The sequence below is a fragment of the Neomonachus schauinslandi genome, chromosome 3 (assembly GCF_002201575.2).
Source record: "Neomonachus schauinslandi chromosome 3, ASM220157v2, whole genome shotgun sequence".
Taxonomy (NCBI): Eukaryota; Metazoa; Chordata; class Mammalia; order Carnivora; family Phocidae; genus Neomonachus; species Neomonachus schauinslandi.
Window position 1 is genome coordinate 155,200,772 of NC_058405.1, and position 138,870 is coordinate 155,339,641.

Consider the following 138,870-nt stretch of genomic DNA (forward strand, 5'->3'; position numbering starts at 1 on the left):
TTCCCCTGAATTTCACAGCCCTCTTTTCTCCACATTCATTTGCAAATAAAGACTCCCCCCAAATCCAGTTGATTACCTCAAAGAGGTCCATGATGATGAGAACATTATACAGTGATAAGCAAAGCAATTATGAATACAGCCTAAAGAGTCTGAGTATGCCTTTTCATCTTTGAAAAAAATGCACTTTGTTGTCTCCAAAGAAAGAGCAATTCTTTTTTTTTTAAACTTTTTTTTTTTTTTTTAAATTTTATTTGACAGAGAGAGACACAGCGAGAGAGGGAACACAAGCAGGGGGAGTGGGAGAGGGAGAAGCAGGCTTCCCACGGAGCAGGGAGCCCGATGCGGGGCTCGATCCCAAGACCCTGGGATCATGACCCGAGCTGAAGGCAGACGCTTAACGACTGAGCCACCCAGGCGCCCCTAAACTTTTTTTTTAAAGGCTTTATTTATTTATTTGACAGAGAGAGACAGTGAAAGCAGGAACACAAGCAGGGGGAAGCGGGGAGGGAGAAGCAGGCTTCCCGCCGAGCAGGGAGCCCGATGCGATGTGGGGCTTGATCCCAAGCCCCACACTTGCACACTTAATATACTGCTCATGACCTGAGCCGAAGGCAGATGCTTAACGACTGAGCCACCCAGGCGCCCCAGAAACAGCAATTCTTAAAAAACAAAACCAAAAAAACCTTGAAGTACTTAAGTATTAAGACAGCACTCTTGATAAATGAAGAAAGACAAGGAGGAGGAGGAGGCGAAAAAAGAAAAGAAAACATATACCCCAAACTGAGAAATATACTGTACACACACGTCTGAGACAGACACACAACACACCAGCATAAGTATAGATTGTCTCCCACCCTAATGTGTGAAATGGAAATGAAACACACAGGAAAGGCTGATAAAGCTTACCAGGAATTGGACTTGGCTGGCCCTGGTTGGCTACCCTGTTTACAATCTGCAAGGCAATTCGTGGCTACTTGTAACCAGTGGACGGGCTGCAGGTGGGAGTCAATGACGTGAGCAGGGGGAGTGGAAAAATAATGATTCCATTTTCATCCATGGCACCAAAGATCCTTGAGAATCACATCTTTAAGCTTCCTCAGGGGTGACAGTGAACTTATTTGTCTTCTAAATACAGCAGCCACTCCTCTAACCTGTGAACATTTTATGTGGTTTTTATGAAACACACAAAGAACTTCTACACAGCAAAGTGGCTTTTTACCTTTTCACTCTTAAGAGAAGGGTATATACAGCAGCTGACAATATGATGATGATTACCTACCTAATAGAATGCTCCTTTGGAGATACCAGCTTTTCAAATTAACCTCATTTTTTGAACAGGAAATTCTATTGCAAGGGATAAAATTGTTCTTTGTGACCTACACCTTATATTTCTTCTGAGAATCTCAAAAAGCTTTACAGGTTTTAAATAGCAGCATGGTTTATCATAAAAACCCCTTCAAAACCGAGCAAAGAGAGAGCATGTGTTTCTTGGAAAAAAGAAACGTTGCTGTACCTGTCACATCTCCTCGCTGCATGATAAGCCATCCAAAGAAAATGGGTGGAGAAATGGGACTTGACCTGTGAAACCGCTTCCAGTGCAGTAATTCAGAACAATTCAGGACAAGGTCTTTGTGAGAAGGCCAGTAATCTGGACTAGAAATTAGAATACCTGGCTATGGTCTGTCTTGCTGTATTGACCCTGGGCAAGTCACTATGACCTTCGTTTGTTCATTCCTTTCTTTGTCAATGCAGCAAACTTTTTTTTTTTCAGATTTATTTATTCATTGGAGGGAGAGAGAGAGTGTGTGAGGGTTAGGTTCCAGGCCACCACAATAAACTGATTATCACAAACAAGACAGTCAAATGAATTTTTTGGTTTTCCAGTGCATATAAAAGTTATGGTTGCACTATACTACAGTATATCGAGTGTGCAAGATCATTATGTCTAAAAAAAATGTACCTACCTTAATTTAAAAGTGCTTTATTGCTAAAAACCAAACAAAAACAAAACAGCTAACCATCACCTGAGCTTTCAGCGAGTCATCATGTTTTTGCTGGTGGAAGGTCTTGCCGTGATGTTGGTGGCTGCTGACTGATCAGGGTGGTGGTTGCTGGAGGTTGGGGTGCCAGGGGCAGTTTCTTAAAATAAGATAAAAGTGAAGTTTATCACATCAATTGACTCTTCCTTTCATGAACGATTTCTCTATAGTAAGCAATGCTATTTGATAGCATTTTACCCACTTCTCAAGTTTTATCATCAGATTGCAAATCAGTCCCATCTTCAGGTTCCACTTCTAGTTCTCTTGCCATTTCCACCACATCTACAGTAATTTCCTCCACTAAAGTCTTGAGCCCCTCGAAGTCATCCATGAGAGTTGGAATCAACTTCTTCCAAACCCCTGCAATTGTTGACATTTTAACCTCTTCCCATGAATCACGAATGTCCTTAATGGCATCTAGAATGGTGAGTCCTTTCCAAAAGGTTTTCCATTTATTTTGCCCAGATCCATCAGAGAAATCACTATCTATGGCAGCTATAGCCTTATGAAATGTATTTCCTTGACCCAAGGGCAGCAGAATGGAAGTTGTGTTTGTAGGCATGAAAACAACATTAATCTTATTGTACATCTCTATCAGAGCTCTTGGGAGACCAAGTACTTTGTCAATGAGCAGTAATATTTTGAAAGGAATCTTTTTTTCTGAACAATAGGTCTCAACAGTGGGCTTAAAATATCCAGTAAGCCATGTTATATACAGATGTGTTGTCATCAAGCTTTGTTGTTCCATTTATAGAGCACGGGCAGAGTAGATTTAGCATAATTTTTAAAGGCCCTGGGATTTCCAGGATGGTCAATGAGCATTGGCTTCCATTTAAATTCACCAGCTGCATTAGACCCTAACAAGAGAGTTAGCCTGTCCTTTGAATCTTTGAAACCAGGCATTGACTTCTAGTATCTAGCTATGAAAGTCCCAGATGACATCTTCTTCTTATTGAAGGCTGTTTTGTCTACATTGAAAATCTGTTGTTTAGTGTAGCACCTTCATTAATTATCTTTGCTGGATCTTCTGGACAGTTTGCAGTTTCTACAATAGTTCTTGCTGCTTTGCCTTGCAGTTTTATGTACTAGAGGTGGCTTCTTCCCTAAAACTTCATGAAGTAAACACTGCAAGCTTCAAATTTCTTATTCAGCTTCTTCACCTCTCTCAGCCTTTATAAAATTGAAGAGAATTAGGGTCTTGCTCTAGATTAGGCTTTGCCTTAAGGGAATGTTGTGGCTGGTTTGATCTTCTATCCAGACCGCTAAAACTTTTTCCGTATCAGTAAGGCTATTTTGTTTTCTTATCATTTGTGTGTTCACTCAAGTAATTGTTTGTTTGTTTGTTACAGATTTTATTTATTCATTTGAGACACAGAGATACAGACAGAAAGAGAGAGCATGAGCAGGGGGAGAGGCAGGCTCCCTGCTGAGCCAGGAGCCCGATGTGGAGCTCAATCCCAGGACCCTGGGATCATGACCTGAGCTGAAGGCAGACACTTAATGACTGAGCCACCCAGGCGCCCCTGGAGTAATAGTTCTAATTTCCTTCAAGAACTTTTCTTTTGCCTTCACAACTTGGCTAACTGGCACAGGAAACCTAGCTTTTGGCCTATCTCAGCTTTCAACATGCCTTCTTCACTAAACTTAATCATTTTTAGCTTTTGATTTCTTTTCCTTCCTTCCTTCCTTCCTTCGTTTCTTCCTTTCTCTCTGGAGAGATAGAGCAAGAGTGAGAGCAAGGGGAGGGGTACAAGGAGAGAGAGAGAGAATCTTAAGCAGGCTCCACACCCAGATCACTACAACAAATATAATAATAATGAAAAAGTTTGAAATATTGTGAGAATTACCAAAATGTGACTCAGAGACATGAAGTGAACAAATGTGTTGTTCACTTGAAAATAGTGCCGATAGACTTGCTAGATGCAGGGTTGCCACACACCTTCAATTTATAAAAAACGAAGTATCCGCTAAGTGCAATAGAGTGACACTAAGTAAAACAAAGTATGCCTGCAGAGTTTCTCCATAGAGCCATGGACTAACAATAACACACACATTATCATCTTGTTCCCTAAGACTGCAGTTTCCCTGACTGTTAAAAGAAATTATATATTTAAATAAAACAAGTGTTTTAAATTCTTTTAATTATTTATTAATTTTAAATCTGTTTTAAAGAGCAGAATGTATTGTTGATAAAGCTGTTGTTGACATTTTCTTCAGAATGTATCCGCATGGCACTAAGTAGGTATTTTGCAAGTATTTGGTCAATGAATTCAATCAGGAGAGAAAAAAAAAACAAAAACCCAGATAGTTTAGGTGCCCAAACCATTAGTTTCAGGTTTAAATGATCTTTTTTGGGCTCTTCATTAAGCAGAGCATTTGTGAAAGTAGCAGTTGGGATATTCTGGGCAAAAAGGCTCTTCACGTGCAGAGGCACCTGAATGAAGGTGTTTTTTTTTTTTTTTAAGATTTTATTTATTTATTTGACAGAGACACAGCAAGAGAGGGAACACAAGCAGGGGGAGCCGGGAGAGGGAGAAGCAGGCTTCCCGCTGAGCAGGGAGCCTGATGTGGGACTCGATCCCGGGACCCTGGGACCATGACCTGAGCCGAAGGCAGACGCCTAATGACTGAGCCACCCAGGCGCCCTGAACGAAGGTCTTGGCTGGCATTTCTCAATTAGAAATTGAGAAGAAAATAGAGTACTCAGCACAGGGCTACACACATAAAAGAAACCTAATAAATGTGCTGATTGAATTAAAAACTTAATTAGATAAAGGTGAGGAAAGGATGCTAAATGAAGAGGTATTGTGAGAGGCAGAGAGAAGTTTTAAGAGATACAACCTCTTCAAGTCCTTCCTATTAGGCAGAAAAAGAGCAGATGATAGCTATTTAGATGTATCGTGAACAGGGACAAGAATTTAATCTCCTTTTTCTTTTCCCTGCTCCAAATGAGGGAAAGGGAAAATTATTGTTTATTGACTGCTTCCTCAACAACGACCAGAACTTCAAAGCCAGTGGAAAGATGGCTCATATGATTTAATAGAGTAAGCCAGGCAGCTCTCTGCTCATGGCAATCATGACGTTTTTCCTGGCAGCGGGCAGATTTCAGTTTGAAGGTAGAATAAAGAGAAGAGGGGAGATGAGGCATAGACCTCTTGCCAGGCACAGAACAGAAGCCAAGAGCTGTGGGTCAGGGGACCTGCAGTGACCATGATGCATGGGAGAGGAGAGGCTCACCCCGCATGTCCTGGGGCCACACAAAGTTTCCGGATGCTGTGAGACCTTGGAGAGGTGTGGGGAGGCCCAGAAACCACTGAAACTGGATTCCTTTCCTCTCCCACTCAGATGGGGGCGAGGAAACTAGTTAAAAAAAAAAAAAATCCCTGACATTCTCGAACACCTCCACAATATGGTTAAACCTTTGTCCCTTTTGGCAATACTCATACCGCATAAAGTATCTCCGATTCTATGGAGTTGACCCTCAGAATTCTCTAGTCACTCACCATGCAGAAATCTCTTTAATTCTTCGTTGTCCTCTGTTTTGTTTTGAATGTTTTTAAAACATTGAAGGGGTATATTAAAGAAGAAAAAAAAGATCACATCCACCTCTAGTGGCTTCTTGATGCTTGTAAGATAAAGTCTAGGCTCTTGTGCATGACGTAAAGACCCTCAATATAACCCGATCGTACCCTTCCCACCATTTGACCTCTCCGGTGAACATCACCCATACGTTTATACTTAGGTGCCTTTGCACTTGGCTGTTGCCTCTGCCTAGAAATCCCTTGCAAGCCCTCAGAACTTATCCCTGTCCTTGAAGACTCACCTCAAATGTCACTTCTTCTCAGAAAAAGAAACCATTTAGTCACTTCAACAGCTCTTACCTTATTGAATTAGAATGACTCCATTTGCTTCCACATGTCTTATTGTTTCCAAGGTGAGCTCCTTGAAGGAGGCACCATGTCCTTTTCATCACTGCTTCTTTAGGCTTTTTTTTTTTTAATCACTGGCATAATGCCTGGTATACAGTAGCAAGCATATCACAAATATTTATGGAATTAATAATTCTTTAGGTAAAAGCTGAGCTTAGATTCTCATAATGCTCTTTTGGAATTTGAGCCTTGTTACATTCCTATCTTGTATTGTTAATCTAAAGATTTACATCCTGCTGGGGCACCTGGGTGGCTCAGTTGGTTAAGCGTCTGCCTTCGGCCCAGGTCATGATCCTAGGGTCCTGGAATCAAGCCCCACATGAGGCTCCCCACTGAGTGGGGAATCTGCTTCCTCTCCCCCTCCCCCTGCCCCTGCCCCTGCTCTGCTCTCTTGCTCACTCTCTCTCAAATAAACAATAAATAAAATCTTTAAAAGAAAGAGTTACATCCTGTCATATTTTAATAAAAAGAGAAGAGATAACTATAGGTGGCCAATAAGTATTTGTTGATTTGACTTGAATATTCAACGGACCTGTAAAGTGTAAATTACTATTCACTTTAGCTGTTGCAAAAAGAAAAAGAAAAAGGAAATGGGCAGAGTGTGGCACTTTTATGACCACACACACCATTCTATTTAAGTTGTTCTGGAGTTGAGACCACAATCCGAGGAATATGGGCAGCCACCAGAAGCTCAAAGGAGAAAGGAACAGATTCTTCCCTAGAGTCTCCAGAGGAAGTGTAGTCCTGTCCACAACTTGATTTTGGTTCAGTGATACTGATTTCAGACTTCTTGCCTCCAGAACTGTGAGAGGATACATTTTTGGTGTTTTAAGCCACCCACTTCTTGGCAATTTGTTGCAGTAGCCACAGAAAACGAATACAAGAGGTGTTGAAATGTCGGGCCAGTCATGAAGGAGGAAGCCCCAGAACTCTCTGTAACTGCTTTAGCTTCTACTGAATATAATGAACCACAGACAGACCAAGAAGCAGGCTTTAAATTCTCTATTCCCTTCTGAGAAAGGTGGAGCTTCTTGTCATCCAGTCCACAATACAAAATGGATTTGGGTTGAAAGGTCTATTATGAACCTGAGGTTTTGTGAGTAAAACTATAATTAAACTAAAAAAAATTTTTTTTGATACAAAAGGGATGAGAAAAGTTTCCACCTTAGACTTTAAATTAGGTAAGACCCTAATCCACGAATCACATAATTTTGTAATGGACCACATATTTTAGTCCATTGATAAAATTATGTAAATATCTGGAAGAAACTCCATTCTTAAAATATTACCTAAATTTTCAGGCATATTTTTCATATGATAAAGGGAGTAGTTTCAGAGAAAGGAAAAAATTGACAATTCAGACTGGCATTTCTTTGGATGTTTTGGGGCATAATAGGCAAATGATTCTCTTTTTTGGTGCTATTCATCAATTGTGAGCTCTGAAATAGAACCAGTGAGCTTTTATTCTATTTAAAAAAATTAACAAACTCCCCTCCCCCAAACAAAACCAAAACAGCTCCCCCCCAAGAAACAATGCTTAGTTCCTAGTATTCTGAGAGCTCTTTAGTACTCTAGATGCATAAGATGTTATGCAATTATTTTATTTTATTTTTTTAAAGATTTTATTTATTCATCTGAGACACAGACATAGAGATAGAGAGCATGAGCAGGGGGAGAGGCAGAGGGAGAGGAAGAAGCAGGCTCCCCGATGAGCCAGGAGCCCGATGCGGGACTCGATTCCAGGACCCCAGGACCATGACCTGAGCCAAAGGCAGACGATCAACCATCTGAGCCACCCAGGCATCCCATATCCAATTATTTTAAACAAAACTGAATAGCAGACCTTTACCTTCTCCCTTCAAAAGTACATTCAGTAAGTCTGGCCCTGGGAGAATCCAAAGAAATCTCGGCAGCAGAGATGATTTCCCCTTAATCCTCCGACAATAATGTGCTCCCAAGTGGCAGTGGGGACAATCTAAGTTTCTGCTAAAAATATTACCTGCTGACTTTTTAAAAATTTTTCACTTATAAAAATTGGGTTGAGGTTCTATGATTAAGTTATAGAAGCATTTTATATGCTCTGAAAACAAACCCATTGTCAGAAGTATGTTTCTGATATACTGGTTTGCCTGTATAATGATGTCTTTTGATGAGCAGAAGTCTTTAACTGTGATGAAGTATAATTTACCAAATTTTAAATCATGTTGTTTTATTCTGTCTAAGCTCCTTTGCTTACCATCATATCACAAAATATTCTCTTATATTTTCTTCTAGAAGCTTTACAGTTTAGTTTTTACATTTAGATTTATGATTCACCTCAGATTAGTTTTGTGTTTGATGTGAGGAAGGGTCCAGGTTTATTTTTTCCCCATGTGACTGTCCATTTATTCCAGGGCTATATGTTGAAAAGACTTTTTCCCCCATTGGAGTGTTTTGGCACCTTTGTCAAAATCAATTGACAATAAGAGTATTTCTTTTTGAACACTGTTCTATTCCATTGATGCACGTATTTATCCTTTTGCTAATACCAAACTGCCTTGATTAGTGTAGCTTTACAGTAAGTCTTGAAATCAAGTAGTGTCTTTTCCAAAATTGTTGTGACTGTTCAAAATTGTTTGTTTTTCCATGTAAATTTTAGAATCAGCTTGTAGAGTAAACAAACAACAACAACAACAACAACAACCCCAAACCAAAAAATAACCCACTGGGATTTTGAATGAGATTGCATTTAGTCTACATATCATTTTGGAGAAAAATGACCTTAAAAATAGCAAGTCTTCCCATCAATGAAAATTATATTTCTCTTTATATTAGGGCTTTAAAATTTTCTCTAAAGCAGCATTTTATAGCTGTTGGCATAGAGGTCTCATACATATTTTAATTTATTCCTATGTATCTTATTTTTGTAATATATAAATGGCATTTTATAAAAATTATTTTATAATTGTTTGGTGTTTTAAAAAATTTTTTAAAAAGATTTTATTTTTTTAAGTGCTCTCTACATCCAACGTGGGGCTTAAACTCACAACCCCAAGATCAAGAGTTGCATGCTCTACTGACTAACCCATCCAGGCACCCCCGATGTTTTTAAAATATAAAATATTTTTTTGTATATTGATCTTGTATTCTGTGATACATCAAATTATTAGTCCTAGTAGTTGATTTGTACATTCCTGAGGACTTTATATATATTTCTGGATTTGATTTGGTAGTATTTTGTTAAGGGCTGTCACCTCTATGTTAACAGGGATGCTGGTCAGTGATTTCTTTGTCATGCTTTAGTATCAGGCTATGGTTGCCTCATAAAATGATTTGGAAAGTGGCCCCTTCTCTTTCATTTTCTGAAAGAGTTGCACAACACTGGTGTTACTCAAAGTTCAATAGAACTGAAAGTTCAATATAATTTACCATTGAAATAATCTAGTCCTGGAGCTTTCTTTGTGGGAAGTTTTAATTTTTTTAGTCAGGTTTATTAATATGTAACTTATGTATCATTTTTAGTGAACAGTTCCATGAATTTTAACAAATGTTTATAGTTATGTAACCACCGTCACAATCAAGATTTAGAACATTTCCATCACTCCCCAAAATTCCCTCAAGCCCCTTTGGAGTCAGTCCCCTTATAATCACTCATCTGTTTTCTGTTTCTAGTTTTCCTTTTACTGACTGTCATAAAAGTGGAATCATATAGTATGGGATCTTTTACTTAGTGTGATGTGTTTGAGATTCATCAACATTATTTCATGTATCAGCTGTTCACTTACTCTTTTTTTGGCAAGTAATATTCCATTTTAATGGATGTGCCACAATTTTTCTACCCATGCACCAGTTGACAGATACCTTGGTTGTTTCCAGTCTGAGGAAATTATAACAAAGTTGCTATAAATATCTGCATACAGATCTTCACATGGACATAGGTTTTCATTTCTTTTGAGTAAACAGAGAGGAATGGTATTGCTTGTTCATATGGTAAATGCATGTTTAACTTTATAAGAAATCACCAAATTGGGGTGCCTGAGTGGCTCAGATGGTTAAGTGTCTGCCTTCGGCTCAGGTCATGATCCCAGGGTCCTGAGATTGAGCCCCACATTGGGCTCCTTGCTCAGCAGGGAGCCTGCTTCTCCCTCTCCCTCTGCCTCTTGCCCCTGCTAGTGCTCTCTCTCTCTCTCTCAAATGAATAAATAAAATCTTTAAAAAAAAATCACCAAATTGTTTTTCCAAAGTGACATAACATTTTGCATTCCCACCAGCAATGTATAAGAATGCTAGTTGTTTCAAATCTTCACTAGTGCTTGGTATTGTCAGTTGTTTTTTTTTTTTTTTTAAGATTTTATTTATTTATTTGACAGAGAGACACAGCATGAGAGGGAACACAAGCAGGGGGAGTGGGAGAGGGAGAAGCAGGCTTTGCACAGAGCAGAGAGCCCGATATGCGGCTCGATCCCAGGACCCTAGGATCATGACCTGAGCTGAAGGAAGATGCTTAACGACTGAGCCACCCAGGCGCCCTGTCAGTTTTTTAAACTTCGTATTTTAGTTATTGTGATTATAATTTTTGCATTTTTCCCATGACTGTGTTGAGCATCTTTTCATGTGCTTACTTTGCCATCTATGTATCTTCCCTGTGAAGTCTGCTTAAATATTTTGCTAAGTTTAAATTGGTTTGTCTTCTCACTGTTGCATTTTGAGAGTTCTTTACGTATTTTGGATACAAGTTCTTTATCAGGTATGTGTTTTTTCCCCACTTGTGAATTGTTTTTTCATTTTCTTAACATGGTATGAACAGAAATTATTATTATTGGAGCACCTGGGTGGCTCAGTTGGTTAAGCATCTGCCTTCAGCTCAGGTCTTGATCCCAGGATCCTGGGATGGAGCCCTGTGTCGGTGCTCCCTGCTCAGTGGAGAGCCTGATTCTCCCTCTCCCTCTGCTGCTCCCCCATCTTGTGTGCTGTCAAATAAATAAATAAAATCTTTAAAAAAAGAAATTATTATTATTATTATTATAAGAGAGGGAGAAAGGGGCAGTAGGGAAGAGAGGGGAGAGAGAGAATCTTGAGTACGTGGGGCTTGATCTCACAACCCTGAGATCATGACCTGAGCCAAAATCAAAAGTAGGATGCTTAACTGACCAAGCCACCCAGGTGGCCCAAAGTTGTTATTTTTGATGAAGTCCAACTTATCAATTTTTTCTTTATGGTTTGCACTTTTAAAATATTTTAAAATTTCTATTTTAATGTGTCCACTGGTGTTTAGCTATACCTCTTTGTATTATTATTTTAGTGGTTTTTTTTGAGATTATAACGTATAATTTTATACATAGGATAGCCACAGATAATAATCCTTTAGAATTAGCTAGGGGTAACTGAAAAAAGAAAAACTTTTTTCAATTATTTCTATTTTTTTACAACTAAATATATTTTTTAAATTTTATTTAAATTCCAGTTAGTTATTTTACAATGTAATATTAGTTTCAGGTGTACAATATAGTGACTCAACACTTCCATACGACACCCAGTGCTATAGCAAGTGTCCTCCCTAACCCCCATCACCTATTTCAGCCATTCTTCCACCCACCACCCCTTCTGGTAACTGTCACTTTGTTCTCTACAATTAAAAGTCTGTTTCTTGGTTTGCCTCCCTCTCTCTCTTTTTTCCACTTTGCTAATTTGTTTTGTTTCTTAAATTCCACATATGAGTGAAATCATATGGTATTTGTCTTTCTCTGACTGACTTATTTCACTTAGCATTATACTCTCTAGCTCCAAACATGTTGCAAATGGCAAGAGTTCATTCTTTTTCATGGCTGAGTAATATTCCATTATATATATAAAATATATAAATACATAATATATATAAATTATATAAAATATAATTTATAAATAAATTATTCAGAAATAAATTTTAAAATAATTTATGAAAGTTTTTCTAAATATATTAATCTACTAGTGAATATAATATTTGGATTATAATTAATTTTTCTCTATTATGTAAAACTCCAATGTATACAAAAGTAAAGAGAACAGAATAATGCAATTCCATGTACTTATCACTCAGCTTCAACACTTATCAACACATAGGCGATTGCAACATAATTGGTTTTGTTAAATTAGGCTTTTGAAGTATCTTGGGTCATTGTTACTATCGTTCATTCAAAAAGTATTTAACAAATTTCTACCCTGTGAAATATGCATTGCTAAGTGTGGGAATACAAAGAGGTGGCATATGGAAAGAGACACAATCCCTGCCAGCTAGGAGCAGAAAATCTATTTAGAGAAATAGAACCAAATTTAACCATGTTCAAAACTGAGCTCTGCCATTCCTGTGGGCAAATTTTTTAACCTTTCTGCACCTCAATTTCCTTATCTGTGAAGTAATCTCACTTTACAGTGTTGTCATAAAAATTAGATATGATACATCTAAAGGGCCCAGCACAGCATCTGACATGTAGATGTTAAATAAATATCACTAGTAAGAACTGCACATGAAAAGCACACAGACGTAATGTGATGACCTTCATAGGGTATGGAACTAGGACAGTAAGAGCTGGAAGTAGGGACAAATACATTATTCCTGACTGTGGCAGTTGATAGATTTTTGTGAAGAAAATTTTGACAACCAAGTTGTGGGAAGGAAGTTCTTAAGCAAAGGCAGAAAAGTAGCAACAGGGAGGAGAGACTCACAGAAGATGGGAGTGGCCCAGTTTGCTTGTGTGGCAGACTGCTTGTTGCTTCCTTTTATCCCTTTTGCTATGGACTGAATTGTTCCCCCCAAATTCATATGTTGAAGGCTTAACCCCCAATTGATTTTGGACTGCCCAGCCTCCATATCTGTGAGAAATAAATTTCTATTGTTTAAGCCACCTGGTCTGTGGTATTTGGTTATGGTAGCCAAACAGATTAATACATGTTTCTTCTTAGACGTTGTTTGGGGAGGCAACACTGTTGGCTTAAAACTTGTTTCCATAGCCTCCCTTGTATTTCTTAGTGGCCTTGTGATATTATTCTGGCCAGTGAGCTGCAGATAGAAGTCCCTGAGGTAGGAAAGGGTCAAGAGAGGGAGAATCTTTTCCAAATAAAAGCAGAGCTCCTTTTGTTCCTTCCCCTTCTTTCCTTCTCAAATGGAAGTATCATGCAGCCGCCATTTTGTAAAGAAAGCCACACAGTAAGGATGGAGAACGAATGGGCTAGAAGGAGTTCTAGTTCTTGATGACATCAGAGAGACTAATCCTGAACTTTTACTTGAAGAATTGATTATTTTAGCAACTGTTTGTCAGGTTTTCTGTTTCTTGCAAACTGATCCTAACTCAAATAGTTTGAGTGGGGAGGAGATGGGTATCTTTGGAAAATGGTAGAAGGACTGGAAATGTCGGTTGTTCGAGCTGTCAAAAGAAGGAGTTTGGACTGTATCTTAAAGAACATGAGGGAAAACTAAAAGGTTCTGGAAAAGAGAGTGATAATACTAATTTGCTGTTTTAAAAAAGATTAATGGTAAAATAATGCGCAGAAGTAAAGTGGGTGAGACAAGGGAAGAGATCATTTACGAAGCTGCTGTAAAATGTGGAATGCTAGTAATGAAGGTCTAAACTAGGGTGGGAGCCAGAAAGGAGGGCACCAATATAAGGGTGACCCTAAAGTGCTGGACTGCTAAGGGCTTAGCAACTGATTGCGTGTGGTAAGCAAGGGAGAAATTATTGCATGCAGTAAGCAAGAAATTGTTGGGGCGCCTGGGTGGCTCAGTCATTAAGCATCTGCCTTCGGCTCAGGTCATGATCCCAGGGTCCTGGGATTGAGCCCCACATCGGGCTTCCTGCTCAGCAGGGAGCCTGCTTCTCCCTCTCCCATTCCCCTGCTTGTGTTCCCTCTCTAGCTGTCTCTCTCTCTGTCAAATAAATAAATAAAATCTTAAAAAAAAAAAAGATTGTCAAAATAAGTGGACTTTCAGTTTAATTGGGAGGATTTAATAGAAATTTGGAAACGAAAAGGAATTGCTAATTGGGGAGGGAAAGAAACTGTAAGTTGAAATTTCAACAGTGAGTTGAAATTGATTTGTCTCGTTTAGAGAAAACTAGAGATTGGAGAGCTAGCAAGAAAGCACCTATCATTTCTCAAGCACCTACTATGCGCATTTGGTCCATTATCTCACTTTGTCCTCATGCCAGGTTTGTAAGATAATATTACTAGCCATAATTTAGGGATGAGGATTTAGTCTCAGGGAGGCTAAATATACTGCCATTGACTCAGAGATACTTAGATATAGAGCTGGGGCGGGGGGGCAAGTCTGTCTTTTTTTTTCAAGGCAAGAGGAATAACTACTAAGGTCAGGAAAGATTTTGACGGAGAGTAGGACGTGAACAAATATTATTATTATTATTATTATTATTATTATTATTATTGTTTGTTTTTTATTTTTTAACAGAGAGAGAGACAGCGAGAGAGGGAACACAAGCAGGGAGAATGGGAGAGGGAGAAGCAGGCTTCCCGCTGAGCAGGGAGCCCGATGTGGGACTCAATCCCAGGACCCTGGGATCATGACCTGAGCCGAAGGCAGACGCTTAACGACTGAGCCACCCAGGCGCCCAACAAATATTATTATTGCACATCTTCAGTGTAAAGAACTCTAATTCTTAGATAATCTGTTAGATAATACGGCTAATTGTTTAATTTCTCTGATACTAGGTCTTTTCTTGTAATGTGGGGACAATAATCTTTCCTCTAAGGGTTTTTAACGGGGAGTGAAATGAGAAGCTGAATGTGAATATGTCTGGCATGGATTCTGGTATAATGGTACTCAATGAATATCTGCTAAAAGGATAAATTGTAGGTGACAAGGCAGTCTGTCTGGAATGTTTTTAGTAAAAGAAATTGCTTATTTTCTCTATTTTCCTATAATTTTTTTCTTTTCTTTTAAAGTTGAATTACACACACACACCTATATTTATATATATATATTTTTAAGTAGACTCCATGCCTAGCATGGAACCCAATGCGGGGCTTGAACTCACAACCTTGAGATAAAGACCTGAGCTGAGATCAAGAGTTGGATGCTTAACTGACTGAGTCACCCAGGCACCCAATAGCATATATTTCTGATTAAGGATTCCAATTAGTTGTATTCTGGCACCTAAAGAACTTCTTGCATTGGGGTGCCTGGGTGGCTCAGTCAGTCAAGCATCTGCCTCCGGCTCAGGTCATGATCCCAGCGTCCTGGGATCAAGCCCCACATGGGGCTCCCTGCTCTGCGGGGAGCCCGCTTCTCCCTCCGCCTGCTCTTGTGCTCTTGCTCACTCTCTCTCCCCTCAAATAAAATCTTTAAAAAAAAACCTCACTGCATTATAGTCTCATTGTAACAGTGGGCTTCTTTTTTTAAAAAAGTTAATTTAAAACTGAATGTTATTGCAACAAGATGAAGAAAGAACAAAATGGAGATTCAAAAACCCACTCTCCATTCCCTCCTTTGTAGTTATGGTACCTAAAATCTTAGGGATAATGAAAATTAAGATAGGCCACTGGCTGGCAGCATCTTAAATTTTAATTGTGTTAATGATATCCTTCATATCATGGGAGTCAGGCATGGTCCCATGTCAAATCTAACACAAAAAGAAGCTTGCCTACCACCTTAAAAAGTCCACCACTTTAGGGTCATTATTACAGTGGTACCCTCCTTTCTGGCTCCCGCCCTAGTTTAGACCACTATTAATAGCATTCCAAATTTTTAAACTTTAAAAAAATATATATATATTTTTTATTAAGTGATCTCTACACCCAACATGGGGCTTGAACTCACAACCCCGATATCAAGAGCACATGCTCTACCGACTGAGCCAGCCAGGTGCCTCACTAGCATTCCAAATTTTATAGTGGCTTCATAAATGATCTCCTTCTCCTTGTCTCATTCACTCCCCTTCTATCCTGCACATTATAACACCATTAATCCTTTTTTTAAAACAAAGATCTTTTTTTTTTATTGTTACGTTAGTCACCATACATTACATCATTAGTTTTTGATGTAGCGTTCCATGATTCATTGTTTGTGTATAACACCCAGTGCTCCACGCAGTACGTGCCATAAACTTCAGTATTAGAAGAGCGCCTCAATGCTGGCTGCGCCAGTTTCTTTCCTGCCTACCCTACCCAACAGAGCACAACTGGAGGATTATATATATGTCATGTCATTTAAATTGCCCTACTCAATTCATCTGGTCATTAATGTTCGCAAGAGTAATGCCAGGAGTGAGGGAGGCATTATTTCTATACCTTGTTAAGGCTATTGACACAACAATGCTTCATGAATATTTTCATGTTTCTGCATGATTTGGTTTCCTGAGCAAAGGAAACTAACATGCTATAAAGATAATGTCTCCTTTTCCCAGAAACATCTACTCTTCAATGCTCTAGTTCCTCTTGCCTCCTATTCGGTGGAGCCACACGTTTACATTTAATGGGAAGATAAAACCTGGAGCCATCTGTTTACATTCCAAAGAATTATAAAACATTTGGGAGCAAAGGCTTCTCTTCTTCTCTCAGGAAGTGAAGAGGGCAGCGTGTAGCTTATATAGACTCCCAGATTCATAATTTCAGGGTTCCTTTCCCATGGTTCAAAACAAAGAAAAAAACCCTTTTGCACATGCAGGGTTAAACTGGCTTTCCTCACATTGCCCTGAGGGAGAAAAAATGGGGCAAGGGGAACCAATGTATACACTGCTTTATGTAATAATAATCTGTTCCTGATCCAGAAATCTTATTTTTGCTTTCAGGACAATATAAATAAATACAGATATTAAAACTTTTCAAAGACAACCCCGAAGGGTTACAAAATACATTCTAAATGAAGTTTCTCCAAAGGGGGTTGGGTGCATTCTAAGTGGTGTGCAAGATAACATATCAGGATGTGTGAGGAAAACGTAATTCATTTTCATGCTTTTAATCTAACAGATTGATACACGAACATTTTACACATGGATTGATAACAATGCCCTCACACACTCAGCCTTTATCAGAGCTGATCACACAATGTGTGTGGGATACAATCTGGGAGAATTCTATGGCATGTAGGAAGATGACAGGGCACAATAACAGTTGTTTCATTTGTTCACTTTAAGCATTTTGTAACATTGCAGGATATGTGAGCCAGTTAAAGGATTCATGGGTTATGTTATCAAATATTTATTATAGCATCTAGTTTTAACTATCACAAATAAGGAGTTTAAAAATACTCCTTATAAGAAACTACAACTTATGGGAATGCAAGCTGGTGCAGCCACTCTGAAAAAGAGTATGGAGGTTCCTCAAAAATTTGAAAATAAAGCTACTCTATGACCCAGCAATTGCACTACTGGGTATTTACTCCAAAGATACAACTGTAGTGATCCAAAGGGGCACATGCACCCCAATGTTTATAGCAGCAATGTCTACAATAGCCAAACTATGGAAAGAGCCTAGATGTGCATCAACAGATGAATGGATAAAGAAAATATGGTATATATACACAATGGAATATTATACAGCCATCAAAAAATGAAATCTTGCCATTTGCAACAACATGGATGGAACTAGAGGGTATTATGCTAAGCAAAATAAGTCAATTAGAGAAAGACAAGTATCATATGATCTCACTGATATGAGGAATTTGAGAAACAAGACAGAGGATCATAGGGGAAGGGAGGGAAAAATGAAACAAGATCAAACCAGAGAGGGAGACAAACCATAAGAGACTCTTAATCTCAGGAAACAAACTGAGGGTTGCTGGAGTGGAGGGGGGGATGGAAGGGATGGGGTGGCTGGGTGATGGACATTGGGAAGGGTAGGTACTATGGTGAGCACTGTGAATTGTAAGACTGATGAATCACAGACCCGTACCTCTGAAACAAATAATACATTACATGTTAATAAAAAAAATTTTAAAAATTTTTAAATTTTAAAAAAAGAAACTACAACTTAGAACAAAAAGTTGAAAATAATACCAGTAATGTGAGACAGACCAACAAAAGAAAATATCAGTGCTAACACGCCTACCCTCTTAACAGGCTCATTAGGAATTAAACACAATAATTTAATAAGATGTGACAAGAAGTTACTCCTTTCTATGAAAGACACCAAATACTCAAAGCAATCTTGAGAAAGAAGAACAAAGCTGGAGTTACCACGCACCTGGATTTCAAACTATACTATAAAGCTATAGTAATCAAAATAGTATGGTACTGGCACAAAAACAAACACATAGATTAACAGAATAGAGAGCCCAGAAATAACCCATGCTTACATGGTCAGTTAATCTATGACAAAGAGGGACAAGGATATGCAATGGGGAAAACCAGACAGCTACATGTAAAAGAATGAACTGGACCACTTTCTTGCACCATATACAAAAATAAGCTCAAATGAACTGAAGACTTAAGACCTGAAAACCATAAAATTCCTAGAAGAAAACAGAGACAGTAAGCTCTTTGACATCATTCTTAAAAATATCTTCTTAGAACAAGACAGAGGATCATAGGGGAAGGGAGGGAAAAATGAAACAAGACGAAACCAGAGAGGAAGACAAACAATAAGAGACTCTTAATCTCAGGAAACAAACTGAGGGTTGCTGGAGTGGAGTGGGGTAGGAGGGATGGGGTGGCTGGGTGATAGACATTGGGGAGGGTATGTACTATGGTGAGTGCTGTCAATTGTGTAAGACTGATGAATCAAAGACCTGTACCCCTGAAATAAATACATTATATGTTAATAAAAAATTAATTAATTAATTAATTAAAATTTAAAAAATGAAAAGATCTTCAAATAAAAAAAATATTTTCTTAGATCTGTCTCCTCAGGCAAGGACCACAAAAGCAAAAATAAACAAATGGAACTACATCAAACTGAAAAGCTTTGGCACAGTGAAGTAGACTATCAACAAAATGAAAAGGCAACCTACCGAATGGGAACAGATACTCACCAATGATTTATTCAATAAGGAGTTAACATCCAAAATACTTAAAGACCTCATACAATTCAGTATCAAAAACCAAACAATTCATGGGGCGCCTGGGTGGCTCAGTCAGTTGAGCATCTGACTCTCGCTTTCGGCTCAGGTCATGATTTCAGGGTCATAAGACTATGGCCTGCATCAGGCTCTATGCCCAGCGGGGCATCTACATCTCTCCCTCCCCCTCTGCCCCTCTCCCTGCTCGTGAGTTTCTCTCGCTCTCTAAAATAAATAAATAAGTCTTTTTAAAAAATCCAACTAAAAAATGGGCAGAGGACTTGAATAGACATTTTTCCAAAGAAGATATACAGATTGCCAACAGGTACATGAGAAGATGGTCAACATCATTAACCATCAGGAAAATGCAAATTAAAACCACAGTGAGATATCACCTCACACCTGTCAGAATGGTTATTACCAAAAACACAAGAAATAACAAGTGTTGGTAAGGATTTGGAGTAAAGGGAACCCTTACGCACTGTCGGTGGGAATGTAAATTGGTTCAACCATTATGTAAACACAGTATGGAGGTTCTTTAAAAAATTATAAATACAAATACAATATGATCCAGCAATGCCACTTTTAGATATTCAAAGAAAACAAAGACACAAATTCGAAAAGCCATATGCACCCCTATGTTCATTACAGTATTATGTACAATAGCCAGGTTATGAAGCAGCCTAAATGTCCATTGATAGACAAATGGATAAACGAGATGTGATCTACACACATGCATGGAAACTTTTTTGTTCAGCCTGTGTTAGTATGAACATCCTTACAGAACTACTTGATACTGAAGGATAAGCTGGTTTACATATATGAATATTCAAATGAGCAAAGAGCTCTACAAAACCAGATGCAATCATTTAGATAGTATACTATGATTTAAGCACACTTAGAAAGTTTATAAAACTTAACTCTTATTCTGAACATAGTCAAGAGAAACAAATCAACTCGAAGTATTTCTAAAAGCTCAATTTGATTTTATAGAATTTTGAGTTAGTATCATTACTCTTTACCCATACCCAATATAAAATTATCTATTAAGTATAGTAAAATGCTTCTATTTATTTGATAATCTATTTTTCCTTAACCTTAGGGTCATGAGTTCAAGCCTCACGTTGGGTTTCACACTGGGCATGGAGCCTCCTTTTTAAAAAGTAAATAAAAATAAAAAACAAGAAAGAACAAAACCATCTCTAAACTAATCAAAATCTCTCTCACACACAAATGTGTGTGTGTGTGTGTGTGTGTGCGCACGTGAAGTAACCCAGGGATGGGAGACTGCTCTCCTCTCTCTTTTTTTTAATATTTTATTTATTTATTTTGACAGAAAGAGACACAGTGAGAGAGGGAACAGAAGCAGGGGGAGTGGGAGAGGGAGAAGCAGGCTTCCGGCAGAGCAGGGAGCCTGACGCAGGGCTTGATCCCAGGACCCTGGGACCATGACCTGAGCCAAAGGCAGACGCCCAACGACTGAGCCACCCAGGCGCCCCAGCTCTCCTCTCTTAAAATTCAATCAGGGGCACCTGGGTGGCTCAATCGGTTAGCATCGGACTCGGTTTTGGCTCAGGTCAGATGATGATCACAGGGTCCTGAGATAAAGCCCGGTGTTGGGGCTCTGAAGTCTGCTTGAAGATTCTCTCCCTCTGCCCCTCCCCCACTCACCCTGGAGGTGCTTTCTCTCTTGCAAAACATAAATTTTTTTAAAAAATATTCAATCAGGGTGCCTGGGTGGCTCAGTCAGTTAAGCATCTGACTCTTGAGTTCAGCTCAGGTCATGATCTCAGGGTCATGAGATCAAGCCCCAAGTCGGGCTCTGTGCTCAACAGGGAGTATGCTTGAGACTCTTTCACCCTTTCCATCTAAAATAAATAGCACAGGCGTGCATGCTCTCTCTAAATCTTTTTTTTGTTTTGTTTTTATTTGTCAGAGAGAGAGAGCGCACAAGCAGGGGCAGCGGCAGGCAGAGAGAGAACCAGGCTCCCCAACTGAGCAAGGAGCCTCATGTGGGACTCGATCCCAGGACCCTGGGATCATGACCTAAGCCGAAGGCAGATTCTTAACCGACTGAGCCACCCAGGCGTCCCTTTAAAATAGATCTTAAAAAAAAGTTCAAAGAATTGAGGGGCTTTTTTTCATTGAAACATTTTATCAGCTCCTTCAATTAGAACTATGAAAGAAAACATTACTTAAGTATAGCAATTATGAAAAAGACTTTAGTTCTGTGATACCCATACTGGGCAGACTTCTAAAATGACCCCAAGATTCTCACCCACTAGTGTACCCATCTTGTAGCATCCATGCCCTTTTGAGTGTGGATGGAATTGTGTGTATGACTGGAACATGATTATGTTATCTTATATGGCAAATGGGATTCTGCAGATGTAATTAAGGTTGACCTCTAGTTAATCAAAAGGGAGGCAGCTCTTTCTGCCCATGGGTTTTGTCCCCATGCTTTAATAAAACCACCTTTTTTTTGCACCAAAACAAAAACAAAAACAAAACAACCCACACGCACAAAAATAAAAACAAAAGGGAAATTACCTGAGTGGATCTGGGCTACTCACATGAGCCCTCTAAATGTGGGTCTAAAAAAAAGAATACAAAAGAATTCTGGGTCAGAGAGGAAATTTAAGATTCAAAATGTGAAAGTAATTCTTTTGATCTTGAAGGAGCAAGCTGCCATTTTGTGGAAGGCTACGTAACAGGGAGACTCGGGAGCTCAGAAAACAGTCCCCTGTCAACAGCTAGCAAGAAAAGAGGAACCTTAGCCCCTAACAACCTGAATGTCTATGACAGTAGTCCAGGCTGATACCTTGATTTTAGAAATGTGATTCTGAGCAGAAAACCCAGTTGGTCTATGCTCAGACTTCCGACCTACAAAACTGTGAGCAAATAAATAGGTGTTGTTTAAAGCTGTTAAATTTTTAATTTGCTATGCAGCAATGATATATATATAATGGAAAGGGAGTGAAGATGAAGTGGGAATTAAAAAAATTGATAAAAACTAGTGGGAATGATCTATGAGGCTTTCATTTTGTATACTCCAGTGGCCTCCATATTGAAGTGTTTTCAGGATAATCTTTTAAGTATCCAAGGAAACGATTAAAAATTCTAGCTGTATATTTCTCATTTTTAAAAATTTACTTCTCGGGTATATTCAGTAATAACATATACAATGTTAATACATGCAGATGATTTGTAAATGTTGATATATTTAGAGATGCTTGTTAAAATAATTTAGAATACATTTCTCATCAGTGTAAGAAGACACTTGTCCCTCAAAAGATGTCCTGCCCCCCTTTTACTTTCACCCATTCTTAATGAAGTTTAGATCTATACTAAATTCTCAAGTTATGCAGTGTCTCTTTTGGCATCATGTAATCCTAAGGACAATCTTTCTGGATGGTTCTGGGAGCTCTAGCAAATTAATTTTATTGACTAAAGCAAAGTTTGAGAATTACTTTTTGAGGCACTTGTCAAAACAGAATCCATTTCTTCCCTGCTGATCAAATTTAGTAGTTCTAGGGCGACCTAGGTATCTTTTTACAAACTGTTTAAATTATTCTCATTTTCATGTAATTTGAGAAACTGGGCACCTAAGACTATATTCCAAGTTAGCATAAGAAAAGTGGAAAGCATCATCTTTGGGAGAGACCTGTATTTGGGAGAGATAACTACAATTCCTTAAAAATAGAACATGAACCATGAGATGTCCATACAAACACTACAAAATACCAAGTTGGGAAATACTAGAATTTATCTTGCTTCCAATATTTACACATGATGTGTCATCTTATTATGTGCCATGCTTGGTAGGCATTCAAGTTTCTGAAAGCCAGATGTGCTGTAAAGAAATAATTTTGAAGGATTTTTTCCTGAGACGGTATTGTGAACTGGTAAGCAAGCAATCTCTGCACCACATGCTTTTGTTCACCAAATTTATTGTTGAACATTCAGAACACCAGATTATGACAGATTAAAAATAAAGCACCAAAACTTGCTACACATTAATACCTGAGCGAAGACTGAAGGCAAATATTCATCTATGAAACCCCACACCATAACGCTGCAACAGATAAAAACATACACAACACTCTACAGAGTATAATAAATAGCACTTTTTGTGAATTACAACCAGTTAAATGTTACCTATATAAAAAATACAACAAAATCACACATGTGTATTTCATACACCATATACTATACAAAGTACTGAAGAAGATCATGCTTATTTAAATGGAAAAATCTGCAAGGTGACAATCATTTTTCAGTATATGCTACAGGACAAGCTCCTTTGCACTAAGTATTGTTACTATGCACTGCATTTTCTGGATGAGAACAAAAATATCAATTTGCAAATAAAGGATTACTGAGTCTATCTCAGCATAATAAATAGTTTGTCCTTCATAAACTTTTTTTTTTTTTAAGATTTAATTTATTTGACAGAGCGACACAGCGAGAGAGGGAACACAAGCAGGGGGAGTGGGAGAGGGAGAAGCAGGCTTCCCGCTGAGCGGGGAGCCCGACGTGGGACTCGATCCCAGGACCCTGGGATCATGACCCAAGCCGAAGGCAGACGCCTAACAACTGAGCCACCCAGGTGTCCCATAAACTTTTAATTATAATATTTTCTGGATGCAGGTTGACAGCCATGTATTTTATTACATTTCCTTGCCTGAACTATTTCCATCTCAATTTTAACATGTTTTAAGGAAAGACATGTTTTCTTTCTCCTTATTTGTAGAGAAACCTAGATTTTTGTCTTTGGGAGGAGGTAGTGGAGGTGAAATGGGAAGAAGAAATATATTGGGTTTATGTTCAAAATTGAAAAATATACAACAAATTCTGAGTACACAGAGATGTGAGCATCTTTTAGCAGAGACCATGATGTCCTATGAATGGAATAATTTGTCTTAATAGAAATTATTTATTTTTTAAATAAGCACAGTAAAAATATAGTAAGTCTTTACATTAAAAAAACAATAACAACTGAAACCAGTTCCTTGATACCTTAAAAATAATTATTAGGAAGGAAAAAGAGAAAAAGGGGAAAATAATATTTAAAAATATACTGCATGAATCTGAGTTTACTTACTGAAAAATCGTTATTAGGTAAACTAACTTTTGATATTCAAATATGAGTGTCAATAATCTGAGAAAAAATAAGTATAGGTCTTAGGGAAGAATTCATGTATTTGATAGATTATTTATTAGAAAGACAAAAAAATGATATTTGAAGATTTTTCCATGTGTAAATAAGTGCAAAACAGAAATGCCACCACCTTTTCCTAAAATAATTTTCAGAAACTTTAGCCAAACTTACTTTTCTACATCTATGAAGTATAAGTCAATTTTAACTCAAAATGAGAACTCTGGAAATTAAAGGGAGGTTCTAGAGCAAAAAAAGAAATACTGGTCAACTTTAAAAATTTTACTTCACCAACTTCGAAGAAAAAAATTGGGGGCCAATTTATAAAATATACAGTTATAAAATTGCAGGGCATTCCTTCATTTTAAGGCACAGTCTGTTTTATCCTAAACAACTATAAGTTCAAGGTCACAGTGATAATATGCATTCAATTTTGGTCTGGTTTATCATGGGTATGTTGCTACATTTAGTTAGTCATAAGTTTAAGAAACTGTAATACAATCAATTCAAAATAATATCATTTTTATATTTAAAAATGTAAGTACACAATACAATTTCCTAAATCACATACACTAAAAATTGAGAGATTTTTTCCCCCTCCACAGAGGAGGAAGAGGTTATTTCTACCAACATTCCAACAAATACATATTTGATTATGTAGATAGCATGGTTATAATAAAATTATTTAACACAAAGGAAAAACTCATTCCAAAAAACAATGTTAACTGAATTTTTAGGTCTTATACATCATCTTTTTACTAATACCCAGTCATTACCGGTTAGCTGGATAAACTGTCACCAAATCAAGGTCAAACATTTTTTTTTAATTTTTTTTAATTTAAAGATTTTACTTATTTATTAGAGAGAGAGAATGAGAGACAGAGAGCACGAGAGGGAAGAGGGTCAGAGGGAGAAGCAGACCCCCCACCGAGCAGGGAGCCCGATGCGGGACTCGATCCCGGGACTCCAGGATCATGACCTGAGCCAAAGGCAGTCGCTCAACCAACTGAGCCACCCAGGCGCCCCTCAAGGTCAAACATTTTAATATTTGGTTTTCTTTTGCCTCCTTACTTCCAAAACCACTTTTGCAAACTGCATCAACTTTACTGGACAGAGAAACAATAAGTGACATTAACCGATGGGCAAAACTATATAATACGAGGGACTGAAATTCCCTTTGAGAATTTCTATAGGGGAGAAATCAAAGAATTTCAGTCAGATAAATATGTTTGAGTCTATCATTTTGAGTATACCACCCATCGGTGTTAACATTCAGCATTAACACCATTGTTTATATTTTCTCTTAAAATATGCATTTTAAAATGTTTATTTCATTGTACTGTTAGGATCTAGTAGATAATTTTCCCCTTTGAAACATGTGATTTATAAAGGGACTGAATGGAAATACATAGAAAACAAAACAAATTCCATAGTAAAATCTCTATTACATAAATGAGAGACACCTGTACTAAAAATAATCTGCACAATAACATTTAAAGTTTTACACAACAGAATGAATCTGTGATGAATGAAAGAAGATTACTTCAATTAATTAACAAAAGATCATTATTGGGTAAATTAACTTTTAAACCCAATAAAATCAGAGAACATTACTCCACAATTCAGATAAAATAGAATATACTATGGTATATTATACATATTCAAAGAAAATTTGGGGTATGGAATGTAAGTTTTGATGATTTACATATTTAATATTAAGTCGCAGATGAAAAATACTGAAAATATTTTTCCTTTAATCCCAATATGTTAAGAAAAATTCATTGGCACAGATATCTGGAGGTATTTTACAGTTTCTTTTAGCTTTGGTGGCAAAGTATGTTTTGCTAACCATATGGATACAGTTACATTTTTCAATGCAGAGTTTTGTGCTTAAAAAATTCAAATGTGTTTTTTTTTTTCCTGTAAAAGGGATGTAAAAAGTCCAATATGAAAACAAGTGCAACATGAAATACAAAATATGCCTATAATTTGGCTTATGAACAGTTAACAGTTCTATGCTTTGTCTATAAATCTTTTACTAATAACATTACGAGAATACAAATACTAAAAACAAAAATAACATTAAAAATAGTATATGAACTTTACAAAACTGGCTACTTTTTAGCCTTTCTAAATTATGATTAAAATTCAAATATGCAAACAAATTTACAATAACCAAAATACATTAACAAATATAGTTTTTTACAAGTATTCAAAGTTACAATGTACAGAATTGGTATAGAATAATTTTGACTCATATATATCAAGTCCTATACAAAGTCATCAGAAATTGGTTACTTGGCATTTCAAACCATAGTCATTTTTGGCAGCATAACATGCCAAACACTTTCAGAAAGTCCTGTACTTGATTTAAAATTTTCAACCATAGACAATGTAATCAAGATGTAGCTTAGAATATTTAGCTTTTGAAGGATGTATATTAGTGATTCAGGTGTACTGTTATATTTATACTATTAATGAAATAAATTAGTCTATTCTCACTATTTCCAAACTTTGTTCTTAAAACTGCTAATATACAATATCAGTCTTCTATATTCATAATATAATTTATCACAAAAATGTGAATTCTTAAACATCTACAGTACACATATTCAGATTTGGATTACTGACCTGACTTTTCTTTCCTATCATCCTTATTAAAAGTAAAAAACACAAGTAGCTTCACAGACTTACTATTTCCTCAGGCTGTTGAAACTTACTGTGAAAGAATGCATGTGTATTATGTATAAATAAAAGTTCATTACAGACTTTGAAATGCTGTCCTTTGTTCAAAAAGAGTGAGATAAAATTTCAGCTCCTAATCATCTATTTCATAATAGCATCTTCTACATTTACCTTGTGTGGCAAGGAAGCTTTCTGTCTTGTCTTTTTTTTTTTTTTAAGATTTTATTTTTAAGTAATCTCCACACCCAAAGTGGGGCTTGAACTCACAACCCCCAGATCAAGAGTCACATGCTCCACGGACTGAGCCAGCCAGGCACCCTGCATAATACAAAGATACTTTGTGTGTCATGCTCTCTAAATGGACTCCCCCCTTGAAAAACCTCACAAGGTATCTAGTTTCCTATGATAGGTGACACTGAGAAAACAAAAAGTGATGATGAAAAAAATAATCAACACATGCCTAGTCATAGAAAGTCACAACATATTTAAAAAAATTTTCCCAACTGATTTTAATAACAGGTTACTAAATTTGCAAGTGCAGCACTGTAAAGTTTTACACTAAACCTCCTAATAAAGCAAGACATTATACTAATTTAGACCTAATGCCTAAATTGAAAATACAGGTCAGTTGAACTATCTGGGGATTCAGGAATCAACAGTCCTAGTTTATCCTATAATCGTTGTGTTTCTCCCATTTTCCCTCCTTTTATTTCCCCTGGCCACTATGTGTAAGAGGTGCTAATGAGCAGTGAGGTAAAATAAATATACTATGCTATGAATGACAAGTCTGAAGCATTAGAAAAAGTGTAGAACTAGATAATGAACAAATCCGATAATTTGCTTAAGTATATATGTGTGGTGGAAACGTGTACCGTCTGCACGAGTGATAGGATAATCAACAACAAACATTTACTAGGCCTAGTATAGTTCTTTATTTTTTTTACTGTATAATCATATAGATACCACAGTGTAGTTCAATCAAGAAAAGGTATTCCATTAGATACATGTGAATTTATCTGACCAAAATATGAAAAAAAATTAAAGATTAATCAATACATGATCAGTATATACTGAAGAAACTCAAAATCAATGTGAACCAGGCAAGAATGGCTTTTTGGGACCACTGTTTTAAATATCTTCATTCTAGTGACAACCAAGAAAAGAGTTAGCAGAAACTGTTTTAATTTCTGGCATGAAAAAGATCCAGAAAAAAGACGTTAATATTTTCTATCATATTATCACTTCCAAATTATACTAGTAACTCCAACTGAGGCTTTAGAAACACTAAAAGTACTCAGTATTTTTCCTGTTTGATCTAGTTATCAACAATAGGGTCCAAGAGTAATTTTTATAACTCAAAACTCAAATTCTAAATAAAAATGTTATAGCACTTGAGCTCAGAAGTTTGTTGAACTGAAGAATCTGTAACTTCCAGTAAATAATTTCATTTTTAGTAACATTTCTAATAAAGCTGTACTGTTTTGCCAGCTAATTAATACAGGTTGTAAGCATGGTAGAAACAATGTATAATTTAAAGACAAAAGGACTATCTTTTCCCCAAGTGACAGAAACATCAATTTCCCTAATCTTGAGACAGAGCCTATCTTCTCATCTCTGGTAGTTATTTAGGCTTAAAGTACATCAGGATTTGATAAACACCCTGTCAAAATGTGTATGTGTGAGTGAGTGAGTGTGTGTGTAGGGGTGTGTGTGTGTGTGTGTGTGTGTGTATACAATGGTTAAAGACCCAACCTACTACTGTTTATGTTTAATTAGAATCCTTTTTATAGCCCTAAAATGAAATATTCTGTTGGAATAAATAAGACTTTAGGACTTGATAACTACACGCATACGAAAATTGTTTAGCGAGAATTCGTGTGCCTAGTCTGCTGCTTTAAAAAGCTAATCTCCTACTCACAAATGAGAAATTTAAGCTTGTTACATTTTATTCATGAGCAGTACTGACTGAATAAGGAGACTTTAGATCATATAAACACAATGACTGTGGCTGTCAATAGAAGATACAAATTAATGAATTTTCTAAAGTTCTTTCTGTATATAAACATAAGTTTAAATTAAGAAATAGTTAAATGACACATTTAACCTGTAACTTAAAAATATAATAATGTCAGTGAAAAAAACAAAGATACAATGTATATAAAACTTACTTATGAATATATGAATAGGTAAACATAAGCAGATATGTCCTTATTTAAATATACAAGTGGTATGCCATGGGACAAGTGTATAATAAACTCTCTTTCCTTTCATATACTGAACAAACAAGCATTTTGTACTTTATCCTTGTGCTACCTCTCTCAAACAAGAGCCTGAAATGTCAGCCATGTCTACTATGAGGTTATCACTTCCCTTTAATGATCTCCATAAGTGAAAATATAAATACTGAATAGGCATGAGGTTGGGAGAGACAACAATGGAATTAAACAAACTTACAACCCTTATAGATGATACCGAGATCCTCTTCAACTGATGCCAAAACAGCAAGGACCTGAGGAATAACTGAGAAGTGAAGTGAGGTAACCCTCTACAGGCAGTGAAGTGGGGGAAACTCTCCACAGGCAGTAACAGCTGAGAGGTTGTAATGGAATCCAGATGCAATTGCTGACAAAATGAATCTGGTACTCTAGGACAGTCCTGGGTACTAACAAGGACAAAAGTTCACAAGTATTACCGGGATTTAAGGACTTTAAACGGTTTTGGGTATGTAGAGCATACACATCTAAAGGAAGGGCTCCATGAGCCAAGTATACCTCAGCCTGAGTTTATTCTATCTTAAGGCAAAGATACCTAGCTCCATTACCTACTCTTCTGTAGCTAAAAGCGAGCTGAAGTCTCAAATGAAATAGAAATATTACTCTCTTTTCTGTCAAACCAAGGTAATCACCTTGGCAAATTAAGATGCCATTGTTAAAACTAGTGGCTAAAACCTCCAATTTATTTAGGTATACTGTTTATACTTATGCTATTAATGGGTAACAGTTGGTTATTCCATTAATAGTATAATTTTACATATCAAATGTGGTACACCACTTGATCACGCTGACTTTTTTTCTACAGTAGACAAAAACTGCAAACCTAGAGTTTTTTTCTGACCACTGGAATTTAGTTATTTTAAAAATCCATCATGATGTGAGGCACTTTTGGCAACCATTGGGTCAATGAATTAAATAAAATGGTACATACTGAACAACTGTACCGCTCCAACATCAATAAGTAAATATCTGGGACAATTTTCTTTAAATTTAATGAGAGATTTCTTTAATAGACTCCTGATATTCACCAAGAATACAAAATAAGATCTGTATTTGAAAAGTAGTGAGAAAATTTCACTAAGTTTTGAGTTTAAATTATGTTCACCAATCTTCCATTGGTTACCAAGAAAACATGTCTCCTTAAAATTAAAAGTTGTATTTTCATAGATGTAAGAAAACAAAGATCTGCCTTGTTCACTGTGGCTGCCAAAACTGACTCTTTGAGGTTATTTCATTTTTGAGAAACCAAACAGTTGTGAATTTCATTGATCTTTTTCTTTTTCATTCATCTTTTAAGACTGATTTCTCAATATGCATGCTGTAGCAAATACAAAGTAACTGACTTTTCAGAAGAAAGTTTGATGAAATGAGCAGAATGCTTGAGTTGAGATTACAAGCAATGCTACATTTACTGAGTATTTAGAAGATCCCCAGTATGGCCAATTAAGCAGAATAGCTGATATGCAGAAGTCCTCAAAAACAGTGGCCACCAGACCCTTTTCAAAAATGACTAGTACACAGATGCCATACCACAAAACAAAACCATGCTTCAACTACTTTTCTCAAGCATTATAAAACTAATTTCCTATTTTCAATATTGTAAAAATAGACTGGTCTTCTCCAAAGGATCTTGCTGTCCACATTGATGAATCTGTGCATTCTCTCTTCTTACTGACCCTAAAGTTGTAATTATTTTTATCATTCCTTAAATTCAGTCTTACATGAAGTTGCATAATGCATGGAGTAAAAGAGGAATGAAAATGAAGCATGGAACCCTGTATAAATGTGCTGACCCAAAAGCAATTACACCAACAGCCAGAGGAAGTGGAAATTGTGAAGTAGCCTTCAACAATTTACTGTAAAGAAACAGAGAAATATACATTATGTAAACTACATTGTAGGCAAAACCAGAATATGCTGATTTAACTGTCCATAATTTTTAAAAAGATCAATACAAGCCACATTTTAGCTAGAGAAAAATATTTCTATTAAGTAAATAATCAATTTTGTTCAGTCTTTAAAATTTTAACAACAGAAAAATATTAGTTGGACTTTTATTCAGCAATTCTACCTCTAAAAACTTATCCTTTCAAAAATAATATTTACGGGGCGCCTGGGTGGCTCAGTCATTAAGCGTCTGCCTTCGGCTCAGATCATGATCCCAGAGTACTGGGATTGAGCCCCGCATCGGGCTCCCTGCTCGGCGGGAAGCCTGCTTCTCCCTCTCCCACTCCCCTGCTTGTGTTCCCTCTCTCTGTGTCTCTCTCTCTGTGTCAAATGAATAAATAAAATCTTCAAAAATAATATTTACTAGGACATAGCTACAGAACTATTTTAACCTTCCTTGTAATAGCAAAAAAACAAAACAAAAAAAGAAACTTAACCAAATAAAGAAACTCTTAATTACTAACAGGAACAATATTAAGACAAGACACTAAATCTTTTTAAAAGAAAAAGACTATTACCATTTTACTCTGAAAACAGAGAAACTAAGGATAAGAGGGGTTAGGAAATTTGTCTAAAGACATAGAGGTATTAAATGGCAGAGCCAAGATTTAAACCTCAGGTCTGCTTCATTCTAGAATATCTGCAACCATCTGCCAGAACCAACTGAAAACAGGCTTCTAGAGCAAACAACCAAACCAGTCAATGAAAAGTCAAATTTATAGAGAACTTTAAACATACATATAAGTGAACTAACAGTGTGATGAATTTCATGTACCCATCACCCAACTTCAAAAAGTATCAAGTCATGGCCAATCTTACTGCATCTATAATCCTATCCACTTCACTCCTTCCATACTTTTTGGAAACAAAATCTTATTAGACATCATATCTTTTAAGAGCTAAATTAAAAAAAAAGTTATTATATCCTAACAAGTAAAATCCATAATTAAGAAAACAAATAAAATATACTTATATATAAATTATACCTGCATACAAACCATAATTACTGTATGATTACAGCTTTAGCTTTAGGAATATATCAAAATATTTAGACATAGTCAAAATATTGAGACATAAAGAACATGTTTCAGACATAAAAGAGTGATTATGAGTAGGAAAAGATGTGAGAAAAAGAAAGATTAAACTATTATACCTGGATTTTATTGAAACAGTGTGAGTATTTCCAAGAATTGCCATAGTTGGAATAAGAATAAATGCCAAAGGTTTACATGGATCAGGATTAAGTTTAAAGTAATACCTATATCAAAGAGAAAAAACCCTTATAAATCCATAAAGCACACCCAATCATTTTAAATGATCAGAATCAAACAAATTAATTTCAAAACATTCCATAGATATGAGAGCTCTAAATAGCTCATGAAATCTTTGATAAATAACTTTTGCTATAGATCATCTTTATACCTAAGGTTTTATATGGAGAATTATGTTCAGAAACTACTAAAGGAAATGAAAGTATCCAATATGGAAGCACTTCCTTTTAATAAGAGGTATATGCCTGAAAGCTCATATAGAAATGTTTTTAAAAAACAAATTATTTAAAATATATTAAGTCTGCTCTAGAAAAAAAAAGATGAAGAAAACAAAGGTTTTTATAAAGCAATTGTCCCTATTTTTAAAAATCCAAATTCTCATCTCTGGCATTTATGGACAGTGAGGCATGGATAGCATTTCAGAATCATAAATTTGAGCTCCTCAAATAATTTCTCCCCAAACCTGTGAACAAAAATCTGGATCTTGACTAAAATGAGGGACAAAGGAGGGATATTAACATCTCGTAACCTGTTGATTTAATTTATCAAACTTACTTGGCTTTTCAAAAAAAATTTTTCCAGTATTTAGATAATTTGAAATTTTTGTATCATTTCTGAAAACTGTATTGAGTAGGGGATCAATTATTACTTGGATGAGGTGGCCTGTTTTTTTTTTTAATATCTACCAATAACTAAATATTCCAGAAATAATCTCAGAGGGCATTTTCACACTCTAATTTAACCTAGAAAATTATCATGTGGCAAGGCAAAAATGGTTTTCAGTAGTAAAATAGCTGGTCATTTATTTTAGTTCAATGTTTGATACTCAATTAGAAAACTACAATTTTTTTTCATTATTTCTTATCTTTTTAAATGTAAGCATTTTCTTCCTTCCAAATTTAAGAAAACATAAAACTGATCATGAATTGAAAAATACTTAAAGCACCAAGCATTATGAATACCTTAAGTAAACAAAATAAAGCACATTTTCACATCTAGACTCACAGAAGGTTAAAGGTAAAATAAATAAAATATACTTCCCTCTTTTGGGCAGATTTTGAGGAAGTTTATATTCTCATAGTAAGGGAAAAAATGTGAATATATTAAATGTGAATATATATATTTCCTGAAATTATATAGCTTCCTATTCTTGAGGAAGTTTTATGGACCATTAGGAATCTGGTAGTCTCTACTTACAGATATTTATTGTTTGAAGCACATAAATCATAATTATATAAATAAAACACACCTGAGATTCTTTAACCAATAAATTAAAGATGGCATGCTGAGTAATACAATCCATGTTAGTAAGTTAATCACAGTACTGTGCATGCGAAGACTATCTTCAGCATCATTGGCAGATAAACGAAGATAGTGTACTGTAGAGTCTTTATGGTGATTTGATTTTTTTTCACTTCTTCTAGAGTGTTTGGGATTCTATAAAGCAATAAAGTAAAAACACTAAGATATTAAAATTAAAGTTTATTATTTTACTCAGGATCACACTCAATTATTTATTTAATAGCTAAATAACCACATCTTTCTATTGCCAAACTAATACAAAATATTGAAATTAACTTGCTCAATGTAATTTAAAGCAGTTATTAGCTATAACATTTTTATTCCTTGACTTGCTTTTTCCACTGCTGAGACTATATCCTCTAAGTAATTACTTAAAATTTAAAAAAGATAATTTGTAACAATAAAAATGACATAAGTACTGATAAAGATCAAATTTAAATTAGACAGGGGCGCCTGAGTGGCTCAGTCAGTTAAGTGTTGGACTCTTTATTTTGGCTCAGGTCATGATCTCAGGGTTGTGAAATCAAGCCCTGAGCTGGGGGCTTGAGATTCTCTCTTCCTCTGTCCCTCCCTGCTACCACCTGCCCTCCACCACATGTGTACTCTCTAACAACAACAAAAAATTAAAATTAGACAATCTATTAGGTTCACTTTTCTTAAAGTTACTGAAATTCATGACACCTTTTTAAAACACTGTAAAATCCTAACTTAAAAACACACAAACTTTTTTATTTTGCCATGTTCTTTTATATTAAAGTGATGTAGAGTTTTGAAAATAAAACTTACCACAGTCTGGCTATTTTTGTAAGTTGTTAGGCTGGCTTGCAGATGAACAATCTAGGAAAAAAGAAAAAACTGTATAATTTCACTTTTATTTTGAAACAAAAAAACAACCATTTTTATTACAACTGAGAAACACTAATCTGAAATTTAAAGAAATCTGCATAACTAAAAATGTTTAAACATTTACAAATATTCTTTCAGAAAAGGTAAATAACAACTATACAAGCTTGCTATTATGGATTAAAAAACAGAAACAAAATAAAACAAACTTCCAGAGTATGATGGGTCCAGGATATATTGCTATTCTGAGAACCTATGTTTGAATAATGCTTTGCTCTAGCTACTTAGTGTCCTGTGAGTAAAATATTTGATTATCATCAGTATAGTATAAAGAATTTAATATGTCTTATCTATTCTCAATTTTTGAAAATTTGAACTCAATTATATATGGTGAAATGTTTACAAGAATCTCAGAAAATCTTTAGGTTTAATTTGTTAGGTTTGCTTAAGCCAAGTATTTGAGAAAGTTTTGCTCATTGTGCCAACTATTTGAAATATCCAATTTAAAAAGCTAAAAATATCGTATTTATAAATCAAAGTAGTAAACAGATTTTTCTGATGGACATAAATTTCCTTTGAAAAACTGAAAATAATCTATAATGTGCATGTATTAGTGTCTGAAGCAGATGTAAATAAACCTTTGTTTAAAAAAGAAAAAAATGATTATCCATTCTGGTATCAACTGTCTCTACCTAAGTTTAATGAGGAGAGTATACCGTTGTATAACCTAGATTTTCCTGCAAAGCTATCAGCCTTCTTGGAAGTGTTTTTTACTTCCTCAGTAAAATTATCAGCCTCATTATTTTTGTCTTCTGATTCTCCAGCAACATCTATAACATTCTACATTATGTCAGCACAATTGATAGCTCGATCCCACTGACGTAACTTTTTGTCTATTACCCATGGTCAAAGGGAGGTATGAATGAAAACTGCTCTAGTAAAATGTTTTTTAAAAAGTTAACATTACTTGCAAAAGCAAGAAGCAATGTGAAACAGATTATGTATTTTTCCTTTTTTTTTAAATAAACTCCGTTTATTTTAAACTCAGATCAATAATTTCAGCTCTATAGTTAACCATATATTTTAAATAACTAAGATGTTTAAAAAAAACCTACACTTAAACCTTAAATAATAGGTTACTGCAACTGTAATTAAAATTTTTGTTAACAACACCTACAGGAAATTCTATGTCTGCCTGACACAAAGCCCAGCCATTCTGACTTCAGTGATGTGACATACCTTAAACACATAATAAAGATAAGTAAGCAGTATGGCAAATGCTCCACAGGTTGTCCAACTAACTATGATCAAAACAATTGTCAAAAAGGGCAAATCTGCTGATATCATTTTGATATCTTTAGGAAGTTCAGAGGGCCTGGAAAAAAACAAGAATAAAGCTTTTAAGAGTATATTAACAGTTATTTATACAGTCACATTTAAAAAGAAAACAATACAGTACTCTGCCAAGCTCTCCTGCTTATTAATATGCAAGTACCATAAGGTAAGCAGTAAAATATTTTTTCATAAAGGCAAGGGATGACATATATTTGTATATTCTGTAATACACTGTGACAGCTCCTCTTCCATTTAGATACACTATGGCTGATATTTGTACTAAGAAAAAATGTTGCTAAAGATAATTAATTATAGGCCCTGTGCCACGTATTTGCAACCTTTCTATTTCTTGAAGTCTCGAGATCACTCAGACTTATGATGCTGTTAGTGTCAGAACCACCTCAGAAGGGTGAAGGAAGAAGCATCACACCATAATCCCCTCTGTGACAGTACATCACATAACATGTCTGGTGAGGAGCAAAGGCAATAGAAACGAGGTCAGTGGTTTACCTGAAGGACCTACTAGGAACTTCAAACTTTATCTTTGGGTCCAAAATAAAACTCAAGGCAATGTTTTTGGAATTTTTATGCATTTCATCTTATCTGATCTTAAGTATCTAGAATTCTCTTGCTCTCAGGTTTGACTGAAAGTCAACATATAAAAGCATTGCCAGAGAAACGCTTCTTCCTTTGAAAGATTTACAATCATAAAAATTAAAAATACTTCAGTAATCTGTCACTTTTTAAAGTAATGTCTACTCCCAATGCTGGGCTTGAACTCATGACCCTGAGTTCAAAAGTCGCATGCTCTACCGACTGAGCCAGTAAGGCACTCCTGTCAAACTTTTTTGATTGACTCTTGGCATTAACACAAATGTAGCATTTAGCTTGCAATAAATGATTATCTTTTTTTAAATAAAAGTTTTTATTTAATTCAGTAATCTCTATACCAACGTGGGGCTCAAACTTATGATCAAGAGTTGCATGCTCCTCTGACTGAGCCAGCCAGGTGTCCCTAAATGATTATCTTTAACAAAGACATAACTTTGAACACTAATACATGTTTTTCTAGTTATACATCTTTCCTTAGAAATTAGAGTTTAGGGGTGCCTGGGTGGCTCAGTTGGTTAAGTGTCTGCCTTCGGCTCAGGTCATGATCCCAGGGTCCTGGGATCGAGCCCCATGTCGGGCTCTCTGCTCAGCGGGAGCCTGCTTCTCCCTCTCCTTGCTGCTCCCCCTGCTTGTACTCTCTCTCTAACAATTAAATAAAATCTTTAAAAAAAATTAGAGTTTAGTGAAAGCCAATTAATTGTGAGGTTCCCTATCAAAATATAGTTTTTTCCTTAAGAGCAATTAGAAAACTTTCAGTCATTTTTACCTTTTCAAAGCTAGCCACAATGAAGAAAGGAGTCTCACAGATGTAGAAGAAAGTAGGCCACCCCAGTAGGCAGTACATGTTCCAAACAGAAAGAGAATCAAGGATACAAGGGGGAAACACATACTCTGACTAGTTAAAACGATGGCATCTAATTCTGGTAACAGTAACACATCCCATAATTCCTTAAACCATTTATATCTGTGGATAAAAGAAAACATACAATAAAAGAAAAAAAATCAACTGATATTCAAGTATTTAATATCTGAGGTGTCTGACCATTCACTAGAATCACCAAAGTTCCATGATACTCAATTCGTAATTATACTGAAAAACAAATTTCAATTCCTTGTAGAGAACAAGTCATTTATTTTCCAAGTGAGTCTACTGATCTTCAAGGATCCGAGTCCTGAGTCTGAATGCAGTTCCACTGCTCTCTATTGATCCTTGTAATAAATAAGTGGTCTTTTTTTTAAGTTAGAAAACCAACAGCTAGTTGTAATGCTAATGAAAAGAGATCTAAGCATATTGGTTCTAAGCAAAAAACACAAAATTAGAATAAATTAAAAATGGAATGTTAAGTGTGGTAGAGATCCAAAATACACTTTGTATGGGAAGAAAAAGTGATCTGAGGCACTGTTTCACAAATATCCTATAATGGTTTGTGCTCATGAATCTGGGATACTCAAAGATTATGGACCATATGCATCCCTCTGCAAATGTTAGAAGTTTGGTATATTTACAGACTAAGTTTCTATAATTGATACATCTACATATAACTTCTATAATTACTTTTGAAATGGTTATAGTATTAAAGTAAATGTTGATATACCTACTAGGCCTCTGCCTAAGAGAAAAGTCCCATTTAATAAAACAAGACAATTGCCATATTTGTATGAATATTTATATTTCATTATGGGGCTAAACATGTTTCATATATATAATTAAAATCATTATCACAGATAATAAAACTTACCCCAACAGAAACTTAATCATAATTACTAAAGGATCAACTTTGTATGGCTTGGCTTCTTTATCCAACATAGTAGCATATTCTAAGCAATGACCTGGTGATTAAAAAAAAAAACACCTATGTGTAGTAAAGAATTCATAGTAACTATGAGTAATCATACACTGACTGCATTGTAAGAGCAACATATTTCATGTCAGAAAAGCAAGGGTCATTATTATCATAAAGACTCTCTTCACAGATTAAAAATTACTGTAATTCAATAGATCTTATATAAGAGTACACAATCCCTTCTGAAACAACTTCAGGAAGCCAAAGCTGGGGTTTCACCATTTGTATTTTCACAAAGCTTCAAAGGTGATTTTTTTTAAAAAACAACTTTACTGAGATATAATTCTCATACCACACAATTCATTTAAAGTATACACAATTTAGTGGTTTTATCACCACAATCAGTCTCAGAACATTTTCATTACTCCCCAAACAAACTTTGTTCCCCTTAACTGTCACTTGCAATGTTTCCCTATTCCCAGGCAACAACTAATCTACTTTGTTTTATAGACTGGCCTATTCTGAACATTTTTTTTTTAATTTTTTTTTTTTTAAGACTTTATTTATTTGCGAGAGAGACAATGAGAGACAGAGAGCATGAGAGGGAGGAGGGTCAGAGGGAGAAGCAGACTCCCTGCTGAGCAGGGAGCCCGATGTGGGACTCGATCCCGGGACTCCAGGATCATGACCTGAGCCAAAGGCAGTCGCTTAACCAACTGAGCCACCCAGGCGCCCTGAACATTTTCTATAAACAAAATCATTTAATATATGGTCCTTTGTGACTGGCTCCTTTCATTTGGCATGTTTCCAAGATTCATCCATGTTGTAGGATGTGTCAGCACATTTTATTTATCCATTTATCAGCTGATGGATACTTGGGTTGTTTCTGCTTTTTTGGATATTACAAACAGTGCTTCTGTGAACATGTATGCACAAGTTTAGTGTGGGTGTATGTTTACATTTTTCTTGTTATATACCTAGGAGTACAGATCCTGAGTCATAGAGTAACTGCCAGACTACTTTCCAAAGCATCTGTACCACTTGCATTCCCAACAGCAATATATGACGATTAAAATGAATTCTAAAGGCAGACTTGAAATTGTAAGTCATCGAAAGGAATTAAGTAGCTGCAGAAGGATTTGGCAAGATGGAAATGGTAGAGGATATTTTCAGACTACTTTTATGTATTTTGATACACTGTCTTTTCCTATCTCACCTCCCTTGATTACAATCCAAGCTCAACAGTGTGTGAGGGCTTTATAAAGTAGGCTCCTGGAAACTATTTTCAATGCTATACTCAAAGGAAGGTTTTGTCCAGTGCAGTATATATTCTGTATTTGCCTCTCCAGATCCATTCTCCCCTTACTTTGTTCTGAACTCTGGGAGGCTGACTTAGGTGCAATGAATGATAGGCACTGATAAGAGGAAATAAGGTTAGTGTATGTATTTCCCTGCCTTTCCGCCCTGTTGAGCCACAGGCTGACAGTGGCTGCAGCTGTAGTAATGCTGCCCTCTACTATAGCTCTCTAGGCTTGCTCACTCCCTTGCCCTGGCACCAAGGAGTATCAGATGGCTCTACTGCTAATCTGGCACTTAATCATTTCTTATTGGTTTCCCTCAACCCTACCCATACCTTTGAAATAGTCCCTTCATTAAAATAAACTCTCAATTATTCCATTCAGTGTGCCAGGACCTAACTGATACAGTGGATACAGCCCAAACATTACACTGAATGCCTACTATGTGCTTGACACTATGTTAGGTACCAGGAATGGAATGGGGAACAAGATCCCCATCAGGGAGACTCTACCTCTTAGGATATCCTCAGAATAGACGGAAAAACCTTCGGCATGAAAGTGTAAAATGGAAAAGCCAAGTAAGGAATCTTCTTGGGGATCACCTAAAACCAGAGGATCTGAAATGCCTGTAAACTTGAGATGGGTCATGAATTTAGCCACACGAGGGATAAATAAGTAGTAATGGAGCACTGAGGAGGAAATGGGTGAAGAAGAGAGGAGGAATAGAAACACTCTTACCTGTTGAGAAGAGAGAGTATAACTGTCCTCCATAAGCAAGAAGGATACTAGATGTAACATAAGCAGGAAGAGCTCCACCATGAAATCTAACTACCTAGAAAACAGGCACATCAAAGGGCAACTTCTGAATATTCATGTTAATGAAATAAATGTACTTCCACATGAAATAAAAATGTCTTTTTTCACTTTATATTCCTGACATGGTCACAGAGGTATTTCCAGTAATGGGTATCAAAACTCTAAGTAAAATAAATATTATGAATATACAGTATGTTAGAAACGTAATTGGAATTTTTCATAAAGGCACAACAAAAAATATACAATTGAGTAGCATATACTACAAACTTTTTTTACAAGCTACATTTATTGAGCATTTAATACGGTCCAGGCATGATACTAAACATTTTATATGCATTATCTCATGCTCTCCTCCCACAAATCCTTTGAGGTAATTCTTATTCCTATTTTACAGATGAAGAAATTCAGGCACAGGGAGCCCAAGTAACTTGCACAATTAAAAACCTAATAGACAAGTAGGGGAACCTGGGTGGCTCAGTCGGTTAAGCATCTGACTCTTGATTTTGGCTCAGGTCTTAATTTCAGGGTGGTGCAAATAATTTCTGTGTCAGGCTCTGCTCTTGGCACAGAGTCTGCTTGAGATTCTCTCCTTCCCTTTCCCTCTGCCCCTCACACACGTGCACACTCTAAAATAAATAAAATCTTAAAAAAAGTTAATAGACAAGCAAGTTACTTGTTAACTCTTATTGTCCTTATCAGTAAAATGGGGGCAATAACAGTACTTACCTTATAGGTGGTTTTAAAGTTTAAGGATGTTCACTTATGTAAAGCATTTATTTTTTTTTATTTATTTGACAGAGAGACAGAGAGCACAAGTAGGCAGAGCGGCAGGCAGAGGGAGAGGGAGAAGCAGGCTCTCCGCTGAGCAGGAAGCCCGACGTGGGGCTCGATCCCAGGACTCTGGGATCAGGACCTGAGCTGAAAGCAGCCACTTAACCAACAGAGCCACCCAGGCGACCCAGTATAAAGCATTTAGAGTATTAACTCAAACATGATAAGCTATCAAAAAATACTGGCTGCTATTACAGGCATGCCTCATTTCATTGATTTGCTTCATTGCACTTTGCAGATAATTGAATTTTTTTACAAAGTGAAGGTTTGTGGCAACTGGCATTAAGCAAGTCTATTGGTGTCATTTTCCCAACAGCATTTGCTCACTTTGTGTCATATTTTGAGAATTCTTGCAATATTTCAAACGTTTTCATGATTGTATTTGTTATGATTATCTACGATGACTGATTATGACTCATGGAAAGCTCAAATAATGGTTAGCATTTTTTAGCTCTGAAGTTTTAAAAATTAAGGTATGCATTTTTTTAGACATACCACTGCACACTTAACAGACTACAGTATAAACATAACTTTTATATGTACTTTTATATCATTTGACTTGCTTTATTCCAATATTTGCTTTATTGTGGTGGTCTGTAACTAAACTCACAACTCCAAGGTATAACTGTGTCAATATTTCTTAAACAGGATGAGCTGTTTTTATGTAAATGGAACTAAAGTTAAAAAGTATTCATAGATGACTATGAAAATATAATTTATTCCATCTTTCCCGATTTAGAAAGTGTATCATCTATATATTGGGTTCAATGTGCTCGGGACAGGGAATATAAGGGTGAGCACTGTCTAAGGAGTTTATAATGTAGTGACTTTGCTGTAATCTCATTAACAATTTCATACTTCGGTATCATTACCTGCTTTAACTTAAAACTCGAGTTTTTTTTCTTTTCCAGGAGTCTTACAGAGAGATGACATAACAAAATTCCACGGTATTCATTTACTCACCTAGCCACTGACATTCAAACAAATTCAAGTCTCTCACCCTGAAAACAATGACAACACCTTCCCTTTCCTCCACTTCCCTCTCCAGTTACCACTTTTTTCCCCTCTCTCACAGTTAAACTTTTTTTTTTTTTAAGGTTTTATTTATTTATTTGACAGAGAGAGACACAGTGAGAGAGGGAACACAAGCAGGGGGAGTGGGAGAGGGAGAAGCAGGTTTCCTGCTGAGCAGGGAGCCCGATGTGGGGCTCAATCCCAGGACCCTGGGATCATGACCTGAGCCGGAGGCAGACACTTAACGACTGAGCCACCCACGCGCCCCATCACAGCTAAACTTCTCAAGAGCTTGATGTACTATTTCTCCTCTTCTACTCACTTCTAATCTTTGACTTGCATCTACCAAAATAGCACCAATGCTCTATGGACCCTTTTCCCAACGTATGCCTGTATTAAGCTGTTAGGTCCTTCACTGTCTTTGGAATACTGTGGAATGGGATTGAACCCAGAGCCTATATTCATGACCTTTATGTTATAGTTCCTCAAGTCATTCTGTCAGCTGATCCAATTTTTTTTTAAACTAATTTATTGAGGGGGGAGGGGCAGAGGAAAAGGGAGAGGCATTCCCAGCAGGGTTTGGTCCCAGGACCCTGAGATCACGACCTGAGCCAAAACCAAGAGTCAAATGGTAAACCGACTGTGCCACCCAGGCACTCCTCAGCTGATCCAATTTGTATAAAAATATATAAAAAGATGGTGTTAAATTCTTCTTTTAATGTTAAAATTTTAACAAAGATTTATTCTCCTCTGTAATTAACTTTTTAAAGAATTTTATTGTTATGTTAATCACCATACATTACATCATTAGTTTTTGATGTAGTGTTCCATGATTCATTGTTTGTGCATAACACCCAGTGCTCCATTCAAAACGTGCCCTCTTTAATACCCATCACCAGGCTAACCCATCCCCCCAACTCCCCTCACCTCTAGAACCCTCGGTTTGTTTCTCAGAATCCATAGTCTCTCATGGTTCATCTCCTCCTCTGATCCCCCCCTTCATTTTTCCCTGTTTTTTTTTTAACCTATAATATATTATTTGTTTCAGAGGTACAGGTCTGTGATTCATCAGTCTTACACAATTCACAGCGCTCACCATGGCACATACCCTCCCCAATGTCTATCACCCAGCCACCCTATCCCTCCCACCCCCGACCACTCCAGCAACTGTAATTCTCCCTTTTGATGGGGTCTTTGTCTGGTTTGGGATCAAGGTAATGGTGGCCTCATAAAGTGAGTTTGGCAGTTTTCCTTCCATTTCTATTTTTTGGAACAGTTTCAGAAGAATAGGTATTCTTCTTTAAATGTTTGGTAGAATTCCCCTGGGAAGCCATCTGGCCCTGGGCTTTTGTTTGTTGGGAGATTTTTGATGATTGCTTCAATTTCCTTAGTGGTTATAGGTCTGTTCAGGTTTTCTATTTCTTCCTGGTTCAGTTTTGGTAGTTGATACATCTCTGGGAATGCATCCATTTCTTCCAGGTTGTCTAATTTGCTGGCATATAGTTGCTCATAATATGTTCTAATAATTGTTTGTATTTCTTTGGTGTTGGTTGTGATCTCTCCTCTTTCATTCATGATTTTATTTATTTGGGTCTTTTCTCTTTTCTTTTTGGTAAGTCTAGCCAGGGGTTTATCAATCTTGTTAATTCTTTCAAAGAACCAGCTCCTGGTTTCGTTGATCTGTTCTACTGTTCTTTTGGTTTCTATTTCATTGATTTCTGCTCTGATCTTTATTATTTCTCTTCTCCTGCTGGGTTTAGACTTTATTTGCTGTTCTTTGTCCAGCTCCTTTAGGTATAGGGTTAGGTTGTGTACTTGAGACCTTTCTTGTTTCTTGAGAAAGGCTTGTATTGCTATATACTTTCCTCTTAGGACTGCCTTTGCTGCATCCCAAAGATTTTGAACAGTTGTGTTTTCATTTTCATTTGTTTCCATGAATTTTTTAAATTCTTCTTTAATTTCCTGGTTGACCCATTCATTCTTTAGTAGGATGCTCTTTAGCCTCCATGCATTTGAGTTCCTTCCGACTTTCCTCTTGTGATTGAGTTCTAGTTTCAAAGCACTGTGGTCCGAAAATAGGCAGGGAATGATCCCAATCTTTTGGTACCGGCTGAGACCTGATTTGTGACCTAGGATGTGATCTATTCTGAAGAATATTCCATGGGGACTAGAGAAGAATGTGTATTCCGTTGCTTTGGGATGGAATGTTCTGAATATATCTGTGAAGTCCATTTGGTCCAGTGTGTCATTTAAAGTCTTTATTTCCTGTTGATCTTTAGCTTAGATGATCTGTCCATTTCAGTGAGTGGGGTGTTAAAGTCCCCCACTATTATTGTATTGTTGTCAATGTGTTTCTTTGCTTTTGTTATTAATTGCCTTATATAATTGGCTGCTCCCATGTTAGGGGCATAGATATTTACAACTGTTAGATCTTCTTGTTGGATAGACCCTTTAAGTCGGATATAGTGTCCTTCCTTATCTCTTATTACAGTCTTTGGTTTAAAATCTAATTTGTCTGATATAAGGATTGCCACCCCAGCTTTCTTTTGGTGTCCATTAGCACGGTAAATGGTTTCCCACCCCCTCACTTTCAATCTGGGGCTGTCTTTGGGTCTAAAATGAGTCTCTTGCAGACAGCATATCGGTGGGTCTTGTTTTTTAATCCAATCTGATAGCCTGTGTCTTTTGATTGGGGCATTTAGCCCATTTCCATTCAGGGTGACTACTGAAAGATATGAATTTAGTGCCATTGTATTGCCTGTAAGGTGACTGTTACTGTATATTGTCTGTGTTCCTTTCTGGTCTGTGTTGCTTTTAGGCTCTCTCTTTGCTTAGAGGACCCCTTTCAATATTTCTTGTAGGGCTGGTTTTGTGTTTGCAAATTCTTTTAGTTTTTGTTTGTCCTGGAAGCTTTTTATCTCTCCTTCTATTTTCAATGACAGCCTAGCTGGATACAGCATTTATGGCTGCATATTTTTCTCATTTAGCGCTCTGAATATATCATGCCAGTCCCTTCTGGCCTGCCAGGTCTCTAGATAGGTCTGTTGCCAGTCTAATGTTTCTACCACTGTAGGTTACAGACCTCTTGTCCCAAGCTGCTTTCAGGATTTTCTCTGTCTCTGAGACTTGTAAGTTTTACTATTAGATGTTGGGGTGTTGACCTATTTTCATTGATTTTTGAGGGGGGTTCTCAGTGCCTGCTGGATTTTGATGCCTGTTTCCTTCCCCAAATTAGGGAAGTTCTCTGCTATAATTTGCTCCAATATTCCTTCTGCCCTCCTCTCTCTTTCTTCTTCTTCTGGGATCCCAATTATTCGAATATTGTTTCATCTTACAGTATCACCTATCTCTCGAATTCTGCCCTCATGATCCAGTAGTTGTTTATCTCTTTTTCTCAGCTTCTTTATTCTCCAGCATTTGGTCTTCTATATCACTGATTCTCTCTTCTGCCTCATTTATCATAGCAGTTACAGCCTCCATTTTTGATTGCACCTCATTATAGCCTTTTTGATTTCGACTTGGTTAGATTTTAGTTCTTTTATTTCTCCAGAAAGGGTTTCTCTAATAACTTTCATGCTTTTTTCAAGCCCAGCTAGTATCTTTAAAGTGATGATTCTGAACTCTAGATCCGACATCGTACTAACGTACGTATTGAGTAGGTCCCTGGCAGTCGGTACTACCTCTTGTTCTTTTGTTGAGGTGATTTTTTCTGTCTTGTCATTTTGTCCAGAGGAGAATAGATGAATGAGAGAACAAAATGCTAACAGGGTAACAAGAGCCCAGGGCCAGATGGCTTCCCAGGGGAATTCTACCAAATATTTAAAGAAGAATTAATACCTATTCTTCTGAAACTGTTCCAGAAAATAGAAATGGAAGGAAAACTTCCAAACTCATTTTATGAGACCAGCATTACCTTGATCCCAAAACCAGACAAAGACCCCAACAAAAAGGAGAACTACAGACCAATATCCCTGATGAACATGGATGCAAAAATTCTCACCAAAATACTAGCCAATAGGATCCAACAGTACATTAAAAGGATTACTCACCATGACCAAGTGGGATTTATTCTTGGGCTGCAAGGTTGGTTCAACATCCGCAAATCAATCAGTGTGATACAATACATTAATAAAAGAATGAACAAGAACCATCTGATCCTTTCAATAGATGCAGAAAAAGCATTTGACAAAGTACAGCATCCTTTCTTGATTAAAACCCTTCAGAGTGTGGGGATAGACGGTACATACCTCAATATCATTAAAACCATCTATGAAAAACCCACAGCGAAGATCATTCTCAATGGGGAAAAACTGAAAGCTTTCCCCTAAGGTCGGGAACATGGCAGGGATGTCCACTATCACCACTGCTATTCAACATAGTATTAGAAGTCCTAGCCACAGTGATCAGACAACAAAAAGAAATAAAAGGCATCCAAATCGTTAAAGAAGAAGTCAAACTCTCACTCTTTGCAGATGATATGATACTTTGTGTGGAAAACCCAAAAGACTCCACCCCAAAACTGCTAGAACTCTTACAGGAATTCAGTAAAGTGGCAGGATATAAAATCAATGCACAGAACTCATTTGCATTTATATACACCAACAAGACAAAAGAAAGAGAAATGAAGGAGTCGATCCCATTTACAATTGCACCCAAAACCATAAGATACCTAGGAATAAATCAAAGAGGCAAAGAATCTGTACTCAGGAAACTATAAAATACTCATGAAAGAAATTGAGGAAGACACAAAGAAATGGAAAAACGTTCCATGCTCATGGATTGGAAGAACAAATATTGTGAAGATGTCAATGCTACCTAGAGCCATCTACACATTCAATGCAATCCCCATCAAAATACCATCCACTTTTTTCAAAGAAATGGAACAAATAATCCTAAAATTTGTATGGAATCAGAAAAGACCCCAAATAGCCAGAGGAATGTTGAAAAAGAAAAGCAAAGCTGGCAGCATCACAATTCCGGACTTCAAGCTCTATTACAAAGCTGTAATCATCAAGACAGCATGGTACTGGCACAAAAACAGACACATAGATCAATGGAACAGAACAGAGAGCCCAGAAATGGACCCTCAACTCTATGGTCAACTAATCTTTGACAAAGCAGGAAAGAATGTCCAATGGAAAAAAGACGGTCTCTTCAACAAATGGTGTTGGGAAAATTGGACAGCCACATGCAGAAGAATGAAACTGGGCCATTTCCTTACACCACACACAAAAATAGACTCAAAATGGTTGAAAGACCTAAATGAGATAGGAGTCCATCAAAATCCTAAAGGAGAACACAGGCAGCAACCTCTTCGACCTCAGCCACAGCAACTTCTTCCTAGAAACATCGCCAAAGGCAAGGGAAGCAAGGGCAAGAATGAACTCTTGGGACTTCATCAAGATAAAAAGCTTTTGCACAGCAAAAGAAAGTCAACAAAACCAAAAGACAACCGACAGAATGGGAGAAGATATTTGCAAATGACATATCAGATAAAGGGCTAGCATCCAAAATCTATAAAGAACTTATCAAACTCAACACCCAAAGAACAAAGAATCGAATCAAGAAATGGGCAGAAGACATGAACAGACATTTTTCCAAAGAAGACATCCAAATGGCCAAGAGACACACGAAAAAGTGCTCAACATCACTCGGCATCAGGGAAATCCAAATCAAAACCTCAATGAGATACCACCTCACACCAGTCAGAATGGCTAAAATTAACAAGTCAGGAAACGACAGATGTTGGCAAGGATGCTGAGAAAGGGAACCCTCCTACAATGTTGGGAATGCAAGCTGGTGCAACCACTCTGGAAAACATTATGGAGATTCTTCAAAAAGTTGAAAATAGAGCTACCATACGATCCAGCAATTGCACTACTGGGTATTTACCCCAAAGATACAAATGTGGGGATCCAAAGGGGTACGTACACCCCGATGTTTATAGCAGCAATGTCCACAATAGCCAAACTGTGTAAAGAGCCAAGATGTCCATCGACAGATGAATGGATAAAGAAGATGTGTTTTATATATATTATATATTATATATATATATATATATATATATATATATATAATGGCTGCAACTTCTTTATATATATAATATATATATATATAATGGAATATCATGCAGCCATCAAAAGGAATGAGATCTTGCCATTTGCAACAACGTGGATGGAACTGGAGGGTGTTATGCTGAGCGAAATAAGTCATTCAGAGAAGGACATGTATCATATGACCTCACTGATATGAGGAATTCTTAATCTCAGGAAACAAACTGAGGGTTGTTGGAGTTGGGGGTGGGATGGGAGGGATGGGGTGGCTGGGTGATAGACACTGGGGAGGGTATGTGCTATGGTGAGCACTATGAATTGTGCAAGAGTGATGAATCACAGATCTGTACCTCTGAAATAAATAATGCAATATATGTTAAGAAAAAAAAAAAGAAGAAGATAGCAGGAGGAGAATGAAGGGGGAGAAATCGGAGGGGGAGATGAACCATGAGAGATGATGGACTCTGAAAAACAAACTGAGGGTTCTGGAGGGGGGGATGGGAGATGGGTTAGCCTGGTGATGGCTATTAAAGAGGGCACGTTCTGCATGGAGCACTGGGTGTTATGCACAAACAATGAATCATGGAACACTACATCAAAAACTAATGATGTAATGTATGGTGATTAACGTAACAATAAAAATTTTTTTTAAAAAAAGTACACCTTTGATCCTGTAAAACCTACATATCTTTGTTTTTTCAATAAATTTCCATGCCTAAACAAGAATATTAGTATGTCCTTCTTTGGTGAACCTGACTTTTCTTGTCACTAATCTGAATTATGAGCCCCAGGGATGATACAGATAAAACAGTATGTTATATCTTCAGCCCAGACCACTGTGTACAGTAACATGCCTTTTGGACATACTAAAAATACAGTAGCAACAATTCTTCCCCTATATTCCAAGACGTAATTTTTTTTTCCACCCACCCCCTGCAATTTTTCTTTAAAAAAGTCCCTTAACAAGCTAGAGAATTTATTTTAACTATCCATGGTGCTACTTTTCCAATTTATACCAACATTTAATCTTTTTTTTCTAATGTAGCACATTTTACACATGAACTTAGAATTTTCTAATACTCACAAATTTAATAATAATCACAATCTAGTTCTCACCAGGTTGTTGTGAGAATCAAATGAGATAATGCATATAAAAATTTTCTGATTTAATTTTGATTTGTAAGTTTTATAATTATAGAATTAAAGGACTTGAATTTTAAAAATTCTGCTATGCCACAACAGACAAAAAAATAAAATAAAAAATTATTATTTATGCCCAGGTTATACAATTCTGCAAATTATAATGATGTTGAGTAATATTTTAGTAGTTCTATTTGATAAATTATTTTTGTAACACTATTTATGAACTACAGAAACATACTCCCCAAAAGCATTTAAAGTATTTCAACATGTTTATTTTTAATATAACTTACTTTTTATTTTTACAAGCTAAGCATATACAACATAAAAAGTTATTTGAAAATGTTTGTTTATATGACAGAGCCTACAAATTTTACTGGACTATGAAGTATAGTATAGTATGATCAACATGAAATCTTAATATGACATTCATTTAGCCAAAAACACTAATTTGAGAATCACGAATCAGCTCTCATTTCTAGGAGTGAAAGCATCACCTTAAAGCCAGGCATGGCCAACTATGATATTTCTGCTAAGAATGGTTTTTGGATTTTATTAAAGTGGGAAAAGAAGGAAAAGGAGAATGTTGAAAAAGAAAGAAGCAGCTGCAGCAGTAGCAGCAGCAACAGATCATATTTGGTTTGCTAAAATATTTTATTATCTGGCCCTTTCTAGACAACAGTTTGCAACCCTTGCCTTATAGTAATCAACCAGGAATCACTTACCTGTCCAAGTATTTGTGAAAAGGAAGTCTTAACTGTCACCTAGTTTAAAATAATCATTAAAAAAAGGTTATTTTTCCTAAAGCCTTCTAGTTCACATTTTATTAAACTGAGCACTTCACATCTCTAAGCATAATCATTAATTTTTTAATAATGATCAACCTAAACACATTTATGGTCTTGTAAGAATCTTCTGAACCACAAATTTTAATTTGTATTAAGTGTAGTTTTATTGTTCAGCATATTTTCCTGGATTCTAATTCTTTGACAACTGGATGAATGGTACATGTGATAACCCTTTACTAACTAGAATATTTGATTAACCAGAATATCTTAGTACCAGGTCGTGCAAGCTAAAGGAACTGACTGAATGACTGAATTCAGAAGCTACACATACGTTTGCTGAACAATTAAACACAAATTAACCTACGTATATAACCAGTATTTTAAAATCTCAAACCTACAACTGTATAGCACTAAGTATATAGTTAAGCTAAGGCACTTCTGAGTAAATTTCATAAAAACAAGTTTCATAGAATAAAAGACCAGGAACAGAGCATATTTGGTAAAATTTAAGCCAAAACAGTATTTTAAAAAGAAATTCATCATTATCTCTATTATAAATACACTTTTTTGATATTAAGAAGTCTGGGAAAAGGAAATATGTATTTCATACGGAAATTATAAAATGATTATTCAAAATACTTACTTTTTAAAAATGTAAAGTACTTATAAAAACATGGACATTTGTGAGTGTGTGCAGTATTTGGAGCCAAAGTATTAATGCAATTCTTGCTATCACTATTAGACACATGTTAAAAACCATTACAGCCCTACAAAGTCCTTCAGTATTAGAAACAGAAAGCAAGATATCAAAGCATTAATAAATACTACGAAATCCAAAATAACTCATAATTTAGGTCCAACTGAAACTTGTTGCTAACGAACAGTCTGACCTACCAATTCTAATCCACCCCAAGAAAGTTCTAATGAAGAATCCAAATATTTAAGGTTGTTTTAAAGGAACTGAATAGAAAGATATTTCACATAAACTAGAAAGCGCCATTAAAATATATAATCCCTTAAACCTGGAATTCTTAGAACCTGGGATGATACAGAGGGACACCTGTAGTTCATGAATCCATAAGAGTAAATGTTCCTCAAGTCTATTTCCCTTCTCTTGGAGCAGAGAGGTACTGTGATTGTAAAACAAACACAGCAGGCGTACTACACTGCACATATTAATGACTAACAGAGATTTAAAAAGCTAGTGAAAAGGAAAGAAGATTCTAACACTTATCCAGTGGAGCTGGAAACCAATATAAATCATGTTAATTATTGCAGTAAAGCCATGTCAGCTGATTTCATGATGTTCTTCAATTTATAGAGAATTTTGGACTTTGAGCTCCCAAACTTAGAAAGTTAATCTATAGTCTCAATTTTCATTTTCTATTACTTATTAAGACATATAAGGAAATACTGAGGTGGTACTAACAGGCAAAATGGAGAATGTTTAAAGCATCATAAATGTCTATTTCATATATTTATTGGCTTCCACATTACCATATATCTAAGGCTAATATAAAAATACATTTCCTGTGTATTCTATAACTAAATCTTAAAAGTTAAGCAAACATGCAACTTACTTCATACTGACAGTCTGAAGATGTATACATTTTTAATAATGCTACATGGCTGTCATTTTCTGGTTGAGCAATATGGAGTTTCAGAGAAATTTCTGTGGAAGATGGTACCCTGAAAAGAAAACTTAAATATTAATTCTCAAATACAAACTGCTGTTAAATAACCAACTCTAAGTCAATCCTCGCACAACACAATGAAATAATGGAGAGGAAGACAGATGTCAGAGACGTTATTATAGATGGACACTTTTTCAATTGTATCACAGTTGTTTGAATGCTCCTTCATCTAGGACAGGCGTTGGAGGACAGTCGAGGAAGGGGTTGATGGTCCAAGCAAGCAAAGTTTAAATTCTAGATCATTTAGATAAGAATACTACATTATCTTATAATATTATCTTATGAGCACAATGCTACCTAAAGGATAGTTACATTTTATTAAGAGGCACTTAAATAGTTTCATTAAAATTTCACTTAAATAAACTAAGCAGAATATGTATTACTCAAAATGACCAAAGTTTAAGATAAATTCTTCCATATACTTACTGTGCAATAGTTAAGGAATCTTCGTAAGACCAAGGAATATGAAGTTTATAAATACTAGTTATTTCTTCTGTGGAAACATAAAGGAAATATGTGTTATTAACCTTATGTAACCTTAACCGTAAGTGTTACATAAGCTACTATAATACCTAACTACAGAGTTAACCATTTCATAAAAAATAACCAGTAAGACTTAGATCCCATAAAAAATTACAGAGAATTATTAAATAATAATGTTTAATTAGACTTACAAAAGATATTGCAGCATATGGAAAGTAACAAGAAACTGGTAAAACAGCTAAATCTGAATTACTACTATAATGAGATAGAAAAATATATATGGTATTTTTAAAATGTGGATATTTAAACTGATACAGCTGAAGATACTTAGTGTTAAAAAGGGTCTATGTTAAAACTCTTGGAAATATAGACAGCTTTTCTACTATAATTTAATTTTAATTCACATAAGTATTATAGAAAATTCAAGTGAAGAGCTATTGTTTCTTCAAATGACAATACTATTCTTCTCAGAAAATACACTTACCTTTGACTCCTGAGCACTTGCTTACTACGTTGATTTTAAAAGCCTGGTATATCTAATAAGAGTTCGACCACAAAAAAAAAAAAAAAACAACAAAAGTTTATTTGTTTGCTTAACTAAACAGTGAAGTAAAATCAAATCCTTGCTATAATCAGGATAATTACCTGTCTGAAGTTTAGAAGTTCTATATTATAAAACAGGCCACTTGTATTTAATATCACTTTCCTTGAAGACAGTCCTGTTGAATTGAAAGTACTGTATTACGTAGAATACTAAACAGTTTTTTAAAAAGTACTGATTGTTTAACAATGTTTAACTAATGCTAATACATTTTTAATATTAAAAAAGAGTTTATAGGTTTTCGTTTCTGGCATGGAGGAGTGAACTCCTAAAAATCCTATCCTCTTTCAATAAACTCTGGACAATATTTATAATGTATGTATTTTAAAAAGTTAAGTACATATTTTCAATTTCAAACAGGTATGCTTTCTTGGTAGATCTTTCATTTTATAAGTGCTATCTTTAATGAGATGGGTGATTCAGACTTGTCATTTCTGTATTGTTCTGAGTATCCTTTTTTTTTTTTTAAGATTTTATTTATTTGAGAGAGAGAGAATGAGAGAGAGAGAGAGCACATGAAAGGGGGGAGGGTCAGAGGGAGAAGCAGGCTTCCCGCAGAGCAGGGAGCCCGATGCAGGACTCAATCCAGGGACTCCAGGATCATGACCTGAGCCGAAGGCAGTCGCTTTACCAAATAAGCCACCCAGGTGCCCCTCTGAGTATCCTTCTTACCCGCTGGCCAAAAAAGGTGGATGAGGGATAAAAATCTAAAAGTTTCCGCTCTCAAGTAATAGATTCTTTTCACAAATGGAATTTAAAAATATATATTTTAAGGATAGGCCATGTCAAAGGGTAAGGAGCCAATCTAAAATGAGCTTCCAATATCCAAAGCTGGAACAACTTAAGAAAAAAAAATGTAATGATAGTATTAAATTATAATCCAATGAATAAAATAAATACCCATGAGTCATACTGACATAAATAAAAATCGAGTAAGTAAATAAATGGAGAAGGGACAACTTTCCTTTCATAAGAATTCCAATAAATATAGAATACCAGTAATAACTGCCTCAAACTAGAGGAACCAATGGATACTAAAATTAGTGGGTTATTTTGAAGATAAAAGCATACTTAAACATTCTCAAAGTAGCTCCCCTAAGACATTTATTAAATACAAAAAGGAAACAAATAAATTTACAGTGGAGAAACCTGGCAGACACTACCTTAACCAAGTAATCAAGGTTAACATTGCTAGTAATTAGACAAAGTGATATCATGTGTCCAACGATAGGATACAATGAGAAGCACACATAACTCCGGTGATATTCTTGCTAAAAATGTACAACCTTAATCTAATCGTAAGAAAGCATTAGACAAATCCAAGTATTTGATATTCTACAAAATAACTGAAAGTACTTTTCAAAAGATGTCAAAGTTATGAAAGACGAGGAAAAACTGAGGAACTATCAACGATTAGAGGAGATGAACAGGACATGACAACTAAATGCAATGTGGGAATCTGGAGAACACTGATGGAAAAATTGATGAAAACCAAATAAAGCCTGTAATTTAGTTAATAGTGTTGTATGAATAATAATTTCTTAGTTTTGACAACAGCATTGTTTGTTAAGGTGAGTGAAAGATATAGAACCCTGTGCTCTTTCTGTAACTGTTCTGAATGCTCAAAATTACTTCAAAATAAAATTTAAAGGCATATTTAGTTACATGTATTTTATAATTTTTTTTTTTTTTTTAAGATTTTATTTTATTTGACAGAGAGAGCACAAGCAGAGGGAGAGAGAGGGAGAAGCAGGTTCCCTGCTGAGCAAGGAGCCCGATGTGGGACTCGATCCCAGGACCCTGGGATCATGACCTGGGCCGTAGGCAGCCGCTTAACCGACTGAGCCACCCAGGTGTCCCTAGTTACATGTATTTTACCACAATAAAAAAAATGGGAAAAATATTTAGAGAAATCTTGAAACTTCCATAGGGCAGACGGCAATTTATACCTTATAATAAACATTTTATTAAAAGTGCCAACATGTAGTATAAATTCATGGAAGACACACACACACACACACACACAATTACTTGCAAATGTATATGACCAGGGAGAAAGTTAAAGTTCACTTCTCAGAAGATGACCTCTGGCCTAGTATAACAATCAAACCATTGAACCACATTATATGGTTATCCTAAGAACTATACTTGAAATACAATATTTAATGTTACAGGCTCTCCATTATTGCAACTGACTGGCAAAATAAATAAGCATTCTGTTAAAAATAAAAGCAATTCTTGGGATGTGTGGGTGGCTCAATTGGTTGACAGTATGGCTGTTGATCTCAGCTCAGGTCTTGATTTCGGGGTCCTGAGTTCAAGCCCTGTTCTGGGCTCCATGCTGGGCATGAAGCCTACTTAAAAAAAAAAAAAAAAAAAAAAAGGAATTCTTAAGACTTCCAAAATCAAAGTACTTACCAAAGGAAAAAAGATGAGTTACAGGAAGCTGAATGGACCTTGTCTCTTTTTTAAAGAATTCACAATCTACAACAAACTAAAATATAAAACATTGATTTTTAGGAAAAAACAATTACATTTATAGTAAAATATCTTCACTTCATGTTTAAGTGGAAAATAGAAGTCTATAAATAAACTTCAGCTTTGTAGAAGTTATTACCTATCACATTCTCACTCTGGCTATATTTAGATGGCAACAATTACTCAAAGAGAGATCCTAAGCTAAGAAAATTTGATGAACAAGCTTAACTTAATAAATTATTGGAGGACCATTTTTACAACAGCTGATGTATAATCCAGTTTCCTTCCAGTTAGTTTTTAGGTGTTTATAGAAGAGGGACCATAAAGGATGGATCAAAGCATTAAGAATCAAGGTTAACTCAAGATTAATCAAAGATTTAGATAAAAATCTCTCAATATTTCCATAGTCAAAAAGAAATATGATTTTGCTACATTTACTTTTTAAAAATCCCATATTAATTACGTATCTCCAACACTCTAATTAGACTACAAAAGACTTGGAGATGGACATACTGCTATTCATCTATAGATGGCTAAAGTTATTTGTATAAGATTATTTCAAGCTAAACAGTGATTAGAATAAATGGGAAAAAAGGTTTACTATGTATGAAGCAAGAAAAAGAAATGCTATCTCAAAAAAAGTAAAACTAAAATGTGACATCTGCATAATTACAATGTTTTGTAATGACATTTCTTATGTAATAACATTTCTACAATGGCATAAGGATCTTTGCCCTAAGCTGTCTGCAATAAGAATGGTTTCATTAAAATAATCTCCATAAGGAAACCAAATGACTTTGATCTATAGGAGCTGAAGAACAAATTAATCTGATGCCTAATTGTAGCTAGCAAGTAGTTTGCTATCTATAGGAAGGAGAAAGCCAGTGAGGTCTATCCTAGGCTTTTCCAATAAGTACACCTTGGATTGTGCTTGAAGCAAGGTTATTTTGTTTGCCTCTTGGGTGGATTTTTTATTATTTCTGAAAGTCAAAAGTAGATGGGGGAAAAGGCTATCTGACTACAGCACACATATTAGGAATAAAAGGAAAAACTTGTTAAGGGGCTTTGCTTTTCTTCCCCTTCTTTATTTATAAGGCCAACAATACCATCAGACATTTTCCTTATAGAAAACAGCTGTTACAAGGTCAGAACAATCATCTACTGAACAAGATTATTCATTATATTTTTACAAAGCACTTTTGGGTGAGACATTGCCTGAGACAGAGAATCAATTTTAAATCACTTTGTACAGGTATTTAAAATAATACAATTTTGGGGCGCCTGGGTGGCTCAGTTGGTTAAGCGACTGCCTTCGGCTCAGGTCATGATCCTGGAGTCCCTGGATCGAGTCCCACATCGGGCTCCCTGCTCAGCAGGGAGTCTGCTTCGTCCTCTGACCCTATCCCCTCTCATGTGTTCTCTCTCTCTCATTCTCTCTCTCTCAAATAAAAAAAAAAAATACAATTTTTATTATTGCTTTGATTTTATTACAGCTATAATAATAAAAATTTATTTTTATTAATGCTTTTTTTAATAAAAATTTTTATTATTGCTTTCCCTTTATGGAATAAGCCCATACCCAAGAAAAGAATTCGAGAGTCTCTTTCTAAAGGAATTATTTTGTTTTCTGTCATCAAAAAATGCAAGTAATTCCATATTTGCATTTTGAAAACTCTATTATCAGTTGACTGCAAAAAAATTTTCAAGCTGTCTATTTAAATATATGTATCCTGATGATGGGTTATAACAGATATGCAGAAATTATAAAAGGCCTAAATTAACATCCTTGTAGACTGGGTGTGCAACAGTAGAGTCAGCAAGTGTTACTTTCCAAAGAGCATTAAGACATATTAAATATTCATTAGGTTGCTAAGGCTGGCTATTTGTGAAAGGCTCATTAATTTCTTGGAATAACCAGACAGGGCCTTTCCAAGTTTGGGAAAGATGTTTAAATTCATTCAAAGCCAACTTACCTGACAGAAAAACCCCTAAAGAGAGCTTTTAGAATTGAAGATGCTGAATTACCTCTCACTTGTGCTAAGCAAAACAAAACAATGAATTCATTATAAGGTACTTGTGAGACTCAGTCTTTGAGTTAACTCCCAACTAAATCCCCCTATTCCTTTATCTTTAAAATTTTCCTAATGATTTTGGCCTCAAATCTCAACAATTTTCTCACTAAAGAACTATTTTTTTGAGCACTTATACGGTAGTGAGTTGCTAAAGGATGAGGATGCAAAGTATAATAAAATCTATCTGGTCTTACTCCCAAAGAATTCACAATATGGTGATGATAATAGAGAGAGAAACAAATAAATTATAATTCAGCATCATTCCTCGGAGAAGTTATAAACAAAGTGCCATGGAAGTAAGAAATTATCTGGATGAGTCATGAAAAGTAAAATAGGAACACTTAGGATAGATACTGAAGGATAAGCTTGTTGGGTGAAATGTGGAATGGGAAATAGAGGGTCTTTTACTTCTATCTTCTTGCTTCCCCCTCCCCCAACTTCTCTCAAAAATTACCATCCTTTTATTTCTACTCCCACTTCCCTAGTTCAAGCCCTCATAACCCATTATACAGCAGCTCGTCTCTGTTTCTAAACCATGCACACCATAAATAGATTCATCTTCCAAAATGGCTCTGATCCCATTTCTACTAACAGTGAAAATCTTTCAGCTGCCTACTAACTCCTGAATTCTATGAAGTCCTGAATCTTCCAATCGAGGTCCTCTAGACTATGGCCATGAACTACTTTCCCAGACTTTTCTTCCACTACCATCCTACCCATGTGGTCATCTTTTCAAAATTACTATTTACTTATTTACTGTTTCCAAACATATCTCACATTTTCACACTTTCATGCTTGGATCTCACGGTTTCTTTGTCTCAGTAGTGCTGCTCATTATAACTATCTGTAATGATATTACTACTGAGCATCTGGAATGTAGCCAGTATAACTAAGGAACTGAATTTTTAATTTTATTAATTTTAATTGCTTTTAAATAGCCACATGTGCCAGTAGCTCCTATATTGGACAGCATAGGTCTACAATGTTTCTGATACCCATAAAAACATTAACTATCCTTTAAGGAAATTTTAAACATCACCTCATAATAAAGCCTTTCCCCATTCCATCATTCAGAGATATCTCCCCTTCTTATACCTTTAATTTATTTGCTATATTCTGATTTGTATTATATTTTTGGGTACCTCTTTTATTCTCACTCTTCCTTCTGCTTCCAAATGTTTCTCTCCCCCTACCCAACAGTATGTAGTTTTTTGAGAATAGGATTCATGTCCCCCTCATTTGTGTGCCTCCTATAATTCCTGGCAGAGTCTTGCACATAAAAGGGTACTCAATAATGAATAGATTTTGAAAGACTAATATGTAAAGTATGTTCCCACTTTGAACACAAAGACTTGGATTTATTCTGCTTAGTTCAAGTTAGAGTAGATGATCCTAATGATTTAACAGTCTTATTAGGTGGATCACCAAACTGGTCATTGTTTTAGATAAGCACTATGCCGAAGAATTCATCAAAAAATAACTTAAATATTTAGCATGAGTATCCACTAAACATTCTGATAACAACCTTAATCCATTTGTTACCTTACTTCCATGAATAGATGGTACATAAACAACAAGATGAGACAAAGATGGATAGTCTTGAAGTCTTAACGTCAGAGACTGGGGAAAAAAAAAAAGGACATAAAAAGCTGATTTTATTTCTGAGGGTATACAGAACTTAAAAAATATTAAAGGAAATTATAAACACTTATTTCTTTCTTAATTGGTTATAAAAAACTGATTTCAAACATTATATTCAGTACCTCATAAAACGCCCATGTTTACATTTTCAGGTCAATAATCCTGAAGTCAAATTCCTAATATTTTGTAAATATGGACTGCCAAAAATATTCCTTGAGCTGTATCCCTTCATGTAAAACAAATGACATTTAATATTAAATATAATTATTTTACATAATTATTTCCAGATTCGGTATCTTTTATAATTTGTCCATTTGTTTTTTATAACATTACAATAAAATTTCTACATTTATTTTGGTAGCTAGCATATGACAAAGAGCATTCAATAGCTGATGAATGAATGAATGCTAAAAATAATGGAAGAGTTGCAACTTAATCTCAAATGATTCTGATCTAGCCCAAGCAGTAAACAGTCGCTGTCTAATGATATATATGAATATCATCCTCTGGAACTTATTCAGTAAATGACATGAAGACACAAGACTAATAATGCACCTTATCAAATGAAAATCTATTTTCAAAATTAAGACCAGATCCTATAGTCTATATTTGGAGGAATAAATAGATAAGAGACTGGTCTATTTAATGAAAAGCTACAGCACCAAATACAGTTTTTAAATCCAAGGTTTTTTCTGGAAGTAGATGTGGGGGTGGCAGTAGTTATATGTGGTAACAATTTGTATGTATTAAGAAATTTCTGCAGACAGTTAACTTTCTCTAACGTTCTTCAGAAGCACCTATTGGGCAAGTTGAACAGAGGTGCTAAAGCTAAAGAACTGAGAACAAGTGGCTAACAACCTGACCAGATTCACCTGTGTTTTTTTACAACTTCCTAGGCTTCACCTCGACTTACTTGCCAAAGTCTCAGCAACAGACTAATCTGTTCTAATGTCAATTAAAAGGCCTTAAAAGGGCCTCCCAAATCACAGTGACAGGCAACTGAGACCAACCAAACAGATGGTAGACAGTATGAAAGATAATTAGAAAGAACCTTGGTTACTCTGTGTGGCTATCCACTCTACTAGCCTTTGTTATTTATTCTCAAGAATAGTTTTTTTCTCAAGAATGTTTTTGTAGGATCAGAATACTTTAAAAAGGTAACAGTGTCAAAAAAATTTCCTTATAAAGTTGCTATATAGTTATAATGTCAGTAGGAACTTGACAATACAATCATATTCATGAAATCGTTAGGTTGACAGGTAAGATTAATATGAAGTTTGGAAATTTTTCAGTGTTTTAAGGGTAAAATGCCCTTAATGCTGAAACAACATACACAGAAAATCAAATACCAGGTTTTGATGTGCAGAGCAAAGCTATGGTGCTAAAGTATGATTAAGGCAAAATGGCTACAAGGTAGTTTTCTCATACAAGTTAGTTATCTTTGGAAAGTTACCTTTTTTGTTTTCAACAATAAATCCATTTCGGCTTACCAAATTCTTGGCCTGCTGTGCTTTGGGTTTTTAGAAACTTCTTCATTGTACACATGACAGAAAAATTCCGTATGACTGGTATTTAAAAACTGAATTTACAGGTGCTTTGCTGGAGTCTTCTATTTATTAACAGTTCAGTCAGCAGCAATGCTAAAAGTGATATGATTCTCATTTGACATTACTTTTGTTGAGATGATATGAATATAAAATTCATGAAATCTTTTCACTTTAATTTTTTTTTTCTCTTCAACTTGATGGCAAAATAACTTTGTGTCCTTTTTAGAAGTGGCTAACACATCTAATTTTGATTTTCATTAAAATGGAGTTTATTTATGTTTAATAATTATAATCCTCTTCAACTGAGAACACCTAAGATTGCAGAATATTGCAATCCTTATTTTCTAAACATCCTTCTCCCATTTTCCCCCTCTAAATTTCAGTAGGCTTTTAATGCTGTCTGGCAACCTCTTTCAGCATTCACTATAAAAAGAAAGCAGCAGCTGGAATGCCTGGATGGCTCAGTCAGTTGAGTGTCCAACTTTTGGTTTTGGCTCAGGTCATGATCTGAACATCCGACTTTTGGTTTTGGCTCAGGTCATGATTCCAAGGTCGTGAGATCGAGCCCCGTATCGGGCTCCCCACTCAGCGGGGACCCTGCTTGAGACTCTCTCTCCTCTGAAATAAATAAATCTTGAAAAGAGAAAAAAAGCAAGCAGCTGGAATAGCTTGTTCTGCTGTTCTGCCAGCTGTTTCTCACATTTAGAAGAAACAACACAGGGTCTAGAACTAGATGAATACATTGTTGAATCTTTGAAATTAAAAATATACATAAGGATTTTATTATTTAAGATGTAACTTTTTAAAACAGGAGCAAAGTAACATTCTATCAGGGTTTTAATCATTTATTTCTTCCTCTTAAATTACAGATTAAATAGGATATACTATCCAAATTGGAAATTCAAGGAAAGATTTATGAATGATTATCATTAAGTATATCCTAGACTTTTGTTTTGCTCCTGCCTAAAAGGCTAGGATAGAACCAGTGAGAGACATTAAAAATGTTCATATGAGTCTAATCACTTTCCTATAATATTTATCTCTTGAACACAAAGCCATATGAATGAATATACACAAAATAAGGATGACTGGGTGACAGAAAAAATAACTGCAACCATTCCAAAGTCAAGTGTGAAGTAACTTGCAATTATTCATTCTATCATCATTCCCCTCTGTTAGTGTAGTACAGAGCTGACTATACAGATAAATAACAAATAACTGGACTGGGAGATGACTGGGACCAACCAGATGGCTTCACTTTCAGGTTTAAGAGGCTAGTATTCATCATGAAAAAATACTTGAAGACTGAAAATTATCACTCCTGGTGTAAGATTATGAGTTATAATAAACACAGTTTAGAAATCAGAACAGGTATTTCATCAAATTTTAGAACTGTTTTATTTTCTCAACAATATTAACCTTTTGTAAAAAGACTTGCTGACCCTATCAGAGTTACTTGAGGAAATCACAAACAATTATTAAATAAATACCACAGAGTACTAGATAAAGTAGAGTTATCCAAGTGTTTGACCGCAAAGGAATGTTGAAGTAGATCTGGAAAATTACTTTGTGTCTCTTTGAGATGCTCGCTCTCCCCTACTGTAGGTCCTCTCCCAAAAACTCAAACTACTACTCAGCTTCTATTTTAAGACAGACCATTCCAAACATACCCTCAAAATAAATTTTAAAAATTTATCTAGCTCTTGGTATGATGCTATAATATATAGGTTTAATTTTATTTAGAAGATTGTTAACTTACAGTTTTTATCGCTGCAAGTTAAAAAAAAATTGCGTGTTATTCTCCATTAAAAGAGAAAATATTTCTAAACTGTATGTTAGCAAATCTCAAGTTCATTTAATAGTTAGATGAATTAATAAAAGACCATATTCTAAAATGCCTAGAGACTCAAGAATTTGTTAGTATTTTAAAATTCTAAAGCCATAATTTACCTTAATTGTTGGCAGTAGTTCAGCTTTCCATGATAAATCAATCCCTTGCCGGCTTTGAAATGAATATGAAAATATAATTAAAGGACAAATATATTAAAATATTATAAATTATAAATAAGCTTCAGAGGAAAAAGAAACCAGCTACAGACCTATCAGAGAAAGTTCTAATGAAACAAGGTCCAATAAGTCTAATCCAATATACTCTTATCCATACAGTCCTTTTGGATACAAAAAAATTGTTTTTCCTAGCAACCATTTCTATGTTTGCAAATACTACTGATATGTTAATTTCCTTTATTTTTCATTTAAAAATCAATACTATAATGTAATGTAGCAGCAAAATCAGCTTAAGAATGTATGAAGCAGGGTGCCTGGGTGGCTCAGATGGTTAAGCGTCTGCCTTCGGCTCAGGTCATGATCCCAGGGTCCTGGGATCGAGTCCCACATCAGGCTTTCCGCTCAGCGGGGAGCCTGCTTCTCCCTCTGCCTCTTTCTCTGTCTCTTATGAATAAATAAATAAAATCTTAAAAAAAAAAAAAAAAAGAATGTATGAAGCGGGGCGCCTGGGTGGCTCAGTTGTTAAGCGTCTGCCTTCGGCTCAGGTCATGGTCCCAGGGTCCTGGGATCGACCCCTGCATTGGGCTCCCTGCTCAGCGGGAAGCCTGCTTCTCCCTCTCCCACTCCCTCTGCTTGTGTTCCCTCTCTCGCTGCGTCTCTCTGTCAAATAAATAAATAAAATCTTTAAAAAAACAAAACAAACAATGTATGAAGCTATTTTAAAAAGCGTGATTTCGGAGTGCTTGGGTGGCTCAGTCAGTTAAGCATCTGACTCTTGATTTTGGCTCAGGTCATGATCTCCAGGTCATGGGATCGAGCCCCCATCAGGCTCTGTGCACAGCAAGGAGTCTGCTTGAGATTCTCTCCCTCTCCTTCTCCCTTTGCCCCTTCCCAATACCCCTGGCTCCCTCCTTTTCTCTCTCTCTAAAATAAATAAATCTTTAATAAGTATGATTTGTATTATTTATATTGAGAAAAATGAACAATTGAGGCCCTTAGTTTCAAAAGACTTACCACATAGAAGTGCTGTTTATGCAGCCAAAAATCCAACTATTTGTATCCTGTTGATTAATAACACAAATCACACTAAATATTATAGAAAATAATTACATAAAATAGGCAGCTTAACATTTTACTATTATGTGATAGGGTTAGTAAGCATGATGGAAACATAAAATAGCAACCTGTTATTTAGAAACATTTCCAAGCTGTTTCAAAAGTCATATAGGTCAAGGGCAGGTAAAGAAGTCTTATGTCAATATAGATAGGTAAGCAAGTAACCTAGAGCAGCAGGAAGAGAAAGAGTGACCTCTCCACAGCATAATGCGTAAGCAAATTTAATTTTTGAACCAATGCTTTCAGAGTTCAGCAATGTTTAATTAGGTAGTTTAATTAGGTAGTTACATAGTAAGTAACTACATTTTAAGTAAATATAGAAGATGAACACCCATCGGCAGACTTTTAAACAAACAAAAAAAAAATCCAGAGTCAAGTAATTAAAAATAGCAATTAATCTAAGTATAGCTTGCTAGTTTACCACTTGAGTTCTCATTTGATTATCAGGCAAAACTATGTAACTGAGAATGTGTTTGGATTAAAGCACAACTCCAAGGGCTCAAGACAAAAGCTGGTTATGACTTTATCAGGGTACCCTGGGAATGCCGCAGAGATGGTAGTGATATTTTAACAATGTTATGTATTTATCTTCAGTCATTTAAGAGAGGTATGACCAAAGACCTTCACTGCAACTTTTAAGGAAGTAGTTAAGAGCGATGTTCCAAGATCTGATGATCCAACTACTAAAATCCTACACCAAGGTATAAGAGGGTAAGAAACACTGCTCAGACAGGTACATAAAATTTTCCTTAATAAACAGAGAGGATAATGCAAAAGATATTAATCCTTTCATCCAATATTTATAAAGTCTATTCTAGAGCCATGTAATTACGCTACGCCTTCAAGGAAAAAATGATAAATGAGGCAGACATGGTCTCTGCCCTCATGGAGCTTAAATACAATTTGAAGACATTTTCCAAGAATACAGAAAAGAAAGCTGAAAGGAAAACAAAAAATAACGTGGAATTTGTCTGCTCTTTACTGCTGGCAAAATACTTGTGTGACTTCTGTATCAGTTAACTGTGTTTCCCAAGAATAATGTGACATTATAAAGCAAGGCAAAAGAAAAGATCTGCATAGCTTAGACAAGGAACATCTAGTGAGCTCTCAAAGTTCACCCCACTTTTGTAATGGGTTTTTGCGGCTACTAAGGGAGCCTATCTTCAAAGACAGCCCTTAATATGAAAATTGTCAATATTTTATACTATACACTTCCGTATATAGAGAATTCTGACTTATTCATCAACAAATTGAAAAAATATTATTCAAGCCCACCCTAAAACACCATGTTGCTATAATCTATAAGGTATCAAAAGAACAATTTCAGGTCATCTAGCAAGCATCCCTAATTATAAAAACTGCACTGAAAATCTCAGAAAAAGTCACTCAATAATTAACAATTCCTAAAGTATACTGAAGAGAAAATGCTACTTGATCATAAAATTTATATAATAGATCTAAAGAGAAACCTATCTACAGTAAAAAATGATGCTCTCAAAGGCTGCTAAAATTGTTAGGTGAAAAACTGATTAGGAACTTTATATAGGATAGACCATGCTAATACCACCTGAGTCTACTGGTAAGTCTTTAGGTCACTAAAGTGGGACAACTAGATACTATATAACTTCTGGTTAAGTACATAGTTCTAATTATAAAATATTCTTGCCACAAAAAATTAGTGGTAATTAATTTAATTAAAAAATAATCAAGATTCTAAATCTAACAACCAGTTTACAGAAAACATAAGGGATAGAAACACATGTTAAGAGATACCACAAGAGGGGTGCCTGGGTGGCTTAATCAGTTAAGCATCTGCCTTTGGCTCAAGTCATGAACCTGGGGTCCTGGGATCGAGCCCCGTCAGGCTCCCTGCTCAGTGGGGAGTCTGCTTCTCTGCTTCTCCCTCTCCCCTGTGCTCTCTCTTTCCCCCTCTCTCTCTCGCACATGCTCTAATAAATAAATCTTTAAAAAAAAGATACCATGAGAATAGTCACCTAAACCCAGAATGTGGGAAATTCTGCAGAACATATAACCCACTTGCTTAAACAAATAAATGGGGGGATAAAGAGGAGGCCATTATAAAAAACTTAGGATCCATGAATCAAATATAACATGTATACTTTTTGGATTCTGATTCAAATAAACAAACTTAGAATTTAACTGAACAGAGGACAATTGAACATGGATTGGATATCACATGATACTAAGGAATTAATAATTAATTTTGTTGGATGAAATAATATTACAGTTAACCTGCACAATTCTTATCTGCTAGAAAACATATTGAAGTACTTAAGGATGAAATGATAAAATGCCTAGAATTTGCTTTAAAAATGCTTCAGTCAAAAAAAAAGTGAAAAAGGGATAAATAAAAATGGCAGTATTCATAACTGTTAAAGCTATGTGATAGTTATGTGAGATTTCATTATTATATTCTACTTTAAATGACTGAAAACTTCTATAATACAAATTGAAAAGATCTTTAAAATTCACCACATAACTTGATGCTAATTAATACCCATGGACCTTAAATACAGAAAAGGGATCCTCCAATAAGCCAAATGGAGAATTTGAACTTTGGCAAGGATTTTTCTCACTATAATACTGACATTCTGATTTGGAATTTAATTAACTGAGTGTGGATATTTTAAGCCAGCAGTCTAAGGGCCAGATTCTCTTGCGATAAACCGCCCATCCAGATTTTAGGCTAGGAGATGTTAGTCTCTGTGAGAGATGCAAAACTCTGGTCATCCCACTAAAATTAGTATTCATTAGCACCTAGACCACAATACCTATCATTTCTAAAGACTTTAGTATATAGCAAATGGCAGTATCTACCAACTAAGTGACATATTAGATTCTAGTTCTAAAGAATACAAATAACCCAACAAAAGGGAGAAGTGGAAAGAAATTATGAAAAACACAAATATAAAGTGAAGAAACTTGGGAAATGCCAAAAAAAAAAATTCAAAAAGAGGGAAAAGAACCCAAATTGGGAAAACAAGTTCCTGAAAGTAAGAAATGCTGACAAATAAATTATTACTTAAATATAACAAAGGCATCCTATAGCATGTAACACATTTTTTGACAATGTCTGATAGTAGGTATTCATTAAAAAGAAATACGTAAAATCATCACTTTGGTAACTCTGAGTCTAGATAACATTTTAACAAAAAGTTACTATTTTAGAGAATGTTTGGTATAAAAAGTCCTGCAAATTTGAGTATAGAAGCCAAGAGAAAAACAGTATTTACTTCATAAAATTCCTATAGAATAGCTTTGTTTAAATATATCTGTTATTTAAAGTACAAACAGAATCTTAGAATTAGGATATTTGAACTGAATTCCTTCATCCTAAACACAGAAGTAAGGTAGAAAAACAGGGTGAAAGACCCAAACTAGAGCCAAAAGTATAATTTAATAGTAAATTATCAGTTATAGAAACATTTTGATTAATACTTTTCAATCAAAACTGTTTGACAAATATTTTTCAATTTATTAGATTTAATAATAGTTCATAGCTAAAGAGATCTATTAGATATTAGTTGAATCTTAAAAATAGACTTTTAGATTTACATGCAATCTACCAATTATCTTACCAGCATGGTGCTCTGACAATAGACATGAGTGTAGATTTTTCTATGATTTGCAAGAGGAAATGTAAAATATATCTTATCAGATTCCTAAAAAAAAAAAAGAGGAAAAACATAATAAAACTATTAAGAGAGTAGACAATTTCATCATTTAAATATACAGATAAAGCAAAAATTATTCTAATTTTATCATTCTTGGTATTGTTGAGAACCAATATTCTAGGAGTGGGAAGAAGATACAGATTAAGTCAGGAATATCAGGTACCCTGCAGTCCTGAATATGTCTTAGAAATAGCAGTATAGATGCATGTTTTTTGTTTCGGTTTGAGTTTTGGCCTAATGATCAACATAAAATACATTTCTTAGCTCTGTTCACTGAAAAGGCCTAGAAATGCTAGCCCACTAGCCATAAACATCTCTAGTGCCCAAATTATGGTTTTAAGACACCATTTCCCAAATAACAGGGAGAGCTCCTTAGGACAAAGCTGATTCAAGGTCTGGGGCAGGAAATGTACAAAATGAGTTCAAATATTTTCTCATACTAGGTAGTGAAGAAACTATCAAAGAGACAACCAAAGAGCAGCTTTACCAAAAAGATTTAGGAGCCTAACTTGAAATGGCTTCTACTGGTCAAAGACAGAAGAATTTTAATATTTTAGATGGAAACACAAATATGTTTAAAAGATGAGTTCATAATAATACTAGGAGAAAAACCCCCAAAACCATTTATGATCACTGATGGAGGTTTGTGAGCCAGCTCGCTATTTCTGAAAACCAGTAAATATAAGATCCAAAGATCCAAGCAATTATAATTTTCTCCTTTTCTGATATGTTCCACTTTTGATAAATTTAGTAGACAAGAAATTTCCCAATATAGTGTTCCAGTTAATAAAGAAAAAAATAATTGAATTAGGGTACCACCATTTTTTGCATCCCCCTAAATGAATTAATGACTCTAGGCATGCTTCACCAACAGCTGCTAACATCACAAAAAAAGAGATAGTCTAGCCAAAACAAAAACTGAATCTGATCAAGCAAATGAATCTGATCCAAGTACTAAGTTACAGGAAAAGAGTAGACAAAGGAATATACTAAATGGCACTGAAGGAATGCAATCAGCAAATCAAGACTGTATGAAATCTATAGGACAAATGACTTGTTTTTTCAACAAATACGCTACAAGGAAAGAAAAGGGGTAGAGTAAGTATGAGAGATTAAAAGAGGAATAAGAGACATATTAACAAACGACAATATGTGGACATTATTTGTATTCTCATTTAAACTGAGAAACAAAAAATTTAACAGTTATGATAAAACTGGGAAACTGAACACTAACTAGATATTAAGGAATTATTATTAAATTGTCTTAATACGGGAAAATATATGTAGTTATCTTTTTAGAAGAGTCTTTATTTATTTATTTTTAATTAATTTTTTTTTTAAAGTAGGCTCCATGCCCAGTGTGGAGCCCAATGCAGGGCTTGAACCCACGACCCTGAGATCAAGACCTGAATTGAGATCGAAAGTCAGACGCTCAGCCAACTGAGCCAACCCAGGTGCCCCAAGAGTCTTTTTAAATATAAATACCAAAATGTTTTTGAAAAAAATACCAAATGTTTTTGAAAAAAATATTAAAAATTTCCATTGATGGTATACTTACATTGTAAGCCACATAGGTCCATTTGGACACTTTCACTGGAACCCACATAGATGTCCCTAAGGTAAAGGAAATTAATTTGTTTGGCTTGCTTTTAAAATATGAAACCATTACTTTTATTGAATGCTCACGAAATACTTCTCAATTACAACGAGATTTGAAAAAGAAGTGGTTTCCTGAACAATAGCTATTTTAAAATAAGAAATCTAGTAAGATGTTATCTGTGCTCATCATCAACTAGCATTCACATCAAGTAAAGCATTTTAAATTTATTTTGTGCCTTTACTCTAAGGATGTATCAATAAAAAAGAAATAAATTATCTTATTTTCCAAACTGAGTATAACAGGTATTATATTAACAGCAAGTGATATGCTGTTAAACCAAAAGAAGAATGAAAAATGACTGATACTGAAAAGTCAAAAATAATGATCGTGTTTTACATGACTGTCAGGAAATAGAGACATTTAACTCTATCGTTAAAACTTTGTACTTCTCATGTTATTTTCAGAACAAAATTTTTATCAGCAACATCAACTGTTTCTCTCCTTTTTCCCTTCCTTAATCAAGAACCTCATAAGAAACCATCATAGAGAAATTAATAAAACATAATAGGATTATAGTAGCTAAGTACCACAGTTTCAAAGACTTCACTAATAACAAATTTACCTAAAAATAAAACTTGATTGAAAATAAAAATATGTTATTACCACCAACCTGTTAAGTCAGAAATTATTGCTGGATTTTCCTCAAAGTGTTTTGCTGGGTGTCTTATAAAGTGGTGATTCAAAACCGACAATTTCTTCTTGGGATTTTGAGTTATCTAGAAAGAATAATGATATATTTTGTATCTTTTTATATCCATTGTGATAGTTCAATGAAACTTTGCAGCAAGTAATAGTGATAAGAGCCAACAGTTACTTATTCTGGGCCAGGCACTGTTCTAAGTATTTAATATGTTATTAACTCATTTAACCATCACAAGAGCTCTAGGAGATAATAATCCTTTTATCTGGATTTTTACTAAGAAACTAAAGCACCAGAGAAATTAAGGAACTTGCCCAAGGTCATACTCCTATTAACAGTCTGGGCCAGGATTCAAACTCAGGCAGTCTGGCTCCAGAGCCCATGCTTTTAATTATTATTCAACTAGTGCCTCTCAAGTAACAGTTAAGAATAAAACATACAAAGGTGTGTAGAGACAGATGAGAACTTAAGAGATCCTCCAGTCTAGTGATTCCAACACACTACTTTCCAAACTCAGACCAGTACCAATCCCACAACAAAAAATTCACTGGTCATCAGAGAAAATATGAATTGCCAACTGTCCTTCCTTGGAAACTACTTTGCTTTATCCTGTCTTACTTTCATTGTGCCTAAATATCCTTTCTTTCATGAAATAAAAATAGGATTTTTTGTTGTCTGTTTTAAAATATCCTAGCACAATAAATGTCTGCAACTTTATACCAGTTCCTCCTTTAAAGAAAAAAAAAAAGTACTTGGGTCTAAAATCCATTCAGAATCTACCACTATTCAACTCTATAGTTTAAGCCCTGAGGCCCTGACAGGTAAGTGATTTTCTCAACAACATAATGAGAGAATGACAAAGAAATGACAGTGAGGACCCAGGTCTGGTAAATCTTTTCAATTCCTTAGGAAGTCACCCAGCATTTGCTTGAATATTTATTTCTAACTTGCTATTGTGAAAAATAATACATTCCAATTTTAATAATTCTTGTGAGGAGGATGCTCTGCCATATTTAGAGCAAATATCTGACTCCCTGTTACTTTGATATATTAAGTTAGGGGCCAGCCCTTCAAAAAACTGAAGACTGTTACATCCCCCATCCAATAAAACATTTCTTTACAGATTAAACAACTTCAAAAACATCAACTATTTTTCATAGAACTGTTTCAAACCCTTCATCACCCTGACTGCCTTCCCTGGATAAACTCAAGTTTGTTAATTTCCTCCTTATAACACAACATACAAAATAGAATATAGTTCCTTAGATATCTAACTATAGTAGAAGGCAGTGGAAATTTTATCTTCATTGATGCAAACTCAATACTTCAATCAACTCAATCTAATATAAAACTAGTTTTGACTTTTTTTAAAAGCAGCCACATCTGTTCACAATCATTTAAAAGTAATAGGTCTTGGGCGCCTGGGTGGCTCAGTTGGTTAAGCGACTGCCTTCGGCTCAGGTCATGATCCTGGAGTCCCAGGATCGAGTCCCGCATCGGGCTCCCTGCTCGGCAGGGAGTCTGCTTCTCCCTCTGACCCTCCTCCCTCTCATGCTCTCTGTCTCTCATTCTCACTCTCAAATAAATAAATAAAATCTTTAAAAAAATAAAAATAAAAATAAAAGTAATAGGTCTTTTTGCCAAAATTTTAGTTAACTCAGGACTCTCCCATCCTTACTCACTCTCCAGGGAATCCATCCACTTGTAAGTTTTTCAGCTATGCCTTTTATGCTGATAACCATCAGAAATTATTCTCTAATTCTGATTCCTTTGTACCACATGTTTGGGACTAATTATGCTTATAGTTTCCCTGTATATATGTTTGCTTCTCTTCCTAATATCATCTTGAGGGATAGCAATCATATCCTAATTTTTTATTGTCTAATATTTAGTCCAGTTGATTATATATAGTGAGGCTGTGAAACAGAACTCAGTTTCATAGTTTGATTCTTAGCAATATTAGTTACCAAAAATTTCTCATTTGTCCCTTAAAATGTGTCTGTAAATTACTTATCTATCCAGAATTATAATTTATTACACTAGTATTAAAAATTTCATCTCAGGATTTAATGGAAAACAAGATTTATTAAAATTAGTTTTATGGGGGCTCTTAGGTGGCTCAGTCGTTGAGTGTCTGCCCTCAGCTCAGGTCGTGATCCCAGGGTCCTGTGATCAAGCCCCGCATTGGGCTCCCTGCTCTGCAGGGGGCCTGCTTCTCCCTCTCCCGCTCCCCCCGCTTGTGTTCCCTCTCTGGCTGTCTCTGTCAAAAAAAAAAAAAAAATCTTTAAAAAAAATAAAATAAAATAAATAAAATTAGTTTTATGTAGTGTGTCAACTATACCTCAATAAAAAAATTAGCTTTCTGTACAATATTTATTTTTTTAAAAATTTATTATTTATTTATTTGACAGAGAGAGAGATAGCGAGAGCAGGAACACAAGCGGGGGGAGTGGGAGAGGGAGAAGCAAGCTTCCCACTGAGCAGGAAGTCTGATGTAGGGCTCGAACCCAGGACCCTAGGACCATGACCTGAGCCAAAGGCAGACGCTCAACGACTAAGCTACCCAGGCGCCCCTCTGTACAATTTTTAAAGAATATACCTGTCTGTGATACTACTGTTCTTCATGGGTTGAAATGGGGTTTTTTCCTAAGCCTACCAAATGTCATTCCAAATACAAACTGGTCTTACAATTTTAATTGATTCTATTATATCTAGTTGCACTCTCTCAAACTGACTAAAAAAACATTTGCCATAGTTAAGACTCACAATTAAAACAAGGTTGAAAAACTGAAAAATATTTGCATTGCATGACCAATTCATAGTGTTAATTCTATAAGGCTGTTTTACTTTAATAAATGTGCTAACTTAAATATGGCATCTTGTGGCTTAAAATGTGGCAAAACACAACAATTTGGGTCTTTTTTTGGGGGGTCTCTCTTTTATTGTATTCTTCAGGACAGAGGTAAGTATTTATGATTCTAATAGCAGTTCTGCAGCTTTCTGAAGGGTTAAGGAAAAAACACAAACAGTACCCCACTTCCAAGAGTGAAAAGCCTTATAAGAGAACTTAAAAGTTCTAAGACACAATAAGGAAAGCATTACCTAGAGATCTATTGAGAAAGAGGCCACACATACTAGTCTCTCAAAAAATTGGAGCCTTCAAGGAAAAGAATCCAAAAATAACAGCTAAATACTTTGCCATAATGAAGAAAATTTCCTAATACACAGGGAACTTTTTATCCAAAAGGAGAAGCCATAGCCACAGTTCTCAAGACATGTTTCTATGAAACAGTGAACAAGATGACCTGAGGTTAAAAAAAAAGGCTGCTTAAGATGAAAAAATAGCAATCTGTTCCCAATTCACAGAAAAAAATTTAAGTTCATGGATAAAATTCCCTGAATTTTGCTGAAATCCTTGGTGCCCACTACTGTATATCTGCTGGCAGACATGAAAGAGATGAAAGAGTAATATGATGTTCTATAAATAGCACTAGGATTTCCAGGTGTCCTGCTAATTGAACAACTTGGAAAATCATTAGTTTGTAGAGTTTATAAGTGAAATCTCATTACAAAAAACATTCAGCTACTAAAAGTACATAATTTAAGTTCTGGCGAGCATGGGTTAGCCAATGAATGAAGACATTTTGATCCTACCAGAAAGATAAAGATGCTTTTTTTTAAAAAAAAATTTAAGCAAAAATGTCTATCAAGATACATTATGAAGTTTACAACATATTACTAAAAAAAGGATAAAATAGCTTGTAGTAAGTATTTTAAGTTAAATAAAAGTTAAAAGGATATATATCAAATTTTAAACAAGTAAAGGGGAAAAACTGGGGGAAGATCTAAAGCATCTTTTCACTTTTTCATTTTCATTGCATTCTATTAATTATTAATAGTGATCAAAGTATTATCAGAGAAAAATATATTTCTATTTTGAAACTAATTACAGTTGATACAACATATAAGGCTTCTACTTTTATGAAAGTAAAAAAAAAAAAGTATTAAATCCATCCTGCTGTAACAAAAGCTTTTACTCTGCTGAAGTAATTTTTAGCTTAAAAATACATACTTGTTTAGTATCAGCATCAATAAGATCAAAGAATGCTCGAACTGTAGTCAATTGTAATTGTTTACACCTAAAGAATAAAATGTAACAATGTTACAATAAAACTTTATTTAAAAACATACTTTTGATACAAACACGCACAATTCTATTACTTAATGGAATATCTGAGTTTTCTTTACTGCTCTAAACTCTAAAGGTATTTAAGGAATCATTATTATTAAGAATATTTTAAACTTGAAACATATAAAAATAAAGCAAATTAAATCTTCTTGGACATTTGACAATGGAACTATCAGGGTCCTTCTGTTCTCCCTAAGTCTCCTTGTCCATCCCAGCTATAAACAACTGTCTGCCCCATCTTTATATGCCTAAACTTGTGCTTCTTGCAGACACCACTGACTGCACAGCCAGAGGAAAGTGAAAAAATAATCTTTAAGCTAAAACATATAGCGTTAAGATACTAGGGTCTATGTATTTCTTGACCCTTATTTCATCTATTTATATTAAGGGTAAATCTAACTCCTACTTGGTTTTTCATGTGATGCTCTAGAATAGTTAATGCTATATTAATCAAGTCCCTGAGTTTGGTGACTGGCCAAGAGCTCAGAAGAGCCTATCACAAGTACCTTTGATTCTGCCCAACTATGACAAACTCTAAAATTCTGACATTTGACTCTAGCTTCATTTGAGATTCATGCTAGTGGTTCTTTAAGAGATGATTTTACAAGCTGTCAAGGGAACCTTGGTCAAACTGAGACAAAAACCAAGGTTAGAGTTCTAAGCCCTTAAGTCAATCTTTCTCCCAAATCTATTTATTTATGGATAAACTGCTAACAAGGCTAACAAACCAATCAATGCACTGGTAAGAAAAAAGGGCCACCACAAACCACCAAAATAAGCCTATTATATATTAACTTACCATACAATGGAAAGGTGGTCTGTTGAGACCCAGGTCTTAGGCACTGCTGAACTCTAAAAGGACAAGGAAAAAAAAAAATCCAACTTAAGAAAAGCACATTTGTTATTCTCCCAAAGGTTTGAAATTCTCATAAGCTAATATTTAGAAACATGTAACATTAGTTTCATTATTTTATGATGCACAGACATATTTAAATGATGCATTCTTAGAAAGGTGATCCAAAAATATTAAGGTAGTTCCTGTATAAAATCAGTATCATTACTGCTTAGTCAAGCTTAAATTACCCTTCAAAAATTATTAAAGCATCTAACAGATTCCTTACTGAAGTTTAATATCTAACTCTCTATTACTCTATTAAGAGTCTGAGTTTATGGTTCTTTAAATAAATCACAATTACTTTAGTAATTTTAGTTCTGACTAGACTACTTTGATATTCTAAGATGTTACTTTTTAATCAGGTGTGCCTGAGAAATACCCAGCCTCAGAGAGCTTTTTCAAAATAAATATGCCTGATCACAATTCCAAAGCAATCAAATCAGACTCTTTTTTTTTTTTAGAGAGGGAGAGAATCTTAAGCAGGCCCCAACCTCAGCACAGAGTCCAATGCAGGGCTGGATCTCATGACCCTGAGATCATGACCTGAGCCAAAATCAAGAGTCAGACGCTTAAAAGACTGAGCCACCCAGGTCCCCAAAATCGGACTCTTTCAAGTATGGTACAAGGTTACTTATTTTGAAAACATCCCTACATTAGGATATATATACTACTAGTTAGAGACATACTAGCAAAAGGCTCCTAAAAAATATAACTGTTTGAAGAAGGCTTCCTAACAATGGCACAGCACCGTTCAAGAACTAGAGACTCCTTTTCATACCAGGTAATGACTTTCCTGTGAATAGCATCTTACATACAACAGGAAACATTAAGTAAATCTGATACTATTTTTCACAGTGTCTCTCTTTGCATTCAAGAAAGGGTTGCTTACTGTGAGCCTGGGTCCCTTAAAGGGACTCCTTCAAAAACCACCCACCAACTTAAATACATACCTAGGGCAGGTATAGGAGCAATATTTTTAAGTGCTATTATCTGTATGAGTGTATATTACAGCAGTTCAGCCTACCTTACTAATACTAAAACAACCGAGGTCTCTAACTTCATTTATCTAGTCCCAATGGCTATAAATGTCAATTAACTATTCTTGATATATCATCAAAAAACTGTTACTTCTTAATAATTACTTTTTTAAAGTAAACATATATGTAGATATATGAAAGGTTGTAAGTTATTTGGGGGCTAAAATACTAAATAAAATTGAGACAGTAACCAGCTTTGAGAAAATTCCATTAAGAGGTAAAATATTTTCATCAGAGATACAGAAATACAAGTGCCTTGAAAGCAACAAATTATCAAATTGATTAGAAAAGAGGGACACAGACACACGCGTGTGTGCGCACGCACGCACACACACAAAGAAACCAAAAGATAAGCTGCAGGAAGGGGCATCAATATAGCAACATGCTCCAGGTCAAGTCTAGAAAAAATTACATCCAATTTTATATTACTAACATATCTGTGTTTACTAAAGAACTGATATTTAATGTTTTGAGGACTTCCAGCAAATATCTGCCCCAAATAATCAACATCAAATAAAACAATTCATACCAATAATGAGGTTTGAGAGATTTACCAATTTAGTTTCAAAGCTATTATGGTTATATCACAACTCCTCCGGTAGTAAGAAAATGGTGGGTAATAGTAGAATGGCTTAATAATTTTTGTCCTATGTGTGGCAAGCATTCAATAATACTTGTTTAATAAATGAACAGTAATCTAAGGTGGGGCAATAGACAAACTGAGCAAGGGAGTATTTATGAAGAGAACAACCATGAAACAAAGCACTATCTCCTAAAAAGCAAAAGGAACATTGGATTTTTTTAAGAAATTAAGTTATATTTGGAGATGATATGCAGTATACACATGTATACATACTATATGCAATATCTATATACTGTGTGGAGTTAAAAAGTTAAGATCTTAACTGAAGACTTCACGGTTAAAAATATAAGAAATAATGTAAGTCCTAAAAGGAAACTTGAACTCACTTTACAGAGGCTATGTATCCCAGTTAAAGACCAAATACTTGATGTCCTAGCAGGGAAGAATAATTAGCAAATTAATCAGTCAGGGTTCTGTTATACTATCAAAGCTATTTTTAAGTTTTAAAATTGGTAAACCTTTATTCAAGTTTAGCACTGAAGAGTTTGATATTCCATTTCTACTGTATATAGCACTCAGATATAACAAGGGGTGCCTCTGGACTTCAGTCCACACTTTCTTATAGTTAAAACTCTCATCAGTGGGTAGGTACTTATTTTAAACAAGGAACAACTACTCGTAAGAGTCACTTTCATAAATAAGTCATTTTCACAAACTTTCTAAAATCCTTTTTACTTTTTGTGGACCCATGCCTCTGCCTTCCCAACTCATTCTTATCCATTCTTTCATAGTCTCTCTCTCACACACATGCACATACACACATAGCAGCACTACACCAACTCAGTAGTCATTTTCTTTTTTTTTTAAAGATTTTTTTTTTTTTTTGACAGAGAGGGAGAGAGACTGCAAGAGTGGGAACACAAGCAGGGGGAGTAAGAGAGGGAGAAGCACGCTCCCCGCTGAGCAGAGGGCCCGATGCGGGGCTTGATCCCAGGACCCCGGGATCATGACCTGAGCTAAAGGCAGATGCTTAACAAGCCACCCAGGCACCCCTCAGTAGTCATTTTCAAACAACTACATATTTATCCTTTCATACCCCACTATATCCATTCTGTTACTATTTCAGTAGAATCTTAAAAAGATTACCACAACAGATAAGGCACTGGTATGATGGCTTAATTTTGGTAGAAAAGTCAGTCCTGAACGAACTTGGTAATCCCGGAATCCTCCAGCTACAGAAAGCGTGGTTAAATTTATGTGTCTAGCATTTAGAATCCAATAGTTGTTTACAGTCATATAAAAGTCTGGTAGGAAATAAAGACACACGTTAAAAATTAGTCATTCCCTGCAACAATAAGGTATCTATGATACTAACATTAAATTGAATTTCTGTTTAAGCCATACTGAATTGTCTATAAACAATGAATGTTATTCACATTTCTCTATGCTGAGTAAAATCAGTATCTTTACAGAGTCTGTTTTCCATTAAATAATACTACAAATACTAAGAGTTACTGAAGTTATCAATAAACAAAAAAGATATCCAAACTTTATTAGCTTTGACAAGTCCATACACAAACAGGTCTCTATATCCCACAAGAATGCTGCTAGATCATGACACACAGTATAGCAAGTAGAAACCCCTAAAATTCTTCCAAAGATACAAGTTCACTATGCTAAAGAATTATAGATCTTCCTAATCATGGCAGTGTGAGAGCTTAGCAGCTCTCTACGGCGGCCAGCCACCACCACACAAAGTACTATTTAAGTTCTTAAAATACAATCAGGACAACAATCACTTTGGTCTTGGGACTTAATGCTGCTATGGAAAATACAAGGGTTAAGAAGGTTCTACCCATTTAGAGTAAGTAACAGGTAGCTCAATAGGAAGAATCTGCAATTTTTCCACTTTATCTATGGAAGATGAGAAAAATATAGTATCAAAGATTTGAGGCGAGGGAAGAGGAGTTTCCTTTTCTGATTATCAAAACTTAATGTACTTTCATCCTGGCATTTGATCCCATTGAGGGCTTCAAACATTTTGGAACAGCAAACTCCTCCCACTGAAGATCTCCACAGTATTTACTTAGAATGTGATTAAGGAGACCCATTCCTAACATCCGCAGGTCACGGGACAAGAGTACCAATGGGGTACACATGGCTTTATGTCTAAATATTTAAAAGTAAAAATTCCAGCTAACAAACTGTTAAATCAAATACATTTTCTCTGCCTACCTTGACAAATATATCATTGCAATAACCTGGAAGGCCAAGTTCAAATTACAAAATTTGACACCTCAGAGATGGACACTAGATTATGGCAGCACAGGAAGGGCAGATCTCTGACCCATAACTGAACTCTAATCTCTTCTTCCCATTCCAATTTCATCCTGCATTATAAGGATGCAGGATATCCAAGCTCTATCGGTACCTCATGCAGAGCCATTCCTTAGCCACAACTCAAGCTTACTTACATACCTGCCCTTAGATCAGATTCAGGTAAGAAGCCCACACAGGCCATGGTAGAAAAGTCTGAAGGCCTGGTTACCTAGATCATCATCCAGAGGTAAAGGCACAGCCTGCAAGTGGGGAGGCTGCTTGGCCTATATACTCCTCACCTTGTGGAGAATGGCAGTGCCAGAGCAAAGCCGTCTAAAGTGGGGAGCCCAGTGCACAGCTTCCTTCCCCCTATTAAAGGGCAGTATTTCCATCAAGTATAAACAGGGAATGGACTTCTGAAGGTCATATAGGTCTCCTAAAAACCTAAGATCTGCCACCCCTTGAACTTTTGGGTTTTTTTTTTTTTTTTTTTTTTTAAGATTTCATTTATTTGACAGAGAGAGAGACATAGCGAGAGAGGGAACACAAGCAGGGGGAGTGGGAGAGGGAGAAGCAGGCTTCCCGCTGAGCAGGGAGCCCGATGCGGGGCTTGATCCCAGGACCCTGGGATCATCACCTGAGCCGAAGGCAGACACTTAACGACTGAGCCACCCGGGGTTTTTTTCATTCTAATTCTGGCTTAATGAAATATGAAATAAATACAGAATAAATAAGAAAGAGGCTTGCTGATTACTAGAAAGGCACCCTGACCCTAAGAATTACTTTCAGCCTGAACATTTTAGAGACAGACCATCGCTATCCTTCAAAAACAATAAAATCAGACTCTTTTGAAAGCTCTTTCCTCAAAGTTTTTAAAGATATATTCTGAGTAATTCTAATTTAACATATATGGCTCATCCATATAAAACGTAATAAAAAAACTTCTCGACTGTGTTGACAAGTATTATGACTTGTCTATGCCTTTTGTTTTTTTCTAAACCTACAGGTCATTTGTAATTATTAGAATTAGTAAAGCAAATTTAAGCAACTTCACTAAAATTAAAAATTGTTACTGAAAGATTTCTACAGGCAGTTTTAAATGTAATAAGGAAAAAAATGAAACTTAACTCTAGGTACTGTTGCAGCATATATTCCAGCAAATAAATTACTCCTTGGCAATGTTATGTTAAAATGGGTGCTTTGGTTTGGAGTCAATAAGGTATATTTCTCATTTTCATCAAAATTAAGATGATGCAAATTTTGATAGGGTAAGAAGTGGTGTAAATTTACTGATCAGGAAAAAATTCTTTGATTTCAAAGACTTTCTTCTATCATACAATATTTCTTCTATCATACAATATTTCAATAAACAGTGAAGATAATACTTGACTTTCTTTAAACATGCAAATAATAATGATGCTCTAAGCATCAAGTGAAGTAATCACACATCATGTAAAGTTCTTAATACAACACCCAAAATACAGTAATAAATATTAGCAATTCTTTCTCACCATATAAAGCATTAACAGATCTATTTATTTAAAACAAGGCATTTCTACTGTTTTACTTAAATATAAGCTTATTTTGAATAAATATAAGCTTATTTTGAATAAAGTACTGGAAGAGTTAACAAAACACAGGACATTTAAACATACTTTGAGAGACAGAGAGTCATCCCCAAGAGTAATTAAACTGATTCCCAAGTGTCTAGGGATTGTAAGACACATGCTCTCCATGGTAAGATGCTATGGACAGAGAAAACTAACAGCAGTTTCAATTATTAGCCTAAGTTGAAAGTCACAAAGAAAGATGCTCAGAAATGGAGGTGTTAATTTGAAACTGAGCTGCACACTCTCAAAGAAAGTAGGTGCAAGGATCTGTTTAATCTTAAACAGCAATGGGGAGGTCAGTTAGTGTTTATGTAATAATATTTACCTGTTATAAAACGATCTAATGGCATCACAGGAGCAACATGAGGGGTGGCTTGTGTGATAAGAAGATTTATCAGATCTTGTTTAAAATTTTTCAATGTAAGCAATGCTCTTGCAACAAGGCCACCCATAGAATGACCAATTATTGCCACACTTTTTGGAGCAAATTCTTGACCCTATTTTAAAAAAAAAAATCACCAAGGCATAATGAAGTCTTAGTATCATAACAAAAATACTAAACACTTTCCTCTACCTATAAGCAATTTTATAGGAGAAAGAAAATTAAACTATTGATATAACTTTGCATAAGATACAGAAATACATTTTCATTTACTTGTAATTAGTATATACATACCATTTTGTATTCTGCCAAATATTTTTAATAGCTACGCTTTGGTTTTCTGAACCCAAATCAGAACACCTGGTCTAGTAGATCATGTCTTACCATTTGCTATATTGGATACAAGATTTGTAATTATATTTGGTGTATACCAGAATATTAGATTTTATAGGATATAAGAAGATCATTTATTTAAAATTGAAATCATCACAAAAATTTGGAACAATTATGGTTACCATAGCAATATAGTGTCTCATCATACTGATATCTTACCAAGTTACTTCTCTATTGTGCACCTGGGTTTAAAAAGAAACCGGCATTCCATAACATTTATTCACTGACAATTACATATTTTTCTTTTTTTATTAAAGATTTTATTTATTTATTTGACAGAAAGAGACACAGGGAGAGATCCCTCAAGCAGGGGGAGTGGGAGAGGGAGAAGCAGGCTTCCCGTGGAGCAGGGAGCCTGATGTGGGGCTCGATCCCAGGACCCTGGGATCATGACCTGAACCAAAGGCAGACACTTAACGACTGAGCCACCCAGGCGCCCCGACAATTACATGTTTTTAAAATAAGCATTGCTTTTTAAAAAATCCTTTCTGTCTCCATATAGTATCCTCAATTCCATTACCAAACTTTGGCTTATCGCTCTCCACACTGATCCTTCATCTATGCCTTCTCTCCTGTTACTATGAATAAATAGGACCTTATGCAGAAAAGAGTTAACATAGTAAGCCTGAGACTGCTATCCTTATAATGGACTGCATGTAAGTTGGCTCTGGGCTGTAGTCTGAGACCTTAGATCCTGGGATATTCCCATCATTTCCTAAATGTTAAAAATGAATCTGTTTTTGCAGAAAATATTGTTTATGCTGAACACGTGCTGTCCTTCTGGTTGGGATTTCGGTACATGTTAGGTACAGGGTGTCTACGTGACCAGCCCCCAGTAAAAAAATTTGGGCACTGAATTTCTCATGAGCTTCTCTCATAGACAACACTTCACACATCACAATTCATTGCTATCAGAATTAAATGTATCTGGTGTGACTCCCCTGAAAGGATATTTAGAAGCTTACACCTGGTTTCTTCTGGACTTCACCCATCTACCTTTTCTTTTCCTTTTTTTTTGTTGTTTTTTTAAGATTTTATTTTTGAGTAATCTCTACACCCAATGTGGGGCTTGAACTCACAACCTGAGATCAAGAGTCACATGCTCTACCAACGGAGTCGGTCGGGCACCCCACCCCATGCACCTTTTCTTTGCTGATTTTGCTTTATATCCTTTCACTGTAATAAACCATAACCATGAGTACAACTATATGCTGAGTCCTGTGAGTCTTTCTGGACAATCATCAAGCCTGGGAATGGTCTTGATGATCTCCCAACACAGACCTGATCTTAGATAAAGCCAAACTCTCCATATGTGCTCTGAAATCTATCCCCTTTGGTCTTCTCAAGTACATCACTCCAGCAATTCTTCTCACTTTTTTCTTGCACTGTTATTTCTCCCTCTCTATTAGATCATTCTTGCTAGTATATAAATACAATACTATTTTCCCTTAAAAAAGAAACTCTACTCCCATTTTGCCCTTAGTGACCACATCTTTCTCTACGTATCTATAGCAAAACTCATCAAAACAACTGCCTATGCAGTACTTGCCGTCTCCAATTTCTCAACATCTATACTCTTAAACTCATTCCAGTTAGGCTTTCACCTCAACACGCCTCCAAAACTGTTATCAAGTCACCAAGGAATCTACTTGCCAATTCTCAATCCTCATCTTACTTGAACTATCAGCAGGATTTGACATAGATTACTTCTTCCTCTTTGAAATGATTTAATTGGTTTCCTTGACATAATTCTCCTGGTTCTCCTCTTACCTCACTGGCTGCTTCTTTCTAGTTTCTTGCTGTTTCCTTCTCATCTCTCCTTATCTCTTAATATGGGAGTAACTCAGGCCTCAGTCCTTCAGTCTCTTCTTTCACATCTTGACTCCATAATGATCACATACAGTCTCATGGCTTTAAATATATCTATATCCTGTCAACCCTCAAGTTATCATCTCCAGACTGGACCTTTTCTCTTAAGCTGTCACCTTAAACTCCAATTGCATACCAACTACACTTGGGATGTCTAAAGTGCATCTCAAATCAAACCTGTCTAAAACAAAACCATCTATGCCTTCTTTGGAAAAATGTCTGTTCATGTCTTCTGCCCATTCTTATCTGGATTATTTTTTAGGGTATTGAATTTGATAAATTCTTTATAGATTTTGGATCCTAACCCTTTATCAGATATGTCATTTGCAAATATCTTCTCCCATTCCATAGATTGCTTTTTAGTTTTGTTTCCTTCACTGTGCAGAAGCTTTTTATCTTGATGACATCCCAGTAGTTCATTTTTGTCATTAGTAGACAGAGGGAAATAAAAGAGCACTGGGTATATATGTAAGTGATGAATCACTAGATTCTACTGACACTGATATCATTCCATATGTTAACTAAAATTTAAATAAAAACTTAAAAAAAAATGAAAACAAAAACACATCAGAATTTGTAAGATTAAAGTAGTGGTTAGAAGAAATACTGTAGTCTTAAATGCTTACATTAGAAAAGAACAAGGTTCAAAAACAATAATCCAACATTTTTTTTAAGGATTTTATTTATTTGAGAGAAAGCATGAGCAGGGGGAGGGGCAGAGAGAGAGGGAGAAGTAGGTTCCCCACTGATCAGGGAGCCCGACATGGGGCTTGATCCATACTAATGGTCTTTAGGAAATTCAATGCACTTCTAATTTATGAAGTTAAAATAAGTTTTTCCCCCTAAATTCACGAGAGGTTTCTTATAAATTCAATTTAAACTTCAAAAACCACTGAGCTCAAAACAAGACTCCCCCCCTCCACACACACACAAACAAAACAAACCCTTTGTGTCATCTTCACTTCAACTTCCGTATAAACAAATAAATGACTTAAAATATGTTGAATCCCTTAAAAAATGCTAATAGGTGATCACTATTGATTTGCATGCCTATCTCTTACCTTATAGAGTTTGAGAATTGTTTTAATGCATTCATGTACAAACTTCGTCTGTTTCTGAAGACTTCCACCATACAGTGCCACCAGTTCTTCATTGAAATTCACACTAAAGAAGTCAAAGTGGTACTTGAAGTCAATGTCTTCTGCTTTTCTAAGTGCAATAGAACCAATCGAACGAACTGTAGAGGAAAGTGCAAACTGTACATTAAACAAAATTTTTAAAGTTGCAACCATTCTTGCTTCAAAGTCTCTTAACAAATAACTTTATCCCACACTCTGAATATAAACAACCTACTTAGGGTGACATCCTTCAATTCTATCAATTTAGAAGAACAAACCGTTGTTTGTATTATATGTCTTGTGCCCTAAATGTTTTTTAAATTTAAATTAAATAAAAAGTAAACAGGTCATTCATTCTTTACCTGCTTCCACTTGATTAGGAAAAATAACTAAAAGGGAGGGGAAGAATACTTTGAAGAATAAGAAATGTTAGCGATCTGTATGAATAAGTCACACTTGAGGATTTTAATTTAAGAATGAGAAAATTCCTACAAGAAATAATATGCTCATCACTTGGTTTAGATACTTATGCTTGATTTGTCTTTTTCTTACACGACATCCAATCCATCAGTAAATCCTATCATCCTCTACTTTCTAAATATATCCCCAATCAACACTTCTCACCATTTCCACCACTGTCTTCCTAATCTAAGCACCATCATCTCTTGCCTTAACTATTCTAATGATTTCCTCACTGGTCTACCTGCTTCCACACTGTGTTAGGTTTTGCTCTGTAAACCCTTCCACAGAATTTGTGAATTGATTGCATTAATTGGCATTAAAAGCTGAAGTGTATGGGTTAGCAAACAAAATACCTACTTGCCATTCCATTTTTTTTTTTAAGATTTTTATTTATTTATTTGAGAGAGAGAGAATGAGAGAGAGCGAGTACATGAGAGGGGGGAGGGTCAGAGGGAGAAGCAGACTCCCTGCCGAGCAGCGAGCCCGATGCGGGACTTGATCCTGGGACTCCAGGATCATGACCTGAGCCGAAGGCAGTCGCTTAACCAACTGAGCCACCCAGGCACCCGCCATTCCATTTTTTTAACATACACAATTCACATACTATACAACTTATTATGTAAAAAGTACAATTGAATGATTTTTAGTATATTCACAAAATTCTACTAATCTAACTTTAGATATTTTTTAATTACCCCAAAAAGAAAACCCTGTACTGATTAGCAGTCATTTCTTATTCCTCTTCTCCTCCCAATCCTGGAAAGTACTAATTTACTTTCTGTCCCTATGAATTTGCCTATTCTGGACATTTCTATAAATGGGATCATATACATGGGTTTTTATGACTGGCTTCTTTCACTTTTATAATGTTTTCAAGGTTTATGCACATTGTACCATGTAATTCATGTTATCAGTTAATTAATTCCTTTTTATTATATAAGCTTCAGGTGTGCAGTTTTATAATTCAACACCTGTATACATTACAAAGTGATCATCACCACAAATCTATTTACCATCCATCACATACAACTGGCCCCCTTTGCTCACTCCCAACCCCCTTACCCTCTGGTAACCACCAGTCTGTTCTCTTTATCTGAGTTTGTTTTATTTTTTATTTTTTTATTTTTTTAAAATTCCACATTTCAGTGAAATCATATGGTATTCGTCTTTTTCAGCCTGATTCATTTCACTTAGCATAATACTCTGAAGGTCCATCCATGTTATTGCAAATGGCAAGATTTCATTCCTGTTATTTGTCTGATAGTAGTAGATACTTGTCAGTAGTAGTCTGACAAGAATGAGGTGATATGTAGTTTTGATTTGCATTTCCCTAATAATTAGTGATACTGAGTATCTTTTCATGCCTGCTAGTGACCTGTATGTCTTCTTTCGAGTAATGTCTATTCAGATCCTATGTCTATTTTTCAATCGGGTTATTTTTTGTTGAGTTATATAAGTTCTTAACATATTTTGGATATTAACCTCCTATTGTATATATGCTTTACAAATATCTTCTCCTATTGAGTAAACTGCCTTTTCATTTTAATGGTTTCCTTTGCTATGCAGAAGCTTTTTAGTTTGATGTAGTCCCATTTACTTATTTTTACTTTTGTTTCCCTTGCTTTGGAGCAAGATCCACGAAGATGTTGCTAAGACTGATATCAAGGAGCTTGCTGCCTATATTTTCTTCTAGCAATTATAAGGACTCAGGTCTTATATACAAGTCTTTAATCTATTTTGTGTTAATTTTTGTGTATGGTGGAAGACAGTGGCCCAGTTTCATTCGTTTGCTTGTGGCTGTCCAGTTTTCCCAACACCATTTATTGAAGAGACTGTCCTTTCTCCACTCTATGTTCTTGGCTCTTTTATCAGAGATAAACTGACCATATATGTGTGGGTTTACTTCTGGGGCTCTCAATTCTCTTCTACTGATCTGTGTGTGGTTTTTTGTTTTTTGTTTGTTTGGTTTTTTGGGTTTTTTTTTTTTACTAATACTGCACTGTTTTGATTACTGCAGCTCTGTAGTACAGTTTGAAATTAGGGAGTGTGGTATTTCCAGCTTTGTTCTTTCTCAAGATTGCTCCGGCTATTTGGGATCTTCTGTGGTTCCATACAAATTTTAGAATTATTTGTTCTAGTTCTATGAAGTATGCCATTGGAATTTTGAAAGGTGTTACACAGAATCTGTAGTGGCTTTTGGCAGTATGAACATTTTAACAATATTAATGTTTCCAATCCATAAGCACAGAATATCTTTCCATTTATTTTTTTTTCTTTCATCAGTGTCTTATAGTTTTCAGTGTAGAGAGCTTTCACCTCCTTTGTTAAATTTATTCCTAGGTATTTATTTACTCTTTTCAATGCAATTGTAAATGGGTTTTCTTAATTTCTTGTTATTAGTATACAGAAACACCACAGATTTCTGTATATTGATTTTGTATCCTGCATTTTACTAAACTCATTTATTAATTCTAACAGCCTTTTGTGGAGTCTTAAGGGTTTTCTATATATGTCATCTGCAAATAGTGACTATTTTACTTCTTCCTTTCCAATTTGGGTGGCTTTTTAAAAATTTTTCTTGCCTTACTGCTGTGGCTAGGACTTCCAATACTATGTTGAATAAAAGTGGTGAGAGTGGGCATCCTTGTCTTGTTCCTGAAATTAGAGGAAAAGCTTTCAGCTTTTCACCATTGAGCATGATATTAGCTGTAGGACTGTCATATATGGCCTTTATTATGTTGAGGTACATTCCCTCTATACCCACTTTGTTGAATTTTTATCATAAATGAATACTGAATATCATTGAATGCTTTGGCTACATCTATTGAGATGATCATATGATTTTTATCTTTCATTGTATTAATGTAATTGTATCATGTTGATTCATTTGTGGATGCTGAACCTCCTTGCATCTCTGGAATAAATCCCACCTGATCATGTATTGTTGGATTTGGTTTGCTAATACTTTGCTAAGGATTTCTGCATCTATGTTCATCAAGGATATTGGCCTGTAATTTTCTTCTTTTATGGTTCATTCCTTCTTATTGCAGAATAATATTCCATTATATGGATATAGTTTATTTATCCATTCTTTAGTTAATGTTGGGTTGTTTCTACATTTTAGTTATTTTGAATAGTGTTGCTATGAACATTTGTAAACAAGTTTTTGTGTGAATGTACATTTTCATTTTTCTTGGGTAGATACCTATAGTGGAACTGCTAAGCATAAAACTCTATGTTTAACATTCTGAGGAACTGCCAAACTGTTTTTCCAAAGTGGCTCTACCATTTTATATTCCCACCAGCAATGGATGAGGGTTTCAATTTCTTCACATACTCAGTGACACTTGCTATTATCTTTTAGATTATAGCTACCCTGGTGGGTATGAAATGATATCTATCCTTATGGTTTTGATTTGCATTTCCCTGATGATTAATGATGTTATCTTTCCTTCTCCACTCTTGCCCCTTTACAGCATATTCTCTACACAGCAAAGCCAGAGTAATCATTTTTTAAAAATAAATCACACCTACCATACTGTATAGAATTTAAAAATCTGACAATTCCAATGTTGTCAAGGATGTGGAGCAAAGGGAAGTATAACGTAGTATTTCTGGGAGTATAAGGTAGCACAACCAGTAAAAATAGAAGGATACATATAACCTGTGACATGGCATACATCTTACAGAAACATGGGCTTATGTGATCCAAAGTAAGAAAAATGTTCTTTACTTGTAATTGCCAGTAAATATAAATTACACAAGTGTCCAAAGACAGAATATTTAAACTATGGTATAGTCATATAATGGGATAACAAAGAATGAAAAAAATAAACGAACTTGGATGAATTTTTTTTAAAGATTTTATTTACTAGAGAGAGAACGAGAGAAAGAATGAGGAGAGGGAGGGGCAGAGGGAGAAGCAGACTCCCTGCTAAGCAGGAAGCCCTATGTGGGACTCAATCCCAGGACCCTGGGATCATGACCCAAGCCGAAGGCAGACACTTACCAACTGAGCCACCCAGGCATCCCAAACTTGGATGAATTTTTAAAACGTCGAGTGGAAGAAGCCAGACACCAAAGAATACCTACTGAATAATTATGTTTATGTTACGAAGTTTAAAAATAACCCCCCAAAAGTGGATTGTATTAGAGATACACATTTAGATACTTAAAGAAGTCAAGGAAATTTACTACCTTTAAGTTAGGATTGTGGTTACATCTAGAAAGAGGGGAGAAAGTTTTATCAGGAAGGAGCATACAGGGCATTTCCACAGGACTGGCAATCTTCTACTTCTTGACTTAGATTTTGGCTATATGAGTATTCACTTTATAATAATTTTTAATTGAATATCTATATTCTACACATTTCTCTGTATATGTGTTATATTTCAAACAATTAACAACTGACAAAAAGACTGGATTATATCATTTCCTACCCAAAAAACTCTAACAGTTTCCCAACACACTTGGATCAAAATTCAGTCTTTTCCACAGCTTATATGATATAGCCTGAAGCTACTTTTCCATCCTTATTTCTTGTCACTTTCTCTAGGTTTTGTGGCCTTGAATGTACTAAGCATGTTCCTACCTTAGGGTCTTTCCTCAAATAGTCACATACCTCAGTCTCTTGCTATATTCAAGCCTCTGCGCAAATGTTAGCTCCTCATCCTGGCCTTTCCTAGCCACTTCCAACTAAACTAGCCACCTCCTGACCCTATTTCTCCTTTCTCCCTCACTCTGTTTTATTTTTCTAACTTTTAATATTACTGATATATTTATTTGATGGCTGTCTTTCCAACAAGAATATAAGTTTAACAAAGGGGAGGGATTTTATCTATCTTGGTCTGTTTTGGATCCCTAATACCTAAAACACAAATATTTACTAGATAAATACATAATATGTAAGTAATTACACTAAAAGTTGAAAGAATTCTTTTTTTTTTTTTAAGATTTTATTTATTTGTCAGAGAGAGAGAGAGTGCATGCACAAGCAGGGGGAGCAGCAGGCAGAGGGAGAAGCAGGTCCCCACTGAGCAAGGAGCCCAATGCAGGACTCAATCCTAGGATCCTGGGACCATGACCTGACCCCAAGGCAGATGCTTAACCGACTGAGCCACCCAGGCATCCCTGAAAGAATTCTATTCTTATTATATAAAAGAATATGCCAGTTAATAACCAAAAAGCACTTTTTAAATGAAATTACTTCCAGATTACTTGATTGTTATGCCAGAAATAACTGCTATTATCTCCAGGCCAACATTCAATTTGGAATCTATACATAAAGGTTCCCTATCTTCACCTTTCTGTGTTCCCATCAGTATTTCTAGATCTAATTTAAATAGCTCCAAAAGAAAGAAACCAATCTTTTCTCTTGTTTGGCAAAACATATACCAATTTACTTCTCTAATCAGTATTCTGTTATGTTTCCTGTACCTTCCATTTCCAACATAAACCTTTCTTCTGCTGATTCCTGAATCCCTATATCATTTATCCTACCTACTCCATCCTGTTCTTTTTCTCCATCTTACTCTTTTCTAAGTGGTCTTCAACTATTCTTTGTACTCATTTTTTTCTCTCAGACAAAATGCCAAATATTTGTGTCTCCCAGTATGCCTAGCACAGTACTTAACACAGAGTATGTATCTGATAAATTCTTCGATTGAATTTTACAGCTTTCAAAATTTACTTCCAAGACTTACCTTGCTTATAACTTCCAGCATTACCAGGAAGAAAGAGAACTGGAATACCAGTCAAAGGGAGAATTTTGTGTTCTTCAGCATAGGATCCTTCTCCATAAAGATATAATTCATATGCAGGATAGCGTTTTGCCAGTTTCTTTGGAAGTTCTATTTTCTGCAGCAAAAAAAAAAAAAAGAGGCAATTTCACTTTAATCAGTTGTATTAATACAATTCAGTCTACTGCGCCCAGTTCTGAATTACACACATTTGAAACAGTATAAAAGTATTACTGATGATAAAACTGCACTTAATGCCCAAAATAAGTTTTACTTTTAGTTTATTCATATGTAGAAGTCATTTTGAATCATGTGAGTTTTGAACCATGCAGTCTTCAGGAATGTATAAAATGGAACTACCTGAAATTCTAATGAATACAAACTACTCAAAATAGCCTCTGACAAAAGAAAAACACTGGGGTATGTCAGCAAATTACTTGTTAATATAATTGGAAATGTACTTAATATAGTATGAGTATCAGTTATACTTAGAAATGATAAAAGCAGGGGCGCCTGGGTGGCTCAGTCATTAAGCATCTGCCTTCGGCTCGGGTCATAATCCCAGGGTCCTGGGATCGAGCCCCGCATCGGGCTCCCTGCTTGGCGGGAAGCCTGCTTCTCCCTCTCCCACTCCCCCTGCTTGTGTTCCCTCTCTCACTGTGTCTCTCTCTGTCAAATAAATAAATGAAATCTTAAAAAAAAAAAAAAAAAGAAATGATAAAGGCTTTCCATTATCAAATCAATTCTTTTTTGCTATTTTAAACTGGTTTGTAATGCCTCTCCTTGTACTTAGACCCAACTATATAGTCCAGTTGTTATATCATTCAAAGGAAAGTAAGCTTTCTGACCTCTCAATTTAATATGCTTTGACCCGCAATGTGCTTCACAAATTAATCTGAACCTTACTCTGCAATTCATATTATAACAAATGAGCCAGTAATTGATACATTTTTTTTTTCAAAAAAATATAAATTAGGTCTTAATGTCATCCCCAAAAGGTAGGCATGTATAAAAGTGATGGTAAAATATAAGCCCTTCTTCTGCTCCTTTTTTAAACTATAGAAACCATTAAAAATGAAGCCAGTTACATTGAACAGATTTTATTTAAGTAGACATCAATAGATTTAATGATCTAGCAGTGCTATACATGTGCTTGATAAAAATTTTAAGTACTGAATGAATTTTAAAGTCTGTATATGGTAATAACACTGAAAAACCTCACTGTTCTAAAAAGCAGAATTCTGATCACTCATGCACATTCCTGAATATTCTTTTAAAAATATTACCATAAACAATCTGTTAATAAGAACTGAAAACATCTTTAGAGACTGTGAGCTTACTGTTTAAGATAGTAGCAATTTTATCTCCTCAAATACTCAAAATGCAGAAATACCAATCCCATGATTTGCTATATATAAATATATATATACATATATATACACACACACACATATATCACATATATGGACTTCAACTCAAATTTGTCCCAATATTGACCATGCACAATATATAATCAAAAATGAAAATGATGCAATATTTTAAGTACATATTAAGCAAAAAGAAAACATGTGAGAACAAGTATACCATTACTCTTAACTCCTCCCAATTTAGTACACCTTTGGATATGACAGTACATGAGTATTAGATCATTCTTTTTAGTACATTAGCTAAGCAAAATTTTGAACTAGTTGAAAATTAACTCAGAAGAATAGGAAACTAGGGGCACCTGGGTGTCTCAGTCGGTAAGCGTCTGCCTTCAGCTCAGGTCATGATCCCAGGGTCCTGGGATCGAGCCCCGCGTCGGGCTCCCTGCTCCGCGGGAAGCCTGCTTCTCCCTCTCCCACTCCCCCTGCTTGTGTTCCCTCTCTGTGTCTCTCTGTCAAATAAATAAAATCTTAAAAAAAAAAAGAAGAAGAAGAATAGGAAACTATTAGCAAATGGCAAAATTGCATTCCAGAGTACAAGTTGGGACTGGCAGGAAGAAACAAGAAGGGCTTTGACCAGATTGAAGATAGAAAAAGTATAGGCATATGAAAGGATGCTGATGAACAAAAAGAAGAGGGTCAAGGGATTTAAAAAGAAAACTTTTATAGCAACAAGACTCCCATATATTTTAAATTATTTTATCTAGATTATTTTAAATGAGCACCCCTCCCCAAAATAGACCTTTAATCAAAATGAAATTACCTTTATACCTAAATACTATCTCCACAATCCTGCCCCTGCTGTTCATCCTCTCTTGACTCTACAGGTTCTTCTAATCTCTAACCTAGAACCCTTTATTTCTTTTTTTTTAAGATTTTATTTATTTGACAGAGACACAGCAAAGAGAGGGAACTCTTTCAAAAGACAAAAATTCTAACAAGTTCCCAAGTGCTAGAAAAATACTGATTCAAGAAACTAATGTCTTTATTTTATATGTACCTTTTACTTGTGAATTAAAACTGGAAAATTAAAATTTGAGCTCCATAATTAATAAAAAAGAAAAAGGAAATTTTGATCAAAATGAATAGTTTTAAAGATCTTACAAAGAACTCTCAGCCCTTTGCCCATCTTACACCTAATAACTCCAGCTTAATAAAAAGACCTAGGGAGAGGTGAATCTTTCAGACTAGTCTTTCTTCCTGTCATAACCTCCCTGCTCCAATCCATAGTGCATACTGCTGTCAAGAAATACCTTGTGGGGTACCTTCGTGGCTCAGTCAATTAAGCATCTGACTCTGGTCAGGATTCTCAGGGTCGTGAGAGCGAGCCCTGAGTTGGCCTCCAGGCTGGGTGTGAAGCCTGCTTAAGATTCTCCCTTTCCCTCTTGCCCCTCCGCCCCACCCCACTCCACACCACCGCTCAAATAAAATTTTTTAAAAAATAAAATAAAACAAGAAATACCGTGTTAAAACATACACCTCCTGTGTTTCCTGATTATATTAATAGATGATAAAGGCCTGAGAGAGACCCTCTAAAATCTGTCTCTAATTATTCTTACTGTTCTTATAACTTACACATGCCACGTTTTAAAATTTTTAATATGCTTCAAATTCAAGACGCAAAGGATATACAATGAAAAGGCTCCCTCCTACTCCTGGTCCTTCAGCCATCTAATTCCTTACCCAGAAGGCAACCAATGTTAGCAGTTTATATACTATCCATACTGCTTATACAATGTGTCCTGGTGCCTTCCCACCTTCACAAATGCTATTCTTTATTCCTGCAGTTTTCTTGTTTCTGCACTTCATGAACTATATATATGTGCCCTCTAATTAACCACAACTTCTCTGCAGCCTTTGACTACTGAAAATGAACTTGGATGCTCTCTTCTGTGAAGACCCTCATATGCACTCTTATAGTGAAATTATCATTTAGCACATTATATGTATTTTTATTGTTATGTTAATCACCATACATTACATCATTAGTTTTTGATGCAGTGTTCCATGATTCATTGTTTGCATATAACACCCAGTGCTCCATGCAGTACTGCCCTCTTTAATACCCATCACCAGGCTAACCCATCCCCCCACCCCCTCTCCTCTAGAAGCCTCAGTTTCTTTCTCAGAGTCCATAGTCTCTCATGGTTCATCTCCCCCTCCGATTTCCCCCCCTTCATTCTTCCCTTCCCGCTATCTTTTTTTTTTTTTTTTAACATATAATGGACTATTTGTTTCAGAGGTACAGGTCTGTGATTCAACAGTCTTACACAATTCACAGCGCTCACCATAGCACATACCCTCTCCAATGTCTATCACCCAGCACATTATATTTTAACTGTCCATGGCATTCCTGTCTCCCCCATTGTATTATAAAAGACATAAAAATTACAAAGACATAAAGGCACAAGGTCTGATTCATCTCTAATTCCCTCTCACCCATACCCAGTACCTAGAATATACCTGACAGAGTTATTCAATAAACTATTTGCTAAGCAAACATCACACTTAATAACAAAAGTATGATGCATATTTTCCAATATCAACATTTTCTTTCAGACAACAACTGTTAGGTCACATATCTGAGCACAGCCAAATAAATTACTGAATGGGAGAAAACAACACAGATGTTTCTTCTCCAATTTTACAATCTGCCTAAAACTGTTTGCTACCAAACAAAAGCTTTGCCTTGCTATCATAATAAAGCAAGAGCTTTAAAAGATAATGTGTATTTTTCCTGGTAGGTTTGTGAGATGTTCAGTTAACTCTGAACAAGCAAATTTTGGAAAACCAAAGGTAGAAAATGAATACTCAAACAATTTTTTTTGTATTTTTTAAATATTTTATTTATTTGTTTGAGAGAGAAAGAGAGAGAATGAACGGTGGGGAGAGGGACGGGGGGCGGAGAGAGAGAGAGAGAGAGAGGATCAAACTCCCTGCTGAGCAGGAAGCCCAACACAGGGGCTCTGATCCCAGGACCCTGGGATCACCACCTGAGGTGAAGGCAGACAGTTAACAAACTGAGCCACCCAGGCGCCCCTACCCAAACTATTTTATTTTATTTTATTTATTTATTTTTAAGATTTTATTTATTTATTTGACAGAGAAAGACACAGCGAGAGAGCGAACACAAGCAGAGCGGGTGGGAGAGGGAGAAGCAGGCTTCCCGCGGAGCAGGGAGCCTGATGCGGGGCTCGATCCCAGGACCCTGGGACCACGACCTGAGCCGAAGGCAGACGCTTAACGACTGAGCCACCCAGGCGCCCCCCTACTCAAACAATTTTAAATTCAACACTTCATTTTTACATATAGGTTCAAATTCCTGTCCCACCTTTAATTTTTTAAAATGGAGAATAAAGTTGAGTGTGTTTCAACTACCTTTCATTTCCTCTAAAATTTGGCTAAAGAATATGCAAATTAGCAATAAAAAAAAGTGTCAAGAAGGAGAAAACCCAACGACTATGTCATCTCAAATGCTGGACATCAATCTGCAAACAATTAGAAAGCTTACTATAAAATATAACTAAAAATAAACAATTCATGTAAAATATATTTAGATATATATTCATTAAAAACCACTGGTTCTTAGTAGAATTACTGTTATTCAGAAATCTCACTATACTTCATAATGACTCATTTCTATAGACAGGTTTTAACTATATTTCTAAAATAACACGACCTGGTGTGCACAACAAAAGGTCTAAGAATCAAATATAAATACTGAAGTTAATTAACACAGCTTTTCACATCATAAAAAAATAAAAGTCTACTGAAAATGTGTATCAGAAACTCTGGCTGCTGTAATTATTACTGTACTGACAAATTATTAACAGTAATGGAAGTGTAAAACCTCAAAAAGGGAATCTAAATCAAAATAACTAAATACAGACCACTCGACAAAAAAAAAAAAAAAAAAAAAAAGGCCAAATAGCTCTTTTGCACTAGCTAATTTTCTGTCTTTCCAGTTAACTTTATGAGGCAAGAAATGGATCTCTGAGTCCGTACGCTTTGTTCTCAACACTAAGCAATTTCCACTACTGCAGATATTAAAATAGCTTCAATAATTGTGGACAATCTCAAAATAAATGCGAATTAGTTCTGTACTGTTCCAGATAATTTTGTTTTAATCACTCTTCAACACAATACAAAACTAAAGTGATCTACTTCAACCTGTTGAGAGTTTCCCAATTATTAAACCACAGAAAAATTAAAGATTATAAGGGCTCTATTTTCAGTTAAAAAAAAAAAAACTAAACTAAAAGCCCATACTTAACTAGCATAGTCTCTGATAAACATAAACCAGGATATGTGCTTAGAAACTGAGACAACAGTAACACGTTAAAATCTCCTTCAATAGTATTTGATACCAAGTTTTTCCACTCCCTTATAAGCATTTTTTGCTTATTGATGCAAAACCAAGATAAGGATCTCAAAACAAATGAAAACTAAACTAGAATTTTGCCCATGGGGAAAAGATGTTCTTCAGCAATCTAAACCTTAGGTAGTTTCAGGATCTAAATAATAGCATTAACCAAGTAATATGCTCCTCCATAATGACCCGTACACAGAGGCAATCACGATCTGCATTCTTCACCTTAAAAAAAAAATCTGCTATGGTTTTAAAAGTATACTTAAAATGCGTTTCATCAGTAATATATTATAGTACATATGCTTTTTATGGTAGGGAGTTACCATTATAACATGTATTCCATAATTGGGAGATGCGTTTAGAAATAAAAGAATCATTCAGGAGAAATTTCTTTGGACAGTTGTGTAATTTATCACCACAGCTGGTCATGAATGAAATAAGATTCTACTATGTTGACCTGAGGAAGCAACTGTGATTGAAAATACTCAAAATGGGGGAACTGAAGAGGTGGGGGGCAGAGCGCGAGTATGCGCGCCAGGAAGGCCGGGTCTCTCGTAAATTGCAAACAGTGAGAAAACAAAACCACTATGAAATAGATTTTATATCCAACTGCTAAGAGACGACATGCATAAACACAGGCTTGTATGTACACGCATGGACCCATAACCTACAAAACCGGAGGCTCCGCCAACTTTACAGGAAGAAAACTCAATAGTTTTCCATTTAATTACTTAATCAGGTTTAACCTTTCACACAGGAGTAAAACCCTGGAGTCGCAAAGGCAGTCTTGGGATCTAGCCATTACACCCTCTGCAGAAGCTCAGACCCTTTCTAGAAAGGCGAAAGCTGACGTGCAAATCACTGCGCGGGATGGTGAGAATTTAGGCGCGTGGAAAGCAAAGGAGGGTCCAGGGGCACCTGTTAAGACAAGAACGCAGGGAAAATGTGGTTTGGGTTTAGGGAGAGCGTCTGAAGTTGCGTCTCTAGGAATGGGGGGTGGGGGTGGGCCCGTGCAGTCAAAAGAATCTGTACCTGGGATTTGGGACCGGGAAGGGGGAGGAGGGACAAGGGAGGAACTACGAGGGGGGCCGGGAGGATGCTTCAGGTAACCAGACACTCCACTGTTGAGAGGACACAAAGGGGAGAGGGGGAGGGGGGGAGGGGGGGCCTGCAGTGTCTTCCGGAGCGAAAAAAACAGAGACGAGGTTGGCATAGGGGGCCAGAAAGGCGCGGGAGCCAAAGTGGGGAGAAACCTGCAGGAGGGGTCCGAGTCTCGGAGCGCCCAGGTGAGAGACAGCCGAACCTCACCTGATACTCCGGGTACTCAAACATATAGCTCATACTGCACTTGTTCTCCTCGAAGCCGAAGAAGACGTCCCACAGCCCCAGGGTCGCCATGAAAACCATAAGGGCATAAAACGCCAGGTTCCAGAGACTGACTGACTGAAGAAACATGGTGCCCCCGCCGGCGCGCGGCCCCAAGTCCTGACTGAATCAGCGGAAGAACGCCTAGCGGCCAGCGCCAGAACCAAGCCAGAGCAGCGCGCGCCTGCGCAGACGCCCAGCCTGCCCGCGGGCCCGCCGCGCAGTGCGCCTGCGCGCAGTCGGCCTGCTGCGCCTCCCGCTTGGCGTCTAGATGAGAGAAGAGGCGGCGTTTGCAGTGGGAGCGCGAATCTGAGGGAAAAGAGAAAGGGAGAAAGCGGGGTGGGCCGCGCGAGAGATCGAGGGGGGAAAAGGGAGGGGGCGAGGAGAAGGAAAAGAAGGAAGGGGGTAGGGAAAGGCTGTGAAAGGCAGGCGGAGGGAAAGAAGAGGAGGGCGCGGGAGCCTTGGAGGCGAGGGGAGGGAAGGGGTGGGGGAGGATAGGTGGGGGGTGGGTTAACCTGGAGAGGGAGAGGCGATTACTGGTGGGGAGCTGACCCAGCGCGAGAGGGAGGCCATCAGCGCTTGGGGCTATCCGCTGTCACGTCGCAAACATCTCTCCCTGCGCAGGTTAAAAACCCTTCCCGTTCATTTTCGAAATGCCTGAGGCCCCTGCAATTTCGTTTCTGCTAGCAGTAATAGAGCACGTCCACAGCCCTCTGGGCCAGTTAGCTTGAAGAGGGAACAAATGGTTTTTTTCTTCCTCTTTGACCGCAGACGTTGCCCCATAGGTAACAGCGCTTAAAAGCACCGGCACATAAAAAAGAAATCACTAGCAGGTCGGCAACATTCAGTTCCTGGTGTAAGATGAAAGCCTGAATCACAAAAAGCATTGCTAGTCTTTAAAAAACTATATTAAAATTTCCATTAACACTGACGCTTCCAACAGTTATCTGGGTGACCAGTTTGACGCTGTCCGGTCTTGCTCTCCAGAATACCTCCTCGGAAACTGGTTCCATATTAATGTGAGGAGGCAAATTTCGCTCGAGCTTCCACTCAGACTCCCAAGTGACTTAATTCATTTAGAAGAATTTCAGTTTGGTTTTGCACAAAGGAGAGGAGAAAAAGCAGTTCAAGCGACTTCAAAACCCTGGAATGTTATGAGAAGAAAGACAGTGTATCATTCTTTAAAGCTGACCCAAGAGCAGATGGGGTGTGTGTGTGACTAATTGCAAAATTTTCCTTAGAATTACTTTTCTCACTGACTAAATTTCATTTCACTTCATTTCAGTTTTACTGATTTTCATGTGTTGTTTTCTATGGAGAGGATGTTTGGCTATGATAAAATCAAAGAATTTTAAAACTGAAAGGAAGCTTATGGTTTCCTGTGCAAACCCGTGATATTCAGATATAAGAGCACCTGGGGTGTGGGATGGAACTAGGGACAAGTTAGTGTGCAGGATGACAAATCATTTGGAAAAGGATTTAAGTTATACATTAAAAAGGTAATAAACTCATTGAGTCTGGGAGCTCAGAATGTCTGCCCATTGCTTCTCCTAGCATATCATGACCAACACACATAAACCAAGGGTGAATCTACACTCTTATCTCAGTGCTTCTTAAATTTAATATGGTAAGAATCACTTGCAGATTCTGTTAAGAAGCAGATTCTGATTCAGTATTTCTGGAGTGGGGCTTCAGATGCTGCATTTCTAACAAGCTTCTAGGTGATGCCAGTGATGCTGGTCAGTAGACTATACTGCTACATGGAGAAAACCCTGAACTTGAAGATGACAGAACTTACTCTTCTGGTGGCCTTCATGAGTTGTGGCAAACTGCTGCCTCAGAAAGGAGTGGGATAGTCAATGGACTTTTTATGTTTGAATCTTTCTATTTCTACCTTTTTACTTTCTTTTTACATACCCATCATTATCCCCCTCCTGGCTTCACTTCCTTTCATATCTAACCTAACCCTAGTGAGCATCACTTAACCACCCTCTGCCAGTGCTGTCAACTTCCTGAACTCTTGTCTTTCCATCCTAGTCTGCTTACAGACTTTCAACCATGGGTCAATATAGTCTGTCTCTGAGCTCTCACACCAGTATATCTGAGCACTGCTGGAGAAAATGACATAATCATTTGAATTACTGTTTAGAAATACTTTTATATGTTTCTGGTCAACTTCCTCTCCTAGTCTTCAAACCACCACTTTTAAGCTCCTTGCACCATCTTTTCTCTTTTAGCAAATTATTAGTACATAATTGTATCTTCATAAAGATCATTTTGATTTTCAGATGAACATTCTTCAACTCTTCATTCTCAAGTTCATTATCTTCATCCAGTTCAGTTAACACATCTAAAATGCTTGGAACAGGGATGCCTGGGTGGCTCAGTTGGTTAAGTGTCTGCCTTCGGTTCAGGTCATGATCCCAGGGTGCTGGGAGGGACGCCTGCATCAGGCTTCCTGTTCAGCAGGGAAGCCGCTTCTCCCTCTCCCTCTGACCCTTCCACTGCTCTCTTGCTCTCTCTCAAATGAATAAATAAAATGTTAAAAAAAAATAAAAATAAAAAATAAATAAAATGCTTGGAACAATACCTGGCATGGTACTTTGTTGTCCTTAGAAGATATCAAAAGCAAATCCCTTTAGTTGTGTTTTAGTTCCCATCCTCTGCTCTGTTTTCTTCAGGAAATTAGTTCTATCAAGTTAAAGTCTCTGTCAGTCTTTCCCAGCCTATCCTCCCTCTCCCAAAGCATGTAAATATGCTTAAATCTCATTAATTTCAAAAAAGAAAAATCCTCCCTGCAACTATCACCTGTAGCTCTTGCCTTATTTCAGTCAAGGTTCCTACTTATATCCAATTCCTCACCTCCCATCCATGCCTCAATACGCCATAATTTTTGTCTCCCTCACCATCACTCCAAGGCAACTGCTCTTGCAAAGGTAACTACTGACCTAATTACCAAATCCAAATGACACTTTTCAGTCATACTTGATCTTTCTGCCACTTACTTAAAACATTGTTCTCTGTTGTCTTAACACTATTTTCCACTGGGTTTTCTCCTACTCACCTGGCCTCTCATTCTTTATCCCGTGTGATCTAGTTCACCCAATTCATGGTCTTAAATGTTTATTTATCCTATACACTTGAGAAGTGTCTTATTTCAATTATTATGTTTTTTATGTCTAAAATTTCTATTTTTTTATTCAAATTCATCTGTCCTTTTTATCTCATAATGTTTTACTCTTACCTTATGGAATTCATTTGTATTTTTAAAATCTCTTTAAACATATTTTAAACATCTTCATTCTAAAGACCATTTATGTATTACCTAGAATTCCTCATTGTTATTTCTCCCATGTATAGTAAATGCTGTCTTTCATGATGTCAGATCTCCTCAACTGCTTTGTACTTTTGGTTTGTAAACTCATCCTTAGCCTGAATTATATACTACAGCATCATGTGCCTCTCCTAGGTTGTAGAGACATTTCTGTGGCTGGGACCACTTACATTAATTTCTTGGCTTTTTTTTTTTTTTTCAGTTTTTGCATAATGAAAGCAGTATAGATAATTGGAATCACCCCCACAAATTATGTGGTCTGGGATGTTGGGTTTTTATTATTATTATTTTTTTTAATCCTATTCAGTGATCACTATGAGCTACAGAGGTTCCACACTGTTACGGATTTCTCTCTATAGAATTTAAAGGTTTTCATTTCTTTCTATAGGGCTCAATAATGTAGTAAAATATCTACAATTTCTGTGTGTTTAGAATGAGAGCAGATAAAGGGTGTAGGTGACAAGTTTCTTTTAAATTAGTTTTTTGGGTATTATTACCTAGCACTCCTTGTACAAATTTTAAATCATAAAGGAAACGCCACTTCAAGAATGTTATTTCACTTGAGTAGTGAGGAGAAAAAGCAGATTAAAGTATTTTAAGAAAAAATTAGTAGAAGAAAATGGAGGCTATAAATACAGGCAATTCTCCCTGCCTTTTCATATATATATGAAAGTAGTTTAAGTAGTATGTTCACTAAAAATTTTTTAGGCTGGAAAGACACCAAAATACATTTTTTTAAATAGTTGGTGTTTTATTTTTTAATTTTTTTTAAGATTTTATTTATTTATTTGAGAGGGAGAGAGACAGTGCGAGAGGGAACACAAGCAGGGGGAGTGGGAGAGGGAGAAGCAGGCTCCCCGCAGAGCAGGGACCCCAGTGCAGGGCTTGATCCCAGGGTCCTAGGATCATGACCTGAGCCAAAGGCAGACGCTTATTTCAATTATTATGTTTTTTATGTCTAAAATTTCTATTTTTTTATTCAAATTCATCTGTCCTTTTTATCTCATAATGTTTTACTCTTACCTTATGGAATTCATTTGTATTTTTAAAATCTCTTTAAACATATTTTAAACATCTTCCTTCCCCTTCCCCTGCTCTCTTGCTCTCTCTCAAATGAATAAATCAAATGTTGAAAAAAGGGTCATCTTCCTGACCCTTCCTCTGCTCTCTTGCTCTCTCTCTCAAATGAATAACAACTAAGCCACCGAGGCATCCCCAAAAATACATTTTTAAGTGGATAAATAAGAGCTAGTAAAGAATGATCTTAGGGGCGCCTAAGTTGGTGGCTCATCCAACTTTTGATTTTGAGTCAGGTCATGATCTCAGGGTTGTGAGATCAAGCCCCACATCAGACTCCACAACGGGTGTGGAGCTTGCTTAATACTCTCTCTCTCCCTCTCCCTCTGCCCTTTCCCCACTCCGAGGGGGGAAAAAAAAATGAGTGATCTTAAATGAAGAGGAGAAGGAGAAATATACCTTAAGAAGAAGAAAATATGAAGAAACATGAGAAGAAAGAAAATACTGAGATGGAAAGGATTAAGATGAGGAAACTCACTGGATGATCTTAATCTTCAGGTAGGAACAAAACCCACTGGGTGGAAATAAGGGATTGGAGCGAGGTGATGCTTAAAGAGGGTGGAAATACTTGGGAATTACTGTTTTAAGAAATGAACTTGGCATGGGGTACTGGGTAGCTCAGTTGGTTCTTGGTTTCGGCTCAGGTCACTGTCTTGGGGTCATGGGACCGGGCTCTGTGTGGCATCTGCTTGTCTGTCCCTCTGCTCCTCCCCCTCCTCTCTCGCTCTCTGAAATAAATAAATTTTAAAAATCTTAAAAAAAAAAGAACTGACCTTGGCAGTCAGCAAGAGGTGATCAATAGTGAGGACCTAGTTAACAGCGTTTCACACTCCTGCTCTCCAATTTTCCTGGTCTTCTCAGCTAACATAGATCTCTTGCTTTCCTGTGTCTCTCTTATCAAGTGAAAAATAAAAATAGATATTATGTAGTGATGAGACATTTATTTGACTATATGTGCCAAGCTCCACAGCAGAGATTAGGAAAAAGAGTTAAATGAGACCACTGAATCTGATTAGTAAGAGATAAATGAGTCACTGATATCAAGGAGTCTAAAAGTAAGTACATAATATAATTGTACTACAGTATGGTAAGTGTTACAGAGATATGAACACATTAGAGGGCAAAAGAAGAACTATTTAACTGTTTAGGGGGAGAAGTATCCCAGACAAAAATGATTTATATACATAATATAATAGGGGCTCAAAGAGTACTCATTGAATTACTGAGTGATTGAGTTAATAGATGGCTAGATGCTGTGATTAGAAGAATTAAGAAGGTGGGCTTCCCGCAATTCAAAGTCCCAAAATAAGGGGCTTTTTGATCATTCTAATGAAGTCTACTTCTGACACTTTCTGAAAGGCATATAGCTTCATAGTTCACTCAGAACTTAAATGTAACTGTTAAGGTCACATTTGTTGGTTCTTTCATTTGGATATATGTTCACATAGAATTTTTATTTCTTATGGTGGGTATCTTGTGTTTAAACAATAGATGAGTTGCTAAGAATTATGTAAAATTAAAATATTTGCAAAATGAAACCTCAGTGAATTTTATTATTAATAGAGCACTAAAGAACACTGGTAATCAAGAAATCTCAGTTCTAGAACTTCCAGTTCTGCCACCCAGGTATGATTTAGGGCAAGTGTCTCCATCTCCTTAGGCCTCAGTTTTTTCATATGTAAAATGAAGGTATTTGACAATTGATTTCTGAAAGTTTATGATATTTTAATTGAATTAAGTCTTTAAAAACTTAAATTAATGCAAACTTTCATAAAGGAAGAGACCATATTATAATCATTTGACAGTCACCCCTCAACTGAATATTTAGTAAATTCATTAATACATCAGTTTCTCAGAAAACATTTTAGGTTTATTTAAGTTCCCTTTAGTTTTTGTTTGTTTAATTTCCTGGAAGCAAAAACTGTTTTCTCAATAGTAACCACCCTCATGTTATCCAGCTTTTATACACAGGAGGACAGAATCATGCTGTCTGGTGTGGAAATCTAGTTGTTTTCTTTTCTTTTTTTTTTTTTTTAAGATTTTATTTATTTATTTCAGAGAGAGAGAATGAGAGAGAGCACATGAGAGGGGGGAGGGGCAGAGGGAGAAGCAGACTCCCTGCCGAGCAGGGAGCCCGATGCGGGACTCGATCCAGGGACTCCAGGATCATGACCTGAGCCGAAGGCAGTCGCTTAACCAACTGAGCCACCCAGGCGCCCTCTAGTTGTTTTCTAAAATTAATTTCACTAACTAGTCTCAATGTATTACTCTCATACTATAGGGTTTTTTTCTAATAAGGTCTATTTCCTCCCTCTTTTTCTTAAAACAAAACAAAACCAAGACCCAAATATATAATAGACTGGCTCTTAGAAGCTAAAATTTATTCCACTCAATTGGTTTAAAGCTCTTTCTCAAACTTGTTAGTTTTACCTCCTATACCTTATATGTAGTAGGCATTCAATAAATGTTTTTTAATTTATTTGAAATTAAGTCAGAGTCTACGGATTATAGCCATAAAACCTCACCTTCCCTTGGATGTTTCAAAGCCTAAAAAGAAAAGAAAACATAATGCCAGCAATTCTGACTGCCAGCTCTGTTTCCAAGGAAACAGAGAGTAGATCATCAAAAACAAAATAAGGATTTTCAAACTGATTACCCTTTTTTCACCAGTTCAGTCTCCATCACTGTAAAATGAAAAGCAACACAACCTCGGCCTTGCAATCCAGATTTTCAATTCTGTTTGTGCTGTCTCTCACTATTAAAACCAGGCAAAATCTTTTGGGTTATGTTGGTTTTCTTATAGAGAGAATTAAACTCATCCACAAGGATAAAGAATACCTTTTGAATATAAAGCACTATGTACATTCGTTGAATAACCTAGTATGTTTTAACCTTAAAACTGTCAAGTGTTTAAATTACTGAATCTCAGATTTAACATTTCTTGGGAATAATATAAGAAAGTAATGGGAATTTATAAGAAAAGGAAAAAAACTTCTAGAATGAAATGTTTTATTTAAAGAAATAAGGAGAGAGGGGACAGTATGAAAAAAATAGGAGTCCAGGGAAAATAATTGGATTACCGTTCAATAGAGCAAACTACCATTATAACATTGTTGGTTTGTTCCACAGATTTGTATCTACTGTGAATAAAATCATTATCCTGATAAAAACAACTACAGACAACAAAAGCTTCCTTTAGCATTATTATATTACCTAGTGATGCTATGTGTTTTATAAAAGCAGTATTCCTCTCAAATCAACACACTATATACCCTAAACTTTCAAAATGTTATGTGTCAATTATATTTCAATAAGCTGGGGAAAAAATCCAGTATTCCTATATTTTAAAAATGTAGTTAAAGCCAGAAGATTCTCTTCAGGGTGAAGTGCGCAATAGAAATTTGCTTCAGTGGAAGTACAGTTGAAGATTTAGATGGATATTAATATGTTCAGATACTGAAATTCAGATAACTCTAATGGGAAAGAATGAATAATGTAATCATTATTTGGGGTCTTCCTTATATCCATTTTCTGCTTGGATGTCTGTTTTCCCCCAAAGGATTATAGCTTTTCAAAGGCACAAGCTGTAAGAGGTCTTGGTCATTTTTCATATGTAGGCCAGTATAGGACCTTGTATTGGAGATATTCAATGTCTTCTTGAATAAATGTTTTTTATTTCTTCAGTACAGGCATACCTTGTTTTATTATGCTTCACTTTATCTTGCTTCACAGACGTGTTTTTTGCAAATTAAAGGTTTGCGGCAATCCTGCATCGAGCAAGTCTATCAGCACTATTTTTCTAAACATTTGTTCACTTTATGTCTGTGTGTCACATTTTGGTAATTCTCGCAATATTTCAAACCTTTTCATTATTATTATATTTGTTATAGTGATCTGTGATTAGTCTGTTGTTACTATTGCAATTGTCTTGGGGCACCACAAACTACAACCATATAAGATGGCAAAGTTGATAAATGTGCATGTTCTTTTTTTTTTTAAGATTTTATTTATTTATTTGACAGAGAGAGACACAGCGAGAGAAGGAACACAAGCAGGGGGAGTAGGGGAGGGAGAAGCAGCCTTCCCACGGAGGCTCGAGGATCATGACCTGAGCCAAAGGCTTAACAACTGAGTCACCCAGGTGCCCCTAAATGTGCATGTTCTGACTGCTTTACCAACCAGCCATGTCCTGCTTTACCAACCAGCCATGTCCGTCCCTTTCCCTCTAGGACCTCTCTTTTCCCTGAGACAAAGAATATTGAAATTAGGTCCATTAACAGCACTATAATGGCCTCTAAGTATTCAAGTGAAAGGAAGAGTCACACGTCATTCACTTTAAATCAAAAGCTAGAAATGATTAAGCTTAGTGAAGAAGGCATGTTGAAAGCTGAGGGAGGTCAAAAGCTAAGGCTCATGGGCTGGTTAGCCAAATTGCAAACCCAAAGGAAAAGTTCTTGAAGGAAAATAAAAGTACTACTCCAGTGAAAACATGAATGATAAGAAAGCAAAATAGCTTTATTGCTGACATGGACAAAGTTTTAGTGTTCTGGATAGAAGATCAAACCAGCCACAACATTCCCTTAAGCCAAAGCCTCATCTAGAGTAAGACCCCAATTCTCTTCAATTTTACGAAGGCTGAGAGAGGTGAGGAAGCTAAATAAGAAATTTGAAGCTAGCAGAGGTTACTTCACAAGGTTTTAAGCCATCTCTAGGACTTAAAAGGGCAAAGTGTAGCAGCAAGAGCTGATGTAGAAACTGCACAAATTGTCCAGAAGATCCAGCAAAGATAATTAATCAAGGTGGCCACACTAAACAACAGATTTTCAATGTAGACAAAACAGCCTTCAATAGGAAGAAGATGCTATCTGGGACTTTCATAGTTAGATACTAGCTTCAAAGTTTCAAAGGACAGGCTGACTCTCCTGTTAGGGGCTAATGCAACTGATGATTTTAAGTTGAAGCCAATGCTCATTGACCTTTTTGAAAATCTGAAGGTCTTGAAGATTTACACCAAATCTACTGTGCCTGTGCTCTATAAATGGAACAACAAAGCTTGATGACAACACATCTGTTTATAACATGGCTTACTGGATATTTTAAGCCCACTGTTGAGACCTACTGTTCAGAAAAAAGGATTCCTTTCAAAATATTACTGCTCATTGGCAATGTACTTGGTCTCCCAAGAACTCTGATAGAGATGTACAATAAGATTAATGTTTTCATGCCTACGAACACAACATCTATTCTGCAGCCCTTGGGTCAAGGAAATACATTTCATAAGGCTATAGCTGCCATAGATAGTGATTTCTCTGATGGATCTGGGCAAAATAAATGGAAAACCTTTTGGAAAGGACTCACCATTCTAGATGCCATTAAGGACATTCGTGATTCATGGGAAGAGGTTAAAATGTCAACAATTGCAGGGGTTTGGAAGAAGTTGATTCCAACTCTCATGGATGACTTCGAGGGGTTCAAGACTTTAGTGGAGGAAATTACTGTAGATGTGGTGGAAATGGCAAGAGAACTAGAACTAGAAGTGGAACCTGAAGATGGGACTTATTTGCAATCTGATGATAAAACTTGAGAAGTGGGTAAAATGCTACCAAATAGCATTGCATACTACAGAGAAGTCATTCATGAAAGGAAGAGTCAATTGATGGGATAAACTTCATTTTTATCTTATTTTAAGAAACTGCCACTGCCACCCCAACCTTCAATAACTACCACCCTCATCAGTCAGCAGCCACCAACATCACGGCAAGACCTTCCACCAGCAAAAACATGATGACTTGCTGAAAGCTCAGATGATGCTCAGCATTTCAAACAATATTTTAAAATTAAGGTATGCACATTTTTTAGATATAATGCTATTGTACACTTAATATACTGCAGTATGTTATAAACATAACTTTTATATGCACTGGGAAGCCAAAAAATTCATTTGACTTGCTTAATTGCATTATTTGCTTTACTGGTTTGGAACTGAACCCTCAATATGTCTCTGCAATATGCCTGTAATACTCAATACTTTAATTAAAGGTTTTTGCTACCTTTGGGCCTTTTACTATGAAATGCAAAACTTGCGATATTTAAACATATTTCCATTGTAAAGACTAATAGCCAAGATAGATTATTTATTGTAAAACAACTCTTAATATTTGAAAAAGGTTTTGAAAAAGATGTGAGAATAAAATATTCAGAAAATTAGCTAACACAAAAGACTTTCTGTTAAAAGAAAATACCAATAATATGTGCGACAAATATGTACTTGTCTTGAGAATGGTAAGGCATGTAGGTAAAGATGGTGAGTTTTGGCTAAAGAACACATTCATATATTTAACAAAGCACGACACTTACTAAGATCTATGAAAATATCAAAGGATCTGGAAATAGGTCCTTATTGGGGAACCTAGGTGGCTCAGTCAGTTGGGTGTCCGACTCTTGATTTCAGCTTAGGTCATGATCTCTGGGTCCTGGGATTGAGCCCTGTGTCAGGGAGTCTGCTCAAAGAGTCTCTCCCTCTGCCCCTCCCCGCACTCACTCTCTGTCTGTCTCTCTCTCTCAAATAAATCAATCTTAAAAAAAAAAAAAAGAAATAGGTAGTTATCTACATATTGAGAAGATTGAACTAAATGAGGAGTTAGCAAACTTTTTGTAAAGGACCAGATAATAAATATTTCAGCCTTGTGAGTCATAACATCTCTGTTACAACTACTCAACTCTGCTGTTGTAATATGAAAGGCATTATAGACAATAGGTAAACAAATAAGTATGGTTGTATTCCAATAAAACATTATTTATGAGAATAGACAGCAGGCCAGATTTGGCCTGTTATCCATAGGGTGCTTACCCCTGTACTAGGAGATCCCTTATTCAATATTCCAGACTCAAATTTCTATATCTGTGAATGTTAACATTAGCCATCATGGATTTTCTGATTTTCCAAACTCAGACATTTTTCAAGAAATGTGATTAACAGTGAGATAGCAGACAAACTTAGGCTTTAAGTGTAATTCAAACTTTAGCTAAGTGTGTGTCAATTTAACCAGAGTTCTATTTAGTATCACTGTACATAAATAAGAAATATTGTGACATTATCTCAGGTAGCATTATGACTAATTTTATTAATAGATCCATTTTAAATAACTAATACATTTTATTAAACATATTCAAACATATACAGATAAAGGAAATATCTCTAAGAACTTTTAGGCAAAATAAATTTTGTTAATTTTTGTTTATTTGTTTGCGGGAATTTTGTTAATTTGTAAGAATCTTAAGTTTCCTCTTAAAGGGCTAGGGACCAAAATAATAGTTACTCGTATGGTAGAACATTTATAAAATGGTATCAGAAAGCCAAGCCTGCACAATGTTCTACAGTTGCCTTTATTATCACATGAGTGTCTCACCTACAAAATTATTAATGTGTGTCTTCCCTAATCCTGGTGGTAGGCCACTAAAAAAAACCCAAATTAGGTTTAAACTTTTTTTATGCTAAAAACAGGGTTAGCAGAGAGTTTCTATTGTATTTGAGGGACAAATGCCTGTTTAAGACACAATCTCAGTAAAAGGAGGATGATGGTAGAAGCAAATTGACATTTCTAAAAAGAATTGTCATGGGCATCTTATTTTTATTGATTAATTAGCTTTTTAATGTTGAATTACCTATGATTTGGTAAATAGCAGAGTGAGTTTCCAAGGAGTTCCAACTCCAAAATGAACTTTTCTCAACTAATAGCATAATATAAGAAGAACTGTTTCAGTTTTTACCTCTAACTCACTACTTTTATGATTTGGGCAATTATTTAATTTCTTTGAGTCTTGGTTTCCTTATCTTCAAAATAGGAAGAATAACTCTACCCTAGTGATCTCTGGGAAGATTATCGATATCTGTGTAAAGTGCCTGATATGTAATAGGCACTTAAAAAAAAGTAGCTATTATTACCAAGAGCTTCATAGCATTTGGCTATTTAGAAAAACTAGCACTTGCCCCTGCTAAATTAAAGAGCCCATCCTGGTACCAGAAGGGAAAGAAAAAGGAAAGATGAAAGTTTATTGAACACAAGGACCATCATCTTTCTATCTGTCAAAGAGGCTAACATGATTTATGGCTCAAAACTGACATTCAGAAGTACTGACTTAGTAAAAGAAGGTGGGAAGTTCTCAAGAGGAGAGATTAGTACACTCACAGCCAGCAGAAGGATGGTAGAAGGTTTTTTTTTGCGTGCTTTTGTTTTTAAGGACTAAGGAATCCCTCAAAGGGAAGTGCATTTCAGTGAAGACAAAGAATTTCTGTGGACAGTTGATTTTGAACCCCTGTCACACCTATGGTCTGATGCAGCTGTTCAGCATGTTTCTGTTTTTCTGTTCAGTGGCTCTTCCTAAAGCTGTGTGACACTTCCCTCTGCTACCACAAGGCCCTACTGCAAACCTCCAGCTGCTGTTATGTTTCATAGGCCTCTCTTCTAGGCAGTCTGCTTTGGCATGCTGCTAAAGCACTGCTTCAAGGCCCCCAAGAAATGAAACAGATGGGAAGATTTCAGGGTCACTTGCTGGATGTTGCATAAGCCAATGCCAAGTTGGGTACACAGAAAGTTCCCGGGTCTGTCTCAAAACCCTCAATCTATTGAGTTACATTATAAAGGCTCAAGGAACTCTCTCTCCTCTGAGAGGTTCAGCATGACAATACTCATTTGGTTCTTTGAGAGAGAGAGAGCCAGCAGAGTCTGTCTGAGGAGAGTTAGCTTGATTTTCAACCCATTATTTCTTTTCCTGTGTCTTGTGGCGGGGGGTCACATGCCATGGGTATGTGCTGGTGCCCATGTCTGTTCAGTCTAACACAATAGCTCCTACCCCAGTAATCTTGACTTACTCTGATGCCTAGTGGGATGGAGGATGATGGATCCTCCTTCTTTCTCATAACTGGTGAGCAGTCAGTGAAAAGAATCCAAAATGTAGTGACTACATTGAGGTCAGAAACTGAGGAGGTGACAAGTTGCCAGAATTTAGTCAATGAAAGCAGAGTGAGGAGCAGAATAAAATCAGGAACTAAGACAACCACCAGAGACTCTAAGTCTGAACGAAAGAAAAGAGAGAACAAGAGTCTAAGTAACAAAATGAAGATGATTGCTAGTGGGTGCTGGCAGAGACACAAGAACAAGGAAACTGAAAATATACTTGTAGTTAGGTCAGCTATAGAGCATTCCACTTACTAGTGTTGAATATTATTCAGAGCCTGAAAAAGGAAGAAAATTCTGACACATGCTACAGCATAGATGAATCTTGAGGACATTAAGTGAGATTACCTAGTCACAAAAAGATAAATACTGCATGATTCCATTTACATGAGGTACCTAGAGTAGTCAAACTCATAGAGACAGAAAATAGAATGGTGGTTGCCAGGGGCTGGTGGGAAGAGTAGGGAATTATTATTTTTTTTAATTTTTTTATTCTTATGTTAATCCCCATACATTACATCATTAGTTTTAGATGTAGTGTTCCATGATTCATTGTTTGTGCATAACACCCAGTGCTCCATTCAATACCTGCCCTCCTCAATACCCATCACCAGGCTGACCCATCCCCCCACCCCCCTCCCCTCTAGAACCCTCAGTTTGTTTCTCAGAGTCCATTGTCTCTCATGGTTCGTCTCCCCCTCCGATTTCCCCCCCTTCATTCTTAGTAGGGAATTATTTTTTAATGAGTACTGAGTTTCTGTTCTGCAGGAGGAAGAGTTCTGGAGATGAATGGTGGTGATGGTTGCACAACAATATGAATGTACTTAGTGCCACTGAACTGTACACTAAAAAAAACAGTTAAAATGGTAAATTTTATGTTATATGTATTTTACCACAATTTTTTTGAAAAGGGGTGTTTGCCTTGGAGGACTGTCACTTTTCATAGCACAAGTCCTGTCCCCAAAATATTTAGTTTAGGGAGGAATCCAATGATTCTTCTCGGGAAAAAGAAAGTATACAAAAATATTTTTAGGAATTGCTTACAAGTGGAAGTATCTTCCTTTTGGCACCACCAAGAAGCCAGTACTCTTGTGCCAAAATTATAGTTTCCTGAAGAGTAATTAATAGTCCGTCCTGTTGGGCGCCTGGGTGACTCAGATGGTTAAGCGTCTGCCTTCGGCTCAGGTCATGATCCCAGGGTCCTGGGATCGAGTCCCGCATCGGGCTCCCTGCTCAGCGGGAAGCCTGCTTCTCCCTCTGCCTCTCTCGCTCTCTCTTATGAATAAAAATAAAGATAAAATCTTTAAAAAATAGTCTGTCCTGTTATGAGAGGAAAAGGTGGTAGTTTAGGACAGTGTGTCATGCAGAGCACAGTGTGCTCAGGAAAAATCTGGAAAGAAAAATAGACAAAAGGGGGAAATGGAGATAACAGAAGTGAAAAGCAGAAAGCAACATAAAATTGAGGAAAAAGAGAAAATGTAGCAATAGCTCTCTGCTAAAGTCTGTGAACCCCCAGCAGTAAGCATTAGCAACGAGGACTATGAAACTTTAAGACACAATAATCTGTCAGCTGAAGAGCTCAGTGGAGAAGACATTGTGGAACAAAACAGAACTCGAGAGAAAAACTGAGCATGGGTCTCAGCCACCCTTGAACTGTGAGTTTATGTAATCCTCTGTAGGAGAAAGGAAGTCTAACTAACATATAGATACTCTCTCTAGAATAGTGCTTCTTCAACTTTTGTGTGCATCAGAATGTTTTGTGGGCTATTTGTTTCTGTGTGTGGCAATTTTAAAACAATCAGTAATTTTTAATGGAAACAACTTGACCTAAAATCTTTCACAGAATTTTGAGACCCATTAAAACAAAGTTTGATAAGAAAAAAATTCTGTTGGGGTGCCTGGGTGGCTCAGTCGTTAAGCATCTGCCTTTAGCTCAGATCATGATCCCAGGGTCCTGGGATCGAGCCCTGCATCGGGCTCCCTGCTCGGCGGGAAGCCTGCTTCTCCCTCACCCACTCCCCCTGCTTGTGTTCCCTCTCTCGTTGTGTCTCTGTCAAATAAATAATAAAATCTTTAAAAAAAAGAAAAGAAAAAATTCTTTTATTCAGCCTGATCTATTAGAAGCCTGATCAAAGAACAAAGGAACATCAGGAATCTTCTGGGTGATGGATAACTTAATTATCTTGATTGTGGTAATGGTGTCATGAGTGTTTATATATGCTACAACTTGTCAAATTATGTACTTTAAATATGTACAGTTTACTGTCTATCAACTATATCTCAAAGATAAATTTCTCTGGCTACGATGTAATTAAGTTGGAAATTAATAATAAAAAGAAAGTAAAAATCTATTAAAATATTTCTAAAAATTCACGAGTCAAAGAAAAAAATTATGATAAAATTTTTAAATTCTTTAGAATTGAACAAAGAAAACAGTATAGAGCAAACTTTATGAGATGCAGCTAAAGTGTTACTGATTATTGTCTTAAATGCTTACAAAAGAAAATGAGGACTTGATATTATAATCTAAGTTAGAAAAAATGGAAATTAATGAAATGAAAAATATACACGTAAAAGGAAAGATCAGGAAGCAAGAGTTGGTTCCTTAAAATGACTAATTAGATAAACCTCTGGCAAGTTTAATCAAGGGGAGAAAAGAGGAAAAATAAAAGAATTGAAAAAGGAAACAAGATGCTGTAGATATTAAAAACATAAAAGGATATTCCACTCTGGCCAAGATGGAGTAACAGGGACCAGATTTATCATCCTTCCTAAAACAAGCAAAAAAACAGACAAAACATATGAAAAAAAAAAAAACAGTTTTCAAGACACTGGACACCAAAGAACAAAGGGCAGTGGTCCCTAAGAGACAGAAAATAAGAGACTGAACAGAGATGACAAATGACAGAAATGAGGAGAGTCCTGTGATAGCCCCAACTTACTATCTTGAGAGTTTCCAGGCCATGATGCAGGGAGGGGGAATCAAGGTGGAGCACGGCAGATTCCCTCAGTTGCTGAGTTGATTCTTCAAGAATACAGAGCTGAGAGTCCCAGGAGACCAAAGAAGCTAGGGTTTGCAGGACAGAGTGTCTGACTCGAGAGAGCCTCACGGAGAGAGAACCTAGGGTGTCTGCACATGCGTGTGAGGAAACCACCTGGGGCCAGAGAAAGGAACATCTGAAGGCATTTAAGGAAAGAGTGCCTGGAGCTCACAAAGGTGTAGTGCCTGTTACCACTAGCTGGTTTAGAAAAAAATCTCTTAATTCACGGGCACTGGGTGGAATACTCTGAAAGGATTATAAAGGAACATGAAAAAACTTTTGGGGTAATGGATAATGTTCACTATCTTGATTGTGGTGATGGTCTCAGGGATGTTTGCAAGTGTAAAACTTACCAAATTGAAAAAAAATTTTACACTTTTATATGTGCAGTTTGTTAATTACATCTCAAAAAAGCTGTTAAAAACTTAATAGAACCTAGAACACAAAAGTATAGTACATATTCATAATACATCTTCAATAAATATTTATTAGTTTTTCATATAAATAACTTTATACAATAAATTTGAAAACTTATATGAAGTAGATGAATTCCTAGAGAAATGTAACTTACAAAATTGACTCAGGAGGAAAACTGATTATATCCTTTAAAGGAATTAAAGCAGAATTTAAGAACTGTTTCAAAAAGAATAGTGCTGGGGCACCTGGGTGGATCAGTCAGTTAAATGACTAACTCTTGAATTCAGCTCAGGTCATGATCTCAGTGTCGTGAGATTAAGCCCCACATCAGGCTTCTGCTGGGTGTGGGGCCTGCTTGGGATCCTCTCTCTCCCTCTCCTCTTGTCCCTCCCCTGCTCTCTCTCTCTCTCAAAAAAAAGTGCTGTGCCCCCCAAATTTTTATAGGGATATTTTAGCAAATACTCAAAGTGTAATAAATAAAAAGCACAATATAACGAACTAAGAATAAAGCCACATGTTCAATACTCACTATATATGTAAAACATACTAACTCAACAAGAGGAAAAACATCCAATCTTAGTGAAAGAGTATCATAATTACCTCAATGATTGATAGATAAAGCAGAAAAAAATCAATAAGGATAATGATAACTTAAACAATAACCTCAATCCTTAGATAACTATTTTCAGGGAATAGAAATAAAACTCCTCACCTCATTTTATGATGTTAAAATATCTTGATATGAGATCTGTCACAAAAAAGAAAAAATTCCAGATCAATCTCATCCATGGACATAGATACAAAAGTCCTGAACAACAATGACCACAAACCTATCAATGTACAAAAGTTAAGTTATTCGGTTTTTTTGTTTGTTTGGTTTGGTTTTTTATTTTTTATTTTTTGTCAGAAATAAAAGACTGAGGTAACTTGACTCTATAAACCCCTAGAAATGAACCTCGGAAATCCCTTTCATGAAGATGGTGACTAAGGTGAAGAAGGTGCCCCTCCCAAAGGCAAAGCCAAAACAAAAGATTTGAAGGCCAAGAAAGCATGCTGAAAGGCATCTACAGTCACACAGAAAAGATCCAGATGTCATCTACATTCCGAGGGTCCAAGACACTGCGTCTCCAAAGGCAACCCAAATATCCTCAGAAGAGCATCCCCAGGAGCAACAAGTGTGATCACTATGCCATCGTCAAGTCCCCCCTGACTACCCAGTCAGCTATGAAGAAAATAGAAGACAACAACACACTTGTTTTCATTGTGGATGTCAAGGCTAATAAGCACCAGATCAAACAGGCTGTGGAGAAGCTCTATGACATTGATGTGGCCAAAGTCAATATTCTGATCAGGCCTGATGGAGATAAGAAGGCATATATTTGACTGGCTCCTGACTATGATGCTTTGGATGTTGCCAACAAAACTAAAGAATATAAGAACTGAGAACATAAATGGCAAGATTTCATTCCTTTTGATGGCTGCATAATATTCCAGTGTGTGTGTGTGTGTGTGTGTGTGTGTGTGTGTATAAACCACATCTTCTTTATTCATTCATCTGTCGATGGACATCTTGGCTCTATCCATAGTTTGGCTATTGTGGACATTGAATGGAGCACTGGGTGTTATACGAAAACAATGAATCATGGAACACTACATCAAAAACTAATGATGTAATGGATGGTGATTAACATAACATAATAAAATTAAATTAAATTTAAAAAAAAGAAGTGAGAACACAAATGGAATGCAAATATATCAAAAATACTCACCTTTTTAGTAATCTGGGAAATGTAAGATGAAATCACAATGAAACACCATTGAACATTTACGATATTCATAAACATGTGGCTTATGTCTGTGAGCAATATTGAACTCCGGAATTAGACTGACCCACTCAGGCATGGACCACCCCTGGTGGCCTACATGTAACACAGTGGCTTGGAGATATGCGTGCTTCCTGTGGCCAGCTAGTCCCTAAGAAGAAGAAAGGAGGAAGATTGGGGTTTTGATTGCCCAGTTTCTGCTCCTAAGTTCGTGGTTGGGTAGGTCACTTCTCTTTCCTAGGGTAGAGTATGGGGATAGAGAAGAGTCAGGAGGATTATGTTAATTGACCCCCCTTCAACTAGAAGAAAACTCCAGGAGAGGTAATAAATGCTACTTACTAAAGATAGCCATGTTATAGTTAAGGCAAAACAAGTTATCCTTGGGGCACCTGGGTGGCTTGGTCGGTTAAGTGGCTGCCTCTGGCTCAGGTCATGATCCCAGAGTCCTGGGATCAAGCCCTGCATCCGGCTGTCTGCTCAGCAGGGAGCCTTCCTCTCCCTTTCCTTCTGCCTGCCGTTCTGCCTGCTTGTGCTCTCTCTGTCTCTGTCAAATAAATAAATAAAATCTTTAAAAAACAAACAACAAAAAAAAACAAGTTACCCCCACAATGATATAGTTATTTTTTACAGGGATGGGTAGCCAGCATGTAGAGTAATTTTACGGCAACAGTTGATCACTTGAGGTTTATCAGCACCATAACCAAGTACCATCAAGTTCAACAGAATAAAGAGACACCAGAATTTAAAGAAACAGTATATATTCACTTGTACTTTAGAGAACCATTCTAAATATATAAATTGGCAGTTACTTTTAATAATCTTTAAATTAAAAAATCTTACTAGGGGAATAATTATCACAATGCATGTGGTACAAAATTCAAAGTGTATAAAGTGTGTACAGTGAAGTCTTTCCCCTGCCCTGGCAATTATTCTTAAGAGTTGTTTTTCTAATTATATATCATCAGAGATGTGTTTTATTTCGTTTGCTCTTTCCTCTTGATTTGATGAACACAAAGTCCTCAATTTACAAATGAACTTTTGGAGCATAATTTGCTTTCAAAGCTTTTAGAATTCAGACTACGTAGTAAATTTCTGTTTCTAGTTTCTTTAAGGAGGCTCGCTAGCTTTTAATTACACCTCAAATGTAGAACATGAAATACTGTAATGCCTAATGCATTTAATAACATGGTTTCTGTATGAAATTGTGTTCCAAGTTGTAACTGGGACTTACTCCAAAGTCCCAGCAGAGACCATCCCTTTTCTCTCCCAATCCTTATACTAGAACTTTCAAGCTAATTCTCTGGGAAGTGGGAGGCAAAAACTATACCTATGGTGGTAGACAGGGTAGTAATGGAACTTCTGGGAGAGTAACAATGTACACCATGGGAACCACCTGCCAAATGAAGATTGGTAATTGGACCACAGTGTCACTGAAAGCACCGCAGGAACAGGAGACAAAGCACTCCTGAGTCCCACAAGCTGTAATTTGCTTCTGGAGTATAAGGTCAGAAGTCGCAATGACTGTCAGGCATATAAGTATCTTTAACTTACAGAGACAATGGAAAATACTGACAGTCTGTTAATCATCTACAAATGGTTCCTTTCCTACCTCTTAATTTTAATGGATACAACTTGAAAAGGAAGTATTTTTCATAGTCATTTTTTTTTTACTTTACTTCAAAGTACGAATATTTCTTTTATAGTATGTTTCAAAACCAACTCCACCATCAGAATGTAAGACAATTGTTTTGGTTAGGAAATCCAGAGTAGACATATTTACAGTCTCTTACTCCAGAAATTGAGATAGAACTGTCAAGTAATTAAGCCAAACATTTTCTTTTCTCACTCACTCAGTGTATTGGCCAGATACATTAGGGCAGGGAATATGCTTGGAGAGCAGTCACATAGTCTGGTGGAATGAAGCAGACATGGAAATGAGCAAGGTTTGCAGAGTGATACAAAGAAGGAAGTAGCAAATGATACAAAGAAGGAAGTAGCAAATTCTATCTGGAGCTGGGAGTGGAAGCTGGAAAGAGGAGGGCACTCAAGAGACTTCAGTGAGTGTGACACTTGAAACCACCTTCTATCTCCTGCAAAGAACATGTCATGCACAGAGCAAAGGGACAGAGCTTTTCCAGGGAACTACATTTAGGTGGGGCTTCACCGGCATAAGGGATATATGATGGAATGTGGCATGAGGTGAGTTAGGAGGCTCCAGACCATCCAGATATATATGCTAATGCTTTGCATATTATCTTGTCCATCACACTCCTCTGGAAATCTTTAAAAAACACACACACATTGTTAGTTATTTTTACTCCTATATATACTAACATATATTTAAAAAGCTTTATAAACTTATTAATAAATCGAACAGAGGTTATAAGATAAAAAGTCAAAAGTTGCTCTCCACATTCATACCTAAACTGAGCCCTGCTCACTTGTGGAATATTTTTTTCATTGGTAGAATATATTATAAGCTCTTAGCAATACCAAGATATATAAGTATCAACTATTTCTTTAAAATTTATTTGAGATTTGGAAAATCAGAAACAGATCGGTCTTGTATCTTCAGGAATCTGGTAATTTTTTTCTATATACATATAATACATACAAGTAATTTATCAATTATGGAAAGTGGTGTTTTAAAAATCTTATTTTATAGAATTTTTCAAACCCATACATAAGTGGAGATAATAATATAGTTAACTTCTAAATTCTAATCATCCAGCTACAATGACTAGTAATATTTTCCTTTCTTTTTTTAAAAAAGATTTTATTTATTTGACAGAAAGAGAGAGAGAGAGCACAAGTAAGCAGAGCGGCAGGCAGAGGGAGAAGCAGACTCCCCGCTGAGCAGGGAGCCCTTCATGGGGCTCCATCCCAAGACCCTGGGATCATGACCTGAAGGCAGATGCTTAACTGACTGAGCCACCCAGGCACCCCTTTCTTTCTTTCTTTCTTTCTTTCTTTTTTTTTTTTAAGATTTTATTTATTTATTTGACAGAGAGAGAGACAGCAAGAGAGGGAACACAAGCAGGGGCAGAGGGAGAGTGAGAAGCAGGCTTCCCGCCAAGCAGGGAGCCCGATGGGGGGCTCGATCCCAGGACCCTGGGACCATGACCTGAGCTGAAGGCAGACGCTTAACGACTGAGCCACTCAGGCGTCCTCCCCTTCCTTTCTTAATTCTACACTCTACACCTCCCTTTTTTTGCTGGAGTTTTAAACACTGATTTCAATTTATATCTTCAATTTACATCTTTCACAGATAAATAATAAGTACTAATAAGTACTTCAACTTATATCTTTCACAGATAAATATTTTAAATACATTTACAATATCACTGTCATACACAGCAAAATTAACACACTATTTATTCTGTGTGGTTTATTCTTACCACTAACTCAAAAATGTCTTTTACCTTGATTTATTTGGTTAGGATCGAAATAAGATCTACATATTGCATTGATTTGAGACACAAATTGTATCATTTATTAATTTTCTATCTTCACTTACATCTATTTCTGGATTTGCTTCTCATTTCCATGGTCTTTCTGTCTAATCATGTACCAATACAACATTGTTTCAATTATGCAGATTTATAATATGTTTTTATACTTAGTAGTACTTTTTCCACCCTCAATTCTTTTTTTTTTAAGATTTTTTATTTATTCATTTGAGACACAGAGATACAGAGAGAGAGAGAGAGAGAGAAAGCATGAGCAGGGAGAGAGGCAGAGGGAGAGGGAGAAGCAGGCTCCCCGCTGAGCCAGGAGCCCAATGTGGGGCTCGATCCCAGGACCCTGGGATCATGACCTGAGCCCTCAATTCTTTTCTTGGGGCTTTTCCGGCTATTCTTTTTACTTGTACTTTCAGATAAATTTTGTAATCAACTCATCTAGATTCAGAAAAAAATCTGATGGTAATTTTATTAAATTTATAAATTAACTTAGGGAAAATATGCGTATTTATGATGTAAGTCTTCCTGTCCATGAATATAATGTATCTTTTTGTTTTTTCAAATCTATTTTTTTGTCATCAGGAGTGTTTCATCATTTTTCTTATATAGATTTTACCTATTTCTTATTAAATTTATGCCCCAGTATTATATATTATAAATAGGGTTGCTCTTCCATTATTTCTTCTATCTGCTTATTGTTTGTTTATATTAAGTTATTGACTTATTTATATTAATTTTACATGCTACTTCTTTATTAAATTCTCTTATAATTTCTATTAATTTTTCCATTTGTTTTTTGTTTTCCAGATATATAATCAAGTTACCTGCAAAAAGAGTTAGTTTTTTTTGTCTTCCTTCCAATTCTTGTGCGATTAAATGTGTTCTCTTATCTAATTCCATTGGATAATACCTCTCTTTCCAATGACAAATAGTAATGGACATGGTAATCATCTTTGTCTTCTTTCTACTTTTAGTAATGTTTTCCCATTAAGTAAGATGCTGGCTAATGGGCTGAAGTATCCCTCAATTCCTAGTTAATTAAATATTTTTAATATGAATGAATGTTAAATTTTATTAAATGCTTTTTTTGGCATTTATGAAGGCAATAATCTGATTTTTCAGATTAATATTAATATGATGAGTCATATTAACTGATGTCCTATTATGGAAAAACTCTTGTATCCTTGGAAATGCACTTTGTAAACATATATTATTTTTAAATATACTGTTGGTTCTCTGTGCTAAGATTTAAGATTTTTTTTTTTACATTTCATAAGTGGGATTGGTTTTCTTTCTTCTCTTGTGCTCTGGACTGGATTAAATAGCGTTGGGATGATCTCATCTTCTATGGTTTGATAGAATTCCCCTGTGAATCTTTTTTTTTTTTTTTTGAGTATCAGATTCTTCAGCTCTACCTTAGTTCTACAGAGTGTGGGATTCAGAGTGTGGGCCCTCTTCCCGTACACGTACTGCCAGTGATACTCACCCATGGATTTTGCATTTTGGAACCATCATAGGATATGGAGATGATGAATCTTCCAAGAATTGAGTATAATATTAATACCAAACCTGACAAAGATCATACAAAAAGAAAATTATAGACCAATCTCATTTATTCTGTGAATATACTAAAAATCACTGAATTATATACTTTAAATAGATGAATTTTATGTTATATGAATTATATCTCAGTAAAGCTTTTTTTTTTTTCTTTTTAAGAAAAAAGATTACTATAGCATGATTCCTAGATATCTCACTTAGGGGACTGAACAAATGATGGTGCCACTTACTAATAGTAGGAGTAGAGAAAGATGAATAGGTTTGGAAGGAAAGCTACTGAATTCAGTTTCAGACAGGCTGTAAACTGTAATTGAAGCTATGGAAGGGGATAAAGTTACAGAAGATGGAGACAAACCCATAAAGTAGAATCAAGGGCATATTCACTTTCCTTCATATAATCCTGAAATTCTACATGGAAATAAATTGAGTTTCCAAGTTTTTTAATGCTAGCTGAAATGTCCCTTTGCTTTCCATTTTATTGTTAAAAGATACATGATTAGTTTATCCCAACCAATATCCAATGGAATGGTAATTTGAATTCAATATAATGGTCATTACCAGATACTAAGAGAGTAACAAAGTTTATTTTTAAAACCTTTATCTGGAAATTAGTGTTAAAAGAGTCACCTTCTGACATCAGTGAGAGAAAAGAAACATCTCCTCTATGACTGTCTTCCCTCTGAGGGCTTATGGAAGTTTGACCTATTTGTAGGAGAATGGATGTGATTGAATAAGGTGTCCATTAATTAAGATGAATGAGTTTAAAATTAAGTCAAGTTAAAACTTCAACCTCACAATAAGTCTGGCAAACAATGGAGGATAGTTTGTTTCATGGAGATGAAGGTTTTGTTGTTTTTGTTGGTTAAGGCTTCAAATTGACTTCTGACAAGGAGGCTGCAAGAAGATTCTCTAGCAAATTGGCATCCTGGGGAGAGCCAGGTACTCTGAAAATTTCTAATTAGGAGAAGTTAGAAGTTATATAAGCCCAGCTGCCAAATTGACTGCCTAACCTTAAAAGCCAAACAGATTTACCTTTCTTTCCTTCCTCCTCCTCCTTATCAGAGACCTTGTCTGGAAATAAATCTCAAATTGCAAACAGAAAGTTCTGTGATAAATCAGGTCTAAGAACTAGAAGGGAACTTGTTATGGTTTAACAGATGCTGTGACTCATGCAAGACTTTATATCTAAGCACTCATACTCACAAGTAGTCCTGAATTTGGCTTCAGTGTCAACTAATCCAGAGAGGACAAAAACATGCAGTATGCTATATTGTGTCCACAGAACTTCTGTCACTTAAGCATATTTACATTTCTGAAAGCAGGATAATTTCAGTTTGGAGTCACAGATCCTACTGCCTATAGAAAACTCTAATCAGGATCACCACCATGGATACTGCCCAATTTTGGAAATGATGTTATTCCTGGAAAAAATGTGCCTATAATCATCTGTTTAATAAAAGTTATTTCAGCAGTTGTGGTTCAGAAAATATTTCTAACCCAATTTTCACCTGTCTTTACCAGCCTGGAGATCATACTATAGCTATTCATAAATTACAGCGGATCCAAATTCTATCCTTTTTAAACGGGAGTTTTTTTTTTTCCAAAATGATCATGGTTATTTCTAGGAGTCCCCAAACAAGTGCCTTCCCCATATTCACAAACAAATCTTTCAGCTTTCATCACTATGTGGTACCATTAATTAATTAATTCATTCAGTTAATATGTACTGAGTGCTTTCTGTGTGAGGGGATTTGGCAGAGTCTTACAGATATCTCAGTCCTGGCCCTCTTGGGGCATTCATAGTTTTTTTCCTGGAAAGCTCCAGTTATCATTTGTCAACACGCATTGCCGGCAAGCAGCTGGATGAAATTTTTATCACTGTCTCTGCTGAGGAAGTCCCCCGTGAAACACTTGAACAAGAATATACCGAGAATGCTATCTTTGAATGTTCCTGAAGTCTCCAATCTTATGTGCTGGAACAATGCTGGATTTCATGTGGAGGTGGAGAAAATAACCCTCCTCAATTCTGTGCTCCTCTTTGACGTCTGGATTCCAAATCGGGGCTGCTTCTTCATGAAAAAAAATTTTTTGTAGCTCTTGGGGCTCAAAACCAGTCCTAGAGGCTCAGCATCATGTTTTCATCTTCATCATCCCTCTTGCCTGCCCCAAACCCCATTACTGAACTATGGCACCCAGGAACATCAATGAGAGCAAATATTTTCCAGGTTTTGGTGGTTGTGCTTATGTTAGGAGTGTCTGGACCTCAGTTTAAATGGCCTGTTGCATTATGTAGCATAATTCAAATGCTTGGTCAGGAATCTAGCATATAAAATGTAACCACTTAAAGATTTTGCCCAGAGCTATAGCAAAAAAGTACATGGCTTTTTTCAGTGAACAACTCATCTAGAGCTAGGTGTGTTACTAGGTTGAGAGTGGCAACCAATTCTTGTAGGAATTGACAAGAGTTACCTCTAGAAGATCCAAAGCAAAGTGGGAAATGTGGTTCAGGAAAAGGATTCAGTCCTGAAATACTGAGAAATTATGTTGCCAGGGAGAATGCATGACAACCTCTAAAGGCAAAAAAAAAAAAAAAAAAAGCAAAATAAAACAAAACCAACCAACCAACTGGCAAAAAACAGACACTAGACCAATCAAAACTGTTACGGAGGGGTCAGCCCTGGGAATACTAAGAATAAATTAAAATAAAATTCAATCAATACCAAGTCTGACCTGTTTTGTGGGTGAGTATATACTGTCACCTTGCATGTTTTAAGAATGGTCTTATTCAAAAGTTTCTAAACTACTCTAAAAAAGAATCCAAAATGGGGCTATGATGTAGCATGTATAACACCTGACACAAGATATTATTTATTACTGGAGTGTGGATCAGGTAACTCAGATTTTGAAATTTCTGGTATTTTGCTTGGTGTTGTTCCTTCCACCATTTAAATTACCTCAAAAGGGAATGTTTGTCTTTGCTGAACAGAGCAAAGAGACTCAGTGCCTCTGTCCCTGTGGGTTGGCAGCTGAAATGTTTCACCTTGTTGACCTACATGAACCCTGAGGAGATGGCATGGGTATAGGAAGCCAGGAGGGTGAGAGTCAGTGTCAGCTCTAGAATTAACAGTAACCCCGTTTCGAGGTATTTATCCTAAGTATGAAATTTATCCTAGGTCAGAGCTGTGGACAAATATATTTATTGATAATTCACAAGAATCAAATTTGGATTTGATTCTTGTGAATCAATGTGCAGACCTAAATGTCTGCACAAAGGAGATAAATTAAATAATACCTGATGGTAAGTCCATGAAATAGAATAATACACAACCATTACTGTATTAAATCATAATGTATCATCTTGCATTAAAATCTTATTTCCAAAAACTATATGGTAAGGTGGGAAAATATTTATAATAATGCGTTGTCAAAAAAAGAATATATAAAATAGATATATAGTATAAACCCACCTTCATAGTTGCAAATGAATTTTATATATTTTTGTATGTTTTTCTTTCTGTGCACACACACATACAGTTGCATTTACATACACATACACGCAGTTATCTATTTATCTTTTCTGTTGGTCAGAGTAAGCTAATTTATGCTGCATTAACAATGTGAGAATCTCCAGAGTCCAGAGCTTTGAGACTATAATATGATACAGACTAGATATGACATAGACTAAAAATTCAGAAATAATCAGAAAAGTAATCTGAACTGGAATACACCCAAATAGAGGGAAATTCCAGTTGTGAACTAGCAAAGGAATGGAATTTAGATTTAGATGACAGGTTTTATAATTCAGTATACTATTTATAGCCATTCACTTCTAAAAGAGTTATAATAGTCACTTATAATGAAATCGCATATCAGTGGAATAGTTAAAATAAAAATATTGGAGAAAGCTAGAATAGCATTTTTCAAAGTGTGTTTCACAGAATGGGACTAGGTGTCATGCGAAAATAAAGTTTTGTGTTCATATAAGCTCGAGAAATGCTTTAACAAAATGAAATAGTAATTCTTCTTTTCAGAATTTTGCACAGGCTTTGATGCTAATGATCATGGTGAATGAACAAGAGAAGTAAGGTGTATGTAAGTGTCCCTGATCAGAGCACACTTTCTGTGATGCTGAAAATGTTCTATAATAATAATAATAATAATCTGCTAGCCACATTTGATTGTTGAGTCCCTAAAATGTAGCTAGTGCAGCTGAAGAACTGAAGTTTTAATTTTATTTAACATAAATTTAAGTAACCATATGTGGCTACTGGCTACCGTATTGGATATACTGGATAGCATAGAATTAGAGCATCCCTAAGGTCAAACTTCCAAATAACACACTCTAGGAAGCATTTACGTAGAGCAACCATTTTCAAACTTTTGGTCTCAGGATCTCTTGCCATTTTTTAAAAAGACTTTATTTTGGGGGCACCTGAGTGGCTTAGTCGGTTAAGTGTCCGCCTTCGGCTCAGGTCATGATCCCAGTGTCCTGAGATCGAGCTCCATGTCAGGCTCCCTGCTAAACAGGCACCCTAGGATCTCTTAACCTCTTAAAAAATCAGTTGTGTAGCAGTTTTGTAGCACAAAACCAAAGAGCTTTTGTTTTGTGGGTTATATCTATCGATATTAACTATATTGGAAATTAACACTGAGAGATTTAAAAAACATTTATTCACTAAATCATTTAAAAATATCATCCGTTGGGGCTCCTGGCTGGCTCAGTCAGTGGAGCATGCAACTCTTGATCTTGGGGTTGTGAGTTTGAGCCCCACATTAGGTGCAGAGATTACTTAAAAATAAAATCTTTAAAAACATACCATCAGTTGTTTTCCTTGAATTGACAGGCTTACTTCATTTATTTTCAAGAAAACCACTGCCAGATACGCAAGTCTGAGTAATCACAGTCATCTCATCAGTCATATTTTCAAGTAAAAATGGTATTCCACAAAAAAACCCCAGCTGATTCAGCTAGCAGCTCAATGCAACAGTGCTCCAACCATACTTCAGCATGTGGCACAAGTGTTCCCTGCCTATTTTCATACCTTTAAGGACTGAGGTTTAATAAAACTGATAGCTTTTACTTCATCATAATTTTTTTTTTTTACTGCAAGTGTATGTACAGTGCCGGTCAGTATAGTTCCAGCACACTGACATTCGTGCTAAGGCAATGACAGTTTTACCTGCCTTAACACTTGCTTTTGTACCATCAGTGAAATAGGCAGGTAATCTTAGATTTATTATGAAAAAGTTTTTAACTCAGGAAGTCCTCAAGTGGGTGACTGGGATGCCAAGGGTCTGCAGACCATGTTTTGAAAAGAGCTAGTATAGAACAAGAATAAGGTGGGGGAGGGTGGGCAGGAGAAGATAAAATCCCGGAACCTCGGTCTTTAACTGAGATTGATGAGAAAACTGGTGAGTGTCCAAACTGTTTATTACACTTAGGTTAGAAGGACCCGGAGAGGTCCAAATAGAATCCATCTTTGGGAGCAGGTAGTTGTAGCAAATAAAAGGAGGTACCAATCATTATATCCCCACAACTGACTATTAGTTATTCATTTAAGAATAATTGAATAGTATAAATTTGTGGATAGGGTTCCTAGAGCTAATTCTTTTTTTTTTTCAGTTTTATTTTATTTTATTAACATATAATGTGTTATTTGTTTCAGGGGTACAGCTCTGTGATTTGCCAGTCTTACACAATTCACAGCGCTCACCATAGTACCTACCCTCCCCAGTGTCCATCACCCAGCCACCCCATCCCTTCCACCCCTTCCCCTCCAGGAACCCTCAGTTTGTTTCCTGAGATTAAGAGTCTCTTACGGTTTGTCTTCCTCTCTGGTTTCGTCCCGTTTCATTTTTCCCTCCCTTACCCTATGATCCTCTGCCTTGTTTCTCAAATTCCTCATATCATTGAGATCATGTGATACTTGTCTTTCTCTGAGTGACTTATTTCGCTTAGCATAATATCCTCTAGTTCCATCCATGTTGTTGCAAATGGCAAGATTTCATTTTTGATGGCTGCATAATATTCCATTGTATAAATATATATATATAGACCACATCTTCTTTATCCATTCATCTGTCGATGGACATCTAGGCCCTAGAGCTAATTCTTTACAGATGACATAAACTGGATAATGAAACAAGAGAAAGCTAGAACACCATATCCTGAGTATTGGTCTGCAAAGAGTGGTACTTTAATTTTGTACAGCTCAGAGCTCATTTCAAAATATGACCAAATTCTTTTCACATTCATTCCTGAGTTTCCACTTTCTGACTTCCTCCCTGGCTTATAACTCAGAGCAGGATTTCTTTTTCCTTCGAACATTAGTAGACTTCACTTCAATCAGGCATGTCTCTTTGTCTCCACACCACACGTGGTTTCTCCCTTCCCTTTCAATGAGCACTCTGGGGCTTACATTTAGGATTATTTCTCCTACCTTCCCATCCACCCTCTCCCCTCTCACTTTTGTCCAGCAGACAGTAGATCATAACATGTGATGGGAAGTGGGGACCAGCGGTAATTGATTCAGAGGCTGATTTTGCAAGCTTTTGATACCTTCCTCATTGCATGGCAAAGTTCTTGTGGTACTTAGTGATCTACAGTATTGGGACTTTTAATAGAAAAAAAAAAAAGCTCCCCTTGGAGAGTTATTGGTGATAGGAACTTAATTTAACAATAAAAGAAATAATTTGTGTTTTTATAGCATTTTCCCTGAAAGAATTCCAAAGAGCTCTAGAAATACTACCTGGTTCTCCCTACTTCCTACAGCAAACACCCTTGTCTTCTATTTTTAGGTAGAAGGGGAATTTCCAGTACCTTGCTCCAGTAAGAAGATAGAGTGAATCTCCTGAGCCAAGTAGGGTGAGGAAAACCTCTCCCTTCCGCCCCGCCAGGCCACCAACACCAACGCCACCACTGCAGCCCCCGCAGCTTCCAGCGGAGTGTAACCCTTTGCATTCAGTGGCTGGGATAAAGCACATTCTGATTCCTAACTGCTTCCTCTGGGCTCCTGTGAGGCAGCTGACCCCTGTTCTTTGGTCCTGAAGGGTTAACAGCCTGGGTTGCTGTTTAAAAAAAGAGACAGAAAAGACAAAGAAAATGTGCAATTATGTTAATTTTCTCAAAGTGGGGGATGGAGAGTGTTCTAGAAAAAAAAAATTGCTGAAACATGATACCAGTGCCCGATTTAGATGGATAAAAATTAGATCTTTAAAAACTACAAAAGTAACTATAAAATCTTTTAAAAAATGCAATAAACATTTTGGCATTTATGTCACTGCTTTTCTGAAGGACTAATATTCAACTTGTAGTTGCCAGGACAGTGTACTGGCCAGCAGTAATATCCTTAGACCTGTGCCCCATACCGGAAGGCAATTGCTCTGGTCCTCCTTCAGTTGTGTTCCTCCCCATGCGGCAAGGAGTTTGCGGGCCAAAGGGGATGTGCCCAGTTGCAGTCTATGACCTTCTTTTTTTTTTTTAAGATTTTATTTATTTATTTGACAGAGAGAGACATAGCGAGAGAGGGAACACAAGCAGGGGGAGTGGGAGAGGGAGAAGCAGGCTTCCCACCGAGCAGGGAGCCCGATGCGGGGCTCGATCCCAGGACCCTGGGATCATGACCTGAGCCGAAGGCAGACGCTTGACGACTGAGCCACCCAGGCGCCCCAATCTATGACCTTCTATTAGACTATTTTGATATCCAAGATGCTGAAATTCCCTACTCAAAAGTCTTGATCCTAATAACAGGGCTACAGGGGTCATTTTCTTTGGTCCATCCTCTTTTTTTTTTTTTTTTAAAGATTTTATTTATTTATTTGAGAGAGAGAGAGCACATGAGAGGGGGAGGGCCAGAGGGAGAAGCAGACTCCCTGCCGAGCAGGGAGCCTGATGCGGGACTCGATCCTGGGACTCGATCCTGGGACTCCAGGATCATGACCTGAGCCGAAGGCAGTCACTTAACCAACTGAGCCACCCAGGCGCCCTGGTCCATCCTCTTGAGGGTAACTTATGCCACCATTGCAAACACCCAGAGGCCTGAGGGGTAGCCAAGGGGCTGAGGGTATAAACAGAGCTTGGTCATGCAAGCTAGGGTGTCCATATGTGTATTCAAGACTCCTCTCAGTGAGAATCAGGCTGCAGGTAGGAAGAAACTGTGGTGAGTCATGAGCCACAGACTGAAGATGGGAGGCCACCTTCCCTGTGCTACCAAGGTCTGACAGAACTCCAAGGAGGGCAATAATTTTACATCTGGACCAGTTCTTCTAGACTGTCATGAAGGCACATTTGTCAAAGTATGGTGATAAAACATATTTTATTTACTGGTTTTTTAGCTTGATTTTTTTTTTCACTTTTAAGTATTTAAACATCTGGTATAAAAGCCTCCATTTATACTCTTGCCCAGGACCTGAGAATGTTAGAGGCAGGCCTATTTGTTGGCATCTATTTTGATTAGTGTCTGTTCTGACCGGTAGGTATCTGTGCCATATTGGCTGTTAAATATTTTATTTTATTTATTTATTTATTTATTTTAAAGATTTTATTTATTTATTTGACAGAGAGATAGAGAGAACAGGTAGGCAGAGAGGCAGGCAGAGGGAGAGGCAGGCTCCCCGCCGAGCAGGGAGCCCGATGCGGGACTCGATCCCAGGACCCTGGGATCATGACCTGAGCTGAAGGCAGCCGCCTAACCGACTGAGCCACCCAGGCACCCCTGGCCGTTAAATATTTTAAATATCACCCTTGCTTAACTGTAATTTTATCTCTGTAGCATTGATTCCCCAAAGTAGGATTTCTTGGTGAAAGGGTATGTGTAATTCTAATTTTAGTGGATATTATCATGTGCCATATTTCATCATTCACATTTAATGTCCCAAAAGTTGGGATGCATCTTATAATCAAAGAGAAAAAAGTATTGTATTATTGTTTAACTGGCAGGTTTTTTTCTTCATTTGAGAAAATAATGGTACATATTTGCTATAGACTGAATGTTTGTGTCTGTCCAAAATTCATACGTTGCAACCTAATCCCCAATGTGATGGTATTAGGAAGTAGGGCCTTTGGGAGGTGATTAGGTCATGTGGTGGAGCCCTCCTGAATGGGACTTGTAAAAGAGGCCCCAGAGTCTCCCACCCCTCCACCATGTGAGGATACAAAGAGAAGATGACTGTCTATGAAACAGGAAACAGGCTCTTACCAGACACCTAATCTATGGCAACTTATCTTGGAATTCCCAGCTCCAAAACTGAGAAACAAACGTTTGCTGTTCAAGCCTCCCAGTCTATGCTATTTTTGTTATAGCAGCCTAAATGGACAAGACCTGGTAAGGTCTGAATCCCAGATCTGCCATTGGTTACTGTGTATATTGGCAGGGGATGATAAATAACATCTACCTGCTAGGGATGTTGCAAGGATGAAATGGGTTGATACATGTAAAACACTCACAGCAGTGCCTGGCACACAATAAGCATTCAGTGCGGATAGGCTATTTTTACTCTTCCCTCCAATTGGAAAAATAGCTTGACTAATGCAGTAAGATGATTTTTATTTGGTGTTCTGGTCACAACCAACAGTTTAATAAGAAGGTCCTCTGTTCCCCATCCAAGTCACTATCAGATCACAAGGCTGGCAGCAAGAAAAATGAGGATGGATCATTAATATACACTAGAAAATATGTTCTTATCTCTATGAAATATTGTTAGAAAAATATGTTCTTATCTCCAAGAAATATTGTTAGCACCCTGAAAGGCTCTTCTTTTTCCATATCTAAAATATATTGTGGGAAATTAATTCGTTTTCTCAATCTAATGTCTAGTGTCAGCTGTGACATCACAAAGCAAACTCCCAGATGGTACCCACTGAACCCTTTATCAGCTTTGTTAGCACTGATGCCAAAATGAAACTGGCAGCAGCCTAATCAAAATTCACATGCTAATGGGTAGACCCTTTTGAATGAAGTTAAGCAGAAAATCAATCATTAAGTAACATTCCTCTAATAAAATTTTCATAGATTTTAAGTAATAATGAAATAGCAAGGGATAAACTCAAGACTGAAAAACAAAGTAAAATAGAAACACGGCATGGACTTAGAAATGGGGAAATCATTTCTAAAAAAAGAAATTCAAAAGGGAATTATAAACACAAATTAGCTTTCTATCTTTTTAGCTAGAAATTGAGATTTTTCAAGAAAAGTTAATATCTTAAGGCAAATTTACTTTTCACTTAAAAAGCAAGACAGAATTCCAATGATTTTAGTCTTCTGTTTTCCATGGAAGGCCCACTGGGAAGTATTCAGTTTTTCATTGTTATCATCACGAAGATGTTTGTCTGACCCACACACTCCTTTTGTTCATTCTGCAGGTCTTAACCATCTGTCATGTTTTCTGGAGAGCCTCATAAACACATGTAGGTTAAACCATATGGTCATAAAAGCTGTCACTGTATTATAATTAAGGTCTGGTTGGGGTTTTTCCTTGTTTGTTTGTTTGAACAGAAATGCACTTGATCATTCTTACTTCTTTAAAAGCTTCATCCTAATCCTGGAACCAAACTTCAGTCTGATAATAAACCAGGTCTGAGTCTGCATCTACTTAAAGTAAACTACCTGAGTAATAGATGTTTTGAAATGGCCACATTTTCCCATCAATTTTGCTCATATACTATGTTAAACTTTGGGCCATTTGTTATGTTGGCCTCCTCAGTTTTTACTTCCTCACCTCCAATGCCTTTTCCTTCAATCATCCTCAACCACCCACTCCTTGGCTTTGTCAACATCAGAAGTGTCCCTCCTCTGAGAGCTCAACCTCAGGCACCCCAGGTTTGGCTTATCAACTTTGATGCCACAACTCAGTGGTTCTTCCATCTTGCCAAGACCTTCAGTTCAGTAACTATACCACTTTTTCACTCTCCGTCACCTCCCTCATGTCTTCAGTTCCTTCCTTACCCAGTTTAGGATCCATAATCTATATAATCTTGTCTGTTGAAAGCACCACGTAGTTCCGTAGCTCCCCTTGGACTCACCCGGCAAAGCTCTATCCCTGTTTAAATCCCACTGTCTACTTACTTTATGCCTGTACCCAAACATCTGATGAAGAAGCCCACCAGGATGACTGGCATCATTTAAATTAATGATCATAAATCTCAGATGTAGTAAGTCTTACTCAGCAACCCTCCTTTGCTGCTCTAAAATGTTCCAAAATTACTGTCCCATCGCTTCTCAAACCTTCCTCCTGGTCTCTCACAGACACTCCCTCAGCATCAACATGATAAAACATTTCCTGTCTCAAAAAACAAATACCCTCTCTGGTCTTCATAGCTTCCTTCAGCTATTGCCTTTTCTTTTCCCCCTCAGCTTCTCTGCTTTTTTTCTCTCCTCAATCCGTCCTCTGGATTGTTGCCCCCACCACTCTGAAGCATCTGCTCTTGCAAAGGTCACTAATAAATTTTGTGTAGCTAAATCCAATGCCACTCTGTCATATCTTATTTGACCTCCCAGAAGCGATTAAGACAGTAGATACGACTGAAACTCCTTTTTCCATGACATTCTTTCCCAGGTTTCAGAGATACCTTGTTCTCTTACATTCCCTCCTTCCTCACTGGCCACTCCTTTTTGATAGTCTCTGCTAGGTCCTCTCCTCTTCCCAACCTCTAAATGTTGGTGTGTCCGTGATTCAGCACTCTTCTCTCTATTACTCCCAAGGCAATCTCCCATGGTCATCTATAATTCCATATGACCTCAACCCCAGCTTCTCTGCCAAACTCTAGACTGTTTACTTGACATCAAACCATCAGCAAGTTCAGCCAACACTACTTTCAAGAATTCCCCAAGATTGCCACATTCTCTCCATTTCTCTTGTTGCCACACCAATCAAAGCCATCATGTTTACTTGTCTATACCATTGCAGTGGCCACTGAACGGGTCAGTAGGATTCCTCTCTTACCTCCCTACAGCAGCCAGAGTGATCTCTTAAAAATGAAATAGGGGGCACCTGGGTGGCTCAGTCGTTAAGTGTCTGCCTTCGGCTCAGGTCATGATCCCAGGGTCCTGGGATCGAGCCCTGCATCGGGCTCCCTGCTCCACGGGAAGCCTGCTCCTCCCTCTCCCACTCCCCCTGCTTGTGTTCCCTCTCTTGCTATGTCTCTCTGTGCCAAATAAATAAAATCTTTAAAAAAAAAAAAAATGAAATAGGACCACAGCCCTTTTTCTGCTTAAAATTTCTCTGGTGGATTTTTATCACATTCAGAATAAAATAGAAACTACTTCTTCTGGCTCATAAAATCTAATAAGATCTGGCCTCAGATTGCTCTTGATCTTATCTCCTGCCACCCTCCCCTCCCCTACACGTCTCCAGCCATACAGGCCCCATTTCTGTCCCTGGAACATGCCAAGCTCATTTCTGCCTTTGGGTGTTGGCACTGACTGTTCCCTTTCCTCTGATCTTTATATGGTTGGCAACTTCTTGTCATTAAGATCTGAGCTTAGATTTTGTAATTCTTAGCAAATACAACTATAAGAAAGATGAGTTATTCAAGTTCTCAAAACTGCTGTGTGCTTTCAATTGAATATAAACATGGGTAAGTTTTTTGTACTCTAAGTACTGCTTCAACATTTTTACTTTTGAAAATTATAAAATTCTTCTAGAATTTAAGTTTACTTCATTAAACTGTCACTTATCTGTGTGGCGGTAGCCACAAAGGCAAAAAAATAGAATCCTAGAAATTGTGTCTACCGGTGCCCAGGAAACCACGTGAGACAATAATGCTTTGTTGCCAGATCTTGCTATGTGACTGTGGGCCAAGTGCCCCATCTTTGTGAACAGGGTCCGCCCCCCCACCTCCCCATGAAGTAGACACAATCATCCCCTGGTAAGACAAGGAATGTACATCTGCATATGTGATTTGTGTGTTTAATAACAAAAGAATTAAATCTTTGTCTCAAATCTGTGCAGTAGTTTTCCCTTTTCCACTCACCTGCGTGTGATCTTTTCTGGAAAAACAAACAATCGGGGATCTTTCTTGGTCACTGCTTCTGAAATTCTTTTTAAGCTTAGAGCCTGTTTATGCAATTCCTGTGAAAATAGATGTAAAAATATGGCTAGCTTCACAATAATTAATTGATGGAAAAATGATTCAGAAACAAGAGGTGAGGAGGCAGATGAGCAGTGAGGTGGGGGCGCATGGGCATTGAGGGTGGGGTAGTCCTACACTGGCCTTGGTGGGACATCGGGTATCCCTGGCCTAGTAGATGCTTGTACAGTAAATGCTAGTAGCAAACCCTCCCACCCACCAGTCACTGGGCCAGTTGCAAAGGCTTACGTTTCCAATCACCCCCTGGAGTGCTCGAAAATTAATGAATGGCACAGCCATTATCTTTGCTGCTTCATATTTTACAGCAAATGTCTCTTTAGCATGACATTTGCTAGAGACAATTCACTTAGCACTTTACCCACAATATTTTTATGTTATGTTAATAGCCTTTTAGCTTAATGCCTTTATGCCTTGCAAGCTGATTCTGGAACACATGAAGTGTGTTAAGTGAGGGATAGACGTATGGGGATCTAAACCTACTGAATGGAATTAGAGAGAAGGATCCTTTGAAAAGCAGTTCGGAGACAAAGTACCCACACCAACATTCAACAACAAACCTACTGCATTGGAGGCCATTATCCTCTTCCTGCTTGCTTGTGAGAGCACAAGTGAAATGAAGAGATCCCTACGTTTTTCTTGAATTTAGGAAGTACAGTAAACAAAAAGGTAAAGTAAACAATTGCCTTCGCAAGGAAAGAAGCAAGCAAGAAGTTATCCCAGGAGAATGCTATACTCTGGAAGGACACTGTGATAGATCTGGTGTGATAAACTGCTTCCCAAATAGTTCCCAGTGATTCCTGCCTCCTGGTCGTCACACCCTTTGGTAATAACCCTTCCCTTGAATATGGAACAAATCTAGTGACTTGCTTCTTATGAATAAAGTATGGGAAAAATGATGGAATGGCACTTCAGTGTTCAGTTTAAAAGCTGTCACGTCTGTCTTGCACTTTCTCTTTCTGGCTTTTCTCAGCTTGCTAGCTCTCATGAGGTAAGCTGCCATGTTGTGAGCTGCCCTTTTCTGGAATGGCCCATTTGGCATGGAAGTGAAGGCAGCTAAAAGCTGTCAAGGAACTAGGGCCCTCAGTCCAACAACCCATGAAGAATCTGCCAACAACCATATGAGTGAGCTTAGAAACGGATCTTTCCCTGGCCAACACCAGGATTACAGCCCATGAGGGACCCTGTGGCAGAAGACCCAACTCAACCATGCTTGGACTTGACTCTCAGAAACTGTGAGATAATAAACATTTGTTGTTTTAAGCCACTAAGTTTGGGGGTAATTTGTTACATGATGTTGGATAACTAATGTAGCCCCTCAGATCTAAACTACCAGAAGCACCCACCGGTGGTATGATTCATGCTTTACAGTCTTCAAGAATGAAAAGCACTCACATCTGTGTATTTGAATAAGGAGTGAGATACTGCAAAGTGCAAAACCTCTCTGAACATCTCTAGCAGGAAAAAACCCCAACAACCGTAAAACATTATTGCCAGGATGGCATAAAAGAAAGAACATATAGGCACAGGTTGTGCATTGAGATCGTCAATTATACACATTTGAGCAAATTATATAATTTCGCTGCGATTCCGTCTCTTCATGAAGAAGATGGCGATGGGGTTGGCTAGACTTAGCAAGAACTGCTAGCATTCTATGACAGTGTGCTTTGAGGAACTCCAGAGGGCCCCACCCCGAAAGCTGGAAAGAGTGTCACTGCGAATTTGTTCCTTAATGCTTCTAGGGACTGTCCCTGAAATTATTACTTAAGGGGAGAAATTGTGAATGGTGAGACAGAGGAAATTCTACAGATACTTGTAAGAATAGTGCAGAGAGGTGGCGCCTTGCGTTGTTATGAAGCAGTTGAAGGGTCTTGCTGGCAGCCACAAAAAGAAGTGTTGTTGATTCCACCATTTTGAGGACCTGGTGGGCTTCCTCCTTTCTGATATACGTGATCTCCATAGTAAGCCACGTCTCCCCTCTCACCGTGATTACAAGGGAGCTGAAGCAAACTCACGTTCAGTCATAGCCACTCTATTAAATGTTATGGTTCCCATATTTGTATTCTTTCCCTGTCCTCATTTTTCTACTTCTAGTTTATCATGTGCCCTCTGTTGCAGGCCAGCTCAAATCCTTTCCAGAAAAAATTGGAGGCATTAATAAATATAACATACACAAACATACATGTTTGACTCACCCCTCCCCAATTGTGATGTTACAAACAGAAAGAGCAAATCTGGAAATATTCTTCTATCTTGAGTATTAATGTAAGGTCAATTTGACTTTGGTGGGGACAAAGATTTAAATTAGCAGAATAACCAGTAAAATAGCATAAATCAGAAAAATTAAAGACAAACACAAATTGCAACAATATTTGTACCGTTTTTATTTGTAAAAATAACCATCTGAATGCATTTCCATAGTATATTACAGTTAAGTACTTCATTACATAATTAGCATTCAGTAGTTGAAAAAGTATTAAACTGTGCTTGAAAAGATTCAGATTGGTTCAAAGTCATTCACCAAACTAAAAGTCATTTTCCTCATTTTTACAGTCATGACATTTACCAGAGTCATTCAACTCCAATTTACATAAGAAAACATCACAGACAAAATCCCACTGAAAGCATCAAACAGTATTTTATGCTGTTAAAAATATGTTATGCAAAATATAACACTGGCACCAGATTTGTATCATCGTGCTTTGCAAAGATATATTGCACATGCTAAAGCATAAAATATGTAGACAAAACTACCAAACAAAAGGTATTTGCATTGAATTTTTAGATCACTGCATAAGAAACGCATAGAATTACATTTTTACACACACTCAGATTGTCACTATCTTAAAACGCTTTTCCCCTATAACATTGACCTATGGTTTACAGTTTTGTAAGAAGAAAGCATTTTAGCACTGCAAAATTAAACATAATTCCTATAGAAAACTTCGGCATTTTCATTTTCATTTCAAAGCAGGTAAAGGGGAAATAGGAAAAAAGACACTTTATACATTCAAAGAAAGGCTGAAATGAAAACTCACTGGTATTATATTGCTCTGATAACACTCAAATGAAAAAAATACAAAACATTTCACAGAACATCTTCAGAATATACAAATATAAAAAGGCACTCTAACTTCATATTACAAGACAAATAAAGGGATGAGTTCTTCAACCAACGCAACAGATAAGCAAACCAGGTTGCTCAACAGTACAAAGAATAGTGCAGCAAATCCATTTGATGTTCTTTTTCTAATTTCATAATAAAATAAAAAAAAATCAAGCAGCTGTTTACTGCCTAAAGTACCAAAACATACTATGGTGCCCTTATAGTAGTGATAAATAGAAATCCCCTGAGCTTTTTACTGTAGAATCATAGCAGATTTTAGGCAATTTGGAGATAGTAATGTATTTACCAAGGATAGGCAGACACGGCGAATAGGTAAGTGCGATGAAACATGATCCCTGTGGCTATGGTTAAAATACAGTCTAAAAATAACACAGGTAAAAAGCACTAAACAATCAAGACTCAGTTAAAAGCACAATGTTTCTTGTTTGTTGCTTGTTTTTTAGCTTAGAAAGCTACATTGCAAATCTAGTTCTATTTCTAAGAGATGTACTTAAAACACACAGAACTCATAGTTTTTGAAGTCATTTCCTAAAGAAAAAAATCTGGTCTTGGGGAATGGAGAAACAGCGAGAGAGTGGAAGAGAGATTTGATTCCATGAACAATTCACAGCGAGTGTGATTTCATTTTGTTCCTTTGTCCTCCTTCTTTCTATCAGGGAGACAGTGGGGGAAAGTCAAAATGCAGCTATGTGGAGAGAAATGTCCCATGGCCGGCACTGCTTTGCTGTCATCTTCCTTGTTCTCTGTGCTACTCTACAGGAAAAATGTGAACGCTGCTTCACCATTACAAGAGGACATTTCATTTCCTGCTTTACACGCCAGTGGAGCAAGATTTCCATTCACTTCTAGAAAAAGACACCACAGTATATCGTGCTTTTTTAGCGCTGGATCTCCCTTGCTTTTCAGTGTTTTGGTAAAGATAAGGTCGTTATTGCTCATTAGCAATTTATCTACTTTTTAAAAATTCATCTTCTCTAAATAAACAAAAAGGACAGAGGAAGGAAGGGGAACACAACACCAAGAATTTAAAAAAGCAATGTTGGTGGTGTCGAAAATTTCCAGTGAAATTATTACCAATTCTCTAAGTCCTTTGAACAAGTTCTCATTTGTGAAGAACCCAACGTGAGTTTTTAATTAAATCAGGATATTAAAAGAGTAAGATTAAAGTCTTTTACAGTTAGATGAAAAAGATAATACAGCATGTGTATTTGATCCAGATATGATAGAACACTGTTTTAAAAATATCTCACATACACTATAAAATAGAAATTTCCAGGGTTGAAAATGTAGCTGATTATAAAATGCCAGAGTCCTGACAACATGTTTCTCTCCTGTTTCTTCCTCAAGTGGAAAACAGCACTTGAGCTGGTGATTTCTATTTCCTCTCCTGGTACATGTGGTCACACACTGACATCATTTCCCACTAGGTTACTGGGACCATGAGCTTTTCAGTGTGTTCAGAATAATTTCTGTAATTTCTGTAAATTTCTTTGGGCCACCTTTGTGCATATGACCCACCACAC

General features: G+C 36.4%; 2 protein-coding genes across 2 annotated transcripts; one reads left to right on the forward strand and one right to left on the reverse strand.

Moving 5' to 3' along the window:
• Positions 1-29,583: 29,583 nt before the first annotated feature.
• PGAP1 (post-GPI attachment to proteins inositol deacylase 1) lies at positions 29,584-97,556 on the reverse strand. The gene is made up of 27 exons (XM_021702969.2): positions 97,410-97,556; positions 90,273-90,426; positions 84,052-84,227; positions 80,672-80,843; positions 77,564-77,721; positions 74,702-74,754; positions 73,786-73,852; positions 69,684-69,789; positions 68,972-69,027; positions 67,318-67,401; positions 63,617-63,663; positions 62,546-62,597; positions 58,950-59,027; positions 55,276-55,351; positions 52,902-52,975; positions 52,741-52,792; positions 52,200-52,266; positions 51,660-51,768; positions 50,017-50,055; positions 40,176-40,269; positions 38,095-38,185; positions 37,122-37,319; positions 35,648-35,783; positions 34,352-34,402; positions 33,513-33,700; positions 32,146-32,250; positions 29,584-30,901 (listed from the first exon to the last, which is right to left on the reverse strand). Exons 1-27 carry the CDS (start codon positions 97,554-97,556, stop codon positions 30,763-30,765), a joined length of 2,769 nt encoding a protein of 922 aa, XP_021558644.1. The 3' UTR covers positions 29,584-30,762.
• Positions 97,557-115,342: 17,786 nt separating this feature from the next.
• On the forward strand, positions 115,343-115,675 carry LOC110592292 (60S ribosomal protein L23a-like). Its single transcript, XM_044913366.1, has one exon. It carries the CDS (start codon positions 115,343-115,345, stop codon positions 115,673-115,675), a length of 333 nt encoding a protein of 110 aa, XP_044769301.1.
• The last annotated feature ends 23,195 nt before the right edge of the window (positions 115,676-138,870 follow it).

Coding starts and splice junctions, on each gene's coding strand:
- PGAP1 (XM_021702969.2), bottom strand. CDS start 97,556: ATGTTTCTTCAGTCAGTCAGTCTCTGGAACCTGGCGTTTTATGCCCTT. Junction 52,267..52,740: donor CAAGTGCTCAGGAGTCAAAG/GTAAGTGTATTT, acceptor ATGTTTCCACAG/AAGAAATAACTAGTATTTAT. Junction 37,320..38,094: donor ATGATTAAGTTTCTGTTGGG/GTAAGTTTTATT, acceptor TTTTATCCACAG/ATATAAATGGTTTAAGGAAT.
- LOC110592292 (XM_044913366.1), top strand. CDS start 115,343: ATGCTGAAAGGCATCTACAGTCACACAGAAAAGATCCAGATGTCATCT.